The sequence below is a fragment of the Symphodus melops genome (assembly GCF_947650265.1).
Source record: "Symphodus melops genome assembly, chromosome: 18".
NCBI classification, from domain to species: domain Eukaryota; kingdom Metazoa; phylum Chordata; class Actinopteri; order Labriformes; family Labridae; genus Symphodus; species Symphodus melops.
Genome location: NC_136708.1, coordinates 11,709,483 through 11,850,468, shown reverse-complemented (window position 1 = coordinate 11,850,468; position 140,986 = coordinate 11,709,483). Strand labels below are relative to the sequence as shown.

The 140,986-nt window shown below is 40.6% G+C and overlaps 10 protein-coding genes across 17 annotated transcripts in view; 5 read left to right on the top strand and 5 right to left on the bottom strand.

The window, feature by feature from the left end:
- The window catches only part of sem1 (SEM1 26S proteasome subunit), a 3,621-nt gene extending 2,672 nt beyond the window's left edge, over positions 1-949 (bottom strand). Inside the window, exons 1-2 of the mRNA XM_079367952.1 lie at positions 818-949; positions 270-363 (exon numbers count right to left, since the gene is read on the bottom strand). Coding sequence (XP_079224078.1) covers positions 270-363; positions 818-893 — 170 coding nt within the window. The 5' untranslated portion in view covers positions 894-949. The remainder of the gene's footprint in view (positions 1-269; positions 364-817) is intronic.
- Positions 950-34,029: 33,080 nt separating this feature from the next.
- dlx6a (distal-less homeobox 6a) lies at positions 34,030-36,586 on the top strand. The gene is made up of 3 exons (XM_079367680.1): positions 34,030-34,672; positions 35,283-35,476; positions 35,726-36,586. Exons 1-3 carry the CDS (start codon positions 34,366-34,368, stop codon positions 35,963-35,965), a joined length of 741 nt encoding a protein of 246 aa, XP_079223806.1. The 5' UTR covers positions 34,030-34,365; the 3' UTR covers positions 35,966-36,586.
- Positions 36,587-40,244: 3,658 nt separating this feature from the next.
- dlx5a (distal-less homeobox 5a) lies at positions 40,245-42,402 on the bottom strand. The gene is made up of 3 exons (XM_079367545.1): positions 41,609-42,402; positions 40,978-41,162; positions 40,245-40,765 (listed from the first exon to the last, which is right to left on the bottom strand). Exons 1-3 carry the CDS (start codon positions 41,964-41,966, stop codon positions 40,451-40,453), a joined length of 858 nt encoding a protein of 285 aa, XP_079223671.1. The 5' UTR covers positions 41,967-42,402; the 3' UTR covers positions 40,245-40,450.
- Positions 42,403-44,209: 1,807 nt separating this feature from the next.
- ago2 (argonaute RISC catalytic component 2) lies at positions 44,210-58,002 on the top strand. Of its 2 annotated transcripts, none has more exons than XM_079367432.1 (20): positions 44,210-44,542; positions 45,663-45,710; positions 46,340-46,520; positions 46,602-46,722; positions 46,869-47,050; positions 47,930-48,066; positions 48,184-48,318; positions 49,514-49,601; positions 49,762-49,909; positions 50,011-50,130; positions 50,903-51,025; positions 51,160-51,293; positions 51,803-51,987; positions 52,501-52,660; positions 52,790-52,880; positions 53,072-53,278; positions 53,481-53,615; positions 53,916-54,017; positions 54,200-54,399; positions 54,523-58,002. In XM_079367432.1, exons 1-20 carry the CDS (start codon positions 44,524-44,526, stop codon positions 54,629-54,631), a joined length of 2,625 nt encoding a protein of 874 aa, XP_079223558.1. In that variant the 5' UTR covers positions 44,210-44,523; the 3' UTR covers positions 54,632-58,002. The 2 variants fall into 2 exon arrangements, with proteins under 2 accessions (XP_079223558.1, XP_079223559.1); XM_079367433.1 differs by having other exon boundaries at positions 44,211-44,542; positions 53,072-53,266.
- A 6,077-nt stretch (positions 58,003-64,079) lies between these two features.
- On the bottom strand, positions 64,080-84,568 carry pals2b (protein associated with LIN7 2, MAGUK p55 family member b). Of its 2 annotated transcripts, none has more exons than XM_079368917.1 (14): positions 84,423-84,568; positions 77,534-77,596; positions 74,929-75,184; positions 70,355-70,455; positions 69,566-69,718; positions 68,521-68,673; positions 68,071-68,298; positions 67,049-67,180; positions 66,850-66,946; positions 66,504-66,572; positions 66,257-66,418; positions 65,972-66,174; positions 65,711-65,839; positions 64,080-65,351 (listed from the first exon to the last, which is right to left on the bottom strand). In XM_079368917.1, exons 3-14 carry the CDS (start codon positions 75,059-75,061, stop codon positions 65,175-65,177), a joined length of 1,737 nt encoding a protein of 578 aa, XP_079225043.1. In that variant the 5' UTR covers positions 75,062-75,184; positions 77,534-77,596; positions 84,423-84,568; the 3' UTR covers positions 64,080-65,174. The 2 variants fall into 2 exon arrangements, with proteins under 2 accessions (XP_079225043.1, XP_079225044.1); XM_079368918.1 differs by lacking the exon at positions 84,423-84,568 and adding an exon at positions 84,152-84,360.
- A 1,147-nt stretch (positions 84,569-85,715) lies between these two features.
- Positions 85,716-87,776, bottom strand: npy (neuropeptide Y). The gene is made up of 4 exons (XM_079368919.1): positions 87,673-87,776; positions 87,173-87,360; positions 86,131-86,220; positions 85,716-86,046 (listed from the first exon to the last, which is right to left on the bottom strand). The coding sequence occupies exons 2-4, from the start codon at positions 87,358-87,360 to the stop codon at positions 86,025-86,027; spliced, it is 300 nt and encodes a 99-aa protein (XP_079225045.1). The 5' UTR covers positions 87,673-87,776; the 3' UTR covers positions 85,716-86,024.
- Positions 87,777-95,195: 7,419 nt separating this feature from the next.
- Positions 95,196-98,750, bottom strand: fam221a (family with sequence similarity 221 member A). 2 transcript variants are annotated; one of them, XM_079367363.1, is made up of 7 exons: positions 98,611-98,750; positions 98,359-98,533; positions 97,950-98,123; positions 97,658-97,848; positions 97,470-97,543; positions 97,225-97,357; positions 95,196-95,422 (listed from the first exon to the last, which is right to left on the bottom strand). In XM_079367363.1, exons 2-7 carry the CDS (start codon positions 98,502-98,504, stop codon positions 95,310-95,312), a joined length of 831 nt encoding a protein of 276 aa, XP_079223489.1. In that variant the 5' UTR covers positions 98,505-98,533; positions 98,611-98,750; the 3' UTR covers positions 95,196-95,309. The 2 variants fall into 2 exon arrangements, with proteins under 2 accessions (XP_079223489.1, XP_079223490.1); XM_079367364.1 differs by lacking the exon at positions 98,359-98,533 and having other exon boundaries at positions 98,611-98,694.
- Positions 98,751-98,834: 84 nt separating this feature from the next.
- Positions 98,835-103,024, top strand: ccdc126 (coiled-coil domain containing 126). Of its 3 annotated transcripts, XM_079367365.1 has the most exons (4): positions 98,835-98,919; positions 99,097-99,275; positions 101,282-101,967; positions 102,081-103,024. In XM_079367365.1, exons 3-4 carry the CDS (start codon positions 101,730-101,732, stop codon positions 102,329-102,331), a joined length of 489 nt encoding a protein of 162 aa, XP_079223491.1. In that variant the 5' UTR covers positions 98,835-98,919; positions 99,097-99,275; positions 101,282-101,729; the 3' UTR covers positions 102,332-103,024. The 3 variants fall into 3 exon arrangements, with proteins under 3 accessions (XP_079223491.1, XP_079223492.1, XP_079223493.1); XM_079367366.1 differs by lacking the exon at positions 98,835-98,919 and having other exon boundaries at positions 98,926-99,188; XM_079367367.1 differs by lacking the exons at positions 98,835-98,919; positions 99,097-99,275 and adding an exon at positions 99,282-99,976.
- Positions 103,025-104,193: 1,169 nt separating this feature from the next.
- Positions 104,194-110,885, top strand: tra2a (transformer 2 alpha homolog). 2 transcript variants are annotated; one of them, XM_079367361.1, is made up of 10 exons: positions 104,194-104,521; positions 105,215-105,536; positions 105,881-106,014; positions 106,142-106,307; positions 106,664-106,717; positions 107,685-107,873; positions 108,470-108,585; positions 108,726-108,845; positions 108,930-109,000; positions 109,212-110,885. In XM_079367361.1, exons 2-10 carry the CDS (start codon positions 105,525-105,527, stop codon positions 109,220-109,222), a joined length of 873 nt encoding a protein of 290 aa, XP_079223487.1. In that variant the 5' UTR covers positions 104,194-104,521; positions 105,215-105,524; the 3' UTR covers positions 109,223-110,885. The 2 variants fall into 2 exon arrangements, with proteins under 2 accessions (XP_079223487.1, XP_079223486.1); XM_079367360.1 differs by lacking the exon at positions 105,215-105,536 and having other exon boundaries at positions 104,333-104,521.
- A 6,224-nt stretch (positions 110,886-117,109) lies between these two features.
- igf2bp3 (insulin-like growth factor 2 mRNA binding protein 3) lies at positions 117,110-140,407 on the top strand. Of its 2 annotated transcripts, none has more exons than XM_079368336.1 (15): positions 117,110-117,956; positions 118,864-118,924; positions 124,244-124,292; positions 127,909-127,960; positions 128,171-128,234; positions 128,990-129,268; positions 130,954-131,088; positions 131,251-131,373; positions 131,540-131,675; positions 133,404-133,535; positions 134,435-134,554; positions 134,677-134,751; positions 135,011-135,142; positions 135,272-135,385; positions 137,465-140,407. In XM_079368336.1, the coding sequence occupies exons 1-15, from the start codon at positions 117,782-117,784 to the stop codon at positions 137,564-137,566; spliced, it is 1,749 nt and encodes a 582-aa protein (XP_079224462.1). In that variant the 5' UTR covers positions 117,110-117,781; the 3' UTR covers positions 137,567-140,407. The 2 variants fall into 2 exon arrangements, with proteins under 2 accessions (XP_079224462.1, XP_079224461.1); XM_079368335.1 differs by having other exon boundaries at positions 117,113-117,956; positions 134,432-134,554.
- The last annotated feature ends 579 nt before the right edge of the window (positions 140,408-140,986 follow it).

Sequence of the window (140,986 nt, the reverse complement as noted above, 5' to 3'; positions counted from 1 at the left end):
TTAAAGACCCTATAAGAAAATACAAGTCTGGAGTCAAAATTTAAAAGACTAAAAATAAAAAAAATACTTTGAATCCGTACTAATTGTCTTTTGCTTCAGAAATGAAATTATTCTTACACTAAAATGTTAAATGCAGGATTGTGATTTTAATAAATTAGTAGCCCACTGAGGATGGTAAACAACATCACCCATACTGAATACATGCCGTGTTAGCCACACTAAAAGCCTAAAGCAGTGTAACTAAACATTATGAAGTTTATTGACTTTACCTCAGCTGATTTGAGAAATCATCTTCGACGTTGTCATCATCCCAGTTGTCTTCCCAAACATGTGCATCTTCATCTTCATCCAGCCCCGTCCAATCTAGGATTATCAAAGAACAGCTCAAATGTCACCTTAAATTAGTTTCTGATATAATTTATCTAAAAACAGTTTGATCAAAACACTGACCGAAGTTGATTTGGTACATTACCTGAGAGGCTAACAGCTTAGCTATGATGCTATCGTGAGTGTTAGGAAGCCTAGCTAACACATAGCAACATAAATATGACAAAAAACAATAAAGAAACGCAACTATGCAATGAAAAAACACAATGACCGTAAAGCCAAACGACACTGAGCTCATAGTTAGCTGAGGATAACTAAATATGTCGGCGTTTAGTGTTAGAAATGCTGGCTAATGCTATCGCTACCGTTGCTATGTTAGCTGAGTCACTGTTGCTGGGCCGAGCTCACACAAACAAACATAACGGTGAACGGCGTAAGGTAAATAACAAACACACGCAACCACACTTAAAGTGACATTTATATTATTCACCCTCTGCTGGGAATTCTTCAAACTCATCATCCTCCTCCAGTAAGCCCAGGTCAACGGTCTGCTTCTTGTCCGACATGTTTAGCTGTAAAGCTGCTCGAGCAGGAATGGCTCTCACGCGCAGGCGCAGTGTGAAACTGGAGCTGCTCGAGCTTGTAGAAATTGCGCAAACTGCGCAGGAAAGCGCAGCCGAAGGGTAATCATAAGCATGCCTTGTCATGTTTAATCAAAAACACAGAAATGGATCCATTTGTAAACTGTAACTTAGCAAACGACTTTTTAAAGCACAAAATAAAGGATCTTCAAAGGATTAAACAACATCAGTAAGTGCCAACTAACAAATTAAAGACACAGGTGCTGCTGACCTGCAGTGCACAGAAGCAATGCAAGGGTGTATCAATAATGGTTTTGTTTACCATCATCATCATCATCATCAACAACAACAACAACAACAACAGCTTTATCGCCAATTACTTAGCAGCAACAAACAGTGCATGTGTGAAAAGGATGACAGTTTGTAACTACTTTTGGATAAATAGCAATAGCCTATACAAACTGCTTCAGACTGAAATAAGTCCTCAACTTTTAAAATGTGCCCCAATGAAAGCTATATGGCTCCACCTACTCTTTTTAAGTTTTCTGTGCAAAAATAGTTGATGACTTACCCCCAAGGCTCCTGTCTGAATAGACTACACCACATCATGTAAGTTTTATCCTAAATACTTACTGTCTATAAACAAATGTTTATATCCATTGAAATCCCCTGGCTTCTTGAAAATATGCACTTGTTTTTTGCCTGTTATATAATGTGTAATAAGACATTTAAAAAAAGTAGTCAGACATTCATTAATAAAGGGCCTGCTATATATTGGCATGTGTAAATAATCACTTAATTAGTTTGCCTGTTTTTATCATTGTTAGTTTTGATTCATTTTTATTGTACATAGGGGAGCTAATCTTAGAAAAATATTTGCAAATATTTGGGAATACAGGAAGTCCTTTCTCTCAGTCCCTCTGAATTTATCCCCATATTTCTCTCCCTCTCTAACTCACATTCTCTCTCTCTCTCCCAAACCACGACCAAAGCCTTGTGCAGTCCTCTTCCCTCACAACATATGTACAAAAATCATTCCAATTTCAGCTAAGATCTTTCATTTGGGAACAAATGCACATTGTAACCCATGCGGCCTGCTCAAATAATGAAGCGGCAGCCGCAACTTAGGATGTATTTTAGATAAATGAGAGTGCACATTTACCACAAAACCACTCGCAATAAAAATTGCTCAGCTGCTGTCATATGTTGACAGATGAAGCAAACCTCAATGTAGGCACAATGTACTTATTCTATTTTCAAATTATTTTGTAATCATACTCAGCCTTTACACATGACAATGCCCCAACATTGAGAGGAAAGAGGAACAAGACATGGAGCAAAAGTGCAGAATCTGACTGTGCCTGTGTTTAAATATGCTTCATAATGTAATGTATAACATCACAATTGAGATTCAGGTTTTGGCTCACACAAATTAGACGAAAGGAGCATTTTAGAATTTCTACAGCATAAAAGAGTGTTTTCATTTAAAGTGATATTTGGCTGAATATATCAGGCTTATCTTCTCAGGCTGCAACTACCAACTTGTTTACCTGCCAATATGTTTACTGAAAAATCCTGCAGGTTTTTGATATGTACAATATCAAAATACAACAAAAAAAAAGATCTATTCACTTCTCCAAAAGTCCAAGGTTACATCTAAACATATCTTTTGCAGCACACTAGATGAAGGAAAAAAGTGAAAACTCTTCACTTCACGGAAAGCAGGAATTATCAAATGATATACACTTTTGCTTAAGAATAGATGATTATAAAATATAATACAATACAACAATATGCGGAGTGCTTGTAAATAACAACATTTCACAACAAGCAAACGTGTCTTGTTGTTGGATTCAAATATATAATTAATCACTTAAACAATACACAACAACAACTATGAGTAGGGAATCGGGGAACAACACGATAAGGTCAGATTCGAGCTCAGGCCATCTGCCTATAGGACCATCACTGGGGCTCAACCTATGAGGGCTAGGCCATCTGGGCCCTGCTTTGCTTTGGTACTTATTGATACTGTCCTTCATCAAAATAACAAAGATTGGACCGTTAAAAACAAAGGTATTGGAAAGTATCAAAAGTGTTGTACCACGAACTATAAATGATCAATAACGACATTGTAATCACATTTTTGTTTAGTGAATTTGAGTCATACTGATCCTCTGTTTGCCTTTGAGCTGCCCCCTGATGTATAGCTGATTCGGGTGCATACATCATTCAGTCTCAGGTGCAGATGAAGCCCTGGGAAGCTGCTACAGCGTCCGCTCAGCATACCTGAGACTGCAGTTACACCACGCCTGGCGCCTGGAGTCTCCCGATGTTAGAAATAGATGGAGGTGGAAGAGGGGAGGGGGCACATAGACGTTGAGTGCAACATGTCCACTGCAGACAGTCTCCGCCGTAAGTTGTGTATGAGTAGCGGCATCACATTTCTGTCCTTTCACAAAGCCCTCTGGGAAAGGACAGGTCGGCAGCCTATAAGTACACTGAAAGAGACAGACGGGGGGCAGACAGGGGAAGACTCCAGCTGAAGCCTGCATGGCCAGTCTGACAGTCTGCGCCCTCCCCCCCCATCCCTCCAACCTGCTTTATCACAACCTGGCTCATGATATGGCCTAGAGGCGGAACACAGTGAGAGGTGATGGCTGGAAATGGTTTGGGATTTCAGAGAAATGAGACTTGTTTTCCAAAATGTCAGAGAAAGTGACAGTGCAAATGTAGACACGTTTGTCTACTTGTCTACTACGTTGTCTAGCCAAATAATTTATGTAGACCCCCTCCCTAGACAATTCTACCTTGAATAATCATTTTCCTTGAATCAAAAATGAAGGATTCCTAGTTTTACCTAATACATGAGCATGTATGTGAAAATCTAGTTGTGCATGGGTTTAATTTGTTTTCAAAATAGTAAAGTATTAAGGCAAGACAATAACAACTTATATGAGCCTGAAGAGAAGGACATACAAGTAAGTGAGAATGTTGGATTAAAGGGGTTTAACTAGACATTTAATGAGGCAAATCCAAGAAAAAACATGTAAGCTGTCCTTCTAGGAAGTCCGCAGAGAGAGTGAAATGCTTCCAGGATATGTCTGTCAAGATCCTGTATTAAATTTAATCCCAGCCAGTCAGAAAGTCTGTGCTATTGTGTGTTGTGAGGTATTTCTTTACCACAAGAGTTTACATCTTTTGGATTACACTGGATATCGATGATTTCACGTAGAAGTCCTTTGCAAGAATCATTTAAATTCCCATAGCTGTCAAATTAGCATAAAAAATAAGATCAACGGGTTTTAAAGCTACTATGGTGCTTCAGAGTCTTTTTCCGGGGGTCCTATTCACTGAGACGTCTGTCATGACGAATTTAAGTTTCATATTTTCCCCCCTGTCCGTCTTGAAAAGCTCTGTCATCTTGGGCTTGAGGTACAGTTTGCCAAGAGGCTAATGGCCCTTTATGAAGGTACAATCTGATGCCTGTCCCGGTGAGCCTGCAGGTAATCCTGTCCACCTCGGCGGCTTAGCCGTGCTCAGGCTTAAGTTGCATATTTTGTTTTTATCAGGACACTGCTGATAAATGCTATCAGCGAGGGAGAAATGAAATATGGGGGGTCTAGCCCCATACTGCCTGAGCCCCGATTGTAGGGCTGGAGTCAGGGAACAATGACACATCTATTGGTGGAGCTGGACCCTCTGTTTGTCTGGAATAAACAGGATTTTACTCCAAATGCTGATCATATAGTTTAGTTTTATTACCGTCACCAAGGTGGTAAAAAAAAAAAAACCTCACTCAACTAACGTTTAGATTTTTAAATTTTCTTTGCATAATTGGATGATAATCCTCCTACTCCAAACACTTTCCATTACAATTACAGCAGCTCTACTTTCAGACCCCCAAAATATCATTAAATAAAATTCTTAAATTACATGCTAATTTATTTCCAGTAATGTGCACTAATAGTGCACTACCTCTGTGTCCATGGTCCAATGCCATGAACCTATACTGTACGTGAAAAGCACTTACATACTCTTACCATAGGTGATAACCCCCTCTGTGAAAAGCACTCTTATCGGAAGTACCCATTATCTGCAAAGTCTATCCTCATGCTGACATCATTAGCTTAAGCTGTCCTCTGTGTAAAATTACTGTTAATTTCTTTGGCAGTGCCGCATGACAAATCAGCTCCTATTTTCATTGACTGCCGCAAATAGATTTCAGATAAGTGACCTCAGTGGATCCCACAGATGTAAAATATCATACCTTATTCACAGGTATATTCATATTACGGAGCTCTGTGATGTTTGAAATTCCTATTTAAAAAGCATTCTCTGTTATGTTCATTGGGGCTTTGCTGATTTGGCTTGAAATGCATCCACAGCTTCAGTTATGTAGGTGAAGATGTACTTAGCCTGTACAGAGGGTTTTTTGTTATTAATTTTATTTTAAATCCAGGCAATCAAAGTTTTATAAATACTGCAATCATTTATGGTATATATAGTGGTATTATACATACTACAACCACATATTTAGCATTGCCTTAAAGGGCTTGGTGAGAGTACATGTCACACGTCCATGGGACAAATAGGATTTCTAAAAACGCATATATAAAGCCAAGGTGTCAGACAAAAACAACTTTCATCATCACATATTTTTGTACTATTTCAACTTTAACTGATGTATCACTTTTCTCCTGTTTTTCTTTTCATCTCTGCGGTTATGTTCAGTTTCTCTTCCTTCAGAAGAACACAGAAACAAGAAACACCTCCCTCTCTCTACAGTTATAGTCAGGCTATATCAAAGTATGTGTGTCCCACACAGCAGGGGTTCACTGAATGAGTGACAAGACCTGCTCTGCTCCTCTCTGACACCTGTCAGAGCCTCGTCTGTCATCTGTGTGCAGGGATGGAAATGAGCAGGAGTGACACAACATGCCAGAGGTGATGGTGACGGCTCAGCTTTCTAAATCAGTTGCACAGTTCGCTGCTCGTGTGCTGGCTGTGTCACAATAATTATCTACTCTGAGCTTTCAAATGAACCTTATTTGTAATGCAGTGATGTCATCCTTTGGACGTGCACCATGTCAGCACATATGATCATCTAAAACTAAGTTTTTTAAAATGTACAGATACTCTGATCTGTTACAAATGAGAAGCTGTCTTCATATGAAGTACAACTCAAAATTGTTCTTCAATTCACCATAGCCCCAAGATGCCCATTTCCCCTGTATTTCAGGTTGAAACAGACACAGTGATTAGGGCTGCTGCTTATATGCAGAAAATCCAAATCACAATTTTCATTTTTAGCTCAAATTATTGAACACTGAACATGTGCAGGAATATTGGGTATATAAAGTTAAACACGTGTTTGAGAGGATAAGTTGTCTGGTATAAATAAAAACAGCTAAAGTTAGCATACAACCAGGTGTGGTTGAGTAGGCTATTAATGTTAGCTTATATACATTTAGCTAATGACTCGGCAGAAATATTGTTGTCACTTGAATTATGGTCCATTCTCATCTTCAGTATGTTAACTAACTTAACTTTGTATATTAATCGGGAAGTGTGATAAAATAATGTCTCATTGGCTTTTGTTATTGTTGAATACAGAAGAATGACATTTCTTGATTTAGATTGAAGAATACCAAACGCTCACTGCAATTTAAATATAATCCATCTTTTTTCGTTGTTGATTTGCAGTAATCCCTTACTGACTAACTTTACTCAGTTGAGTCGTACCAAATTCCACATAGTAATCCCCAACATGTGGCTGTCCCTAGCCCCGGAAAAGTCTGTGATTGGCCTGGTTGATAAATGAAGCCCTCCTTATGCTTTTGGGCGTCAGATTGAGGGGCCTCAGTTGGTCTGGACTATGTCCAGGAAACCTGGGACAGCCACTTATTAAGTAGTTAGACCCTCAAAACGAGGCTGCAGACAGGGACTGCCGGTGGTCACCTGGGCTTGGATTTAGACTTTGCATCCCTCAGCCGTCAGTCAGGTCTGAGAGTCCGACTGTGGTTTCATGTTGTGAAAGAGACAATCCTCTCTTTAGCAAAAAGGTCAAAGGTTGTTGTTTTTTTCACCTTGGTCAGGTAAAACATGTAATTATTAGCACTTTATCAAAACAGCCCTCGATTGGTGTTACATCAAACCCACTTTGTCAAAACAATGGGACCACAAGAAGTCTTTGAATCCTTAATCAGGCCTTTGTATTCCTTGCTAACTTCCCTGCTTGGTTTCAATTTAGATTCTTTTCACAGGTATTTTAATTTGTATTTGGGATGTTGATGATAGCACAGTGAGGGAGGTATGCATTGAACGCCCCCCTTTGCTAAGCCATTTCTGTTTCTTAATTGTTTCTTCTCGTTCAGTGAATTTTGTAAAACTGAAATGCATTGTGTTTCTGCTCATCATAAAGTTTCATGGAGACAGGGACAGAATAAGCATTTTTAAAGCAGTGGACTTGGTACAATACTATTCAGATTGACTGTAATGTTTCCTCTTTTAAACATCCAAATGTAGTGAAGGAATTCCTTTTTAGAGACATTTTTTATTGATTATGCAAAACACAAAATAATCCTGGCTGCCACATTCTTTGCTACTTTGCATTTACCTATTGACACAAATAGTTGAAACACAGTTAAAGTCAGTCTAACACAGACGTCCAGGCAGTCAGATTCAGATTCAGATCTATTGTCCTTTGCAGGAAATTTGCTTTCATAACACCAGTCATAACACCAAAAACATTTTTTGAGAATATGGCCTGTGGCGAGGCTTGAGGAGCTTACCCAATGATGTGGCGCTCAGGATGTGAGCGGAGCACCAAAGAAAGGCCAATGCCAAGGTTCCAATTTATGCAAGTTACAATTTCACCCCAATCGCTCCCCCATGCCCCTCGACACATTCTTCTTGCAGTTATCATCAGCACGCCTCACAAGCTGCAACTGAAGGTCTGTAAATGAATGCAAAAAGAACAGAACCCAATGACAAATTTGTTTTTATAATGTTAAAATAACATTCTTGGGTTTTTAATCATATTGAAAGATGCTGTTTTAAACATTAATTGTTAGCAGTTTCTGTTAATGAAATGCAATACACTTTTGTTCACAGCATTTGGTCCATTGGTTGTCATTGTTGTTGGAATGCCTCCTGCATGTAGGCCTAATCTTTCTCTCTCTTTGATTCTGAGCTTTTTCCAGGCTCATTAAGGCTCAGAGAAGGTGAGAGAGTGTTTCTTTTTAAGCAACACTGCCTGCCATAGTTTCTCTTGGCCTGAGCAGCATTTGTAAACCATGCTCTCATAAAACCAAAATCAAATGCTCATTTAATTCTTGAAGGGGATGTTGGAAATATATTCACCGGCAGATAAAGTTGCGTGCAAGCATGTAAAAAGTCGCCAAGCTTTGGTGTATGGTTCTATTTAGCTGAAATCATTTTTGCCCTGAAATTTGGAAGCAACGGCTATGATTTGCTGCGGATTTGAGTTAATCCTCTTGTGTGTCTGAAAGTTGAACATCTAAATTTAACACAGGTTTTCTGCAGTCTGTAACAACATGATGTAATGTTTGTAATTGTGGAGAGAGTTTGTGGGTGAAAGTGTGTGAAGTGTTGGTACATGCAATAAGATTTTATTCAAAGCATTCATGCATCCCAATACCTTCCTGCATGCACACCCAGATGTGCATCACTAGTTGATTGTTGGTGACCTCCTCTGATTAGGCTGGTAAAGGGCAGCCAGTTGTGCAGCTGGGGCTGACTGAATGAGTGTCTGGCCAGGGCAGTGGGGCACTGTAGAGAGAAATGGTAGCGTGACTGTGAAGGACCACTGAGCTCCACATTATGACCCCAGCTGACACACTCCCAAGTCTGGGCACTGTGCTGCACTTGTTTCCCCTGCAGAGACAAAAGAGCGAGGAACTTCCCCAGACCTTCATTCTTGGTGTTTGGACAACTCAAAGGCCTCCGCAGTGCCCCCAGGGGCCCTCTCAGCTGGCCTGTAAAGTGAGACAAAGAAATAAGGCAAAGCTCTGAGCAATTTAGAGGGGAAGTGTGTGTCTGCAAGTGTGTAAGGAATCTATGACATCATTGTTACAGCGAATTTAAAAAAGCCATTTGTTGCATCTTTATCTGCAGTTTTTCACAAGTTGTAATTAATATTGACCAAATATTAAGCAATAATTAAATCTGATATGGCTAATATGTTTCCCTTTTTGAATATTAGTTTTTATGGACCTCCTAAGTCTGTGGTGCATGGCCGCTCAGAAGACAGAAAGCTTGCATAAACATAACATTTTTCTTCATTGCATGTTTCTTTGTTGTTTCTTTGTTGGTATTTTGTGTTGGACGATAATAACCCACCCAAGCAAAACACATAAAGCAAAAAGGGAAACATTTGTAATTGTCAATGCAAAGCCCTTTTTCAGTGAAAGTAACAAAACAGTGAATAAAGGCTGCTACTCTGTTATGAGAAACAAAAACATCAGTGAAGAGAAACCAAAGTGAGCCTTGTTCCATGGCTGTCTATATAAGTGTTTAATTATCCTCATATGGAGAGACAGAAAGAAAACAACTGTGAAGAGGCTGCTGAGGCTTCAAGGAAAGTAGTTGAAAGGGTGAGTCAAAGAGTCATCAAACGAGTTTTTAAGAGAGGGCAGAGATGGAGAGGAGAAAGGTTTGGGTGTAGTTACATGAACGCAACTTGGCCTCGGCGGATGACAAATTGTCCGGCAGCAGGACGGGACGGTTCAGCCAGCTGGTTGGCCCCATCGACGGGTTGATGGATGGTGTTGATGTTCTAAATTGGCCGCCAACACACCGAGTACAGGAATCGTAATAGCGCAGCTTTAGATTGGCCCTGTAGATAGCAGGAAGTGGATAGGGGGATGCAAGGAGGGGGGAGTGCAGGGGGGAAAAGGACAAGTTCCCATGCATGCATATATGAGACCTAAAACTGCAGCTGTGGATTTAAAAGTCAAAGAGAGAGCACAGTATATGATGAGCTTTGGTAAAAAAAAAAGTCTATCATCTACCGAATTCTCTTACCATCCTAATACAAGTCATGCAAATGGTTTGTTGTGTATCATATCTGCTGAACATCTGACCTGCTTCTTGCTTAGTCATGCATCAACATAATATACAGGGTCATCATCTCTTAGACAAAAAAGCTTTGGGTCAAGGCGCGATCATTACTGTTAAACAGAGGTCAGAGCCGATGCTATCATGTCCACAATCCACAGATCAGCCCTTGAATGATCGACCAAAAGAGGCGAGCGGCAGTGTTGGAAAAAGTACAACAAACATTAATCGTTGAAGGAGCCTCTTTGTCATAGTTCCAAACACCATACCTTTGATCAATGGTCATGCAAGCTGGATTGTGAGGCTGTTTTCAGATCCAGAGACACGCTAAGGGGAAACACAGGGTAGTTCAGGTTTGCACTGGATCTTTTCCACCATCATTGCAGAAGAAATTGAGTTCAAACTGTGTCCGAGTTACTTAATGGTGAGATTAAAGCTCATTATTAAAGAAGTTAATGGGACCTGCCCACCTGGCTAAAAGTACAATGGTTGAAAAGGAAAACAGTGTCTCTTGATCATGGTTGAGTCAATGAATCAACATGTTATGTTGTTCCAGACTTAACATTTGATATCCTTCAAACAAAAAAACCTTTTCATGCTAAAAAGTAATGTTGGCCACCAACTTCAAAGAATACCAAATATGATGATTGTTGCCATAACTGACAAAATAAAAATAATTCAAGGCTTCAGAATTTAATTTCTCACCACTCAGAAATAAAACCATGAGCATGCAGGTGTTTCACTGTCGCTTCACCAAAAATCCTCTCATGTTATAAAGTGCACACTTTCTGAACGCTTTCAACTCAGTGAAGAGATGATAAAGAGTTTAGAATGATGTCACTTTGAGCTGACCTGTTCAGTAACACACCTCTTCTCTTCCATTATGTGAATAGCCACAGTTTTGAATTAAAAGCATGAAAACACACACACACACACACACACACACAGCTGGTAAAATTACTAGTGTCATTGTTTGCTGTTCACAGTTGCAGAGAGAAGAGTTTAGCCCCTCGTTTTCATTTAATAGAATTGGGCTAATTCAATTTTAAACTGTTCTTGTCTGCGAGCAGGCCAAAGAAGCACTTTACTTCAGTATAAAACGTTTCTCATCTGCATATTGTATATTCTCAAAGTATTTGCACTTGAAGGTTATACACATTTTTACACTATACATGATGATATCAAGTTTTTCCTCTGAGTCTTCATCGGCCGTTGTGAAAGGCCAGAGATACACAGAGCAGTTCTGGCTGTCTGTTTGGGGGAAGATAATGGGCGAGAAGCCAGGGAGTCGTCTGTATGAGCTGTTGTTGTGCCGACGTCCTTCTGGCCTTGGGCCGCTTGCAGTGGCGTCTATGAACTGGTCCCATTGTTAACAGCCGTGCATGCGCAGACACAGGCCTACAAACACACACATGCACACAGTCATGGACATAATGGTCTGTCACGTGTGCTTGTACATACAGCAAGTATGCACAGTGTCAAATTCTTTACTGAAAGAGTGGCAGACATAGCGGAGAAGTTACTTCTGAATTAAATTATTATTTCTGTCTTTCTTATCAACAAAGGTAATAGATTTAATGAGAAATTACTCCACAGTTTATCTCCAAACCCATTGGCTATATCGTCTGACGAGATATCTTCTATATATATATATATATATATATATATATATATATATATATATATATATATATATACTGTATGTATCATGTTAGTAACATTAGGTCAGTTGACCTAATTGATGGTGACATGTGTTCATCTCACTGTCAGGATTTTCTGTAGGCCTTTCGCAACTGTAACAGCCTTTTATTGCCACTTTCCAAAATGTTTAAAATGTGTTGCTGGTATCAAACTCAAACCTGAAATATAATTATCTGACAATAATTAAATGTATCTGATTCAACATGTGTTATTGTGTCTGTGCTTTTTTCAAGCAAACTCAGGGCTTCCATGGCTAACAAATCATCTCTTTCTGTTTCGACAACAATTATACACGATATCCCAACCTTTCATAACTTGTTTAAAAAAAATGTCAATGTACCTATTTTCTTAGGCCAAACAAAACATTTTTTTAACTTGATGTCTTCACTGAACACCCTGTAATAACATATTTGCCGTTGGTGATATTATATTAAAAATATAGAAGTTATGTATATATTTACTGCAATAACCAGAAAACATTTTTAATCACACAGTGTTTAGATGAATGAAAAAACAAAGCTTTGGCAACTGTTTTAACCATCGAACATCCCCTTAATATTAACTACAATTAATCAAAACAATGCAAATGTGTATCCCTAACAAAATGATATGATCATTAAGAAAGTCAATTGAATTATACATATATATATAATGTTAATGTATAACTGACCTAATGTTACTTTTTACATACACATACATACATATATAACAACATATTCAGGTGTATTACATGAGAATATGAGTATTGCTTACTCATATTAAAAATGTTGTTTGTAGGTTGACATAAAATTGAATAAAGACAAGCTACACTCCCTGAACAGAAACATAACACACACAGACCTACACACACCATCACACACTGTCCTCATTTTTCTGAAGGCTTGTAACCACCTGGAGTATGATCCACTCTCTGGACATGTGCGAGGTGTAATTTTCACCCTTTCCTTCTGAATCAGGATACCCCCTACCACACTCACCCACACACACACACACACACACACACACACACACACACACACACACACACAGACTGGATTCTTGGATAATTTTGGTCACTTTTCACCCTTGGCAGACTAGTGCTGTACAAATGACAGAGGCAGAGCAGGACTTGCAGCTGTGTTTCTCAGACCTCACCCACCCCCTAAGACACACACACACACACCTGCACACACACACACACACACACACACACACACACACACACATACACACACACACACACATATACCACCGACAGGCACAGCAGCAGAGAAAAAGACAACTGTGGTTACTTCACTATTATGTTTTTGTATGTGTGCACTCCTTTATCTCGTTCTCCCCACATCTCTCTCTTCCCCCCCTCCTTCCCTTGTCCTCCTCCTCTCGGATCCTTCTTCCTCACCATGATTTCACAGCCCTCCACTTACTCCATTGTGCTGAGAAACAAAAAATAAGAGAAACACAATCGCCTTGTCCTCTTTCTCATCTTAATAAGCAGCTCCAAGTTTGATAATTACACGTTCAGCACGCCGCATGAGTTTCTATGCAGTATTCACATCAGGGAGAAGGCCATTGACTCTGCTGTTGAGGGGAGCAACTATTAGGAATGATTGACAACTGTCCCCCTCCTCTTTCTGGTTGGAGGGGAGGCTGTAAAAGTGAGAACAGTGTCGATCAATTCTGTCTCCTCGTTAGGGAGTGTGTCCCTAAACACCACTGTGCAAGTGTTGGAACAGCCAGCGGACCACATACGTCGTAAGGCCCATAATCCATTCCATAACCTATCGCCATGTGCTGCCTATTAATGGGGGTTTCTGTGGAGCGAGCGCCAAGGAGACGGCCAGACTGAGGGTTTTCTTCTGTGGCGGAAGCCAATCTGTTTAGGATTACGAGAATAACTGGTGTGGCTGACACCAATGTATCCAATATGCAGAGCTGAGAGGAAGGAGAGGAGAGGAAGGATGCAGAGAATGTGACGACAGGGAATTGATTGTGTTTTGGCAGAGGTCTGGGTATTGGTGATGGTTTGAATTTATAACTGGTGATCCAAGCTCTGAGAACCTTATGGTTGTTTAGTCCACTTAACCATACTTAGAAAGAATCTCCATTTCTGCATGAAGTCCCGTTTTGTTCATTTCCATCTCATGCAACATCCAGGTATTCATAAACTGAACAGTTCTGGAGTATCATCTTATCCGAGATCATCAAAATAAAGGAAACACTGTTCTCCCCTCTCTCTGTTTGAGGCAGAGACGTACCTTATCTGACTCCTCCACACAGAAAGGCCTTCTTTAGTGAACCAGAGGCCCACTCAGCCATTATGATGGCAATCTTCATGATTAAAGACCCATGGAACAAACTGGGCTACCTGTTGCCATGATGTCATGTCTCGTCTCGAGCAACTGCAATGATTAAGATTTAAGGCCATTAGAGAGCTTTACTGGATGCTGTTTGTGGAAAAATATCAATTAGCTGTTGGCTACAAAAATGCGGTTTATGTTTTGGATGTGAAGTTCTGGTTCTTGCTGAACATTACAAGGCACATATAGGTGTAATTGTTGATTTTTTTTTCTAAATGGGAGGGGATGTATAAGAAACAGCTGTTTCTAGAAACCACACTTTTAAATCCAGACTTGACGCAACCAATTATCACTCTTGGATTACAAGGATCAGCTCTTCAACTCCTGGCTCTAAAGTTAGTGGTATATGTCTGGGTTTGGATTCAAAGAACTGCCCTATATTAATCTAACAGTGCACAGTAAATTTGAGGAATTGGGTACATTTGTATTTATGATGTCTTTATTTCAAACCATTTTCCAATAAAGATTTCTGTCATTACTGTCAACTTGAGTGAAAACAGCAGTCACATGAAACTATTTTTTATAAAACTGTTCAAACATGTAAGTAGCAGCAACCGCTCTAATACAGCACAGCAGCACAGCAAATCAAATCTATGAAAAACATTTTGTTTGTTTATATGGAGCAAACAGAGACTTTTCTGAATAAAAGACAGCCTTTTATTATGTTTAAGCTAAGCTGTGTTTTTTTTCCCCCTTGACTGTTTCCTGTGTATGTTAACATCGTTTAACAGCGGCCTAAAAAAATGTCAGCAATTGCTGAACATGTTGGTTCGTTTAGATGACAAGCAAACAGATATTTCATCAGGGGGCAGTGGAGACCAAGACATGTAGACAGCTTTAAATTCATTTCTCAGGTCTGAGAGGGCTGCTTGCAATTTTGTTTCATTTTTTTTTTTTAAACTTCTTTGCAACCTGCAAGTTTCCTTCCTGTTTCAACCGTTGACTGTACTCATTTCAGAAAATCTAACATTTCCCTCAGACCAGGCTAAGTGATTCTCAGCGACTTATAATGTATCTTTACTCTGATGGTCATACAGTGTACAGTTAAGCAGTTTGTTTTAATTGAATCAATTTTGCATCTGTTTTATTCTAATACAACTTCATGTTGCTTTGTGATTACTTGGATTGTTAAACCGCTCAGACAACCAAAAACCTTGTAAACGTTAAGGAATGCAGTACTTAAGTTGAATAACTGTATAAAAGCCACATTTGACAGCATTTTTTACTTGGTTCCTTTTCTGGTTTGTATTTCACAAAGTTGAAATGTTTCATTCTCTATATTAATTCACTGTACCTTCTGTTCATTTATTTCACTGTAGCCTTTGTTCATGTTAGGTTAATGCAGCCTTTTGTTTCTCAGACATCTTATAGAACTATGCATAGATTAACAAGAATAAACTCAGATGGTCACCAACATCTTTATTCACGAGAAAATGAATACAAGAGGTGCATGAAAGTAGACAGCACCACCTGACTCAGCACTTTACTCTTTCTGTAATGGAAGCTGCAACGAGCTTCAATCAAGGATCATTGTTGTTTCCCCAAGGTCACTATATTTAGTGTCTCTTACATTTTACCTGAGACGTTTTTTCAAATGGGTTTATTTGACCTCCCCTGCCCTCTTTGACTACAGTTAGCCACAGCTTTAGCTTTCCCTCTGTAAACCACAGAGAAAGGGTGCCATATTTAAGACAAAACTTATAAAAATATAACACAGGTCAAATGTTTTATTCTCCTACTGTTGTTATTTAGTATCCCCCCCCCCCCCCCCCCAACATCTCTCTTCCCTTTCTCGTCTTTAACCCTGTCACAGGTGGCTGTGTGGGCTCCTTTCAACGCCTCAGGACATCCACCTCTGAAGCCCTCCTCTGGGAAACCCCACCAGAAACCAGGGCCTGCCCTCTTCATGCAAATGCAGCCTTACTCAAATTATAAATCTGAGAAACTGTGGCCTTCGGAATATTTTCTTTTTCCAGCAGCAGGAGAAACACTCACGCTACACAGATACATACACATGCAACTTAGACACATAACAAAGCACTCACCTTCTCCTCCCTGGTCCTCCATCCTCCTCCAGGGCGGTGTTATTCTTGGCTTGTGCTGGAACATATGTCACTGGTGAGCGTGTGTGCCTGCTTAATTAAGGCTACCTCAAAGCAGGCATAAAAACGAAGGCAATATTTATTAGGCAGCATTTTAGCTGCTTGTCATGGGTGCGTGTCAGAGCAGTAAAACAAAGTTTGAATGAGTAAGTCAGAAAATGTTCTGAAATGGAGCACAGCTACCCTGCTGCTCCAGGAGAGATTACATTTCAAGTTTCTTTGCTTCGATTCATGAACATGTCCCAGTGCTACATTCCAGATACACGCTCATGGAAGATGTATCCCTCTTGCAGCAGTATTTATTTGTTGTAATCAAGCAGACAGAGAGATGTTTGTCCCTTAGTGCTTGGCGTACATGACTCCTCTTACAGCAGAGGAACAACACTGTTAGTATACAAGAAGTGTTTGTATTTGTGTGATCATTTGCGATGCCGACTTTGAAGTGGTTGTGTAGAGGACTTGTTCATTTTTGCATATCAATCATATCAATCCCAGCGTAAGTAAGAAATAATGTAATGAAAATGTGTTAAACCCAAAATGTAAATACACTGAAAACTAGATTTTTATTTCTTCTATAATGTGTTCTGAATTTATAAATGACCCTGTACATTTTTTCTATTGAGAAAGTTTGAAGTGTGTGTTGATTTGCAGACAGGTTTTCCTTTTACGAATACAGATAAGTGGTTTACGTGTGTGTTGTAGAGTTGCCTAAATCTAACATCTTATCTCTTCATACAAATTGTAATGCATGTTTGTTGATGTAAAACAAAAACAAAACAGTTTACTTTTATTTTTATTTCCCTCTCAAGTGGAAAACAGAAGTCACTTTGAGAAACAACAAGCATCCACCAGTTTCTCTCGTTATGACATTGATGTTGCGTGTCTGTCACACACAAACTCTTTGTCACCTGTTCCTGCAGCAAACACAAAGACTATTGTTTTTGGTTGTGTGTGGAGTATGTTCTGCCACTTCACACCTGTCGTTCACATCCTTCCCTTGTCTGTCCATTCAACCAGAGTAAAGGGAGGGTCTTTTTTTTGTTCACTCCAAACTGCATTTACCTGTGAATAGACAAATATGTGATTGTACAATTTATACAAAAGAAAAACTGCCAGATACATTTCCCACATAGAGATTCATGAACTCCTTTGTTAGTACAATAAATAACTTTCATGTTTTCACATGCGAGCACTCGAGCAAAGATTGTTGTCGGACATTGCAATGAAAGCTGCATCTTATCTTTTCATAATATTGAACGTCTGAAAAGCTTTCAGAGCGAGCTGGTTGAACTGATCTTTTTTCATGGATCTGGGTCTGTAGAGTGTGTCCCAACAGAGGCCATGTGATAGGCCTTACCTTAGTGTGAGAATCCAGTTGTTTTTCACGAGTTATTTAAAACTTAATAAGATATTAAAAACCAGGTATCAAAAGGGAAGTCCAAAAAAATCACGTTTAATATCGATGGAATTTGGCAGAACTAGCATTTCTGTCATTCTGACATTAGTGAGTGGATTGATTTAAACAAGTGCCACAAAATCCTGATTAGCCAGACTCTATATGCCTCATAAACATTGATTAACTATTCCTCGAGTAGTTACTTCAAACTAATTAGGTACTCATAAATTACAATAAATATAAAATACAATTTGCCATACATAGATTGAAAGAAAACCATTCTTAAGAGTTGTAAACTTATTAATTTGTTTGACTTCCTCAAGATTCCCCCTCTCTTGAGGCACCATACAGGTTGTTCCATGAGTTACAGGAGTATGTTGTAAATGGAATTACAGGAAATTATCAAACTCACAGACTGATGTTAGGCTCATGCAGAGATTGAAAGCACAGTGCTGTCTTTAATAAACTTACAAATAGGTATTTTCCACCTTGCATGCATGCATAAATGTGATTATGTGAAGCGCAGCATGATCACTCACTAGAATTAAACACTGGTCTATTACACTATTTAAAATGATTACTCTGTCTCATAATTTAAGAGCTTGCATTTAAAGTTTTTCTCCAGTTCTCTTTGTGTCTTTTTAACTTCATACATTCTTGACTCCAGCTATTTAACATAAATAGTATTGTGATGTTTCATTGTAGAAGAATTAGATGGAAAGAAAGCTTTCTACTGATTGCTGTTTATTTATAGATTTAATTAACTGTGCCATTCACTAATCTAAGACCTCAAAAGTTTTTCTCCTTACTTTGCAACAGTAGCCATCTTGATTGATAAATTCTGCCAGATCAGAAGAAATTGAGACTAAGGACTAAGGAGCCAAAGAACTGCATGGACATTAATTAACAGTTGCCAAATAAACCACAGAATATAACTGTATTCATGCTTACAAAACAAAGATACTTCTTGAGGTGTCCATGGTTTTCCAACTTGCAACTGGAACATGATCAACTCAGGTGTGATGTAATTCCGGCACATTTGTGTAACGGCCCTATCTGGTAACGGCCCTTTGCCGTTAACTAGAATAACAAGTTCTTATGTAATATATATATTCAGGCTGTGGGTCAATGAGAGCACGGGAACCACTGCTGTGCGTCTAACCAACTTCTTTAATCACAGTTGCCAGGCATCACCTGAAAAGGTGATGCCTGGCAACCTTAAAGGCAAAGTGCCTCACATTAAACAGTTAAATACAAAATGATACAAATAGAAACCAACCCAACATAAAACAAAACCTCTAGAAAATAAATCCCATTTTCATCTTACATTTGTTTCATTTGCTGTGCGTTTTAGCCATTGCATTTGCTTTGAATTTTTGCTACTCTTCAACAAATCAACAATTTACCTGTGTGCCAAGTGCAATTGAGTGTCGCTTTCCGGGCTAATGAGTAACTGGGCTGATATTTTCAGTCTAAGCTCTGGTTGGTCTGTATTGGGGCTGCCCATGCTAGTTCCCCGTAGCTTCAATTCCAATAAGGTTCTGTTGACTATGCTGCTTTGAGTAACTGGCTAACCGGACTGCCATTGAGTCTTTAAAGTTAAAAAGAATAGCCTTTGTGTAGCCTTTGTGTAGCCTTTGTGTGGAGTCTTACTGTACTGTATGTGTATTTTGATATGAAATGAATTTATATGTTTTATTGTTTTGTGTACTCTGTGTCGACCTGCCCGGGGACTGCAGATGGAAATTAGCAAACTGCTATAATCTGGTACGAAGCATCTCTTCTCTATGAGATTTATGTTATTTTTGTACATTGTCCCTAACAACTAAACTAATAACTTGAACTTTAGGTGAAGTTATTCTTGTTTAGTAAAATAAATCTGCCTTTATTTAGACAATTTTTATATAGTTTTGGTATGAGGATGTTCCAACGATTGCTATTTCATCAGCAAAATGTAAATGCCTAACTCTCCCAAGAACAACACTACCATTTAGAAGTTGATTGTACAATGATGAAACATTTTTATTGGTCAGCCTTTCAGTTCTTGGTATGCTTATGTTTCACTTTGGACACAATTTTGCTCACTGTCTCCAGTCTCGGCTTTGCTAAATATGTTTTTAATTCCAGCTCTGTAGACAACGAATCAGTCTTTTCATTTGATACATTACTAATAACAGGATTTAAACCTGACGACTGTGTGAAGTACTCTAAAACAGCATAACATGACCTTCCATCATCAGTCTTTTGGTTGTCTGTGATGAATACTTTAAGGGTTTCTATCAAACAGTGGTTTACTTGCATATTAATGCAACCTGTCAGTGAATTGCGTGTTCCTTGCAAAGCCCCCTCCAGTCTTGATTAATTTGGTCAATTGATGACACAACCAAGCGCAAGCTTCAGAAGATTTATTCAACACTCAGGTCTAACTTGTTATTGAAAAGTTGAGGCTGAAAAATGGCAAGGGGACACACTGGTTTGTTTTGGCTTTGGAGCCTTGTTCCATTCTATGAATTGGGTTTGCAGACTACTACTGCTGAGCCGCTCTCTTTTATTTAACTATGTGCCTCACTGTGAGAAAGGAAAAAATGGCTTTGTATAATCACCAACCAGCCATATGGCCCCAAAAAAAAGGGAAAAAAAGGTTGGCAACAGTTTTCCTGAACAGAACATTAAAAAGAGAGCAAGAGAGAGAGAGAGAGAGAGGGAGAGAGAGAGAGAGAGAGGCAGAGTGAGACGTTTTTGACCGCAACTCATAAACCGCACTTTATTTAGACTGGCATGCTCCCATTATTTGTTCACAGGGGCTTTCAGTCAGTCTGAGGGAAATATGTTCCAGCATTCGGGGGTGGGGGGTGAGAGAGAGAAAGAGGAGGAGGTGGGATGAACTCTTGCCAGGTGTCGGCCGTTGCCATGGCATTCCATCAGGCGACTCCATTGCGGCTCGGCAAGCTCATCAGAGACTGAATGCCAAAGGGAGGGCGTGTGCACCGTAGAGAAACCGAAAGTGGCTCTACAGCGATGGACTCAAACCAACCCTCCCCCTCCTCCTTTTCCCACCGCTGCCATCCACCCCAGCCTACAGGAATGTACAGAATGTGACCTGTTTGTGTGATGCATGATTGACAGGCAGAGTCCATATATGCACTCAAGGCTGTCTTTCTCTGTAAGTATGTCACGGTGAATTCATCTGTTTGTATGACCAATGAAAGAGAATTGGGTTGAAAATAGAGTCCGATAATTCCTGTTTGATGGATGAGTCACTGGTGAGTAGTGCTGTAAGAAACATAGATACACTGGAACACACATATAAAATACATATGTACATATCATGTCTTTTTTCTAAAGTACAAGACAAGATAGACTCGTGCTCAGGATGTCTGGAATCCATCACCAAGTAAGAGCGGGGTTGGGTTGTTACGGTAACTGAATTTACAGGAACTTAATGTGTGTTATGTTTTGCTAGTCGTTATTTAAATTAGCATCCACATAAAAAATCAATGTATCTGTTATGAATCTTCAAAAAACTGTACTTACTGCATGTCAATAAATTACTATGTTGACTATTTAATTGAAGGCTACCCCCTGAATCACATTACTTTTATCTTGATGCTGTATGTAGTGTATACTAATATATATTTTATTCTGATGTATTGTATTGTGTGATATACCATGGTATGTATTTATGTGTCATATCATAATTTGTATTGCATTGTATTATACGTCACTATATGTGGACACGTTTATATCATGATAAAGTGTGATATATATTTCATACTAAGGTAAGCAGACTGTTAAAGTAATATTTTCGAAGAGATTCCTTTGTCATTTATGCCCAGCTGCAGCCAGTGCAGGAATTGGGAGATCATTTCAAATCCACACTGCACGATTTGCCTAAAATTCTAAATCTCAGTGACATTTTGCCTTCCCAACTTGTATGCTTCTGCTGTGGTATGAATGGTTTACATTATCACACTCTTGCAGGCTTTCCTTGTTCATGAATATTATGTGGCATCGCTGCAAATGTCACCATCATCATCATCATTGATACACAAAACAGCTCTATCTCTATTCACCTATATTCCCGAAAGGCAGCAACTGTACATATTCACAAAATGAATAGGCCTCACTAGCTGCAACTCTTAGCAACTGTTGCTATGTGTAACATTGTTGAACTCCACCTCATGCTTGCTTTTCAAACACGAATGACTAATCCATCACGGAGCACACTGAAAGCTCTTGGTGAGGCCTCTGGAGCCGCTTGACGCCCCCCATGACCCTCTCCTGGATGTTTCCTCATTACTTTATAATGTATTCACGCTTACGCTTCCATGCCGTTCGCCCTGGCCTCGTAATGGGAGGAAGCAGTGAGCTGTTCCAATGCATACGAGCCCGCCACAATTTGCACTTCATTTTATTAACAAAAAACAGCCAGCCCAGCTTCTGGCTGTGCCTCGCCAATGCTCACCAGGCTCCAGCCTTGCACAGCCGGCAAATTTCCTGCAATGTGACGACAGGATAGAGTCTCTCAGCATCAGTGGGGTACCTCCGCCGGCCCCCGGGAGATGCTGTCATTATGCGTGTTTGCAATCATGGGAGCTGAATACCTTGGCTGGAAGTAAGGGAGTGGGGGGAAAGAGATTGAGGCTGAGAGAGAGAGAGAATGAATGTTTCGGCTCTTCAGCAGTGTTTGGAGCTTTCTGAAATGCATGTGCTATCATAGCAATGTTGTGTTTACCACAGCGGGAGGCAAACACAGAGTCGCAGAAGAGAGGCGCGGAAACGCCACACACAGTAAAATGAGCAAAATACATACATTAGGACTCTGTATTCACCACACACAAGCCCAGCAGAGGAGGAAAAAACTAATTTCAATATAAATGGATGACAAGCAGGGAGTGTGTCTTTATATCAGCTTTTGAAAATCTTTCTTTTTTTTTTTTTTTGCTCACCACATGGAAATATCTCGCAGAAACCCTGGGACGAGTTTTGCTGGGAAGTGAGGATGTCAATGTTAATTTTCTTCCCGTTGCTAAGGAGACTCTCTCGCTCACAGCGGCTCTGGTTCCCTCCCCCATGGTCACCAGGCTTTCAGTCAAAGAAGCCTTTCTGTTTCCAGTCGTCTCCCTCGTGCAATCAGACATTGAGGAACATCTCCATATCAGGCAGTTTACGGTGGACCCGGGGACCCCAACATCTGGGGCTGTATTGATTTCCTGCACTGGGGGGGATATGCCTCCCAAGTGATCTATTCAGAGCAGCAACTTTAGCGCACAGCCAATCTTCTGCTTTGATTGTCATGCTAGTGTTTTGATGGCAGCATGTAGAAACTGCTTATCTTGTACAGGAGTAACCCAAGCAAGCACTTACCCCCACCTACTTTTTTTTATCCTGCAATTTAGCTGTTAGCCACATGAAGTAAAAATAAGCTTATGTGAGGACAAGTTGCAACGAATGCTTTGTAAACATTTTAGCCTGTCAAAAGTGGAAATCACTGAAACAAATAGCTGTTGTGTGGCTGCCACAAAATGATCCCTTTTGGCCTCCGTAGTCACCTCTCTGACTGATTGACTCGCTGTTGTAGTAATCATGTAACACATTAGGAGTTGAAAGGGATTTAGATTTTATTCTTGGCGGTTTGCAAGAACCATGTAAGTCCTTATTCCTAAGTGAGCGGGGGTGTTTCTTTCCAACGAAACCAAAGCTCAGGTCTTTTATTTAAGTTTAAGGTTGTTGTTTTTTTTAAACTGCTTTCTTCCTTACCTGTCTCACTGGTATAATACTTTAAACATTTTCAATCAAATAGTTATCACTTACAAGGAGAGTGTCAGGACGGGAACATTATAGACACACTGTGATGATCAAATTCTGAAGTTTAACATTCTGCAGCATCATTTGGTTTTTTTTATTTAGTTTTTTTTTCTCATTCTGATCATTAATTTCTTGTGATGCCCTTTAACATTTTCTGCAATAACGCGAGGCATCATTTCAACTACATTGTAGCTTTGAAATAAACACAACAGTGAAGCAGTATTGTTTGATGATTTTTAATCAATTAAATAAATTGAGGTATAGCCATAGTTTTAAACAGCAAAAATACAAAATCCGTATTGTACCTGTAAAGATGGGCTTTTTAGTTTGGGTACAAATGTGGGCAAATCAACTTAATAGAAAAAAAAATGCCACACAGATCAGGGACAAAGATAGATTATTATCTTTATTATTCATTAAAGTCAATAGCTTCATTTTTAGATGAAGGTCTCTACTTATTTGTCAGAACATTTGTCTCAAAACATCCCGAATATGCCATATAAAACAGTCACAAAATATAAAATGTTGCATTAAACAGCTGCAGGCAAGTGAACCTTTTTGCATCTTGAGGTTAAAAATAAATCAAGTATTGAAATAGAGTTTCTGAATCAATGAGATTGTTTGATTAAACATGCATAACACACAAACACAGGATTTTGTCAGCTGCACACTTTACTCTAACGTGAAAATTGCCCGAGCCGTAAAACAAGATCTCAAAGTGATTTCTTTTAAGTGCATATGCAGGAAAACAGAGTTTTCTATCTGAGGGCTAAACAGGGAAAAGACAAAAATGACAGGGATTTCACCGTCGAATCCCTTTAGTGGGCCGCTGACACATGAATGAGGGCAAAGAGAGAGAAAAAAGGGGGAGGGAGAGAGAGAGAGAAAAAAGAGTAGACAACCAATTTGGGAGTAATGCAACTAAAAACTGACAAGTGTAATTTCATCCATCTGGGCCGATGTGTAAAAAGCGCTGCTCCGAACATTCCCCATGATTCCCCCTGATTGATCTTCCCCTGGTCTGAAACACCTATTATTAGCCACGAGCCTAATAGCACCAGGATGGCTCAGCGCTCTCCCAGGGGCCAATTCTCCGGTCATCTGCCCCTCACTCACCACAGCTGTGGAAACCAACCAGGGAGAGGGAGGGAGCAGGGGGGAGGAGATGGAGCTGCCAAGAGGGGATGGAGGCGTACCTAAAAGTGGGGGAAGAGAGAGAGAGAGGTGTGGGGTTAGAGAGAGGGAGCGAGGTTGAGGGGAGAGGAAGAGAGGGGTAGAGTGGGTATGAAGAGGAATATGGAGAGGAGAGAGAAGAAGGGACCAGTGGCTGGACATGCAAGAGGGGGGAGGAGAGGGTGAGGACGAGAGGAAGGTGGGCGAGATGGAAAAGTCAGGAGGAGAGAGGGGGAAACAGGGAGACAAAGAGAGGAGAAAAAAAGTTACTTATTGGCATTTATCAACCGGGAAAAATCTGTTTAACCTTTTTCTGTTGTTAAAATTTATTTCATTTTCACTCTCTAAATGCTTATTTGAAGGCTTTGTCACTGGAAAGGTTTTCACCAAGACATGATGAATGACTCATGTTCATCTTTCCAGATGAGAAAGCTGCACTCAAAGTCAATGCCCATCCGACAAAACGCAACAGCTTGACAGAGGGCACAATGGCTTTGAATAGATGGAATTAAAACTGCGAATAGTAGAAGAAGTAGTAGTAGTAGAAAGATTTGGAAAAGGCCATTTCCTTTTTTGTTTTTATCATTTTCACTCCTTATTACGACCATTTAAGATTTTCTTTGTCTTTAAATTCATTTTTAGATGAACACATATTTACCTTATTAGGAAACACAGTACTTAAGTTCAAATGCTCAAACATTAGAGGCTTATTATTCACTATAATGCAGCTGTGTGTAAATGACTGTTTTTATAATGTTGAAATGTTCATGTTGAAGCGTAATTAGTAGTTTAAAGCAGAAATCTATTTTAATAAATGAGTATAACACTTTATAATAAGTTTTTTATTGACTATAACAATTTATTATGTAGTTATTGTTTGATTTAAATGTTTGTTCAAAAAATAAAATGTTATTAATAATTTGAAGTGATATTAATATCATGTTATAAGTGTATACTTAAGTCATTGAATGATGATGTTATGATATGATGTAGTTGTTAACAGATACATACATCAAATAATGTTGATAGATTGTGCAGATATAAAAGTACATTCAATTATTGTCAAACTATACTGAGCTAGAGGCTTATTATTATTAATTAAAATTTTAAGTCATCTCATTATGTTGTTTAATTTAACTTGTAACTTTCTAAAGGCCTCATATATAACTACAGATCGAAAAAAATAGAATCTAATGAATACTGCAGCATGTCTTCTGGGAGATTCAGAGAAGGTGGAGATTGAGAAAAGGAGTTTTGATTTTGTTTTTAGAATGTTATAGAGAAAAAAAATGCTGTGTGACTGCTGATTCTTTGTTTAATGAGCAGTTTCCACGTTTAAAAATAAATAAATATTAAACTCACATATTCCCATCCTGGAATAATTCTGATTGATTTACTTTTACCTGCAGATATAATGAAAGTCAGTATTCAAGGTTCCACACCAAGAGTTACCCTTTCAATGCCCAAGGTGAGGTGTCAACAATAAGAAAGTTTGCTGCACAGACCTGGGTGAGAATCGTTAATTGCCATGTGGCTCTTTTGGTTGATTTTTGCGATGGATTAAGGTCAGAGGTGTCCTGTTAATCGGCCCTTCAGTCTCTGTGAGTGAGTGAGCCCTCAGGTGAGGCGTAATGCATTTTCAAGGACAATGAATGCAATAATTGGCTACCTTCACTTCAGCAGGATGGACAAAGTCCTAAAATTGTCTCCACTCCTCTCTGACAGATCAGAGCAAATGAAAAGAGAGGCCGAGAGGGCTTTCCAGGCAGATAATTAATAAGTGTGGTATGATGAGACCGGCTGTAGATTTGATCTTTTGGCCAAATCATTAAACTGATCTGTGATCTGCTTATGTGTTAACTAAGAGGACACTGGACCATCCTGCTGAAAAGTGTTTAACACCAGTTTATAGACTCATATTTTAATATTCAGGGGTAAAGTGATAGTTATATAATAGATTCACACACAAAAAATAACATTAAGAGTTTCATGTTTCCAGGAGGATATAAAACTAAAGATTTGTTGATATTTGGTCGAAGTTTGCTTTGTTTCTTTTCTCTCTTTCTTAATTAAAACCTGTAAGTACCTTACCTGTACCTCGAAGACTCCAATAGACTCTATTTTTACATGTTGAGATCCCTCGTCTGTGTAATCAGTGTAGCTTGTAGTTGTCGTTGTGTGCAGGTACTTTTAATGTTTAAGTAATACTAGACTTCCCTTGAACAATCTTGACTTGGCAGAGCTTTTTATTGAGGTTATTCATTTTCTTTGTTTTCATAATTCATCTTTTCATATTCGTTATACTTCTCATTATATCTTCATGGTGTTCTTGATGGGGTTGTTTTAAAGATAAGTTGTAGTACATGGGCAAATAGAACAATGTAAACACTTAAAATAAACTGGAGTTTTGTAAATGTAAAGATGATTATGATCATTATGAAAGGGATGAGATCAATAAGAAGAAGAGATTAAAAGAAAAGCCAAAAGCCAACCAAAAAAATCACAACTGTTAAAAAAATAATTAAAAACGTGTCATTATAATGGTGATGCTAATGGAGATTCAAGCTGTGATAAAACCTTTTAGATTAAATAATGTGTATTATATTGACTGTTAGAGCACACAAGTTAAAGCTTTAGAAAATATTTTTGCTATTTTATCTGATGAGGCATAAAAGATGAATAACTTAATGGTAATCTTTTCTGATTTTATGCCTTTTTCTCACGTGATTTTTGTTGCCTGGTGAAAAATCTTTCTGTTTTTTTTGTATTTGTTTTTTTTTTTTTGGGGGGGGGGGGGGGTTTCAGTTTCAAAATATCAAAAATGAACAGACTCTGTTCAGAATTTAAACTTGGATTTCAGGCCTGACTCTGTTTTGGTGTAGAGTCTGTTTGCAAAAAGCCACACATCATTGATTTTCTGCAACTTTAAGCGGTTCCATGGAGCACAACACCAAACCCAACCACAGTCTGGTGGGAGCTGCAGTTTCAGGTAGGAGTGTCTGAAGGTGCAGCAGACAAAGGTCCACAGATATCACCTGACAAACGCCTCCGACCCACAGCTCCTGAGAACCTGAGCAGCATCTCGCCCACCTAACCACGTCTCACCAGGTGTGACTCCCCTTTCTCCTCGCCCCTTTTTTTCCACTTCACTTCACACCTTGCTCTTGAATTTCAAACTCCTTTATTTCTCAGTCAGTGACTGCCTTTGTTTGCAGCACTTCCTCCAGCGGGGCTTTCACTTCATGTGAGAGCCAGAACTTTCCTTTTGGTGGAACACACATTATGTTCTTCTTAGTGTGTACCTTTCTGTGCAGACAATTGTTTTTGGGTGCTGCATTCGACTTAATAAACAGTATTTAGTATTTATCCGTATTTCTTGTGTTTAATTCAACGCTTAATTGAAAAGCTGTCTTAATTTTTTCTACCCTTATTTTGAAGCATTTCTTGAGAGTTTATTACACTTATCTGTTTTTTCATTGTTCATGGTGTTCATTTACAGCTGGGCCCTTTAATAACATATTGTATTGGTTTGATTTATCCAGCATAATGTCTGGATATCTGTATTCTCATTTAGGCTGATCCCATAAAATCCCATATGTGTTTACAAGCAGGCCTTACGAATAAACCTCAATGTATTATAAAACGCAGTATTTGTTTTAAATATGACAGGACACTTGTTGTGTGGAACAATTGCTGTCTTGTATCGTCGATAATTCAGTAAAAACGTAATGTTAAATTTGTAGGATTAAATGTTGTTGTTTCGACGCATCCTCAGCTACTTTAATTATGATGTTCTTAAAATGTTCTCACTGTGGCCTTCTTAAATTGACAACGTTGTAGTGGGCCATCAAGTATCCTCCACAATTCTGCCATTATCATCAGATCCCATTTTAAAGCTGTATGATAATTAAATGGTCCTGCGGTCATTTCTTCTATATCAGTCTCCAAGCAGCAAGTGGCGCGCGCTGGGGGCGCGTTCAGAGCCTGTGGAGGTTTCAAAAGCACCTGTCTGCTCGGACACAGACAGGATACCCCTCCAGTATACTGATGAGGGCCTCTACACCACAGGATCCGTCTGTGTCACCGATAAATAATCCTGAGATGACACTTAATTGTATCACTTAACAAAAAAAATAAAATACCAATAAAATAGCCACACAGACACCCTCCATCCTCTTATTCTTGTTTTTATTTTATTGTTGCATTCCTCTTATTTATTTATTATTAATATTATTTTTGCACATTTTAGACATTTACGATTTTCTGAATAACACAATTTCAACACTTAAAGGCAACTCATATATAGTGCACGATTATGCCAAGAAGAGCATCAACAACAAAATAAGGACAATAGTAATAATACTCTTTTTTACCCCAGGGTCTTCTTTAGTCTGATAAAACAGTACAATATATATTTGTTCTCAATATTTCGTTCTCCTCACTGTGACAGTGTTTTTGCTCATTAGTTTCTGATGGTTAAACGTTTCAGGAGTTTGCTCAGCGCTTCTCGTTGTCAACTACTACGTCTTTTTCTTTCTCTGTCACGACAGATGAAAAGGCGCATCTAATTATTCCGGGAGGTTGGGAAATAAATGATTGTCTTTGAAGTAGGCCCGGGCCTTGGACTACATTAGAAGCCAAGCATGTGATTTGCAACTGTTGAAGTAAAGCCCTCACTGGAGGGTGAGAGAGAGAGAGAGAGAGAGAGAGAGAGAGAGAGAGAGAGAGAGAGAGCGCGAGAGAGAGCGAGAGAGAGAGGGGGGGGATGAGGAGGGTGGATTCGAGGCAAAAGAAAATGGTATCTTTGTTTGCTCCCCTTTGTTTACCAGGGGATTCTTTCTCATTTTTCCTCTTTTTCATTTTTTACTAATTCATTTCAATGGCTTTCAAACTGGAAAATGGAAATGTTGCTCCTGCCCTCTATTTCGGCGGCAGCGTCCTGGCAACAGAGCAATTTTCTATCATCAGGGATAAACGGCATCGAACAGTACATTCTGATAAAAAAGAGCCCATGATTGCTGGCCTTCCTGTCTGTCATCTATCGACCAAATCCTCTCCTTCAAGACCGACCACTGTGCTGTCAGACCTAATAATGTCGCGTATTAAGTCGAGAGAGGGAAGAAAGGGGGGCCAATGCGCACTCTGGCACTCTTGCAGCATTATTTGTTAGTGACATAAAATTCAGATACACTTTTTGGACATGCGTCTTTATTTATTGACTTTTTAGCCTATATAATTTCTAGTTTTTTACCTTTACACCTTAAAATGTGTTACCAGTATCACAGAGACCTAACTAGGGGAAATATCTACGTATACGTTTTAAACGCTGGGCCTTAAATGTGCAGGTGGTTGACGAGCAGGACGAGGATGAATACGGTCAGTAATGTAGTAAAACTGTATGTCCTTTGATTTCATGCTAATCAAGTTTTACGCGGATCTAACCATAAATATTGAAATTATGCATTTCGAGCCTTTTCAGCATTTTTCAAAATCGAATGACAAAATCTGAAGAAAAAAAAAACATATCACTAAAGCAAGAAACAATGCAAAACAATCTCTCCTGACGGCCCAAATTTTGCACAGAGAGAGAGAGAGAGAGAGAGAGACAGAGAGAGAGAGAGAGAGAGAGAGAGAGAGAGAGAGGGGTAGGGCGGCAAGAGAAACAAACAGTCTTAATTAGGACCCGGGCCCTGAGTGGGACCAGTGCAGCTTGAGCAGTGCCAAATTAAATCCATTAGCGTGTGAGAGGCTGTGAAGGCTCAGTGGCGCAGGGCCTTTGCTTATTTGTGGTCATTTAGCTCCACTAGCATCACGCTACACTGGGTCCATCTGAAGTCCCCCTCGTCTGCACCTGGGGCCATGCATATGCCAATTTTGCTATTTACTGGAGAGATAATGCGATCCTAATTTCTGATGCAAAACTTATTGTAAACAGTCGTCTGCCTGGGAGCGCGCATAGTTTTCTTTATCACCAAACCACACTCATCTTTCCTTGCTGTAGTTGCACGCTTTTACAAAACACATCAAAGCGTTTGCATAAGTGGGTTTGCATTAGTACGCCGCGCGCAATTTGCGTGCGTAAAAGCGGCGTGCCACCGTTCGGGCACGGATGAATTCTGCTTAAACATTGAAAGCTGATGATTTTGAGGTTGATGGTGGCCGTGTGCTGCTTTTGAATCTAGTTACAATAAAGCAAGATACACAAACAGCTGTGCATCTGCTTCCCGCTCTTCACGCGGTGGAGCTGGAGAGCCGTCGACGCCTGGCTGTCTGAGCAGCGCCAGTGGCTTTGCGTTTGGCGAAGAGGGGAGACATGTTGTTTAACTGCCTCTCCATCTTTCTCTGCAGTGACAAGCCTCCGCGTTCCTTAGACCGCCCGGGTCCCCGAGCAGCCAAAGAGGTGGCTTTCCATGCGAGCCAGTCAATAGCTGTTAGAGGGAAACGACCGCAAACGCCCAGCCACTCGCTACAATTATGACCCTTGTCTTTCTGGAACTCCGTGTTAACGCTCAGAAATGATTAACACATGTGGCCAGATAGACGAGAGAAGACGGGCGGTGTTAAAACAGACAGTGATAAACCGACTGAGAGAGAGAGAGATGACGGGGACCCATGTGTTTCATATATTTTTAAAACAAGTCTAGTTTAAATTTGTACAGATATTTCAAACAAAAGTGAAGTTTGTGACCCCGCCTTAATACTGCTTTAACAGAGAGGATGTGTTAACCAAAAATAAGGCCTGGTTACACCTCCAAACTCGATGTAAAATATCCTCAGTTTTGTCGTCTATCCCGGATCAGAGAGTAGATGTCAGGGAAATCCCAGGCCTGGAGTGATTTTAGAGAGTCATTCATCAGCGTTTTATAAGACAGCTGGAAATAAAGACCACTTCTGTTAAACCAGCATGGCCATTGATTGTGTTGAAGGTCAATCATCTACTTGGGAACTACAAAAGTGATTTCTAGATTTGCCGCTGGTTCATTTTGTGATTGACATTTGGAGGAAGTGAAATTTAAAATAATGTCTCTCCGGAATGAGGCGATGAACTCCTAATGGGGCAGAGTACAATAAGAGGCATGACGGAGCAGGTGTAGGATGCATTAAAAAGGAATAGTACATTTTAAAAACAGTTTTTTATAAGCGGAAAAGGACTTTACATTCTTATTAAATTCAACTATGGGATCATAAATTCTGTCCATTGATAGCACACTGTACAGGCCTCTCAATTAGACACGCTTGTCGGTATGTATGCTATATGTTAAGCATTTAGAGAGCACCAAGGTCGACGATGTCATGTTCTCTCTGTTCAAACAAATCCGTCCTTTCACCACGCCACTTAATCTCCGTGTGCATAGAAAAGCCTCCAAACACGCCTGCGGGACACCAAGACTCTGACATCAAACCCGCACGGTCATCCCGCAAGTTAATAATCCTGCGGTGGCATACACACACAAATACACACACACACACACACACACACACACACACACACACACACACACACACCATACGATGGTGCTGCTGCAAAAAAATAATCTCATCCAATCTATTTAAGATGTTTTTCTTTTCTTTTTTGCCTACAGGGAATAGCGCATGTATGTCTTTGTAGCAGCTCTCAAAGGCGATTAGAAAAGGTAAAGGATCTGGTTTCTGCCCTGCGTGTCCAAGTGGAACACGGGCAGGGGAATTGGCCACTGTGTTAGATCACTGAGGGGTGACCAAAGGTGCTCCCAGCAAGGTCTGCATGTGCGCGCTATGAGTGCGTAAAATGCAGAATTATCAGAGACAATAAAAACTATTCATCAATGTCAGTGACGACAGAAGAGCGTCAAAGGGTAGCTCCTACCTTCAGCCCTCTCGGTGAAAAAGAAGCAAACGGACTTTTTGAAAGAAATGTTAAATAATCAAAGAATGTGGAGGAATAAAATAGATCCATGTGGGTGTTCTGCGGCTCACATCTCTGCCTCTGTGCTCCTCTCCCTGTACGCTGTTGTAAAATGATTATCCGGCTGGGTTGTAAGCACTTTTTAAATCCCACAAAGTAAATAACAACCGTTGCTGACGATAATAGCAAGGTACCAAGTTCTTGTTACAGAAAAGGAGAAAATTGAAACTAAACGCTGCGTTTAGACAACCATTTTTGATAAGAGGATAATTGAGGCGACACTGGCGTATAATTAGGGGATAATTTATGCTATATCCACTTTTATTCCACCCTCCCAAAATAAATCCAGGCCATAATCATTACAGGCGAATTGTTCTTAATTTTACAGCTGCAATTTGAGTAAAGTGTGGCCGCTAATCAAATAGGTTTTTGCAGTAACTTGATTGCAGCCATAATTATTTTATTATTATTTCCAACGCATTTTTTGGTTTATTCGCTGAATGCAAGAAAAAGGTGTAAACCCTGATTTCAATACGTATTGCGTTAACATTAGCGGAAATTGTATTTTATTCTTATTTGTGAACAGAACATAGCAGCCCTCAGAGGCAAACTGTATAATTTACATATATTCAGGACCAAATCAGGCCTCATATTACAACAAGGATAAAAGACACTGTCAGTTTATCTCAGTATCCACCCTTCTATGTGCAAAATAACCTATTGTACCCAAGGCATATTGTTATTGGATGTGTCACATGTGCTGTATTTTGAATTGTCTGAAGATCCGTAATCATATGGTCAGTAGCCCCAGGAGAAAGCAACAGATATAATATGTGTTACATTCAGAGCAGGAGGGGGGTGATAGAGGGACTGCTCATTAGGCGACAAATACTCAGCAACAAAAAGGAGCAATTTCATTTACTAATTTTAAAAATGATATTTGAAAAACTCTAATTTGTGGGTTTAAAAAAATCTTGGTTATCTGGACCTTTTCATATGTTCTCATATTTCGAGGGCCTTTACACCTGTTTCAGAAATGCATTTTACAACACAGATCACCTTATGAGTGAACAAAAGTACAAGTCTTTAATATAGGTTTTTATTATTCATATTTGTATGCATTGGCTTGGATGACTTAAAAGGTGATTGCAAAAGTTTTTATATTTTGATAAAGACATTTTATCCTCCAGATGTACTTGTATATTGATATACTTGTTTTGAACATGTATTTTATTAAATGTGTGGCTATTTTGTCAATAATTAGTCGGTCTTTGGTGTAAAAATCAATTTTCATGTTGAATGCTCTCTAAGAAGGATGATTGTGCGATGCTCTATAAGTAATTAATTCTCGAGGAGAGGAGGAGTTAAATGCTGTAAGAAAAAGAGGCACATATAGACTTGCTGCCTCGTCCGGCTAAATCAAAGCGCGCACTATATGTTGTCGCGTTGTGCGTAATTTGGGGGTTTGGGTAAAAAACAAAATCTGTTCCTATTCCACAAGCGCTGTTTTACGTGTGAAGCTTGTCTGTAGGAATTATGCGTCTTTCCCATCGTATATTATTTCCCCCATAGTTGTGGTGGGAGCTGGTAAGGTGGGTTAACTCCAGCTCAAGTCTCCGTGAAGCGCAGAGCTCTGATGACGTTGGGTTGGATGACCAATCGGGAGGCGCTGCCCTTTGGAGACAAACCATTTTACTTGTAGTGTCTGCATCAAGTCTGGAAGCAAGGGCTCAATTTTTACAGAATCCACCTTAAAATCTCGCCCTTAACTTATGCCTACCTTCCTCCACTTTGGGTGAGAATATCACAAGACAAGGGGGGAATAAAGGCGAGTGTGGAAAATACGGGTGTTAATAGGACAATATCTGTTCCGCGGTGGAGAGGGGGAGAGAGACAACAGCACAGCGAGAGAGAGAAAACCGATTTGGTCTTGAGAGAGAGGGGGGTGAGTGCTCTCAAGGCAGAAAATTCGATGATGACCATGACTACGATGGCTGACGGTCTGGAGCCTCAGGACTCGTCCAAGTCTGCGTTCATGGAGTTTGGGCAGCAGTCGCACTCACAGCAGAGCTCCCCGTCAATGGCCGGCGGACACTACCCGCTGCACTGTCTCCACTCCGGCTCACACGCGCACCACCAGCACGACAACACCGCGTACACCGGGACCAACACCTACAACAGGTCGTTACCCTACCCCTACGTGAGCCACGCGCACCACAGCCCGTACCTGCCGTCTTATCACAACAACACGGGAGGACAGACGAGGTTAGACGGCACAGGTAAGAAACCCCCCTTTTGTCCATCCAGTGGCGTCTTGCAGACTGTACTTTAGAGATGGGTGATCCAGAATGTGGGGATAAAAAAACTGTTCCCTGTGCCAGCGTCTGTGTCCTACCCAAGTCACCGCTCGGTCACTCCAATTTCAGACGAATGATAAAGGTATTGTCGATTACACCAGAGAAAAACCGTGCGCACCGGATAATTCCTGATCCCTCTGTCAGAATGGTTTTCTGTCCAGTTTAGCCTTCTCCTCTGTTCCAATAAAACACGCTCTAATACCCAGGTTGTGATCATACACGAGTGTGCATCCTCACCAACTACTCGTGGAAATTAGGCTGCACGCACGCCCTGAATGTTGTAATTAGCATTTAATTGACATGTCATTACGAGTAATATCCTAAATATGACAGCGTATGAGGATTGTGGCCATGTCGCTTCAAGGAAATGCAAGTTGTCACAGGAATGTTCATTTTTGGGCAATTTTATCTCCACCTTCCCGGAAGATTTCTGCCGTTTAATGCCTTTCATTTGGGCTTATCTGAATTTACACCGAGAGCTAGAATCCAAGCACTTTGTTTTGAATAATAACATTGGTTTTTTTTGTTGCAGAGCAGCAGAAGACGACGGTGATTGAAAATGGGGAAATTCGTTTTAATGGAAAAGGCAAGAAGATTCGCAAACCTCGGACAATTTATTCCAGTTTGCAGCTGCAAGCACTGAACCACCGTTTCCAGCAAACACAGTACCTCGCTTTACCGGAGCGTGCGGAGCTGGCTGCCTCTCTAGGACTGACACAAACCCAGGTGAGGAGGACTTTGATCCCCTTGAAAATATTATATAGTTCATAATTATGATTAGAATAATAGTCTATAGATAAAATAATTATTAGAATGTTATCGTTACTGTTTGAGTATGTTTTTTGGTTGATTATTGTTCCTGTTTTAATGCTTAATACTTTCCTTGCGATTTTACAGTTTTTACGCATTTCCACACAAGCTCTTTATCCACATGTCCTTATTTATGACACAAACTCCTCTCCTTTTCTCCCACAGGTAAAGATCTGGTTCCAGAATAAGAGGTCAAAGTTCAAAAAGCTGCTGAAGCAAGGCGGCAACCCGCACGAGAACGACCCTATCCCGGGCTCCATGTCCCTCTCCCCACGCTCTCCCACTATCCCTCCAATCTGGGACGTCTCGGCATCTTCCAAAGGAGTAAACATGCCGGCCAACAGCTACATGCCCGGCTACTCTCACTGGTATTCCTCCCCACATCAAGATTCAATGCAGAGATAGACTCATGTGGAGGCAGAGGAGGCCTTCGGATCTTCTCCATGCAGACCCCCCACCCCCACCCCCCTAACGTAGCCTACAAATTGTGTGAGCGCAGAGACTAGAGAGGAAAGGAGAGAAGCCCCTCTTCTGCTGCTCCAATGACGGATAAAACTGCAGCCAAAACCTCGGTGTGATGACACAAACAAAGGAACTACGCGTTTTTTAAGCTGTTGAGTGGGCTCGCCTGTTTGTTATGCTTTCATTCTTGTCAAGATCTGAACATCAATATACCAAATATTATCAATGATATTTTGGCCGCGTTTTGGGCCAAAGACTGAGAACTCTCTATGCGCTTTGGCGCCCACAACCTTCAGCCATGATGGACTCCTGACTGCTTTTATTTTTATTTTTTGGTTTGTTTCTCAATCATGCAAAAGCAAGCAAATTGTCTGTCTGTAAATATAACCTGCGATTTAAGTTGTACATACACTTTTTATGTTTTGTGAGATTGAGTAAACCGTGACTCAAAGCAGATGCCTGCTGTTGCATGATTTCAAAAAATTCATTTAAGGCCCCTTTTTAATGCTTCATATTGGGCCAACATCCCATTACAAAATTCTTATTTCCCGTCCCCCTGGAGTGCAAGAGCTTCTAGCAGACATTTGAACATTAGCTGATGACACATTTCTGCAGTGAAAAGCCCATTTGAATAAACCCAAAGCGTTCAGAACCCCACAGAAGCCTATATAGATTTATCAAACAGCGGAGGAAATTAACTTACCCTGCACCGTTGCTGCCTACATTCACCCCGAAAGACATTTGCTCCAGGTCCAGCTCATCTTGTCATTTCACCCTCAATTATTAGAAGTATTGACAAAATGTTTTCTCCCTTCTCTCCGTCCTAATGCAGGCCGTTAAATGCCAAGCTCCACGGGATCGATGTTTGAACAAAGCAGCCAGCTGCAGCAGCGTTCAATGTGAAGGAGATATTTGGGACAATTTGTGGGTTTTTATCCAAGTGAGGCTTTTTTTCCATTCTCATAAATGCAGGCATAATTAGGGTAATTTTTGATGTAGCCCGCTGATTACAGCGTTTTTACCGTCAAAGATAATTACCTGTAATTTTCTACCACTTTTAATACTAAAAGGCATCTTTATTTGGGTTTGAGGTAGCACAGATGGAACAAAAGGGGGAAATTATTCGGTTATTCATATACAAATTGCTGAGAGGAGTGAGCGCTCGGGATATTATCTGAAATTACGACGCTGAAAAGCTTCATGCAGCTGTCAAGTTGCGGATGTCCCACTGGCGTATATTCAGCTATACCTGAGACCCCCCCACCCCCACTCTCCCACCCAACCTCATCCCAGACATGGGGCCTCAGTCTATCTGCTCCAGGGCCATTACATCCCTGAGCTCAGGCTGCAGGGAGCCCGAGGCAGCATCGAGTAAACATCAACATAGCTCCAAAAATACAGTTCTGTTATTCAGATCAGAGATGCGACCTTTTCATGTTTTCATGTTGTGCAAATGGAATAAAAGGCTTTGATGAGGATAGATAGATAGATAGATAGATAGATAGATAGATAGATAGATAGATAGATAGATAGATAGATAGATAGATAGATAGATAGATAGATAGATAGATAGATAGATAGATAGATAGATAGATAGATAGATAGATAGATAGATAGATAGATAGATAGATAATCATGCTGACAGAAAAAGGGGCAGGGGAATGAAGGGAGGGATGTCTCACTCCTATAGTTTTCTTCATGCACTAAAACAGGCGTCTATATGAAAGCACCTGACAATATTTCAGACACAGAATTAACTAAAAAGTGATATTATACCTCACAAATCTACACGTTCTCTTTACTTTGAATAAATAAACGCAAAACAGATTTTAGGACAATGCAACATTTCTCTCCCTATTCTCTTTAAATCTGAAGACTAATGTCCACTGCAGATTGTCACTGCATCATGAGAGAAAATATTAGAATCAACCTTACCTTCTTCAGCTCCAAGCAGACTAACAAAAAAAGCTCTGCACGCTTTTCCTGCTGCTGGTTGAATAAGCAAATCCAGGTGGGAAAGTGTTTGCACACCACGGTAAGCTCTTATATATTGCCTGCAAAATTAGCTGTTATTACTGTCACTGTTTAGTGATGGCGAGCTTGAAAAAAAAAAGCCCTCTGCAATCAAGAACTAAGCGCATCTTTGCAAATTATAGGTAATTGTCAATGTCCAGATTATGATAATGGAGGCCCTAATCCTAGAGAATAATTATTGTGGAGTGTTACAGTTGAAGCTGTCCAGTAAAGCTAACTGTCATTATTTAGACTCGATTTGCAAAACGGGGGGAAACTAGCTGAGTGGAAAATGTTCGGTTGGAAATAAACAGGGGCTCTCGATATAATGGTAGCACGAGTGTGTGAGTATTTATGTGTGTTTGTTAGAGTGTGTGTCTGTGTGCGTGAGAGAGATACATGTAGGGGACCATTCAGTAGTTGTTGTGTTTATGAGGGGATAAAGGCCTTCCGCGTGCATCTGTGTTCCATACAGTGCGCGTGCCTGAGTGTTTTTGAGCGCGTGCGCTATTAAAAATATCAAATGTTCTCAGGTGACCTGCGCGCGCTGTAATTACGCCGCTTCTGTTTATAGCCTACAGCATGAATTAGGTTGGAAACAACAAGCACGGTGGCGTGTTCCACGATGAAGAGGAACGAGAAAACGAAGACGAACAAGACCTCTCACTAACGTTTGCAATTTGCTTTTGTCTACCGTGGAACAGATATTTTCTTAACAACACCCCGCATTTACATCACGCCCCCCCCCCCCCCTCCCGCGATATTCTCTCCCAGAGTGGAGAAAGGTAGGCATAAATTAAGGGCGAGATTTTTTGACCAGACCTGATGAAAGAGAGAGAGAGAGAGGGAGAGGGAGAGAGGGAGAGAGAGAGAGAGAGAGAGAGAGAGAGAGAGAGAGAGAGAGAGAGAGAGAGAGAGAGAGAGAGAGAGAGAGAGAGAGAGAGAGAGAGAGAGAGAGAGAGAGAATTCAGTGTGTCAGGTGTAAATGGTGAATGCATAGTTCAGTGTGTGGGTCAGATGCAGTTTTGTTGTGGTGATGTTGTTGTGGGTGTGAGATTCAGAGGGGAGTGGAATGTTGTGCAAAATGTTTTGTAAAATAAATAAATGAAAAAGTAGGTGATGTGTGTGTGTGCATTGTGGGTAAAATTCAATTGGATCAATTTTCTAATGTTCGTCAGAGCCTCGCGTTTACTCAGCGGTTTTGATGCGGCAGCGCTGGCATTTGCCTGCAAATAACATGGTGAAATTGTGGAGGATTTGCTTTCCCCCTCCACACTTTTTTTTTTTTTTCATTTTACCCGGAAGGTGGGCTGCATGCGGCCGGGAGTGGCAGAGCTCTGGAGCCGGTCTACCCCCACAGGAATGCGGATTGTCTCAGATCTCCGTGCCGCCCCCCTCACCCCCTCTCTGCCATTCAAAGCGGCTAATTGTAGGGGACACAAAGCGCGAGCGACTGCACAGTGTCTGCTGCAGGAGGAGGCTGTTCTGTGCACAGAGGAGCTGCAAGGCTGAAAGACTCAATCAGGGGATTGATCAAAAACGTGATCAGAGCCAGTATACTAATTAAAAAATAATATATTTTATAATTAACTAAATAATAGCTAATAATACTCCAGGACAATAGATATTGGATGATAGGGTGATATTATTGTACAAATATTTATCCAGAATATCATCCACACACCAATATTCATGATTTAAATATTACCATGACAAAGATTGTTTAAAAATAATTCAGGGATTTGTGCCACCTCTGACTAGATAGCCTATAATAACATACTGGTAAAAGAAAATCATTGTAAAGGATTGTTACAATGACGTATTGCAGAAACCACAACATCTACAAATTGTGCCATTCAGGAAACACAAATTGAGGATGGTCTAAATACTACAGCAGCGATGTTGAACAAAAACGGTTTTCAATTAGCCTGTATATTTGTTCTTTATCTCCCATTTATAAATTCACAGATATGTTCTTTAATAATACTCCATATATATGAAGGTCCAGGAAGAAAAAAAAACAGGCTAGATTTAGATTAGATTTACGATATTGTCCATAAAGTCATGTCACACTGAGCAGCTGTGATTAACTTGTGTAACGTCACCTGAGGCTCACAGACATTATTTATGAGTGTGAGTCTTTGTCGTGATTTTCCGTCTTATAAATGAGGGTCAAAATAATAATAATAAGAGACTGCAGAGATGCCGAAGGGTTCAAAGGTCCATTGTCCATTTAAACGTTTAATAGTCTTCCAAAAAAATGCAATAAATTACATGCACACATTTACACATTATACACGTTTCTTCTATGACTGTCATCAAATACATTGCATATTCCTCTGAAATTTGAACACGAGTCCCATAGAAGGAGGAGAAAAAAAAATACTTGAAATGAACAACCGTTTTTTGTTTTTTTCAATATAACGTCCCTGCTCCAAGAGCCAACGAGTGCTGTATCGAGTTAGGGGTCTGCAGGTGGGATGTCATGGAGCTGCCGGCAGAGGTGTACCATGAACCCGCGTTTTCCAAAAAGTTAGCCGCCGTGGTGTTGATGCTTTGAGGCTGCAGGCTGTGCGGCCTCGAGGGGCCCTGTGTGTCCCAAACGGCCGGGGACTGTGGGGAGTTGCATGCCATAGGGTCGCTGGAGCTGGGGCTGTGCTCCGGCGGAAGCTCGCCATTTTTCATGATCTTCTTCAATTTTGATCTCCTGTTCTGGAACCAGATTTTGACCTATAGCGGAAAAAGGCGAAACACAGAGCCGTTATTATTTCATGAAGGCTGCAGAAGAAAAAACATATTTTCAAGACGCACCGTGCGTAAAGCGCACAGGGACACAGCTCACCAAAACGGTCATTATTTCCAAAAATACGATTGTTAAACAATCAGAAGGACAACAAAGCGTTGATAATAATAAAATAATAATACATGATATTAATTCTAACCTGTGTTTGCGTCAGTCCCAGCGAGGCAGCAAGCTCGGCTCTCTCCGGCAGGGCCAGGTACTGTGTGTTCTGAAAGCGTCTCTGCAGGGCGGCCAGCTGAAAACTCGAGTAGATGGTCCGAGGTTTCCTCACTTTCTTCGGCTTGCCGTTCACCATCCTCACCTCAGGCTCGCTGATCTCCTTTTCTATAAAACGATTAAAAAAAATACAAATAAAAAAAGAGTATAGCCTAAATAATTGATCTTAATAAAAAGGTAGCCTCTCTCTATTGTGTGACAATAGAACAAGTTGTGATCTTTATCAATTAAAATCCAAAAAGGACAACATTAGCCTATAAACACTAAATGTAGATCTGCTGACAATAAAGGACAGAAAGCGTATTCTCAAACGTCATCCAACTGACTCTTGCCGTTTGTAAAAAAAAAACAAAAACATGTATTGCTTTTAAAATCTTTAAGCTTCACCTTGCATTTGTTGTACAAGTCTGAATCTTAAAAATATGCGATTAAGACAGATGTTTTAAATCACGCTAAAATGTAAACATTGCTTATTTAAAAAGTAGGATAATGGTGGTTATCCATTCATAATCGTCTTTTCTCCTGTTAGAAGTAAATCAGTGTGCGGGCCGTACCTTGAGGACTCGGCTGGGCTTGCACTCTGCTGTAAGTCCCAGCATACTGGTGGTAGGCGGGGGTCGTGTACGAGCTGTAATCAGTGTAGGATTTTGTCGCGTAATTTCCTGCTGATCCACTGACTCCCGGGTATTGGAACTGGTAGGCATTGAGTGGTTTCCCGTACGATGTGGAACTGGGCGAGCAGTAGCCATGAGTGACTCCAGCGGCCGGACTATAGTAGCCAGAATCCGTGGCGGAGGACTCGGGTAAAGTAGGAGATTCCTGAGACGGATGGTGCATGGTGGAGAGTTGAAAAGAGCTCTGGAAGTCTGAAGGTTTCACACTTGAGATCCTCCGGTCGAATACTCCAGTCATAATTCGCGAAGAAACGAGTGGGTTTTGTTTTGATTTTATTATCAAAAAAGACGCTGTCTAACTCCAAAGCGGTGTGAAAACTACACTGACATCGTCGGAAGGTTCCTGGGCCGTCGGGCTCTGGTGAAGACTGCAGCCAGCCCCGCAGCAAAGACTTGGTTAAATCCTAAATCGCGCTCTTACGCACTGCAGGGAGGATCTGGTTCCATTGGCCAAGGCGCACACAGACACAGCTACACCCAGTTCACTCCGCCAGCTTTCTTATAGGGGGGGAAACCACCCGGGCTATGTGGCTGCATTGTTGTGTTTTTATTCTATCAATCAATGAAGGCAATTAAAGTGTTGGCCGCGTGGCCTATCGACGTTTACAGAGAGATACATAAGAAAGACTCATCATTACCAATGAGGCCTACTTCTTTAAGACCGGTCCTTTAATAACATTGTTCTGTTTTTTTTCTTTTCTTTAAACATTTGATCAAAAAGTCGCTGTTTTATTGATTTCTAAAATTGACAGCATGAAATGACGTTTGCTAATTTCAAACAGAATAAAACATAACACTAATTTAAATTAGGATTATTTAAAATCTTCGGTTCTATTATTTATTTATTCAATTTATAGCAAACTAAACCTAATTAAATAATATATTTAATTCATTTCTGAATTTAGGCCTATGGTCTTTCATCCGTGTTTAATGTCCAGTTAACGTGACATCAAATTAAACCAGTATATCCCATTTCATGTTCTCTGACATTAACCTGAAATCACTGTTTAAGTCTGTGTTTCATACACATACCAGCAGTTTTCAGATTTTTTTTTATTATAATGAAAAAAATACCGCTTTAGCTAATGTGATGATACAATATTCATGTTATCTTCAAACCTTATATGGAGCATAATCAAATCTCAGCCCCGGTAGTCTACTCATTAAGTGGTGGACAACGACGACTAGTGGCCAAACCGAGGAGCTGCACAACAAACAAAAAGAGTGGAAGACTCCCAGAGAAAACCAAATGGACAGATAAAGTTGGGTGTTACTGATGTTATCATCCACCTCAGTGAACATGTGGGCAGCCTAAAGTTATCCAAACAGAGGATTAAAACACAGACTTCAATGACTTTTTTAAACAATCCAAAGCAGGTGTAAGGGTACTTTAATACTTTATCACCGTTTTTACTTTTCACAGTGCATATAACGCTTACCAAACAACAAAACATAAAGTGATGTAAAAAAAAAAAAAAAAGGAGAAAAGGAAGAGGAAGAAAAGTCGAACGATAACTTATTCATACATAATACCTTGTCAGTTTTTCTGTCAAGGCAGAAGGCTGTTGTCCTTTTCTACTTATTTTACTGGTTCATTATACTTGTGAAAAATCAATGTGATTTTCATTACCCACCTCAGAAACATGTAGGCGGTGTCTATATGGTCGTATCTTTAACTTTAAAGCGCTTTTCTTCCAAACTGGACCTTAATAAAACTCAAAGAATTATTCATTCTTTCTTTAATCAACAAGTTACTCAGATAAACCTACTTCTCTTTCGCTTAACATTATTAAACAATGTACATAAACTAAAGAAGACAAAATGTACCTGAGTGTTGCACATTGTTCTTTCTTACCTGAGTACGCCCCGGAAGTACTTCCTAAACCCGCGCAACGAATTTCTTCTTGTTTTGTTTGACCTGTGTAAATATTAAAGTGTACATATTCAGGTCTTTCCATTTAAAACGTTTTTATTTCTTCGGTTTGTTTAATAGTATATACAAATGCAGGGCATATTGGTAAGGCATACCACTCGTGCTTTATTATGTTATATCGGGGAATAAACCTTTCCTGCGATTATTAGATTTGAATTCGGGTCAGCGCGCAGACGTGCGTCTGACGTCACGGGAAAGTGCGACCAGCAAGATTGTTCCCCCATCAACAATAATTTATAGTCTAACATTTATGGCCTTTACACCAAATGCACTGGTTTAGAGCTTCTAAGGATTGGGCCATAGACTATAGATATAAGATATGGACCCGCATTTTATTGTTTGTGAAAGACTATATATAAATTGAAAATATCTGATACATGAACGCGCATACTAGCGACGTTTATTATGTTTTGTTTCTCTGTTACAAATCTGACAGGTTACCTTATTATAATAAGTATATCTTTTTTAAAGTGCAAACACATTTGAAAACCTTGTTTGCGCTTGTGCCATGTTGAAATTAAAATACAACTAAACATGTAAGTAACGTAATGGTTCAGGCTGCTTGATGGGGCGCAACTAAAGACGGAAGTGGAGTGGAGGGAATCCTCTTGGCCTGCGTGGTTCTTTTCTCTCGGCTCCTGTTTTGTGTGTTGGGGGGATGGGGCCGTGCCGAGGAGGATGAGACGCTCCACATATTTACCACTTGGCTAACTAAATATCTTTATTTCTGAACTGGGCTTTCTCCATTGCGCTTGTTCATATTACATACTTTTCGACCACGTATGAGTCTCGGTGGGATTTCTCCTGAATAAAGTGGGGTGTTCGTACGTCCACGACACACGCTTAAAAAAAAGTCGACAAAATGTATTCCTCTGCTGGAGGTAAGTGAAGCTAACATTAGCATCGGAGAAACGACACAGCTACTACACCTTAACACTAGTCACAGTGTTTTTGTGCTTCATTGCATCGAGCCATTGCTGAGAAAACAGTCTCAATTGTTGTTTCGGTTTTTCCTGATTATTAAACGCGTGAAAATAATAGGATCAGGAACATCTCGTCCCGGTCTAAGTGGAGGCTTTACTAGCGTGCAACAACAAGGAGCTGCATGTAGCTAGCCGAGTTAGCTTCTCGGTAACTCGTGATATAGATACCTACTACGATCTCACAGGGTTGTGTTGGTGTTTGTATTCTCACTCATTCGAGGGGGAAGAGATGATTGTTTTGAGGATGTGCTAGTTGAACACCGAGTAGAAAGTTGAAGCGGCCGACCATGCTATCAAACTGATCACCAATCTTAGTCATCATGGGGGCAGTATCCAACTTCACTCAGTGATTAAACATGTGTTACCACTTTTTCCGGACAAGTAAAGTTAAGGACGCCGTGATATTTATCTGTAATCACATTTCAGCCTTTTTTTTAAACATACAGAGGTGAACGAGGAGGATGCTCGTGAAGTTTGACACCGTGTAACAGTTGGTTTTCATTTTGCAGACAGACTCCTTATGTGACAGTGAATGCAATTAATGTAAATGTAATTTATCCAAGTAAAGTCTGCACGATGTTGGCCTCCTTTCTTGCGTACTTATTTGTGTAGGTTCAGTTTCAAAGTGTGGTCGCTATGTTGCAGCAGGCATCTCTTCTCCTAGTAGGACTGAATTTCAAATTGTCTTAGTTTGTGACTTAAGGTTATTTCCTTAAGTAAGGGTGGCTTCAGCAGACTTGAGATTGCCAGCCTGCCAGACTCCCTCTGTGTGCACATTGATAAGGGCTCTTGTGCTTTAGAAGCGATAAGAGAGAAACACATACTTGTGAGTGTTAGCTGTTGAGAAGTAAAATTAAAAATCAGTCAAACTAAATGCGTTGTTGTTGCTTTTTCTAACCTGTGTGCCTATTGTCACCAAACAGAAACGTACATCTTCACTGCTATTAGAAATGTACCCTCAGTGTGTATGAGATAGTATTATAGACTTCTTAAAATGTCTTTTGTTGCCCCTCTGTAGCCTCTGAGATGGCTGAGGGACCCCGTTCCTCCGGGTCAGCGAGCTCTGGTAAGTTTCTATTCCATATTTGGGCTTTAAAAACCTTAAACCGCCTGCCACATGTTTCCAGCGTTAAAGGCAAAAAAAAGACTTTGCCCATCACAGTGTTAAGTCCTCAGAAATACAATTTACACTCATGGCTGTATAATGAATTAGTGCACAGGCCATTTAGCACTATATATAACGAAGACAGTGTCATTTTAGACAGCCCTCTGAACGCACCTCATTTTGTACTGTTAATGACACCGGCTTTGTAAACACCCAAGGTTGTTCAATATATTCAGTACTAGGTTTTATGGGTGTCGTTCTGTTTGAATAAGCAGAGCTGGAGCAGTAAGATAAGATGGGCATGGGGAGTTTGCGCTGAAGCTCTGCGCTCTAATATCTGAAGCTGCAGATACATGGTGTCTTTGTGGATCAATGCTTAATGCATCTTCTCCAGGGGAGAAAACGAGTTGTTCAGAGGAGAGAAGGGAAAAAACGACTAGACTGTAAAGGATCTAATAAACTTGTGAATTGTAAATGACTTGTGTCCAGATACTCTCAGGTCCTAAAGACTGTGGGAACATTTCCAATGTCTGTTTAATTCAAGCTCCTTTTTTTTTTTCTTACTCATTTTGCCTCATTTCTTGTTTCAGACCCCCCATCGTCCCCAGTGCCAGAATATGTGTTCAAGCCTCCATCACGGCCAGACTTTGGCACCATGGGCAGGACAATCAAGCTCCAGGCCAACTTTTTCGAGATGGAAATCCCCAAACTGGAGGTCTACCATTATGACATCGACATCAAGCCCGAGAAATGCCCCAGGAGGGTCAACCGGTGAGTACCAGCAGCCCCCTCTACGCGGACGTGTACCTGGCATAGGCTCTGTGTTTATTCATCTGTTGTTCTTTTCTTCAGCGAAATTGTGGAGCACATGGTCCAGCACTTTAAAACACAGATCTTTGGTGATCGAAAGCCAGTGTATGACGGGAGGAAAAATCTCTACACCGCCATGCCTTTACCAATTGGCCGAGACAAGGTATGTCATTTTCAAAACAATCTGCAACAGAGTAAATAGACACTTTTTTTTTTTTTTGAGAAATCTTCTAATCATCGATTTGGAAAAGTAAAAATTTCACTGCAATGCCGCTGTCTTCATGTCCTCTTCGCCCATCTGTCACCCAGGTGGAACTTGAGGTGACCATTCCTGGTGAAGGCAAAGACCGCAGCTTCAAAGTCTCCATCAAGTGGGTGTCTTGCGTCAGCTTGCAGGCTCTGCACGAGGCTCTGGCAGGACGGCTACCAAGCGTCCCCTTTGAGACTGTCCAAGCCCTGGACGTGGTCATGAGACATTTACCTTCTATGAGGTGGGTTTGTTGTTGTTATAAGTGAGATTCACGATAGTTGCTTTTAAATGAGTTTCTGGCAAATAGAAATGTGACAATCTTGTTTGAACTTGTCTATAAAATCCAGTTGACCCACGAGGCTTGACTTCACTCTGTTATCTCCACATAAGCCTCGTTTCCACCGAGCGGTTCAGTTATATTTTGTGGTTTACAGAAAGATTCCCAAATAACCAATCCATACTGTCCTACTTTTTTGGGACCCTTCTGTTGAGGTGCCAAGAATATCGATCCCACCCTAAAAGGTGGAGCTAAACATCGTTGATTGGTCGAAAGAATCGTCACTTCCCGTGTGGCAGTGCCAAACGTAACCCTGCCGTGTTTAAACACACGATTGTTTATTTGTCTGCGTTTCTTTTCGCGGCACACAGCCTTCTCTGGAACAAAGCTTGATTTGAGTTTTGTAATAAAGAGTCACATGTCAGTGACGGAGTCGATGAGCTGCTGGATATCTTCAACCGTTGGTTTTGTTTGTCGCGTTTTTCTTAGTTGTTGAATTAATTAGTGGGGTAGCTGTTAGCGATTAGCTGCTGTGATGTCACACTATTAGGTAGCTGACGTGGCTATCAGCGTCCAGCTTACACGCCGCCTAACAAATATGGCACGGTTGGTTGTGGAAACGCAAAGGGGATCAGGCTTTACCGAACCAAGCCGTACTCATACCGGACCGGACCGCTTGGTGGAAAAAAAAAAAGTCATTTTTCTTTGTTCCTGTAAAACGTTTACTTCAAATGTGTCACCAACAGCATCTTCATTCACAGAGAGTCAAAAATGTTTTCCCTTTTTTTTAACCAGTCATTAAGATACTTTGGTCCCTGTTTGTGTACTCATCCTCTGTTTCAGGTACACTCCAGTGGGCCGGTCTTTCTTCACTCCCTCAGAAGGATGTTCGAACCCCCTGGGTGGTGGTCGAGAGGTGTGGTTTGGCTTCCACCAGTCTGTCAGGCCTTCCCTTTGGAAGATGATGCTCAACATCGATGGTACTCCCAATAAAGTTTCTCCTTACTTTAGATGTTCGATTTTTGTCCACACCATGTGAAGTTTTGTTCTCTCGGTAACGGTGACTCTGACCCCATGTGTGCCGCTTTTATTCACAGTTTCAGCCACTGCGTTCTACAAAGCCCAGCCTGTAATCGAGTTTATGTGTGAGGTCTTGGATTTCAAAAGCATCGAGGAACAACAGAAGCCCTTAACCGACTCTCAACGAGTAAAGTTTACAAAAGAAATTAAAGGTGAGTGAACTTCTCAGCAGAAGCTGTTGTAGTTGCTCGCCAATCAGATGAGAGATCAAATATCTGTCGCCGCGAGGGGTTTCTTTTATATTCATACTTTTTTTTTCTGTGTCCGTCTGTCGGAGGATGGGTGTTCCCGACAGCTTCACGTTTCGTGTTTTTACTGTCAATCAGTTCTGTGAATCTTGAAACTCAAGTATAGAATTGTGTTTGTGCGGCGTCTGGATGTGAGAATGAGAACATTTATCTGGTCTGCTACGCGACGTTGAGTTTAGACTTCCCCTTCCATGTCTAACATCAGAGTGCACACTCCCAGACGTGTCGTGTTTGTCGCCTTCGCTGAGCGACTTTAATGACCCGGACTCAAAGTGAAACGCACGACCATAACATGCCCTATCAATTACCCTCTTTAAGCACACTGAAGGTGTTCTGACCTGGAGCTGCTCACGTTTTAATATGACGATGGTAATGTAGGGAGCTCCTCTGCATTTCATTTTAGACGTCCAGTCAAAAGATTTGTTTTTGCTCGAATCTCTGTAAAGGCTCGGACACATCAAGGAGATCGTCGGTCCTAGTTGGACCTACGGTGAGCGATCGTCTCCCTCTGGGGTTTTTTTTTGTGTCTGGCTCCGTAGCAAACCGTTGGCCTCCTGTTTTTTTTTTCCCCCAGGCCAATTTAAGATGTTGAATATGCGCTTACGCCATCTGTGAGAGGAATCTCTCTGATTGGCTGTTATCACACCATGTTTTGGATTTGAAGTACTTTTATTACGAGTGGTGGGAAAATGATCTTCTTGTGTCGGACTACCGCCACCTGCTGGCATGGAGAGTTACTTCCTCTCACGCATGCGCAGAACGTACGTGGTGGTTGGCTGTCGGCTCTAGTCTTTGCGGTGCGTTCAAGTGCAACTCAATCGGCATTCGTCGCCACTGTTTCATTGCTTCCGTCAAGATTCTTTATTGTGTAATCTCACGATAACGTCTATTCATGAAGGTGAAAACTCAGATTTACAGTTCAGACTTTGTATCAAATGGTTCAAGAAGTGCCGTCTGTAAATGTGTTCAGTTTGTCCTTTCCTGCCACATGTACAGACTTTATGAACTATATCTGAAGTCCTTCAGATGTCTCTTCGTTTTCATGTTTATGGTATTTAAAAAAAATTTGTTTATCTTTTTACATGATTCCTATACCTAGGCCTGAAGGTGGAGATCACTCACTGCGGGCAGATGAAGAGGAAGTACAGAGTTTGCAACGTGACCAGAAGGCCGGCCAGCCACCAAACGTAAGCCTGCGCACTTCATCACTTCTGTGGTCACCTTATGAATTTTTGTGGGGTTTTTTTGGGGGGGGGGTTTCCGTCGGTTCTCTCTGTCTCTGTGTGCAGCTTTCATCAGCTTGTTTTTAGTTCTTGGAGAAATGTGGTTCCTCTCTTCTTCCCTCAGGTTCCCTCTGCAGCAGGAAAACGGCCAAACCATTGAATGCACAGTAGCACAGTATTTCAAAGACAAATACAAGCTCATCCTGAGATACCCCCACCTCCCGTGTCTACAGGTGGGACAGGAGCAGAAACACACCTACCTACCTCTTGAGGTAAGCGTCACCGACAGATCCTGCACATTCTGCTTTTTTTTGCTATTTCTTCTTCGACTTTTTCTGAGTGTTTTCTCTGAAACTGTTGTCTTGTTCCCCAGGTGTGTAACATAGTGGCAGGGCAGCGCTGCATCAAAAAGCTGACCGACAATCAGACCTCGACTATGATTCGTGCCACAGCTCGATCGGCACCAGACCGCCAGGATGAGATCAGTAAACTGGTGAGTCACTGACGGCGTTTTCACACGTGCACTCCTGACATGTCCTAGAAAAAAAGATCAGGACATTCGGGACCTTAATATAGTAAACAAAATGTTATGTGAGGTGAGCAGTCAGAGTATACAGAAGCCAAACAGAGCCCAGCGTGAATGACTTCATCGATCTGCTCATCGAGTGTTTCTGCTTCATTCACACATTTACTCACCCCCAGTTTTACTCAGAGGCTGGTAGGAGAAAGTCAAGAAGGAGCTGGGGTAAAAAAAATGTTGATTCATACATGCAGAAAACTTAGGACAAGTGTTGACTGTATGAATCTAAGAGGTCGGTTCTGAAACAGAAAAACCATAAACAGCCTGCCGTCCTGGTGCGTCACGGCGTCAGATCGTCCTCCACAGCGTGACGTCACACTGATTCAAACCCTGGTTACGGTAATATTTGAGAAGTCACACAAAAGCTGAACAGCTTTCCTGATCACTGCGAAGTTCGAGCGAGACATCTCTTATTGGTAGTGCTGGTCTCATCAGAGGTCATTCCACTGTTACGCTGCGTAGCTGTGTTCATGAATGCCACACTTTTTTGGAGTACGGCTGATTAGAGTAGAAAGGAGAACCCCCCCCCCCCAAGTAGAACGTGTCTTTGTCAGCTCAATGAAGAATTGCAACATTTGAAGGACATTTCATCATCGCCATGTTTGCAGGGGTCGGGTTGAAATGATGGGAGGAAATACTCACAGCTAACAAAACAGTTTTGTCTCTTTCTTTTCTTTTTTGTCAGATGAGGAGTGCCAACTTCAACACTGACCCTTACGTACGTGAATTCGGAGTGATGGTGAGGGATGAGATGACAGAAGTAAACGGCCGAGTCCTACAAGCACCTTCCATTCTGTACGGAGGCAGGGTAAGACGATCACATGGCGTGGATGTGCCTGGAGCGACCACTGCACTCATTTCACCGGCATCATAGGATCAACGGGACGTCCCGCAAACAAACTAGCACTGCTGAACCAGCCTTGTGTTCATTGTTTGTTTCAGAACAAAGCAATAGCCACACCGATCCAAGGAGTCTGGGACATGAGGAACAAGCAGTTCCACACTGGCATTGAGATCAAGGTGTGGGCCATCGCCTGCTTCGCGCCGCAGAGACAGTGCACTGAACTCCTGCTCAAGTACGTGAAATCTTCCTCCGTAATGCAAACCTGTGTCTATGTCGTCGTCCTTCTGATGGTCGGTAAGACAAAATCAGGGGCTGGCGATGTAACGACAAGAGTCTAGAAAGCGCCCGCAATGCACCTTCAAAATAAAAGTCCTCAAACGCAAGGAAACATTGACACGGCACACAGCTGTACTCGCAGCCCTGGTTCTAGACTCTTTTGCTCCTTCAGGTCTGCAGTCTTGTAGCTCTACAGAGGCAGCAGAGTGTGAGTTGAATATATTCAGCTGTGCCATTCTCATCTGAAATGCTTGGCTAGGTTTTTTACATTGCATTTGTGCTCTGATCTAGGTTATGTTTCAATGTTTATACGAGTGTTATATCGTTGATGCCATAGTTTTTTTTTTTTTATAAATATCTGCACAATTTTCAAACATGTACAACAAGACATGTTCTCCATTCCGCTTTGATGTTTGTTACGGCTGTCTCTTACAAACCTAAACCTAACTGAACCATGTCTCTCAGAGCATTCACAGATCAGCTGAGGAAGATCTCGAGGGATGCAGGGATGCCCATCCAGGGTCAGCCTTGCTTCTGTAAATACGCCCAGGGAGCGGACAGCGTGGAGCCCATGTTCAGGCACCTTAAATACACTTACCAGGGCCTGCAGCTGGTGGTCGTCATTCTACCCGGAAAGACGCCGGTCTACGGTGAGGGATCGACTCGTGCGGTCTGGAGTTCACGCAAAATGAGAAAATGACTGATTTCATAAGCAGCAAGCCGACCTTATGACAACTATTGCTTTGACAGCATGCAGTGACGATTGGACAGTTAAAATATTCAACCAATTTTTTTTATTTTTTTTCAAATCAGCAAGGATTTAATCATATTTGAGTCCCATGAAGTCGCTCTGATTTTAATGAACAGTCCTGCTGAGTAACTTTTACTGCTTCAATTGAAGCTTTAAGGAGAAAAAAAAAAAAAAAAAGGAGTTTGGAACAGATGAAGTTACAGTTTCTCATTGAAACCTCAGGAATCACATCTCATGTATTGATTACCACGTAAAAGGATTGAGAGCTTTACAGATAAAGACGCCACAGAGGTTAATCAGACTACGCATCCTGTCCCAGATGGCCATCTGTTTTTACCTGCTGGTGTTTAATTAATCCCTCAACTTGTTGTCCTCGTGTGTGTGTGTGTGTGTGTGTGTGTGTGTGTTGCAGCTGAGGTGAAACGTGTCGGGGACACCGTACTTGGCATGGCCACGCAGTGTGTGCAGGTGAAGAACGTTCAGAAAACAACTCCTCAGACCCTCTCCAACCTCTGTCTGAAGATCAACGTCAAGCTAGGTGGTGTCAACAACATCCTCCTCCCGCAGGGCAGGTGAGCAAAGACTCACTCAGAAAGAATTTAATCGATTTCAACACCGAACAAAAAAAAATGTCAGTTTTACTCTTCTTTGCTTTTTTTGTTTGTTTTTAACTGCGTCTACTCTTTACCTTTTCATTCCAGGCCGTTGGTGTTCCAGCAGCCGGTGATCTTCCTAGGTGCAGATGTGACTCACCCTCCTGCAGGAGATGGCAAAAAGCCTTCAATCGCTGCTGTGAGTTGCATCACACCATTCACATCTAAAAAAAAAACACCCAGGGTTGCTATCTTAAGCCCGAGAATCACGGTCCATCAATGCAGTTCTGAAGCCTCTTTTAACTCGTCGTGTTAGCGTTGTGGCCAGAACGTTCATCATCGTATGGCTAATTCCTGGCTCCTCCCTCTCGTTGGTATTTCCCCGTTCAGGTCGTGGGTAGTATGGATGCTCATCCCAGCAGATACTGCGCCACCGTGCGGGTGCAGCAGCACCGCCAGGACATCATCCAGGACCTGGCCACCATGGTCAGGGAGCTGCTCATCCAGTTCTACAAATCGACCCGCTTCAAGCCAACCAGAATCATCTACTACCGTGATGGCATCTCTGAAGGCCAATTCAACCAGGTGAAACTCATGGTAGTGATGATTCAGACAATTATCAGAATGCAGGACAATAACAATGAATATTGTGTGCAGTAGATCTTAGTGTCTACATTATTCCTTTTTTGAATGTGTAGATGTTAACACCTAAGAACAGTCCTGTCATCATAATTACCTCTAACTCTGTGCAAATGTTCATCTGGTAATCCTTCATGTCCTCTGACTTGGCTCCATGCAGGTCCTTCAGCATGAGCTGCTGGCGATCCGTGAGGCGTGCATCAAACTGGAGAAGGACTACCAGCCTGGTATCACCTTCGTGGTGGTGCAGAAGAGACACCACACCAGACTGTTCTGCATGGACAGAAACGAGAGGGTGAGGACGATGTCTGTCACATAAAGTTCGTTAAAAAGAGAGAGAGCTGAATGTTAGCCTTTCCCATGAAAAGTTGTGCTGGTCGGACGGTTACTCTAGTTTGACATCTAGTCAGGGTTACCGAAAGTAAACATGGCACCAAACTCTAAGAGCTTACTCTCACAGTTAGATTCACTTACAGACCTTTAATAACACTAGATCAAGTATATAATTCAAACACCTGCTTGGTTATGTTTTTTCCCCATGTCTGTAAAAGGATTAGAATCCAGCCTAACTCACTCGTGTGTTTGTGTTTTGAAGGTTGGGAAGAGTGGCAACATTCCTGCAGGCACCACAGTGGACACCAAAATCACTCATCCATCTGAATTTGACTTCTACCTTTGCAGTCACGCTGGAATTCAGGTAAGAACTGGATGAAGAAGACGCGTAGCAAGTAGCCACCAAGAAGAATGCAAATATTGACCATGCACAAAAAAAGAAGAAAAAAAATCTGGCTATCATCAGAAGGCAGACTCTGCAGGATGTCACCCCCCCCCCCCCCCCCCCCCCCCCCAATTCTGAAAATCTATTCTCACTTCTTGCAGGGTACCAGCCGGCCGTCTCATTACCACGTGCTCTGGGACGACAACCACTTCACGTCAGATGAACTGCAGGTCCTCACATACCAGCTCTGCCACACATATGTGCGCTGCACCCGGTCAGTCTCCATCCCAGCACCAGCTTACTACGCCCATTTGGTAGCTTTCAGGGCTCGCTATCACTTGGTGGACAAAGAACATGACAGGTCAGGACTCAAAGCCTTTTTAAACTTTTTTTTTTTTTTTTTTTTTTTTTTTTTTAATGGTATGATCAAACGTCATGAAAGACTCACGCGGTTCCCCAAACGTTTTGAATGTTTGTGTTGCAGTGCCGAGGGCAGCCACACATCAGGCCAGAGCAACGGACGTGACCAACAGGCTCTGGCGAAGGCCGTCCAGATCCATCAGGACACCCTGCGCACCATGTACTTTGCCTGAGACCGCACAACCCGAGGTCGGCGTGGGTGAGACCCCACTGATGTAACACACCAACCCCTCGCTGTCTCACCGTCAGCTGTAGAAAGACCTGTCAGTTGACCATGTGCCCCCCGCCCCCTTCCCTCAACTCACCCAAACAAAGCCAGCTGTTAGACTGTAAGATGCAAAGTAATCCCTCTTTCTGGGCTTTGAGCAAGAAGACGGATCATTGAAAAGTTGTGCATTAGTGAGTATTTTTTTATTATTTGTTGTTAGGAAATATGTTGCAAAAGTATTGAAGCAAAAGTATGTACACTAACAGAAGTAATACTTTCTCAACTAGTGGGCAGTGTCATTGTACGCCAGGGTGATTTTTATTACTCAGAAGTTCACCCTCCTTCTCTTGTCTCCGTTGTTTGAAGGGAGAAAGAACAAATATTGTCACAAACAGAAGAAGGGGCGGGGGGATCGTTAGCTGTTTTTATGCCTATAGATTTCCTCCTGACAAATATTATCAGCCAATCAAAGCAAAGTGCACTGACCAGAATGGGTACTTCAATCAGGACTTAAGTACTTAACATGTTGAGGGTTGTGGGGTTCTTTCACATATGGCACTGTGTGATGAAAAGTGCCATTTGAGACCACCTTTTTGTTGTCATTTCTATGTGAAAACGATGAAATGTTAGGGCACACGCATGACTGGGTTTTCAGTATTTCCCCTCTGATTAAGTACCATAATCTGCCAAATGTGGTGATAACTTGTAGAACAAGAATTCTTCCGAATTTGTTAACAGCCCTTGAACCGACCCTTCGTTTATTCCAGAGGCTTTGAGTGTTCAGGTTCAAACACGGCGCCCTTCTCTGCCTCTCCTCAACTCTCTGATCTGAAAGCGCTTCGCCAGTAAGCCCATTCCTAAGCCGAGAGAAAGTGTACCGGGACCGGTTCCCAGCAAGGACATCTTTCTCATGTACTCTGAGCCGTGTTGATAATAATACACATGACAGAAATCAACACAGAGGGGGACTTGATGAAATCCCTTTTTCTCCCCCTTTTGTTTTCATAGTCTAATTTAATATCAAACGTTTTTGTTTTGTTTTTTTTGTTACGAATATGCATGTAGCTGACTCCTCTTTTAGTCTTTTTTTAAATTTTTTCGTGACGTGCGTTTGATTTCCTCCTTTCTTCACGTTAACCCCTTTCTTTCATGTTTTATTGTAAATAGCCGCAGGATAAATGTTTTCTGCCGTGTTTTGCGTCAGAGCGCAATGTTTGTGTGTGGCGCTTGATATCCAGGCGCTCGGTACAGTGGAGTGAAAGCTGCAGCAGGTTAGCATGATCAGAGTCCCTTAAAAAAAGAAGAAGAAAAAAAAAAAGAGGTCTTTCACTCCATGAAGTGGGAGCAGTCGTCGCACAAATGCTTGGGTTTTATGCAAATGACTTTTCGTGAGTCTTTCTACTATAGGGTCATGTTGGTGATGAGGTCTATTTTGAATAAGCTTTCAGTGGAGGCTGATGCAAATAAGAGATTTTTTTTTTTTTTTTTTTTTTTAAATGACCGGCCCACATGTAGTCTAAATTAACTCTATTTGTATACAGATTTTTAATGTAAATACTCTCTTGCCTTCTAAGACTGTTTCAGTCTTACTAATCGTTCCTAACAGCCCACTTCACTTTGAATACTAAGTTAACACATCATAGTCTTGATTGGAGGCAAGTAGTCTACAATTTCTAACTATGCATCATTTTTAGCGAAGAGATTTATCAGTGGGACTCTCTCACATGAATTTGGGTCATTTCTAGAGGTAGACAATGAGGGCTTTTATTCTCTTTCCTTATTGGTTATTTTATTTCCCCGCCCTCTTTTTAAGCATGTTGCATTTAGTAGCGTTTCTTAGTGCTTTTCAGCATCTTCATTCCTTTTAATTTTTTTTTTTTATTATTATTTTTTTTAAAGGGGTGAAGTATTTATGTGGTCATTTGTAACAGTGTTGATTTTATAGCCTGAAAAAAAAGGGGGGTGTGTCCTTTGTAACACGTGATATTTCTTAGCCAAACAAGATTACAAACTTTTACATGATTTAATATTCACAAAGACACGACGTAAGCACAAAAACAAACAAACAAACAAACAAAAAAAAAAGGAACATCTTGATTCTAGGTGCTAGAAGTTTTCACTGTAAACCACCTTAAAATCCTCACTGGACTAGTCAACGAGGCTTTTTACATGTTACGTTCGTACGAGAGGAAAAAAAAAACAGAGATGCTTCATCATGTCGAAGATCTTTTCTCTCCCTCTGACGACCTGTGTGTGTGTCATCCTTTTCATTTTTACCTGTAAAGCAACTAGAGATCTGACTGACTGTGTTTGTGGGGCATTCTAAGAAGAAGAAAAAAAAATCGCGTACTTGATATTTACTGTTATGATGTCAATATTGTTCTTATCGGTGCTGGTCTCACAACATGTAAATTTGGATGCACTTTGGATAGCAGAGTGTCAGTGTGAATTCTACAGACGTGATCGCTGCAGGAGGCTCGGCCATATCGCGTGACACTGGTGTAATTGTGTGGAAATGGCTGTGTGTTCTACCTCTTGTTACCTGTTAAAGTGTTATGGTAACATCACACTGCTGGCCATTTCTGCATAATTACCCCTGCTTATCTTTCTAATTGGCATTTTTGGAGTCTTGCATTGACAGATGAGGTTTGAAACGCTTGGTGTGCGTGATGCTGTGCACACTTTCTCAGTTTGTGTATTTTTCTTCCCCCCCCATAGTTTTTCATTCAAACTGAAAAGAGAGAATGTGTTTTCTTTCTTTCCTGTACGGAGTTTTTGAGCGTTGAGCTGTACGACCAAATTCTTGACGAGTGTTTGTATTCACTCAGCTTTCCCCTCCCTTTTTTTTTTTTTTTCTTTTCCTGTTTTTTATTCTATGCACCAGTGGGACGACCGACTTCGATTTGAACACCTGAGCAGTTTTAACAATGTATGTGAAGCCTCCGCCAGGTCTCATGAGTGCATGTCCTGGATAAGATGGAATTGTAAACGCACCCTTTGCGGTGCTGACTGTCGCCTTTAAGTTGAAAACATTATAAAGAACATTTATAAAGTCCATATTGAATTCCACGTGGAAGAGAAAAGAAGACTCTTGATCTCTGGTTTGACGTCGATGGATGCAGGGTTTGTGTTCGCTCTGTGATTCTCGCCGCAAAGCTGAAAGTGAGTGAACGAGCGTCCTAAATGTTAGCATGCTAAAATTCATCATGGTTTAAGGAGATGGCTTCTTACTTGTAGTTACGGCTTCTCGTATGTGTTTTAAATGACCTGACCAGCACCTTAACATAGCAGACGAGAATGGAATTGCTTTTTGTCCCTGGAGAAAGAAAAAAAGAATCTCAAGCATTTTGTTGTTGTTTTTTTTGCACTAAACAAGAACAGACACGTGTAGCTGTTTGAGCGGTTGGCAGACGGGCAGCCTCTTTTGTTTTAGTTGGATTTTTAGACGGTGGCTTCTGCGAACACGTTGATGACACACAGCAGAAGGATTCTACCTTTGCGGCCAGCATTCTGCGTGTCGTCTTCGAGGAATACTCCTCCGCCTTCTTTTAAAAAAAAAAATGTAAACAAAAGAGTGAAACTTGGGGTTGGGGTTGCCTTTTTGTACAATGGAGTGAGAGAAAGGTGCTTTATGTAACACAAACTGACCATTAACTACAGACGTGATGTTCTCCGTGGATGCCAACGCGTTGTGTGGGGATTTATACATTTATTAAGTATACAGTAAATAATGACGAACGAAAGGTCGGGTGTGAGACAGCGCCAGACTTTACATATCAATATCCAGAAATCAGCTTGATCACAAGCTGAGTGGAGAATGTGTATGGAACATAATTAAAAAAAAAAACACCAGCCTGGATGAATGTGGAGCTACTTCCAGTTGAAGGGTGCCTGAGGTGCTTAGTTAGGAACTCAAAACACCTGCACAGGTAATGACACCACAGGATATATTGTCTCGCGTCATTTAGTCCTCCTCAGTTGGCCCGTTCGCCGCGCGTCTTTTTGAAGATGTGAGCAGCTTCTAGAAACGGCCGGGTTGGAAACAAAAAAAAAAAGAAGAAGAAAAAGGCATATCACAAGCGGATAGAATTAATAAATCACGTCATTTTGCGTTTGTCGTGTATTCATGTTTAAATTTCCAGTTTGACATGGCTGGGATAAATGTCCTCCAAGTTGTCACGATCAGCCTGTTTACCTGAGCTACTTTTAGAGTAAAGTACAGCCTGTTTTCAGAAAAAGCAACGACTCATACAAAGCTTTTTTTTTTTTTTTTTTTCGTTCTGTAAAATAACTTTCCTCCTCTCTGCCTCTCATCCGTCTCTTGTAGAGAAAGAAACTATTGCTGATATAAAGAAACCTCTTGTAGAGTAGATCCTATTTTCCTATCTCCAAATAATAATGATGAATGTACTTAGAGCCTGCGTGGGTTTGTAATATTGTATAGGCGATCCCTCCAGTACATTTATACTCAGTTCTGCTTCTTGTGTATAGCCTCGTCTTTTTACTTTTGGGTGTGTTTTTCTTCTATTTATAGGCTTTAATAAAATGCAGAAAGTATTACGTTTCCTCCTTTGATATTTCATGGATTAAGATGACACCCACATCGCCGCTGATATCGTGAATCTGTTCACCGATTTACAGCGAGTAGAATCACAATCAACAGTCGAGATGACTTCCTCTCAATGTTTCACACTGGTGCAAAGAGTTCGTCATCTTTTTACGTCACGCTTGTGTGAGGTGCTGTAACATAAGAACTGTGTGTGTGTATATGGTTGCTTTAGTGTGTGGGTTTTTTGCTAATAGACGTTTGGCTTCTGCGTAAGGTTTAAGTCAAGTATTCCTGTGCTCTGATCTTTCAGAGTCGTCATGTAAAATCCTCCCACAGTTCAGTGCACTAACTCGTTAGTGCCTTGCCATTAGACAGGAAACAATCCAAGGTTTTTTGTTTTGTTTGTTTGTTTGGGTGTTTTTTTGTTCCTTACTTTTGGTGATTGTATGACAGCACAGTTTATTTTCCCAGAACTTACCATTTGTAATAAAAAAAAAAAAAAAAAGCACTCAGCAAGCATTATTTACCTGTTCCCTTTTTTTGTTGTTGAAAAACCTTTCTGAAGCATCACTTTGTCCTTGACATCAGTTTTATCATGCCAAATACCCGTAGCCATGTGACACCGGTGTGGTATCCAAGAGGTCTCTGTGGTGTTAGTTAAGTCTGATAATGGTAGACCTGAGAAAGAACCATGACGCGTTTGTCCACTGACCACAGCTGGTCGTCCTGTCTGGTCTTTGTCTTGGTTTTAAAGTTGCCTGGAGGCGTTTTGAAAAGCGTCTCCAAGTAAGGTAACGAAGGTTCATCAAGCAGTCCTCCAGCAGCCGAGCTTCCTCTGTTAAGTCATTTTTAGCCACACTAGCAGCGAGACTGTACCAGTGGCCAAGTTGGTCAAGATCATTTTGTCCACCATATTGCTCAACTTTCACCTCGATTGCCCTGAAACTTTGTTCAAACATTTTTCCAGAAACGGAGAATACCAAAGACTTTGGTGATCCCATATGACCTTTTCTGCTGAATAACCAGCTGGTCACAATTTTGCACAACATTTTGTGTACAATTCATAGTTCTTTGATAACGATGAATCCTTCGGATTTTGGCAATTTCGTGCCTCTAAAATGGGATTTTTTTAAAAATTGTCTTTAGTCTCAGCTGTACTTCGTATTGAGCTCAAAGTGGTATACATTAGCATGCTAGCCTGCTACATTTAAGATTGGTTGTGTTTGTAAACACTTAACCTGCCAAACATTAGCATGTTCCAACTTCTTCATATCAAGCGACTCAACCGAGGCGAGAATGAGCCAGACAAACGACTTGGCTGCCTTCAGTGGACATTAAGAGTTACATTTGGTTCTTTAAATCTGACTTCATCTGTGGAGAACTGTTACCTAGCATCATCCAACTCAACCAAAACCAACCAAGCAGAACCAAGACCATCCAGCTTAATCTTTGTGCATCCAATCATGGAAGCCTCATGTGGGTATTTTTGTATATTCAAAGCATTTCTAGTGTTCAGCATGACTTGGCTTTCTATTTTTTCCAACTTGGAGAAAGAAAAGAAAAAAAACTACCTCAGAGCAGTGTCAGGTGCTGGCTAATGTAAGCCCTAATTTGTAATAATGGTAACAAAATCAAAAAAAATAGTTGTGACCAAACCAGTACAAGCCAATATTGTGTTAGAGAGCACTGTTCTTTCCTTTTGAACTTTAATAAATGGAAAACCAAGTAGTTACGACTGGTTGGATGCTTTAGTTGGTAACATTGCAGGGGACCAAATCTTTGTAATTGGACGTGTCTTGTGAGTCATTCATTTTTATTTTTTAAAGACTGAAGCAGAACAAGCTCAACTTTTGTATATGCCCATAAAGGTGCCATCAGACGGGCACTGCTGTTCACTCATATTCGAGTAAACGTTGGAGTAACTCGATGCATGTTGGTGGTTGGAAAGGTTTGTTCGACAGATGTTTGTACAGCAGTAACATGGGTTTGTTGGCTGTGAATTGTTGAGTTTAACGCCTGTCTGTTTTTATTTACATCCGTTTCAGACAGCGCCAAATAAAACAGACTTTTAGTTGACAGGAAAACCGTTTTCTTTAACGTTTTTTATTTTGTTTCCGCAGAACGTCGAGATATCAGAGTTTCATACTGGATAAAGCCACTCCACATGACTTAATGCCTAATTTCTTTGCCATGTTAACCCAGTTCTGCAATAAAATCTTTTATTTAATTTTTTAATTTTTTTTAAACTCCGTTCATTTTCCACTCCACTTCGAATATGCCAGACGCAACACCATTTTTGTCAAGGGTACAAAACGACAACTTACAAAAGGGAATATACACATCAAAACACATTTCACGATGCATCAGAACGTCGTAAAATTCAACGAGAGGTACATACGAGGTCGTGTAGCGAATAACTTCGGTCTGTCGTAACTTTGAATGAAAACACGCGGCGTGCTCGTAGTCGTCTTTATGTGTGCCTTTTGTCGGATCTCTCTGTCTCTTCACCATCTGGTTCGTGAGCCCTTTGACTAAAAGGTTTCACGAAAACTCATCTGCGCCACATAAAGACAAAATGATTTCCTCTTTTTTTCTTTTCTTTTTTTTTTTTTTTTTTTTTTTGAATCCTCATGCAACCTTGAGTGTAGATGCTGCATAGAATGATCAGTATTTGTTTTTTGCACTTTCAAAGCAGTCTCAAATAAAGAAATAAAAAGCCCACGGGGGCAGAAAGTAAAAAAAGAAATAACTGACGAGGTATTTTATGCTATCAATAGGAATTATAAGGAATAATATGACTTTGAAGAGCTTTTCTAAAAAGGTTGATATATCTATATATATTCATGAAGTACCTCATAAGCCTGATATATGCTGCATTGACTTTTTTTCTGTAGTGTACTTCACATTGTTCAGTCAAATTTTAATTTGCCCCTTTGTTTGGGGGGGAGGTTTGAATGTCACCACAGGCCGTGCCACACGCCACAACCAGTACGTCTGATGTAACGGATCAATTCATCGAACCCTGTGGCCAAATCCAAATGTGTCATTTATGCAATTTCTGTCTAAATCAAATCAGAGTCCTTCTCCCATGTAGCCACTTCTTTGCTGTCTTTTTTTTTTTTGTTTCCCCCATGTTTGTGGAGCAACAAAATAAAATAACATTTATCTGACGAAGACGCCTCGTGCGAGGCTCTGTGGTATAAAACACGACTGTTGACTCAGGTAATGTCGTGAAAGGGCTGCATCTGCTTCACCCCCCTCCCCTCCCCCTCCCCGCACCTTTGTCTTAAAATAGCCTTAGATCTACGTGTGAGGTTCCTATCTGGCCTTAAAAGTTGAACAATTTATGCACTACAGTTTCCCAGCTTGACTCCCGTTCAGACACACTCTTTGAAGCGTCGCCTGTTATCTACCTCCTATGAATGTAGAGGCCGTCCTGGAGTTGTAGTCCACTGCTAAACGTTAAAGGAAAACAGACAATCATCTGTCGACTTTTACAAATATCAAATCTATTCCCCAATTCATTTCTACATAAAGCTGATTCCAGGACACTCCAGGTTTTTTTTTCTTCCTTCATGTTGTTTTCCCTCTTTGGCCATTTTCATTTTCTCTGCTGTTTTTATTTGTAAGTTATGATTAAGAAGCAAAGTGACCAAAGTCTCTTTTTTAACGGCAGCCGTGTGAATTCAAACCTCCCTTCCATTGTGTCATTTTGAGCTCAGTTTTGAGATGTTTCTATTTTTCTCTCTTTTACTCTCTCTCTCTCTCTCTCTTCTCCCTTATTTAAACCACGACATGCCAAAACTGAATTTGCTGTCATTCCTGTTCTGGTGAGGGTCTTTTTGTTGCTCATTTCTAATTTGTTCACATCCACCGCTAAGCTCCTTGTTCTTGTTGTTGTAAAATTGTAAGCTTTGATTTCTATTTTACATTTCCTATTTTTTTTTTTTTTTGTAAACATTTATGCTTACAGAACACAAGATATGCTGTAAACCCTGTTTAGGACATAATGTGAATATGTATCACTTAATCTAGTTCACTCTTTGGCTTGACTGTAAGTTGCGTTAATTCATAAAATGTTGAAAGAAAAAAAAAAGTCTTGTGATGAGTCTTCTGTTTTTAACAACTGTTTAAGATGAGCTAGAAGAACAACAGCAGAAACCTGTGAGACAAACCAAAATGTTTACAGCGATCAATGAATGTTGTCGAAACGTCTGGCTGTACGGAGCTATAAAAGAAACACAGCGATGGCAAAACAAGAAGGAAAAAGAATGAAGAGGAACTGAAAAAAAAAACACATTCAAATGAAACGAGATATTATTTTGTATTATTTTTTCAAATGAAAGAGTGAACATCTGAACTATTTTGTGCTTATTTATGGAATATTTTAAACTGAAATCAAAGCATGAAATGAACTTCTCTAAAACACTAGAAAATGAATAACTTGCATTTCTTGCAGTTTTTAATCGCAGAGTTCACATTTAGCTTCGTTTCCCCTGAAGACAAATGTGTCCAAACGACAGACGTTACTTTAATTAAGGTTTGATGCACATCCAGTTTACTTCAACACAATGTAAATAAAGTCAATACGAGACAGTTTGGTCAGGTTTGTTAAAGTTTATTTATCTGATAAAAATGTAAAAACATTTGTAGACATGAGGTTGATGTGAAAACAGACAGAAGGGTTGTTCTCTGACATGTGGCACACTGACTTTCTCACAAGATATAAATATAGAACGCAAACAATATCCACAGCAGGTCATCTATCAGTGTTTGAAACGCTGTGTCCTTAAGTTCAGGTTTCAGAACAAATAAATGGGTTTATTTCACTATTTGTGTTCTTATATAAGAAGATGTACAAAGCTCCAACAATAGTGCTCGTCGTTTAATCCTTTGGCTTTGCTATGAAATCCAATGCTTACAGTTAGAGTACCAATCCGATTTAACATGGAGGAATTTCTTTTGGAGTTCGATGGGGGGCTTTGGCATAACGCAACAGTGAAGATCAAGAACATAAAGAGAGAGCAGGTTTGTGCCACTTTCACAAATATTAAACATTCACCGGCTACTGTTGACAGTCAACTCCAGACAGACACAGAACGGGCTGATAACAGGAGAATGAATCAAAACAAAACAAGTGAGCATGTGAGACAAACACTAAACACCACTCACCACCACACTGATGAAAACTAAAACGACAAAACTGGACAGAATAAGCAGACAGCGTCTGATCCTGAAACACACATGATAAAGAGGGTTCTCTTGGCATACTAAGGGAATTGTGCGCTTGTGAGCCTTTACAACCGCTTTCTTTCTGCACAGTTAATCCTGGAGAGGATGCTAACAGAAACATGTTACGGTCTGCTACTTCAAAACTAAAGGAAAAGGTCGTGTGGACGCAAAAAATCAAACGGCTACATCGATGTTCATACATTTAGAGCTCGTGTGTGACACCGACACGGTTTCTTGGACTGCTCAGAGTTCCTCCAGTCCATCTCTTTTCCTCGTCTTCTTGTTGAAGCTTGGATTGTGATCACAAATGCTGGATGTCCATGGAGAGAAAAACTGACAAAAATATTTGAAATCAATCAACGGAAAGAACTACAACATTAAACTACAACAATAAATTAATGCAAAAAATATGACCCCATTAAGGTGGCCAGATTTTTTTTTGTTTACTTCTCGCTGGAATTCCACATTGAATAGAAAGATCTTTCATAAAAAGTTATAAAATAAATAAGCACTCTTTCCCTTTCAGTTTTTTAAGAATAAAAAAGTTGCACTGCTCCAGGCCCGAGAAGAAGAAAAGCGATTATGGGGTGATTTTTTTTTTTTATGACTAAGCCTATCTTCTTCTCTTCTTTGGCCTTTGTGGTAGGAAGCACATACACACACTCACACACACACACACACGCACGCACGCGCACTGGTGGGTCATGTGACCCGCTCAGAGTGGTCCTCAGTAAACCCAGTTCACAGGGACCCACTGGGGCTCGTTGCACAGTGTGTCCACGGCCGCCTGTAACGTCTCGAAAGCCTTGTCCAGGTTGTCGTTGACTATTGTCAGGTCAAAGTAGTGGTTGTACGCTCTCTGGATGCGGGCGCTCTCGTCCACGGTCTTCCTCAGGTCCACGTCCTGCAGAGGCGAAAAAGGACGGGTAAGATGGCATCAGAAGTTATACACGGTCAGTGAGCCGGTGGGTGAGTACAGGCTGACTGAATCAATGAGAGTGTATCAGGGAGTATTTAGAGCCTAAATACACTCTTAAAGAGCGCCCAGTAAAAAGATAGGCTTGTTTGACTTTTGAAACTCTATGAATGTTTAAAGTTAGTTATTTTAACCTTGAAGTACTTTGGATTCATCTCAGTTATCAACATCTGAGTACAGATGTTCATGTGTGAACATCTGTACTCACCAACATGGAGTATGCAAGCACATACTGTAGGTCTTTCTGTGTGCGTTGATGATGATTTGCACGGGAGTTGTCGACCTACCGTGAGTTGCTTGGCGGTGATGCCTGCATCCACTACGGCTTTGTGCATGCCCTTAAGAGTATCAAAATCTGGTGCTGCAATGAACACCACGTAAGGCATGAACTCTGCCGTTTTCAGCACCTTCAGAGCCTGAGGAGAGACACAACATGCAACAGCACTGACATCACTTCACGTCTTCTTCATTCATTTGGTGCAAAACATCTCTCTGAAAGGACCCTGAACACCAAATAATGGGTTTAACCCGTTTAAACCTCGTCTTACTTGTGGGTTGACGTCCAGGATGCAGGAGCGTCCAGTTGCCACCACCTCGTGGATGGACTCGATTTTGGTGCCGTACAGGTTGCCGTCATACTCGCCGTGCTCCAGAAAACGCCCTGCCTTCACATCAGCCTCCATCTCGGTCCGCGTGGTGAAGTGGTAGGAGTTGCCGTCCAGCTCCTCGTCACGGGGCCGTCGAGATGTGTCTGAAAAACATTTGGGTGAATGTTTGATCTACTCTCTTGTGACTCTTAATTAATACAGATAGAAAAGAGAATGATGACCTACAGGGCATGGTGGTGCCAAAGCGCGTGGGATGGAGGACCATCAGCCGGTTCTTAAGGCTGCGTCGACCCACGCCCTGAGCACCAATCAGAACGAGGGTCTTTCTCTGAAACGCTGGTACCTTTGCTACTTCCTCATAGATCTGCAGCTCATGTCTGTCAAACTCTGTTTGAACATGGCAAAACAATTAGTTCATGAAAGAAACATATTCTGAAGGTGTTTCAAAAGAATCATGAAGGAGACTTCTGACCTGCATTCTTAGCGGTTAGGTACATCATCTTCTTCTTCTTTTTCCCACTTATAGTTCCACAAAGGATCCCTGCAAAGTTAAAACATATTCACTCCAGTGTCTTTGTTGTTACATACTTTGGCCAGAAGGGGGCAGTCATGGACAACTTTTAAATGTTTGTAAATCTTGCAACCCAGGTTTTCTAGCCATAAATCATCAACATCTTTACATTAATAAAAAAAGGACATGACAAGAGGGCTGACACAGAACCAGCTCAAAGAGCAATTCATCTTTTTAATGTTGGCAATGCTAAGGAGAGAAACAGGGAGAACACGAATGTTTTAAAGGAAAGGTAAAAAAACCATACCTGATCCATCAAAGTCCCGAGGGACAAAAGCTTTTCTTTTCTCTTCCAAGAACTGACTAGGGATCAGTCCTGTAGCCCCTCCAACCATATGGCACGCCTGGAGAAATAAGAGGACAGTTCAGCGGAGTAGTACATTTTTCACAATGCATGTGAATTTTTTTTTTTAATACGACAGACACTTATTTCTTAAACAGCTCACCTGCCACCAGTTTGGATCCTCTCTGTTGACAATCTGAAGGATGTCACCTCTCTTAAAGGCCATTCCCGCCTCTCGACAAGGGATCAGGTTGTCACTGGCCGGATCATAGTCGAAGTATGGCCGCACATAGACCTGATGATGATGAAAACAGTCACAGTATGAACTTTATTGTCAGAGTGTCGGGTCACAGGACACGTTTATGTCTTCATTGATATAAAATGCAGTTAAAATAATATACAACTATAACCACAAGTTGCATAAAAGAGACTCATGCTCATCATGCGGTATCACACTCTGACACAAAAACAGTGGGTCTTTCACATTACGTCCAACATCCCATACTGCACCCGATGCAGCTGTTGATGCATTGAAAACAAACGTGAAGACTTCTGCCAGAAAGGGTAAGTGCTCAGGCTGGTGTAATAGATTAAACAAGCAGCCAAAGGAAGCAATAAAACAGGCCAGTAAATTATATTGTGCAGCTTGCCCCGAGCCACAGAGCAGGATGTGATTTTGCATTATGTCTTGATCACTTTTATTGCAGTTCGTTTACTTTAAGCGTCGTTTGCATTTTTTAAGTTTATGGCTAATTTGTTCAGGGTGAAAAAAACATCTTCCTCTTTATACTCAGGAGCTCAAAGTGGTTGGAAATCTCAAGACATATGGGAATAAATGTACGTCCCATGTGATGGTGCATGAAATAACTGAAAGCGTGTGTGTGTGTGTGTGTGTGTGTGCGTGTGTTTGGAGTGTGTGCAAGACAGCTAGTGTGACCTAGTTAGCATGTGGAGTGTTATTAATAGGGCTCTTAAGGGTTCAAATTCTTATGCAGGGGATTGTGGGAGGACCATAGGACAGATCACGGACCCTGTACCACAGCCCAACATCTGCCAACCGTTACATAAGTGTGTCTGCTCATGTTTACACTCTCTTACACGGGATGTGTGTGTGTGTGTGTGTGTGTGTGTGTGTGTGTGTGTGTGTGTGTGTGTGTGTGTGTGTGTGTGTGTGTGTGTGTTTACCTGGGGAGGTGCGGGAGCATCTCTGTAGCTCGGGAGTATTTTCAGCGTGATCCCTCCGCTGCAATCTTTGAGCATCTCCTGCAGCTCGGTGGGGTTGTTGCCGACATCCTTCCCGTTGACTTCCTTTATGATGTCGCCCACATGCAGCAGACCCTGCCTGTCAATCATGCCGCCGTGGAGGATTCGAGCAATGACCAGGTCGTCTTTTTCCACACGAAAGGTCACACCCTGACAGGAAGTAGAAAGCAGATGGTTGCTTATGTTAAAGCTTGTGCACAAACACCTAATTTAACTTACCCACAATCCTTCAGTTCTGACATCTACATACATGTTATGATTTAATAGGTCATTTGTGTACTCAACCAATCCCTTAAGGCATAACACACACACACACACACACACACACACACACACACACACACACACACACACACATCTTTCTCTGCTCACCAGTGGCTCTCCAGCCTTTTTTCGGATGCCAATCATGCGCACAGCATCAGCCTGCATTAGGGCGCTGTTCACAGCTGCATCATTGGGTATCTCAGTCGGGGGCGGGACTTCATAGCACTTGGAGGCTACCATGTCATGTGCCTCCAAAAGAGACTAAAAAGACAAAGAGAGAATGAGTGAGGAATGATGCTTCACGTGGGAAATCAGCAGACTTCCTCGTACTTGGGAAACATTTATAGGAAATTTTACAATTAGGTCGTTTTTTAAATACTCTCTGCTTATATTGTTACTAACTGTTGAACAAACTCATCATCTAATGGCCCAAATCCTAAATATGGATTACTGCCAAAAACCCATCAATTAATGTATCCTTTAGTGATTATCCTTCCATCAGCTTTCATCATAGCGTGCTTTTTTGACATGACAACGAAAATAAAAATATATCTGTCCAGCTCTTAGACAAAACCATTTTTTGGTTGACAAAAAAATATAACTTATCAGTCATTATTGATTTACGATCTGTTTCTCTCATTGCCTTTCTCTTTTCCATAAAACCAGTTTCTCTCTCTCTCTCTCTCTCTCTCTCTCTTTCTCTGTAGGTCAATAGGGTCTTATCGTTCAGCTTGCAGCACAAACGGCTCTGATTGGTGCAGAGGCTTCACAAAGTCTAGCTCCCATTGGTCCAGCCAGTCTAAAGCCCCTGGTAGCTCCAAGGATAAAGGTTAATGTTCTACAGATCCAAAACAGCAGCTCTGTGCTACTGTAACTACAGTCAAAACATAACAACTGTAGGCTGGATTTAGTGACCACTGTCCTCTTCACTCTCAAATACAGTGACATAAAATAATACTGATAACATGTGTTTCTGCATTGTATCAATAATGAGCAGGAAAATATAACACTTATTTATAAAGTTAATCCATGGTATTGAATGCAAATAATTGCTTAAATATTGTATTAACAGTGCTCGTAAATACTGACTGTCTCCCCCTGTATGTAACTTCCTAAATGAAGTTGATATTTAACTAAACAGTGATCTTATTACCTGGAAGTGTGGTTCCTTGAGGATCTTGGACAGTTCTGCCGCGCTGTCATCTTTAACCTTGAGGTTGCTGATGTCGCCCAGTATTTCTGTCACAAGCTCCACATTGTTGTCCTGCACCGCCTCCAGCTTCACCTCCTCCAGCTGCTCGTGAGCCTGGAAGGAGAGAAAGACTCAGGAAGGGTAGGATGTGTACAAATGGAAGCTCGGTGCACGGATGTTTTGTTTTGTTTTGAATAAATTGACTGAATAATGTTGTGTGGGAGAAATTGCTGACTTCACTTCAGATTCAACTTAGAGCTGATTTACTTTGGAATTCCTTTCTCCTTCGGGCAAGCTGTTGGCCCGATGTTACAGTTTTAAAAGGCAAAGGAGGATTTGTTTGTGTTTGGTCAACTGTTATCTGGATGTTTTCTGTCTGCAGGAGGCAGTTAAGTTGTATGTAATGACAACAGCTTGTCTTCCAGCAGTCCTCTGTCTGAACTCAATGCTGAAGATTTCCAACAGTGGTGAATATGTGTGTCAGAGAATAAAGTTTGTGTGCAGAAACATTGTGATACATGCAAGTTAGAATATATCCAACAGTAACGGACACATGTCACTATCTGCATCATTCCTCTGTGTGCACATGCATGGAGCGATATGTTTGAGTCAAAGCCTTACTGTACTTTAGTCCCTCAGCAACAGCAAGCAACATCAGAGACACCTCGTAGTTAGTCTGCTGCTCAGTACTGTTCACACCTAACTATCTATGTATGCATGTGTGAGTGCTCCATGAGACAGGTAACGTACCACAGGACTTTCCATGATGCCACGCAGGAAGAGCAGATCGATGTCTTTGGCACCCGTCGAGGTGGGAAGCTCAGCTACGTTATCCAACACCTGCTGCATGGCTGGACAGACAGGGTGGGACACAAAGGTGCGGCCATAAAGAGAGGGCGGAGAGACAAGGAGAGTGAGCCAGGCATGAAAGTCATACAAAGCAAAAACAGATGCATGGCCGAGATTATCAGCGTTGACTTATTTCTCTTTAAACAGCTACAAAATTGTTACGAGTACAAGTGTTAAACTTTCCTGATTCGTTTAGTGCAACAACAAAAAAAACTTCAAATAAAAGGTGCATATCATACAAATATGATATAATAGTGTTACAAGAAATCTGGTTCCTTCATTAGCCATGATCACCTATTTACTCCCATCCCATCATACACAGTTGTGTACAGTCACACACCATCTAAAATATTAAATTTAAGCTCTTGCTGGTTGCAAAGGGTACCATGCAGAATGAGCTTTATTGAATATGCTCCGTTTGAAAAAGTCTTGGAATTAAACTCCCAATACACTCAAGTGGACCTCAAGTGTTCTCAGTAGAAATAAAGAGTATTGAATATTAGCCTTATATTCTGTGTACAGAGATAGAGAGAGAGAGAGAGAGAGAGAGAGAGAGAGAGAGAGAGAGAGAGAGAGAGAGGTGGTGACTGTAGGTATCAGCAAGCTAACCCCCCTAATGCCAGGGTCTCAAAGCCCACGTAAGCCCATCTAAGACACTTAAAGCCCTGGGAACATGTGTGAGTGTGCTTTTCTGTGTTATTATTCACTTATGTGGGTAGTAAACAAGTCCAGTCAGCACTGGTATATAATGCATGTACTCCATGACCTTTGTGTATTCTTCTAGCCTATTATTATCCTTAACCTTGACTCACGTTCTTTGTCATAAAATCATACTTAAATGTTTCAGACTGCTCTTTACAAAAAAGTGGCACATGCTAAAATGCCACCTTGAATAAATACAAAGCTTGAAATTGTGCCGTTGTCTGTGGTGTTATATGGTGCAGGACAAGTGTACTTGTCAAAATGTAAAACAACTTTTCTCTTCGATCTTAATGTAAATAATGCCAAAAAAATCTACTTCCTCTAAATTAAGCCACCTGTTACTGAATAATAATCCCAGTTTCAGCATCTTTTGCACCATTCACCTCTGCACTGTTGTCTTCTTTAGTCTTCCACATGTAAGTATGTTTGTTTATTGTTAATATGTTTTACTTTTGTACAGTTTTTTCAAGTCAAATCCCTTGTATGTGTATTTGTGGCATACCTGGCCAATGAAGCTGATTCTAATAAAGCACATGCAAATTCAATCACATGGAGAATACAATCTGTGTCACAGCATTTGAATATACCTCAGACTCTCGGACATATTGTATCATGTCTTGTTGAAACGCCAAAACTGAATTATAGACATATGGATTCTGTATCAGCTTTCTTTGCTGAGAAATTCTTTATGCATCTCATCCCGTCTCCCCCATCCAATTGTTCTTAACAATGAGCAAGGTCTTTTACCTGCAAAGCGTCTGGAGATTACGCTTGTTATGGACTGGTGCTATACAAATGATGATTGATTAATTGTCAAGGTCTGTAGAATTTTTCATCCAACATTGAATATATTTCTGTGATTAACACAGAGGCACATGTAAAATTCTAGTATTTATTTATTTATTTTTTTAATTGAGGCACAAAATGTAGTATATCACTCAAACAAGAGCTTCACATTGTGATTGTCACATCATCCATCATGCATACAACAATGAAAGAGGTGCATGATTAAAAAGAGAGAAAGCCAGACTGACGAAAACTTTTTTCTCGCAGCGTAGAGAAGACTTTGCTGTGCCTTGATAAGCACAGAGCACAGCCTGACTGCATAAACAGAAGGCGCTGTGCAAAAACAAACCTTAAATATTTATGATCCTCTTAAAAAAAAAGACAAATAGGGGAGGGAAGTTACAAACTGCCCTACAGACTATTAAATCTAACCTTAAAGCTGTATATTTTCTGCATGACTACACAGAAACACATTCTCAGACCCAAATTAGACTTACAGTAAACACAAGCAGAACAGTACCACCTAAGAGTTTTCACAACCTAGAATAAACACTGAATCTCAGAGTGAGGATTTGATTGCAGTAAACAAGTCCACACATGCTACCACTACGTATACATAGTGTAAAACAGAAACTATGATGAGAAACCACAACCTTGATAGCACTACCCTCGCTGACTCACACCTACATTTAATTAACCCTGTCAAGTCTGAAAAAGTAAATTCCCTTTGTTGGAACTTTGAAACATGATATCCTCTTTCTGTGCTAGAAAAATAGAGTGAGGATGTGACAAAAGCACTTCATATGCAAGGTAAAGTCAACCAGTATTAAATAGACCTACGAACCTAACAGAACACATCTGACAACAAATCATTCAAATGATACAGAAATAAAAAGACTCACATCTGCCTTCCTCCATGCCTCTGAGTTTGTACAATCTATCGACCTTTAGCCACTTGGTCAGCTCATCGTGTCACCGCGTCCTCAACCACAGGAATGTTTGCTCCTCCATCACCCCTCCCCAGCTGCAAGTAGTTGTGTACATAGCCTACTGTACACTATCACTCGTACTAAAAACAACCTTAAAAAGTTTCATATTTAGTGAGAGATTGCAGACAAACTAAAGTCTCCTTACTTTATATTTTCTAATCCCCAGGAAAAATGGCATGAATATATAACCAACCACCTACCAGCCTTATGCTAAGCTTGGCCTGAAGTTTACAGTTACAGTGGATTAACTCATTCATCTACATAATGAATCACCTGCTCAGCTGCTCTTAATTCCTCCCTTTGAGGCACTCAAATCACTTGCTTCATCTGCAGTCCCTCTCACCATCTAACCACCGCCTCCGTAAGTTCACCTGCCAGCACTGTGTGCAGTGAATACCAATGTAGACTGTGTGCTTAATAATTCCTTACTCTGTTTCTAAACCAATACAACACAAATCCTGCGAGAACGGACCTGACATCCTGGATTATATGTAGGTATTTTCTAGCACACAGGAAGGAGATAAAGAAGTAACACCACTATTATGTAGTATTTTTAAGCGTATTTTCTTCAGGTAATGGTTTGAACTGCCCCGAGGGAGAACATGCAACTCTCGACGCAAGCAGCAGTTGCTTCCAGGATCACCCCAGGGTATTCAGTTGCAAAGAGGTACGTGATGAGAATGTAAATAAGACTAATCTTAATTGACAGTAGAAACGTACACAGGATTTTTTTCCATCGAAAAAAAAAATATTTATCATGGGTTCACTAAAACAGCACTCTTGCTGAAGAGTGCTTTTAACTAGCTAACAAACAAAGAAGCAGATGTCTTGGTCAAATGTAATGAAATAAATCTTATATGTGACCTCACAGATGATTATTGAACAATGGAATTCAGCAGAACTAGCAGAAAGTTAGCAACAAGTAACCTAAGGAGTAAACAGCTGGCAAGAAAGAGGCTAATGAAACAACTGAAATAGTTTGATACAAATAAGGGCTTAACAGTTGAGTTATCTTAAAGAGTTAAACTGTTGAAATGGGAAGCAACAACAAGGCAGCAAACTAACACTATAACAGCGCAAGGTGTTAGCTCAAGTAAATGGTAGGCAAGTTAGTTAGCAACAAGTAGAATACCTGATAAACACTCAAAGACATAGCTCAAAGTAATGGGAAACCGTTTATAATTTGGTGTATGAAGGTATAACAGTTATCAACAAGTTAGCTTTATTAGTGGGTGAGACAAAGCACAAGTAGGCTGATGAAAGCACAAGTAGGTTTAAATTGTTACTTATTGGTTGTGCAAACAGCCGATACTTTAAGTAGTTAGCAAAAAGACACTGCTTAAATTGTTGGCAAAAAATGACTAATGATTATGCCATTTAAATAGTTACCTAAAATAATGACTAAACAGTTTAAAGTTAGCCAAACACAAAAGGTAATTAGCTTGGAAAAATTGTAAGATGAAGTATAATTAGCTAAAAGCAGTCAGCTAAAATAAATGCATGAAAGTCATTGCTTAAAGATTCACAAATAAATGTTTTTTTTATAAGGGATAAATAACCTAATAGTTTGGACGTAATGTAATTGACACTTTTAAGCAGTTGACGTAGTTTTTAAATCTGAGCCTTGTTTCCCAGAGTCACATGACTAAACCCAACTTAGCACTCACTATTTATATGCAAATAACACTTATTAGTAAGTAATTGTCTTAAATGACATTTGGTTTTAAATAAATTAGCATCATATTCTTGGAAAATGACAAAGGAAAGGTACTAAATTGGGAACTCATATTTATGAATATGAATAGGTCTACATTAAAAAAAGATTTTAAGTGTAGCTCTGTTAGATCATTTACAGATAAATGAAAAATATTACAACACCTCTGCTCTGTTGTAGTTTTCTTGTGGAAATCAATGTCTATATGTCATCTCAAAGATCATTCAAAGTCACTCTCTGTTTATCTAAATATCTTAATATGTGACACCTCTTCCTTTCCTCACCTCCAGATGTATTTGGCTCCTGGCTGGACTGCAGAGCCGGGGGCCCCTCCACAGCAGGCTGTCCCGTGGATGTCAACTCCTCCTCCTCCTCTCGTACCCCATTGGGACAGGCATCATCCATAGCCGTAACCATCGCCAAACCCCCGTCTATCTCCTAATACCACAAGTATGCTACGGCTAACCGCTAGTAAACCACCAGCAGTTTGGCAATTACGTCTTCTGTCCTCCAGTAGTCTTGTCTGGCACTGCTGGCCCTCTAAACTCCCAAAAACACAGAGAAAGAGACAGTAAAGAGGAGACAAGCGAGAGAGGGGTGATTGAGGACAGTGAATGAGAGAGGCAAAGAGACACAAAGAGAGTTACAATAGAGTGGGATTAAGATCAGGGGATATTAAGAGACGAAGAGGGAAAGAGGACTGGAGAGGAAGGATGAAGGGGAGAAAGTTAAGAAGACGGGAAGCGGCTGATATTGTGATAAGTTCCAAGAGACAAGCATGAAAGTGGACAGAGAGATGTAGAAAGCTGGATTTCATACACAGATATGGACATGCGTTCAATGCGTTAAGATAGTTCCCTCCCTCCCTTCGAGCTTTAATACCTTCCCATCCTAACCCTCACCCCTCCTCTTCGTTGACAACACACATACACACACTCGCATAATCCCACAATCCTCTCCTGTTGTTGAGGGCTTGCTTGAATACCCCTCCTCTTGCTTCCCCTGACCCCACCAAAAGTTGAGTTGCCCCACCTGTCTGGACAGAAGCGCACGCACATATACACAACACTTGAATGTGTCATTATGTAAGTAACCTTACATAAGTGAAGGGCCTGACCCTACATTCTCACTCGTTTCCTGCTTCTTTTTCCACCATTCACACAGTTCATGGTTTGGACACCCCGCTGCAGGAATGTGGAGAAATTCTCAGCGGTTGCAGATTGTGCTTGTGCGTATTCACTCAGCGGTTGTCCACCTCCATAAAGCAGCAAGGGTCTGTCTCGTGAGAGATTATTCTCTCTCATTTCTTTTTGTTCTCCCTTCCTCCTTAAACTAATGTGCCCTCAGGTTTTTTTTCTTGCTAAATCATTAGTCTAAAATGCTAACTGGATTAAGCACATTTTGGGTCTTCAAATTCTCCAAGGTATAGCATTCATATTCACCAGCATGGTTACATGCAAATAAACGTAGTTTAACCCGTAGTTTCATTATTTTTGCAGGTACTTGTTCATCGACCAAAAATTGTGTCCTGCTGCAATTGCTTAGCATGACAAGTCACTCAATAACTAACAATGAATGTCTGCACTAAAATGTGTGCCTATCCATGGTGTCATTGTATATCTCACTGGATACGTGAGATCGTTGACCCAGTGGTGGTGCTACTTTAAAACTCAGCATATTATTTGGGATTCATTATCTCAAGGCAATGAATGGCTTTAAAGTAATTCACCATTCATGCTGTAGTTACTGAGATATTTCATCCCAAAATAACAGGATGGAGGGCTCTACCAACTGTCATTATCACAGAACTGCTCGCATGGCTTAACATCTAACCCCCTTTCTGCACTCTACACTCTGTTACCATTCAGCGTCATCTAAAACAAGCTCCGCCCTATCAGCATCCATTAGGCCCCACCCAAAGCGGCACAGCTGTGCAAGGAGCAGATCTGTAGGATTTAATCCACCCCCGCCTCTTCCTCTACCCTATCCTCACCAGAACAAGTCAACCCCTCCCCCAACCTGGGACATGGGATTTTAATCCGGCCACAAAAGCACAGGATTACAGAATCTCTCTCTTTCCCTCTCTCACCATATCCAGTGTTCAAATATCTCTGCAGGTCAGATGCTGCGTGGTTTGACAAATGTTAGTTTATGTCGACTTGTAAAATTGCCTTTAGCAAACTGCCCCTAGTTTTTAAGGAAGCACAAGATTTCTTTACAGTGTTATAGAACAATTCTGTTACTTTAAATGAAAAGATAAAGGACCCATATATATATATATATATATATATATATATATATATACATATACACATCCTTTACCTGATCATACCCAGGTTTTTTTTTAAATGTTATTGTTACTCTTTTGAAAGAGTAGTTGCACATTGAGGATAACTGCTGATTTTGAATTGCAGGGGCACAGCCGTGTGACAAATAAATCAGAAATTAAAGTCAACATTTATTGGACAACTGATTATGTTTTGTGTCTACAATGGACAAAGACGTTGTGCTACTGAATATGTGATAAATGATGGTAATCATACATCAATAAACAACTCTACATGTAAATAGTTCTGACACATACTTAAGATTAACAGGCAGGAACTGAATATTAAAAGATTCTGTGATATAAAAACAGAAACTTTAATTTCACAGTTTTAGACTAGTATGGCCCTTTAAGTACAGAGAAGGAAGTATCAACCATGTGATCCATTTGGACATATAAACACAGACGGAAAACGGTCTGCTTCCTGACTTCCTTAAAAGTGAGGGTTCATTTTAAGAGCATTGGACTGCACATCCTTGCTTCAAAGTCTGGCAGCTCTCCCGGTGAACTGAAAAATCATGTTGAAAACACTTATCTAAAGGCCTTGTGGAAGTTGTGTTTACCTGTGCCAGTCGATGTTGCCCAACCCCTGTCCTACAGGCTGCTCATCAGTCAACTGTGAAGACCTGAAGACAGGAAAAAAAGAAAGAGGGTTGTGTGAAAGACTCATTTCTATCTCCTAAGTATTCAGTCTCACTTGCTTTCCTGCACACCAGTTTTCATCATTCCTCACACACACACACTTACTTTCACATTCAGATATGTGCTCATGCTTATTTATCACACACACTCAACGGCTGCTTCATTTTCCCTATAGATTATCGGTTACATCTATCTATGCCATCCCCGTCTCTGCAAAATAGCAGTCCTTTCTGCAGACTGCGTCAACCAGGACGATTCATTGTCCTCTGCTATCCACCGATGCATGCATCATCAGCTGGCACAGTGCCGCCATCATAGTAAAAGGCCACTATTCACTGGAAGTAATGACAAAGCAGTATACATTCAATCCCTGAGAGACTCTCCGCTCACTTGCACTTGAAAACACAAACACACACATACACACCTTATTGTTGTTTATGGTACAATATAAGCCAGTATATTGAAGGATATATATTTTAATAGTTAAACAATCAAAGGCTATGTCTACAGTATCAAAGTAAGCGTTTGATAAGATGCAGTTTATATGACAGGAAGCAGTGTTTGTGTTGCTGCATTTTATCATGAATATCTATCAGAGACGGGACAGATCTGATCCAATACTGGTATCGGGTCACATATGGACGTAATATACGGATCAGATGTCGGACTTCTTGGGCAGTTTAGCTCTTCCTAGCTCGTATGGTCTCACTTAGAAGACTTTCAGACTGATCTGTGAAGAGTGCCTGCAAATCATCTTCATCAAGACGTTAGGAAGAAAAGGAAACGCTCCTTCTATATGCTCCAACGTACTTACACTTCAGTTAAAAAGATTTCATTTGAAAACCTCACGGTTGTTTCTGTTTCCTGTTTGTTTGTGAAATCAGCACAAAGTTCAGATGCATTTCTTTGAAATAGTTTTCATTTGTATGCATTTTAATTTATTGTTTTGCTCTTTGAATAGGAAGTGTTTATTCGAAGCTTTTTGTAGCCTTATACACAAATCCAGGAACAATAATACAAATATTTATTATGGTTTAAAATAATCTGAATCAGCATTGCTATTGGAAGCAATACATGTATCAGAAAGGGATCAGAACTGAAAAACAGTGAATTGGTGGATCTCTAATATCTAGTAGGGGACAGACAAAACATCTACACAGCAATATCTCATCATCCTGACCCATGTGATACATTTATCGTATAGCAGATTTTCCTGATAATTTTATTAACTTTGTCTCTACGTCACGATTCCTCACAAAAAAAAATAAAAAATGCTGCTGCTCTAAATAGCCATTGTGAAATGCAAGCCAGCAGAACAAAAACAATGAGGTGTTGTGATGACACATAAGTGATGGCTCTAACCTGCCTGTAAAACGGTAGATTATCACTGGCCCATGTTTCATTTCAGTCAGCGTCTCTTACTTGTGCCTCATGGAAAAGACGAGTGACGCAGTTGATAGAAAGCTTGTTCAATAAAAATCTCATTTTCTTACAACCCGATATGTTAGAAAAGTGGAGGTAAGGCTTTCATTAAATATCTGAACATGCTCAGGAGATCACAACGTCGACTTAACCTTTGTTCTTAAACTCCTCTCTGTTGTAGACTGAGTTATGCCAACCCAGTATTGACTGGAAATTAGAGCTGAAACGTTAACAACACACAGATCTACTCATCAGGTTATCTCATTCTGCTTAACCGAGGTCTTCTCACCCAACAGGCTGGAACTAATTGGTCTTTAATTGTGTGAGGGCAAAAACAGAGGAAGAGTGAATAAGAGGTCGATTCATTACACAACACAGATTACAATCAGGCTCGACACGCTTATTGGAAGTGAAAGATATCCCTTGGAAGAATTTTAATGGAGGGAAAGACACCGCTGCAATTTCTTGCCAAATCATCCAAAGGTCCGCACATGCAGGGAGGAGGAAAATGGAAAGGGTCACACGAGGTGGTTTTAGATGACAGAGTAAGAATGGGCAGAGGGAGAAATCCAGATGAGTCACAAAGAAGATTCAGAGGAGGGAATAAGGAATAGATAACACAAAAGAAAGAAAAAAAAAAGTCTCTCAAGGCTTTGGAGGATAACAAGAAGAAAAACAAGAGATGAGAAAGTCTTTGCCTACTGCCAGGTATTTTTATTTTCAGGGGACAAAGTTGAACCAAATTCATTTTTTATTCCTTCTGAATATTTGTGCACATTTTCAGAGAATTTTCTTGATGTAGAAAAGATGCTAGGTCATGACAATCACTGTCTACAGCTCTTTCCCTCTTCGGACAGTGTGGGAAAAAAAAAAACAGAGGAAGTGGTCATGTGCGTTCTTGGCTGCCATTGGCCGCTGCAGAGTCAACAAAAGCCCTCTGAATGCCCTTCTGGTTGCCGAGCACTCTGATGATGGTCTGCGCGTGGAGGGGAGATTATACAGGGATAACAGGGTTTGTTTTGTTAGAAACATCCCTGCGATGTCACACATGCAAATGCATGTGTGTTTGTGTAAGTGCACACTATTAAAAGCATAGAGAAAAAAACATGCGCCAGCCGTGTGTCCTTTTTATTCCTCCTCTAGTCACGCGAGCAGGAAATCTCACTCTACATCAGACTTTGAGTCCCAATGAGCAATTTTTCATTTTATTGTCCTCACTCCATTACTGTACGTGGTTAAACGAGAAATAAAATGCAAAGTAAAAGGAAATAAATCATTGAAGTGGCCTACAAGTTCAAACATGCTGAACAAACGCAAAATGATTAAAATGAGAAAAAACAGGCAGCAAAAAAAAATCTTGCTAGCTAACAGACGTCACGAAGGAGGTAATCAAAACCTGTTGGGGGCGCTGATTGGAACTGGATTTTGGTGTTATGTATTGATTTTGGTAGATTTTTGTCTTTCTTAATTTATTACTTGAGTATACTGTATATGCAGCCTGTCTGTTAACTCGTTTGTTTTGGCTTTGCAGCAAGTTATTTTTGTCAATATTAACTCCTTTTTTCCCCCAATAAAAATCCCTTGGATCATGGTAGTGTGATTGCCTTTCTTGGTTGCTATACATCAGGCATCCATCTCGAAGAAACAATCAAGTCCATGTCTATAAATTCACTTTGCCTCTATTCTCTTTCTGAACAAAAACCTCCTCTCTGCTCTGCATCACAGCGCCAGGGGCACGGCGCAGCTTTGAGAGCAGCCGTCATTCTCAGTTCCTCTCAATGAATTGAGAATCACAAAAGGAGGCAAGAAGAGGAATCCAGATGTCACTTGATTGGCTGACTCGAGGGGAAGCAACGAGCAATTAGTAAACCTTTCTGGGCGCTGCGCTACAGCTCTCCCTCTGCATGACACCAAAATGGCAGCAGGATCGAGAGAAATACAACACATTCGAGGTATCTTTCTGTCTTCGTGTGCGTGTCTGTGCGTGTGTGTGTGTGTGTGTGTGTGTGTGTGTAATAACTGGCTACTCGTATGAACAACCCCCCGATAGCCAACCCAATCCTGTCCTGCCCTCATCCATCACCCTCTGCCTCCAGACAAACTCTATGTAGGTCACTCCATGTGCTCACACAGCCGCTCAGATAAGAGGATTACACTGTTGCCCCCAAGATGTCCATCTTTGCAGATCAATATCTGCACTATATTTACAGATATCATATTTTTCAAACAGTGTTAACTCTATTTTTCAGCTGTTGTTGCTTCTGTCTGTAAAAAGTTGATGAAATCCCCTGTGTGTCCAAATCCACCACAAATAAAGACAATGCCCCTTTCTTCTGAATCATGCTTACCTCCACACTTCACCGGACACACTGTAACTGACCACTTCCAACACAGACATCAACTGTTGCATCATGGCACATTCCTACAATCACTTGTTATGACCTCATTGTCCTCCCGCTGATGTTCCAGCTGGTAGGATGTCTGCACTTTGCCACGCAGCATGGGAGGCTACAATTACACGCATCTAATCAAAACCCCTTCAGCGCTGGACCTGCGGTGATCTTAATAATGAGCACCTCATGACATAATCTAAACCGCCACATGGCCAGCCCAGTCTGCTTATTCTCAGTTTTTCTTCCTTCCCAGCATCCTGTTCCTGATCATTAGTGAAACAGAGGAGAGAGAGGAGGGACAGGGAGGGAGAACTGATGCAACAGCACTCAACTGCAAAGTTTAAAGGAGAGGGAAATGATGTTGGATGAAGAAAACTCGATGTGAGAGAGAGAGAGAGAGAGAGAGAGAGAGAGAGAGAGAGAGAGAGAGAGAGAGAGAGAGAGAGAGAGAGAGAGAAGAAGAAGAAAAACTATCCCCAGTGAATTTCCCAGCGAGTCAGCTTCTTTCTCTGTTCGTCTTGTCATATTTTAAATATTGGTAAGAACTGCAAACACATGCAGACTGCAGAGCTATATTGCGATATCATAGAGGCTCCTGTACAAATCTATGAGACTTAAAATTTTGCTGGTGCCATCATATGATAATGACATTAAATACACTCCCCATAGGTGAGTTATCAACAGAAAATAGGTTGTCCATATCAAAGGCTGGAATTTTTTTTTTTAAATGATTAATGATCAGTTGTCCTCAGCGGAATACAATCAGCTGATCATTTGACAAAAGTAATCACAAATGATCCTCTTCATTTTTAAAAGCCCAGAGTAATGTTTCTAATTTGCATATTTTGTCAAACCACCAGTAAAAACTCAGACAAATTATTCAAAATAAGAAAAATCAGCGAATCATTACGATAAACAATTTGGAGATGGTAAATGTCTAGCATTTTTTGCTTGAAAACTACTGAAACAAGTCATGTATTATAGAACATTGTATTTGTTTTGATAAATGAATCATCACAGCTCAACATGCTGGCTCTTTTTTTTTTTTCACCAGCTTTATTAGTCTGTGTGAAGCGTTGCATCAAAGATCTGACATTTCGGTCTCGATTGAGGTGATGGAAATGAATGCTCTTGTTTAAATGAAGGGCCAACCTCTGCGGATAAAAACAAAAAAAGATTTGCGTTTATCTGCAGAGCTCTGCTGCTTTAAAGCCATGGTGATGTTGGGGTGATTCTGCACTTTAAACTGAAGCAAAAACCGCATACATTTGCCTTTTCTCGTATTGTAGCGTCTCTTACATCAACTTCAATACCCCCAGGGCAGTAATGTGGATGTGCATGTTCTTGACAGAGATGTAATTAGCTCATGATTAAAAGGGAGGAGCAGCCTGGTGCAGGGAGGGCTGCTTGTAGGTGTGTAGCCGACTATAAACGACAGCCCACTGATACGCACGCAGTTCATACGCAGGAGGTTTGAGTTACTTCAGGATATTTTCCGTTTCCGTGAGCTGGTGTGTGTGTCTTTATCACTCTTTTGCTCAAACCCCCCCCCCTTCCTCCTCCTTGTTTTCTGTAACATCTCGTCCGTATTAATAATGGAAAAGTAAAAGCTTCTGAGTGCTGGATTAGGTCTCTGAGTGACTCACTGACAACTCTCATATGTTCCAACATTCTGGAGCCTGTGTTTAACTTGAAATTCAGTTTCCCTCCGCCCAGCTGACAGGAAGGAGTATGTAAATGCAGGCTGAGGAGTTCAACTTCACGTCTCATTCCTCGCTGAACAATAAAAGCCATTCTGAATCCTGATTGGATATCTCTGCTCAGGGACTTCCGATTTACTCTAATGCACTAAATGTCTTCTTCTGCTCCCCTTCCTGCTTTTGTTTCTCCTGTTACTTTCAACAAATCTGATTTTGAAATGATAATAAGATTGAAGGGAAGAGAGAAAACCCCTTTAACCCTGTTTGGATGCAACATCCTCTCAGAGGTCTGGTGGCCTGTGTCAACTCCCCAGGAAGGATCCCCAAGGATGCTGCATATGTACATGGACTTCCCCAGCCACGTGCAGCCAGGCTAAACAGCTTATAAACCTTGCCAAGTGGCCCCGTGCTCTCCTGAGCAGGTAGAAAGAAAGATTCATTGAGCTTTAAATTGTGTTTTGATCTGGAAGTGGTTTCACGTTTCCATTAAGTGCTCACACAAAGTAGTTTCGACATCGTGTCAGTGCATTATTATTACACAGTGAACTCATATCTCAGTGGAGGGCAAATCATAAAAATCGATAGGAGCGTCTGACTGCCAAGCCACTGGCCCCTTCTCCACTTTCATAGAGCATCAGCTTATGAAAATGAAGCTTTATGTATTTGTTTTCAAAGTTTTTTTTCTGGAAAATAAACTGGTGTATAAATCACTGAAGGCTACATGACTTGCTGTTAAGCGCGTTTTCTATGCCGTATCTAAAGCCAACCATCCCTTGCTGCTTGTCTAGCAGTCTATCATTTGGGGACGGTGGTTCAAACCTTCGCGTCCTGTCAGTACAATAACATCAAGCCATGGATCGAAGCTCTGGACCCATCGATGCGCCAAATCAGTGCGCTTGAACCGTGCGCACGATCCGTGCCAAATTCTGGCTTGACCAGACAACTCTACACTCACACCGATCTCGCCACACGTGCGGCCATTTTTTGTTACCCATCCGAGCCATTGTGGCGTGCGCACACTTACGTTTACAACCCGTCCGCTGTGCTTTTCCACATGTTATCAGGGAAAGAGAAAAGATGCGTCCTGCTCCAAAACAGAACCAACGCGAGATGGCATCTGATTAAATAAATCCTTTTCTCACAGCAGAGCGGATTTTAGGGGGTAAACATCCCCTTCTGTCAAACTCTACTGCACCTCAAACATGGCAAAGTGTCTTTGTCTGCCGTATGATCGCTCGGAGATGAATGAATTTAAAACCTCCGCATTACAAACATCAACGCGAGACGTGACTTACCCTGTGAGTAGTGCGTGTGGATTCGCGGTAGTCCGGCGACTGTCCCGGTTGGACATTCAGGCCCCCCTCAGCTGCCTGTCCTGGTCCCGCAGCAGACTACCAGAGAACACGACGCCAATCAAATTGTCATACCCCGCCTCCTCACCTGACGTCATAAGATTTCTTCCAATGGCGGCTGAGGTACAGCCCTTGTTGAGTGAGTACGTTGTAGCAAAATGTATTTTTTCTCTGTCACAATCTTCTTCATTCACAGAAAAAACATATCAGCAAAATGTATATAATAAAAGAGCCAAAACGGCATTTAAGCGAGCTTAAACAGATAAGTAACTGCTAAAATCGATAACTATTTTCCTTATAACATCCCAATACTTTTCTTAGATAAAACTCCTATGTTTTATTTATTTACAGTTGCCTACAGTGTTTACTGATTTTGACAACACATGGGCCAGGTCTACAAACCAACCTATTTCTGCTACCCATTGATATTTGCAAAAAGGCGCTTATTGTCATAATTCATTTACTAAGTGAAACAGTGCATTTAACTAAGTCTATTACCCACATTGACACGGACATGACAGACGCCAACAATAGCTATCAAACACGATGGTTGGGCAACATTTCAAACTCCTATCGGGGAAATTAGTAAGGTTTTGTCATATTTAGGTCCAACAGCAGCCAACACTTCACGGTTCTATAATATTCTTTACTGCTCTTGTGAATTAGACTATAGGTTATGCGGTCAATACCTACCGTGTCCTGTCTCTCTGACTGTTTAATTGAAGTACCTTGTTTTCATTGCAGACTGTCTGTAGTAGACTACCTTTTAGCAGTTTGATTTGTGTCCTTTTGGCTGGTTCAGTGTCAGGTTGCAGCAGGCTAACCACTCGTATAATCGCAAGTAATGTCCCTGGAAATACTATTTCTCCCTGTGCAACTTTATGTAGGCCACTTATCCTCATGGCCACAAGAGAGCGCCATTAGATAACAAATTTGCAGCTTCATTTTTTTTTTTTACAATAGACCATTGGTCAGACTGGACTATTCATGGTTGTTAGGGCCAATTTCATGTATTAAATTACTTTTTCTTTGGTCATTGATTTCGGCAGGGAGGCAAAGTGTTGGCACAGCAAGTCCAAACTTGATCCATCATTAGGGAAAATCAAGCAAACACATATTTAAGACTCAACATGCTGGTGTAAACAAACCCTAACTGCTGTTTGTTCAAAATAAACAATTCTTCAGCCAAATACAAAAATGATACATTTGTCACATCAAACTAATGCAAAGAAAATCTTTTTTTTTTCAAACAATTAATCTTTAATAGGACAATTATGCAATACAATCAACACTCCCTCCTCCACTTTTCTTTTATATTTCACAGATGATAGTCTGAATAAACTATTTACAGTTTAATGGCACATACTAGAAGCAGTTGTGACTGTAGCTGATGGTTAAAGGTGCAGGGGATGATTTTGCTTGGCAGCTCGTAGAGGTAAAAGGGGCTGAGTTGGGGTGGTCATTTTGAATGGGAAAGGCGTTGAGTAACAAATGTAGAGAGGTCAGAATGTCAGCGGTGAAGAGGAGCTAACACTGATGATAGTATCACCACAATGACGGGTCATATCTGGCAAAAGAGGAGCAAAGGTCAAGGTCAGCAGGCTGTAAAAGTTCATGAAGCTCTTTAATTCATTTTTTTTTCCTAACACACCTTGATTGTGGAAGCGTGTCTGTGCTTTCCTTCAACAGCAACTCTGAGATCAACGTGTCCAGAATCTCAGGACTGGACCTCTTTCCATACCTGAGACACACAAAAAGACACACAAGGAAAAGGAAAGGTCATTACAGGGTCTGAGGGGAGATTAAAAAGGCTTTGCAGCAACTTGCACTGTTGGGTGTCAGAGAAAAAAGAGGAAAAAAAACAACCTATTACTATGCGTGTGCTTGTGTCATAAGTCCAATTATAAATTCAGTGAAGGCTGAACACAGTTAGAGCCAGTCCCAGCAGTGACAGACAGGAGTTGCATCGCAGGTGGTCATATTTTTTATTCTGTCTCTCAGATGATAACATGCTTGTCCCGGTGGGTGTCAGGTCGCCTGCAGAGGCATGCGATCCCCCTGACATTCAGAGGGAAGCTGAAAAGCTGCGGGTGATTTGACACAGCATTCTGGTCATTTCTCCTCAGGTTTTTTATTTTATTTTATTTTTTTCAGTGTGCAACAGTTTGCTTATGTATAGAGTGTATGTACATTTGCTTTAATCATATAAGAATACAAATATAGATTTTTCGAATTTTAAAGTTGCAACAAATAAAAGCCAACCCTGCCAAAATTAGAATCCTATATTCCAGCATACAGAACCATGGTGCATCCACAATACCCCGGAAAATTTTAAATTTAAGAATATAGCAAACACTTACATAATATAATGAAGTCCCACTGAAACATTTTATTTATTTAAATTAACTACCAGCAGACAAAAAGCATGGTTTATCTAACAGCAGTCATATTCAGTGATTCAGTGAACAAATCAGATATGGTTGTATATAGGCTATTATATAGAAAATAATAATGGGAAACTAAAATCCTGTGGGAGAAATAAACTAACGCAGAACTTCAGAACTTAACTAAAAATGTTTCAAAAGTATCCTTCTCCTTTATTCTAATGTAAACCTAAAATCAGGATATTGCTGCTGTGAATAAAACGTGTGCTCTAGTCCTGCAAAGAGAAGCAATTAGTCCGCCTACAGTACCTCTGTCTTGTAATGAGGTTGATGTAATGTCTCAGGGCTGAGTAGTACTTGGCCAGCTCTTCTGCCGGGGCATCCTCGCCGGGGTTCTCTGGCTTAACAGGGTATCCGTCTGTCAGGGCGCCCAGGCAGAGAAGCGCCCACAGCAGGAAGCCCAGAGTCCCGAGCCAGCTCACCAAGTTAGGATGCATCTGATGGAGCAAAGAGCAAACAGTTGGTCGTTTCACATCACCGTTTAATGAGTTTCCCTATCCGTAATTATTAACATTTATTGTGCCAAGACTGAACACTGCTCACTTTTATAGAGGTTGCTTAACAAATGCGCATACAGTTCGTCGACTACAAAATCATGCAAACATTAATAATAGAGATCCAGTAAGGGCTTTTGTGGCTGCACAATATGCACACACAAAAATCATAAAAAGTAGTCTCGAGACACTTCATAAAAGTTTGATAACTGCCTTTTAAGTTATTTTTCTATCAAATATTCTTAATTTACTTACTTTTCCAAAGGGATCGGGGAGATTAGCGCGCAGTCCTGTGGCGTCTCGTCTTCTCTTCTGGGCTCTTGGTGCGCGCTGGGTTTTATACCTGCGTGCGCCAGAAGCATTGAAGAAACAACGCGTCAGAGCTGCGCTCCAGCTAGCGCAAGTCTCAGCCTTTCTCCATATGAACGTCACTAGTGATGCTGTCATTAGATTATTTAAAAAAAAAAATCCTTATTCCATGTATTTACAGTAAATACGTCAAACAAACAATGCACACTAAATATAGAATGAGTTATAAGTCTTGTTAGGATAGCGATGAAGTCGTTTTATTGAGAAGTGTGAGTTACATTTTAGGATGTTACTCAAAATGAGACAACCAACATGTATATCACAAACGTATAGTGTTAAAGAGAAGTCACTGTTGAACATTTAACCCCACCATTCCCTCTGATAAATACTGAACTTAGTGTTCAATTTAAAAAAAAAACATGACATTTTATACCTTTAAATGCATGCTTGTGTTCATAAGCAGGTGCACAAATACATGTTCCACATACCCTTATTATAAATGTTGCATTCACACAAAAGCTGGCATACAGTTTGACACACGTTGAGTGTGATGTTAGGAAGCTCATAAGGCCTTTACACAAGAGCGAGATATTATTCCACAATCAAGTTGTGATTCTTCTGCATAAATGAGATCAATAATCCCATCTGAAGTCGCAAAGAATGGCAGTAATGTGACACTGTGGGTGAACTTTAAATAAATCCCTGAGAGACAGCCTCCTCACCAAAAGAAGCTTGTGATGATGATCAGGAATAAAAAAAAAAGATCTCAAACAGTCTCACGAAAACCCTTTTTCTGACAAGCTGCTTGACTGAATCAGTCCACTAATTTCATTTCTGAGTTCACTCCATCACATAATGAGTTATTGGGATATTCAATAGGAACAAAAAGGCTTAAATGTGAATATGGAGACGAGTCACTCAGAGCAGAGTCCCATCTCCAAGAAACCCACTTAATAAGCAAACCCAAATAGCACTTCAAATGAATCTGTATCCCCAAGTGCTTCATTTACCTCCCATTCATAACACTTTTGTATACCGGCTCACAGCCATATAATCTACCGAGATCAGTATTCTCCAGCAGAGCTGCTTTTTAAGTTGCACAGAGGATGTGTTAAGAGCTCTTTGTATGACACAGGAAGCTGAGAGGAAGATGAGGAATGAGGCACAAGTTAGAGAGAGCGAACATGGGGCACAAAGTCATGACCGTATCAAGATGATGGCAACAAGGAATTCATAATTTCTAGTCCTCTTCACACACACACACACACACACACGCACACGCACACGCACACACACACACACACACACACACACACACTCACTCACTCACTCACTCACTCACTCACACACTCACTGACTCACTGCAATAGGTGTAACATCATTATTAGGCAAACAGTTTGAGCCTATGTAAATATATCTAGTGCCTGCATCTGAATAAACCAGATGCTTGAAGCATTTTGACAAAGTTGAGAGGTCAGTTAGTGTTAATGGACTGAGTGAAAGTCAGTAGATTCAGTGTGATCAGTTAGCATATCATCTCCAGTGTCTTAGACACCGGTGACATTTGATGAAATGCTACTCCTCTTGAGTGCACAGCTCACTGATCTTCGAAGCAGACTGGCTAAAATAGACGAGTATATGTTGGATGACACTCATGTAAGCTAAGAGCTTACATCACTTCTTGTTTTGAAACACTTTCGCAGCTTTGGGAAGCTGCTTTTAGGCATATCCATGTGTAAGCTAAATGCTACGAGTTATCATGAAATAAATGGCTTCGCAAAGATGCAGATGAGCACACATGGTATACACTTAACCATTTTCATAAAGTTAGTATAACATGCTAATTTGACAAATGACAGGGGGCCAGTGGGGTTAAGTGTTTCGGTTTTTTTTCATCCTAATAAGTGAAATGTGATTATCACAATTATTGTAACAACTATGCATCAAAGCTTAATGTTAATACGGAGTTGCAGAATTTCTTGGAGCTCAGTTTGTCATTATCAGAAATCACGTCTGTGGATCAGGAGTCCTTTCCAGAGCAAGCTGTTTAAATGCAAATTTGTTTTCCCCCTCCTCTCGTGTGCTTCCTTTGGTCAATAAATTCTCTCCTAGATTTGTTGAGATGAAAAGGCCTGTAATTTTCCACTGCTGTGAATCACACTTTTTTTAAATTTGATGTGCGTACAACTGTAAAAAAAAAAAAAAAAAAAAAAAAAAACACATGACATGCAGGCTGCCTGTAATTTCTCTTGCATGCAAACGTAGTGAGGGGACATATAGGAAAGGGTTGTATCTTGAAGCGCTCTGGTGCTTTCTTACACCTCTTTTACACACAAGTCTGACATCGTAATTGGTGCTTGTGTTTAAACTATTGTGCTATGGAGACAATCTGTTACTCCAGATAAGTGAGCACTAGTATTAAGTAGGCCATAGACAGCCTCCTTTAGCTTGGGCGGCAGAATAAAACTGCAGGTGATATGAGCAAATAGGTTTTAATATTGGGTAAAAAAAAGAAGGTTTAAGGAATGTTTATCATTCATTATTTTAGCTCAAATTCACAACCGATTCAATGCCTTAACAAAAATGTGCTTGTTTTCACACGAATGGTCGAGGTATTATTTTTGTCATGTACTTCTCAAAGCTTTTAGCTATCAACTCTTCGTGGAAACATGTTTCCAAATTGTTCTTCTTTCCATTTTTCTGACATAACTTGACAGCCTTCAGCTGCAATTATTCAGCCATATAAAATCTCACAGAGCACAAGCTTTTTCTCCACTTTCATTTCACAGTCAGTACAATACTGACAACTGCTCAATAAAGAAATGATGTCCTTTGTTGTTCTCTCATTTGTTCTGCTATTGCTCTAATTAAACCCCAACCACTTCAAAAGTCGCCCTATCTATAGTCTCAGTGTTTTAATGTACCTGTCTTTAGCTCTCTTTTCTATTTTCCTTGTCTTCACACACACACACACACACACACACACACACACACACACACACACACACACACACACACACACACATACAGATTACACAATGTGAGCCTGTGTGTATATCTGTCTTTTTGAATAAATGTGTCTTTGCCCCATCTGCTCCTGGGGGAAAGTAGCACAAACGTCTTGTCAAGACAAGCATCTAAGGTCATTAGATTGACAGACGGACAGAAGGTCAAGCTGCCAAGCGGTGACAGGTTTATACGGCTCAGGTGTGCTGTGTGCAGGTCAAAGGCCTGAGCCCCTGATATGATGAAACCTGATGAAAGTTGTAACCGTATCAATGTCTGCAAAACTTTCATTTAATAACTGTTGTGACCTATGTGATTGTGGATCATGATATATCATTTAAATGTCATTTTTTCTTGTTTACAAGTACAATTACATCATATTCCCACTTAAAATTATTCTTTTATCTTGTTGATGTTATTTCATTGTGTTTTTTGCTTTTTTCTCTTTTAATGATTCTCATTAGTCAAATACATTTAAATAGATTAACCTCTAAGTTGAAAAAAACCCAGAAAAATATGTATAATTAAAAAGATGGTAAATGAGTCTTGTTATGTGATTTAAAAAGCAGACACTAATTCATAATGTGTAATACGAGGATTCATAAATGAACCTGAAACACCTTTAAAAAAGTCCTTTAAATGTCACCAAGGTTTAGGGGGAAATGAACGCATTTAAAAACAGGACATCATGCAGCACAAAGAAGAAGGGCTTCTCTGTGTGCACTTCTATTGTGGTTTAATAATTTGTCTGCTCAATACTCTTTGGAGAGCACTTTTTCAGCCTTTTAGCATACTGTAGGTCTTATCAGTGTGATGACGACAGTGTAAATGTGCTAGCATGTAGATTCATACTCCATCAAATAGAGCCACATAATGGATGGTAGCCTAAATGTATGATTTTAAGCAGCTCAGCTAATGCATTAGAAAGTGGCTAAAAAATGATTTAAAAACATGTTTTTTTCACCAAACATGGCTGTCAATCAGCCATTAAGTGGGTCCGAATAGTTATTCGGCAAATTAAAGTCATTTCCATCGTTATAATCGTATCAGTTAAGTAGTTAAAGGGTGTGTAATGTTGTATTTGTGTGGGTGCTAGCTGTTACACACAAGAACATGCTCACAAGTAGCACGCTAAGCTTTCACACTGAAGAAGCATCTGCATTTGTTTCTTTTTAAGAAATCGCTCCAAAGGGCTCAAACTTGTTTTCGATTAGACATTTTTACTTTGTTCATTCATAGCAGCCTGGCCTTATAGTGTTTTTATTTCTTAATTAATTAATTTTTAAACATTTGACATTCAACATACATAGCTAGAAAGAGAAGTTAAAAAAGGAAATAAATTATGACAAGGTAAAGGAAGAAAGAATACTAAATATTTATAGCTAAAATAATTAGTGAATAAATAAAGAGCTCTCCTAGTTACAGTTCATTACGCATGTGGAGTTACTCTTTTATAGGGTGGACAGATACTTAAGAATCATCAAGTATTTATGATCTTATGCGCTCTATTTGTGAGTGTATATTTAAGTGAATGTGTGCTTGTGTTTAAACACACCTTTGCTGAACACTAGTTAATCAAGCTGCATGGTTTCCTTTCTTTCACTGTGCTTTGTAAAAAAAAACAACTCACAATCCCTCCTCCTCCCAGAGTCTGCCGACTCACGAGAGGATCAAGCCTTTATGAAATCTCAGCACTGTCAAAGTCCTACTGTTAGAACCACAAAAGGATCACAAATCACACATACACTCCCTCACACAGTCCAGTGAGTCAGAGTCGTATAGGAGTTTGTGATGGGTTTTTGTTCTTGGAAAAAGAACAAGCTGTAGTTTTAAATCAAATTTGTCCTACATAGGATCAGACTGATTGTTCTTATAATAAAATGATATTTGAGGGGAAAAGAAAAGCATTGAATAGAAAATGTGGGTTAATCTTTGGAGGATGCTTATATCAGATCGAACAACAGATGCCTACCTATATCAACCTAATAGTTTTAAGGCAGTCACTGACTCCCCATTAACTCTGATAGTGGACTCCACTCTCCCAGGTAAACATGATGCTCTTTCGGGAGCTAGATTCAATGCCATGATAAGTAGCTAGCTGCAACATGTTTCCTCTATACCATGAAAGGTAGGCATGTGTACGCTGATATGAAGTGCATTTGGCTCATTATGGGTCATAGGTGGTATGAGTGCACCAAAGAGAAACAACGAAAACTGTAGGCTCAAATATGCAAGAATTTGTCTTTGAATTAAACAAAATAACCAAAACAATATGCTACAATATGCTAAAAGACTGTGAACAAAAACAAACAGCCACATCTTATAGCTGCTAGATGCTCAAATACTCTGTGAGCAAACCAAACGATAAGCTAAACAATGCTAAAAGCTCTTTGAATGAAACACAATTACAGATCTAATATGATAAGCAAAAATAAATGATCTGTGAACAAATAAACCCCACCAACACTTTATGCTAAAAGATGCTAAGTCATCTGTGAATGAAACAAAATACCTAAAACCTTCCTGCTAACTTTTTTTTTCTGAACAAAAACAGAAGGTACAATATGTCAAAATGCTCAGTGAAATGAAATCAACTATAATGTCAAGGTTGAATATGTTTAAATGCTCTATGACCAGAACAAAGCGACCAGAAAGGTGAGCTAAAATGAGCTAAGACGTTCAGTAAAACTAAGGGTAGAAAAAAAAAGAGCTCAGTTTTACTGAAACAAGAAATTTTATATTCACAGACAATTGTTTTATACAGATCCAAAGCTTTACAGGTATCGTGCATTGTCACTGATGCATGTAAAAAAAAAAAAAAAGGTTTTGTGACTTTCAGCTTTATTTTCCTTTTTGCATGCTAGCTTGTTGGCCGTTCTGAGTGATTTGTCCCTGTCAGTCTGTTGTGCCTCTCTGCACCTCTGACTTTTTCTTATTTCTCTCTGTCTGTGGGGAAATCAGCAGACGGTGTTCACTGGGGTAATTAAGTGTTTCCTTGTGCAGTAATTGCCAGTTTAATTCTGTATTCGTACCCTTATTTGTAGAGTTTTGTCTTTCAGTCAAGCTGGCCGGGGTTTCCATGGAGATAAGGGAAGTGTAGTAGTTATTCCCTTCAACCAAATGTCCGAAGTAAATCACCTGTAGAGTCCTAAATGCGGTTGCTATGGGGAGGCAATTATCTTAAATTGTAATTGTGCCACACTAATGTGTCAGACCTTTACATCTTAGATTAATTGGGTTTTTCTTTGTGAGAAAAAATGTCCACGCGTACACAGTGGAAACAGGTCAAGTATTTTGTTTAAATGGTCGGTTCTACCATTCAACAAAGCCATTCTATGAAGCGAAGGGGAGAAACCTGATAGGTTAAGAGCATGTATGCAGCTGTGAATGTGTATGTGTGACACCATGATCATCGAAGATACACACTTAATCTGAAGTGTTAGCTTTCAGATGGGATCCATTCCACTTGTTTCCTCCTCAGGACTCGGCTGAGAGGACCCAGGTGCACCCATACCGTCTTTGTGACGCAGCCTCACATTCTTTGACTCATGACCACCTGTTCAGCTCCCTTAAACACACACATTCAAAAACACCACGTTCCCCGCAGGTGATGCTTACAATACAGCACAGGTGACTTGAGCAGAACTGACCAGCACCAGTGTAGTCACCGATTCAGTTTCACTTCCCATTCTCACAGTAGCATTATTTGAGTGGGTGTGAATCCTCATTAAGATTCCTGTTAATTTTGTTTCTGGTTTGAAAGTGGGCCGCCAGTGAATAAACAAAATAAAAAAACCTGCTTCGGTCTCCATTCACTGCATGGATTAAATCAGCTCTCATCACTGCTGATCTGCCGTGATGAATGGGATTAATCAATCGTAGACAGTACATCAATCTGTAAATTAAAAGCAGGGCTCATTGCTGAACACGTAGCTCCATGGTTCTGTTGTTATTTTGGCAACATGTTGAGTGGGTGGATTTCTCTTGGTAAGAAAAAAAAAATCCATCATAGGGACATCCGAAGCATAAAACTGACCAGTTTATGGAACAAATATCAAGAGGAAAATTTAAATCATTGCAAAAAAAACCTGCAGTTAATCAGAGGAGAAATTGGTTGTGGTAAATCAAGTATGACTCATTCAACGTATTCAACCTAAAAATTCTAATGATAATGAGGATTTTTTATTTCAATTATAAATAAAGAAAAATGTCCTTTGAAGTCTTTCTTTAAATGAATTCGGGCTTTCACAAAATGTCTCCAGGTTTTATGTTCTAAGTTAACAAAAAGCTGTGTCAATTTGTAAATATGGATCATTATAGTAAGGCTTCCTATTGCTTCCCACACTCAAACCTCTGTTTGTATCAATGCATTGTCAGTTGACTGATAGTCATGAGGTGGGATTTAATCTCTACTGTTGCTGACAGTTGAACATCCCACAATGTCACGACACAGACAAAGACTGTATCTGTACCAAAAAGAAGACACTTTATTTGGGTAAGAATATTGGACAAGTAAATGTGACTGATCAGATATGTGAAGTTTACTTGAGACGTTGATTCTCCGCTAATGTTGCATTTTAATGATTGTGGTTTCCTTTCTTACAGTTTAAAGTGCGGCTGTTTGTAACAGACGGTTCTTTGATCCTCGATCCTGAGCATCTCTGCTGGCAGACATCCTCCCTGCCTTGATCTGAAAAAGATGCAGCAGCAATTATGAAAATGAAGTTTGATGTGTTCCAGTCAGCGGTGGGTGTTTTGAACCTCACGTGTGTGAACCATAATTCACCATACCAGGATCTTTTTTCACTCATAATGTTCAAAGTGATGGCTTATAGGTTTTGAAATGCAAATCTGACTTCAGTGATAGACGTTACTCTTTACTTAGTAGCATGGGGTGCATTAAGTTAATGCTACATTGTGAAGCAATCCGTCATAACTATATTAATTAAAATCATCCATAATTAACTTCAGAAAATGAATTTAAAAAATTTGATTTATTTTGCTCTTTTGATCATAAATTTCCGATGACGGCTTGAGGGGCGAGGGACGTCGGATAGCCTAGTGGTTATGTTCCATGCTCCATGTACAGAGGCTGTAGTCCTCAGTGCAACGTCTTTGGGTTTCAATCCAGCTCTGGCCTTTTGCTACAATCTGTCCTCCAAACATTTACTGTCTTCAGCTTCACTATCTACTATCTAGGCCCCAAAAAGAACTTTAAAAAATGAACAAAACTTCACATGTACAAGATTTCACAAGCATTTCCAAACACCTCCAAATACTTATTAATGAATGTTATTCTTAATGAAAAATAAAGCTTCATGGTATAAAACTTTTGCATTAATAAAGGCATCTTATAATGAAGAGAAAATGATGCTGTGTATTTTAAACAAAAGAAAATTAATCTCAGTATATCCTGCTTATTAAGCAAGGTGGCTTTTTTTTTTTTTTTTAAATCTCCCACATCCCTCGTACAAACACAGTCTGTGTGAATAATCCCTGTGGGGATAAAATCTAAGGTGTATTGTAGGAGTAATATTGAGTATTTTACTTCTCTTTTCAACAACAACAATGCTGCAGATGAGTTCATTCACCGCTGACGCTGTGCTGCTCTTTGCTGCCCTCACGTGCCTCTTAATGGAACTTCCTTTACCTTTAGTAAAACGTCTTCAAACACACCTCCACACTTCTAAAAAAGCTGATTCACCAAAACAATGACTCTATTCATCAGAGAAAGTCTACACTCTAGAAATCCTTTGATGCATAGAGTCAGTGTTGTGACAATGAAAACAGTTTGTGTTCATTCTTGATGCGATCTAATGTTTTGTCTCTTCACTGGTCAATAAAGCACTCTATATTGATGTAGTGAAATTGATGTTTCACAAGCAAGGCATGTAGGGATATTATACATTGCATTTTGTGGATTTTCATGGTATAAAGGAACTTGTACGGCAGATCTACAGAAGTATGAAGACATGATGGTTGGATAGGTAAGCCAATTGTTTTCTAATAATACATAACCATTGAAGTAGGGAAATAAGGTTCTGTCATATGTAGACTAACACAGTGTTGGAACTTACTTTGCTGAGAAGAAAAACTTGATATCATACGTTAAACAAACATGGTAGATTACAGAAAACGTGGCTCCTTAGCAACATTTGAGTGCGTAACATATTGCATAATGTTTTGCTAATGTCTAATTTATAATGAGGGAAAAAAGGTTGAGACCATTAGCTGCTGTCCATCTGGAATGATTTAGATTAGTATGAAGAGTAACACATAACATATTTTTATAGCATCTTTTTTTCCACGATAAAGAACATACAAAGTTAGAAACACAACTTCCTAACTCAAGACATGGACAAACTCAGGAGCATGTGAAGTCCTATCCTCTCGTACTGGGCAGGAAGCAGGAGTTTCAACACTTGCATAATAATCCTAATTGCGACAACTTTCTTTACTGGTTAGGGTTAGGGATTCACGAGCAGTTCTCACCTGAGTTATTTGTCTCCAAAGCAAGGTAGCCATCAAGCATAGAACTGAAGCAAGTCAGCCCCCCCATGGCAGCGTAGGGAACATCCCTGCCTGTTGGCTGACCGCGTGCCTCCCTCTCTAGTTTAGTTTCAACCTAACAGAAAATAATGTTATTTGAATTCAAATCATGGAAGAAAACTCTATGCCTGGGTATAAGTGGAAGACGTATCATACAATTGGCTTTTTTGATTTTCAACTACACTCACCAGGGTTTGGTGGGCAGAGATGGGCTGACCACAACCACAAATGTAGGGGCTTTGATACCCAGAACAGGAACTGCCTGGAAAATGTTTGATAATAAAACATAAACATCTTAAACTAATACGCTCTCATCTGGGGTTAATTTGGGCTCAAGTGACTACTATCTTTTCAGAAGAGGGGCTTTCTGACTCACACTTTTTGCACAAGTGTCCAGCAGCTTCGTTATGGTCTTCAGGTAAGTGTTTACACCTGCAGCGGACAGGGTTTTGCCCAATCCGGGGAACATACTGATAGGCAACACAATTACATCTTCTGACCTGGCAAGGTAGAGCCAGGGGACGCTCAGTTGGAACCACTTCAAATTCTGTCCTATGTTCCTTGTACCTGCACAAAACCAAACATTAGTCCCATATGTTTATTTATTTATGCATGTGTATCTGTGTCGTAAAATGCAATGAGAGAAAATATATATATTTAGTTTTTACCTGTGGTTACAAAAGCACTGTGTTTCAGGGCCGATTAGTTTGCAGTCAATACCTCCTGGCACCCCAGAGCTTACATAAAGCCTGTTCTTCATTCGCTGAGGGATCACTTTCCTCTTGTACTCCTCATATTGATCTGGAGTGAACAGTTTTCCTCCATCATCATCCCCCACAATCCTTAAAAACACCACAAGAACTTACTTACCTACAGGACATAAAATGAACTGGCATGCATTAAACACAGCATCCTCTAGCATTATAACAGTTCCTCTGTAGCTAGCGTTAGCATCTGGTGTCACTTGCCGGTTGTTTGCTTCGAGACAGGTATAGACAGGGGTATAGATATACATACAGGTGTATAAACAAACTCTCGAGATCATCTTAAATCGGGATCCAAAAGCATGAGACGAACCGTCTGTACTCCCAGTAGTCATCCACTGCTTCTAAAGCTGATTTATTGAGACGTATTTTCTCCATTGTGTTGAAGTGATAGCACTTAGCTGTGAGCTTCTTGTCTTGGAAAGCAAACACAATGTTTAGACGTTTTGGAGTTGTCATGGAAATGGTTGTAGATCGCCCTCTAACGGCTGCAGAGTGATGCACAACCACAAGACAGAGAGTTATACTAAAACACACGTTATTGTTTGGATTAAAATCGACCAACCGTGTTTTAAAGGTTATTGATTTGATGTGTTCATTTATTCTGAACATGTAACATAAGACAAAGGTGAACATAATAATATTAATAATACAAATATTATAATACAAAGCAAAAAGTGTAAAGTATAATTCAGAAGAAAATTACATGTCGGCAAAAGAGTTGGAAGAAGTAAAACTTTACCAGTAATTAGTAACTGTTAGATAAAATAAAATAAAAAGCTGGGATATTACCACTCTTTTATTTAGCCGTTAACAAGTAATATTACTACATTTCCCACAATTCCGGGGTGCTGACGTTGATGCACGCAGTAAGGTACGTACAGAAGGAACCATGACAGTCAGCAGAATTGCATGCTTGGAATCCTAGCGCCCGACTTTTGCTTGGAAGGACCCTCGTCGGTGTTGAGACCATTGGGAGAGAAGCTGAGAAGACTTCCTGGGCACACAGGAACCTCAAAACTAAACTCAACTGCTCTTTATTTGTTTACAGTCTGCGGGGTGCTCGGTAAATTATCGTCAGCGACAGGAACTACAGCCCGGGGTTGCCAAACAACAAGCATCCTTCAGTGTCAGCAGCCAGAGGTAGCAGCTGGAGCTCTCTGTAAAGGCTCCTCGACCCTGTTCACTCCTGCCCAACCTCAAAGTAGCTTTCCAGACAACACACTGGGGGTAATGTGTACGTTGTTAGCCATTTTCATCATATTCGAAATTATTGTTGTCGCGTCTTTTTTTGCCACGCAAAGTTAACACGAGAAGCTAACATGACTGATCGCCGATATTTTAGAAACTGTCTCAAGTTGTAAACGTCGTGTCCTTTTATCTTCAATCCTCCTCTTGATTTTTGATTTTTTTTTTTGCATTACACTGTGCGTTATTTGCTTCAAGCTTTAGCACGCACCTGTCAGAAACGTCTACGCTCAGGGTCATTTACTGTCAAGGTCTCATATCACAACTCTTGAAACTTGGCATCCGGTGTTAGTATTGTCTTTGTAACTCGTTTTCTGCTGGGTGTAACCTAACGAGATATGGTGTAACCCCATCCTGACGAGTTTTGCGAGTTAAAATTGGCCAGGTTCCACTCTTCACACTACTGACATTTCTGTTTATACTCCACGGGTCAGACGATCAACTCTTTTGCTGTGCCCACAAGCTGTTGAATAACAGATGGCAGCTGCCTGTGGTCAATATTTAACCATTAGGTTTGATATTTTAAATTAAATAAATAAAGACTTACTTACTATTTTAACCAGAGCCTTATCTCTCTCAATTATCCTAGTAGGTACTCTACATTTGACCTCTCTCTAAGCGAATGGCACAGTCGCATTGTTTGCAGCTGTGGCCTAAATAGTGTGCCTTTCCCAGGAACAATGGTCAGGCCGGAGTAGCCTGACAGTTAGGTTGTCTTCAAGTGTCACTGCTGTGATCAAGCAGTATTGATATGATCTGTAGACATATGCAAGGCACAGAAAAAGGTTTATTTGTTGTGCTTGAGGTCTGGAACAACCATTAACGGCATTAACTGCGAGTGCAAGCAAGCAAGTTTTCACTGCCTTATGTCCTTCTGTATCACATAGTGTGTGTTCTGTTTGTTGTTTGGAATATGACGCCAACACATTTTAGCTTCCTATTGAGGCTAGAAGATAAACATTTGGCCTAACAGCGCATGACAGAGCCTCCATGCCACATCTGGTGTGTTGTTAAAATTTGCCAAACACAAACCGTTTTTCTTTCTGACTGATTTTGACTCTATTTGTTATCAAGTCTTTGCACCTTGCTTTCGCTTTTCTCCCTCATTCTTGCCTGCTGATGTGCAGTGCTGCCCCAGGTCAGAGAAAGGACATGTTTGTGTGTGTGTGTCTTTGTGTGTGTGTGTGTGTGTGTGTGTGTGTGTGGATAGAGATAGGAAAGCATAGCTTAACGGATTCTCTTACCGTTCTTTTCATAATTTACTCTCTCTGTCAGTGCCCTCGCTCTGACCTCAATAGGAATTGACACTCACATCACCCAAGAGAGAGAGAGCAGAGAATGAACTTGGTGACAAAGTTCTGAATACAAAAAAAAAAATCATAGCCTAATTTCCTGCTACATGTGCACGGTGCATTCTAAGGGCTATTTGTCAGTCAAATAGCCCTTGTGGAGTTGGGATTAGAAATGATCATGAATGCTCTCTGTCCTGTCTTTTGTTCTGGGTCTCCTATCTGGATCTGCAAAGTGGGTTCTAATGAAATCTAAACTGTTAATCATCAGGCTTCTGGGATTAAAAACAAAAAAACATGTGATGATCATCAGCGGGTTTTGTGCAACTTTAGCAAAATGTCTGAATAATAGCTTACCTTCCAGGCAGCCACTTTGATGAAGCCACCAGCTCCGAGCAAGTAACAATGAGATAGATTGTGTTCTTCATCCAGCACATGCAGTGGTGTTTGTGTGAAAATCTTTATGCATTTATCTACCTTGAAATCCTCAGTCAGTATGAATAGAAACCAGCTCTGAGTCCAGAATGAATTAACAAAGATTTCCCTTGCAGTGTTTTTGGTAGACAGCAGAATGGTATCTCTGCACTGTCTAAAAGATATCTACAAAATTAATCTTCATATTCTGACAATGAAATGCCTCAATGAGTTTTCTTCTTTTTGTTCATTTTATCCTCTCTATCTTGTCTTCTTCTCGAACAGTCAACAATGTCTGCAGATTCCCTTCCTGAAAACCAAGTCAACATCTGTGGTATCGACTTGAATTTCTTAACAGGAAAGCACCTTTTCCAAAGCCCTTGACTGCCGGTGTCTGTTGCTGTCAGCTTCCTTCCACTACAACTTCCTGGCCACTGCTTTTGCTCAATGTTTTTTCACCTCCTCGTAGGGCTTACAGGATGCCATAGTGGTTAAAGAAACAATTTGGGCTGTATGGGTTTTGGGAAAGCACATGTCCTGCTGGAGATAACGTGAAGGAATCCATGCCGAACAAGGAATGCTTTGTAGTCGACTAAACCGTTAACTTTTTCCAGGGACACAGACAGAAAGGAGATTTCCCTGAAGGAATAAAAGAAACTATTAAATCCACCTTCTAGAAAAGAACATTGCCCCTCCAGTTCCCGCCCCCCCCCCCTAGCCAGCCCCCAGTACCATGCTGGGTGCACTCCTGCGAAGGAACATGTCACAGAAGTTGAGTGTGCTGCTGATGGTATTCGGCCTGGCATGGGGACTTATGCTGCTGCGTTACACCGTGCAGCAGCCTCGCCATCAGAGCAGCTCTGAGCTACGGGAGCAGATACTGGAGCTCAGCAGGCGATACGTCAAAGTCCTGACAGAGGAGAACCAGAATTTACCAGGTGGGCCGCAGGGAACATCCATGGCTGGATATGGTGAGCATTTCAGAAGAAGTTTGGAATCCATTCATGTGCACTTCCTGTACTGAAACGTGTTCCTTTAACGCAACCATTGACTTTTTCTACTTTCTGTTTCCCTTTGCTCTTAGCTGATCTGAAGAGGACTATAGCTGTGCTGCTGGACGATATTCTGACACGGCTGGTCAAACTGGAGGGGAAAATCGAGCTTGTTGTTAATGCCTCTTCTACTAACACCTCCCACGCAGCAGGGGGCGTCCTTGCTTCTGCCCCCGCTGACCTACAGAAATCCTCAAAGCATGAGACAACTGGCAGCCACCCAGGGACGTCTCGCCTGCACCCACACATCCCTAATAGGCCTCGGCCACGTCAAAGAATATAGTCCTGATAGAATTCTTTATTTTTTTTTCTTTTCGGCACATCACATTTTCCAGCATCTATCACTGATGTAAGCACATCAAGATAGTGAAAAGCAATATTGAGATTTTTGGACATCGATCAACTTGAAAACGTGGACACTTCGAAGAAGTGTTCTACACTGTCAGAGGGAAGACAAAGACTTCTACATGCTCTCTTCTGTCACATGCTGATATCTATTTATTTTTTACCAGGACTATCCAGCATATTTTTTTATATTCAAATTGCTCATTGTGTTTTGCTTGAATTTCCATTCAAATCTTATGTTATGACTGTTTCGGCAAAAGCAAAGAAGTATAAACACTGGTTTGCATAGATTTCATAAGTCTCACCTATGAACAAGGTAAACTATGTACAGAACGTCAACATGTCATAATGCTGACTAAACCAATATACTCCTAGCTAAGTAAAGCTAAATATCACTTTTAGCTGTTGCAGCTTCTCAGTACTATAAAATGATTCTATTTTTAGCTTACACATACAGTGTACGTAGTATGAAGGACAGTTAAGACAGAATCCAAAGAATGTTATTTGCACTTCATCCGGAGGAAGTAAAAATTTGTATTTATAATTTTCCAGACTGTTGATAGGCTGATGCCTTTTTGCCACTAAACAAGGGGGTGTGCTTTGTCTTAGTAAAGATCTAACGTTTCCTCGGCCAGCTGTCCAGAAATGTTTAATTTAGGATTGGAACAGATTGAATGTACTGTGTAGTCAGTCTTTAGCCTTGTAATGCTGTTAAGTAGACTGACCTACTGCTTACTCATGTTCAGGGTTCATCTTGCACTGTGACTCTATAGAGAGTGTCTAAAAATACTGGACACATCCATCTTTGACTATAAGGATATTTGAAGGGTGTGGACATGGGGGGGCTTTGGGGTATTCACTCTGCACACCCTTATCCTGATCCTAAATATAGTCCCTGCAGCAAGAAAGATGGACATTATTGTCATGAAAAGTGCTCGGGGAATGTAGGTGTTCTACTGAAATATGAGGAAATGACTTCATATTTTAGTTACAAACACAAACTAAAATGAATGTGAAGGCCTTAAGTCTTAATAATCTCACTGTGGGTTAACTGTCTCTATATTGAGTGAAGCCATAAATGTACTTAGCTGTATAAGGTAGATGAGATGGTGACCACTCCTGTCAGATAGATTTACTAATGAATAGACAATGGATATTTAAACCCACCCACCCAACATTTAAGAGCTGTTTTGTATCAGGTCACTTTCTTAATTTCCATGAATTAAAGCAACTTAAAAAAAACCATTCAGGCGATTTCAGTTGGCTCTTTATGTGTATTACTAGACAACAAATTAAATTTGATTTGCCATCATCAGATGTTCATTAGGTCTAGTAAAAAGATGCCATTTTTGTGTAAAGGTAACATTTAAAATAGATTTACTTACTTCATACAAATCCCTCAACTACATGATAACATTTTCCAGTCAAATCATGTCTTACCATGGACGAAGGTGAATTTTAACTACTTAAGATTTCAGACTACTCCTCTATAATTACTTCCAATTTTGTGCAAGTGCCCAAATCCTTCTAAGCTACATTTACCTGGCTTCTGCCAAAATGAAGATAATTTACATTTAAAACAATTGTCAACTTATATATTAATTACAGGGACACTATCAAGTCACTCAACCTTATCGTTTGTGGTTGATATAAGCTCATCCAGCTTCAACCATACAATGCTACTTACAGAATAAAGTTCACAAAGCATTTATAGAGTATGGCAACAAATGGGGTCATTTAGGCTACAACTAAATGTTCAACTCCTGCAGTTTGTAAACCCTGTACTTTACACTTAAGTTTGTTTTAGTTATGTGTTATGGGGTAATCATTTAAAATGTTTGAAGTTATCGAGTGTGTTATATTTATACGTTCAAATTTAATGGTTCTTTTTTTTTTCTTACGCAATACGGTTATTTTTTTTTTCTTGTGAAGACGGGACGTGACGTCACACTGCTGTTAATAAATATACCACCCACCTCACGCGCCATCTTCTCCTTGGTAACTGGCCAGAGGCAAACACTGTGAAAACCTCTCTCGGTGCAGTGAAATATCTGTCTAAAAGCTCGGCTGTTTAAGCTTTACAGATACAACAATGAGTGATACAGAGGATGGAAATTACGAAGGGCGGGTAAGTCATGTAATGGAGTGGTGTTTTATATCTCCCTCTCGTTCCTTTTCTTCCGTGTGGCTGAGCCTTTCACAATACGCTAGCTAACGTCACAGCAGCTACACATCAGCACATGCTAAACGATTAGCCTCACGCTGACGCTGTGTGCGTTGTGTTAATAACATTACCTGTGTAAGAAAGGCAGGTAATGTGTATATTTTTCCCCAGGCTGTCCATGGTAATTAAAGTTCATTGATACATATGGACGGCTGACAATAAAAAGTCCTTTATGGTAGCACTGGATAGACCTGTTTCTGTTTCTGTTTGATGACATTAATGCACATGACTTATTCAAGTCTAAAATTAATGGCAAGCTACCTGCCACGTTTGCGTTCAATGTCCAGCCATCGTGACACTTTGGCTAACCTTACCTGACTATTTTTTCTGATTTCATTATTTCGAGAACAATTCAAATCCTAAGCTACTCTTCGTTCTCTGCTTTCTTGTTCTTTCCCTCCCCCCACATTGAAACAAAACATTTAAGACCTTTAACTGTAACCATGATGTGATTATCCTCCTTTGCCTACTTCCTGGACAATTCAAACTTACTGTAGAAACCATGTACTTGTACTGCATTCAGTGTTCATTTCATTGAAGATATTCTCTTCCTAAACCTATGATTTTAATTTCATTGAATGTTCTTTTTTCATTAAGGTTATTGATCGTGAAGGATTTGAAGAGTTTTATCCAAGAGTGCTGAAGACAAAATTTCAAGATAAAAGAAGGCTAATGAAAACATGTACAGAGCAGAACATAGAAGTGGAAAGGGAGAAAATGTGACGGAAGACTGGTGTCAGATAGACGCGCTCGCGGTGTAATGGCTAAAATGAAACTGGTGTCAGTTTGGGTGAAGAGATGAAAAAAAGTCCTGGAATCAGAACATGAGAAAACTGAAAAAAGAAGAACGAAGAAGGATAGAAAACCTGAGAGAAGGGAGTAGCGTGTAAAGAATCTGGAAGAATGAATGTGTCCTTCGGTTAAGTAAATACACTGTTTGTGTCTCAAATGTCTTTTTTTTTTTTTTAAACTGCATGTATCATTGTTTTTCCCCTTTTATGGACCAGGTGGACATGAATATAGACCTGTCATATACATACTTGATATTATGTAAATTAATGTAAACCAAAGATTTACTCATTGAAATGATTAAGTTACTAACCCTTTTCTTTACAGTACATGTGCTGTGCATTTTTAGACACATGATCTGTGTATAACATTTTCTACCACATTTTACTACTCTGTGTTTTATATATTTTTTCATTATAAGGAAATGCATGTATTTGTCCATGTGAAGTTGTTAACATGCTGTCTTGATAACAGGGGTCACGCTCCCCGTCTAACTCTGATCATGGGAGTCCAGTTCGAGTGAAGTCTGAGAGCAGATCTGGCACCCCGAGTCCATCCCGGGCTTCCAAACACTCTGAGTCGAGATCCCACTCAGGCTCAAAATCCAGGTATGTTTTTTATTTTTTGCAATTTTATTATCCTGTGTAGAACACGTGATGTGGATACGTGACTTTAGCGTCATTTGATACTTTTGTCTTGCATTCAATTTCTCCTCCTTTGCTGTGTGTCTTTCAGGTCTCGCACACGGCGGTACTCAAACCGGCGCTATAGCCGTTCACGCTCTCGTTCTTCTTCCCATCGAAGGCAGTCCCGCTCTCGTTCCTATAGCCCCGAATCCCGACGCAAAAAGAGCCAGAGCAATTCCCCGACATCAAGCCGGCGCCGTCACACCGGCAGCAGGGTGAGTTGGATGAAGAAAAAGGCAGGCGTCAACGAACGTTGTCCAATTCTTTATGAATATTGTGATTTCTACCCTTTGTGTTTTTATTTAGAAAAATCCCAGCGCCTAAAGCATTAAATATGTTTGAAATGGGTATATATTGATTTGAAGTTGTGTATTTAAACCATCCTCCAAAGGAGTCGGTATGCTTTGCAACACTTTGAGAAGATAGCAAGTAAATCTCTGTTTCTTTAATACATGCGGAAATGTTCTTATTTATTATCACACACTGAAACTTGTGCGCTGGGAAGCCACTCTGAAATGACATTTAATAACCCCTTTTTTATTAACCACCCCTCCTCTCATTATATCAACAGAACCATGACGACACTAAAGAAGCACACAGTCATGGTGCTGATGCTGATGTTAGGGTATGTGGACCTTCTGAAGTATTTTGGGACTGAGCGATGAAATGTTTGTTTGTGGGTCAACGGTGCTGCTCCCCCTCTAGTGCTGGATAGAGTGAATAGATGCGTTATTATAACTCGGTGATCCAGCTATATGAAGACAGTGAATGCATCCACTTCACCATTACCAGAAGCATCTAAACAGAAGAATTCACTACAATATTAAATGTGTACTTTTTATTGTACTGCATTCTTAGACTTCCCCATGAAACTCAGTTTGTGTATGCTCATAATGTCTAACATGCACTGCTGTGAAAATGCTGAGAAAGTCATTCCCGGTGATTTCTGATTACAGCAGGAGGCAAGCGAAGTGATTTAGTACATTCTGTAGTCCTCCCATCTGTTTGAAAGCTCTTTACGGGGTTATTAAATGGTAAATGGACTTTTCTAGCCTTCTGACTGCCGCAGGTCACACCTGTGGCAGAAGCTGCTTTGTAAAGTGTCCATCCACTAATCCATTCATAAACATTCACACGCCGCTGACGTAGAAGCGGGAACAACTTGTGGTTAAGTGTCTCGCACAAGAACACGTGGACATTAGGCATTTAATGTTGTTTTGTACTCCTACTAAAACTGTAAAAAGATTCCAATGTAGTACTTGCACCTTTGTTAGTACTACACTGAATACTGCTGTAGTTAAAAGCCATTATTTATTATGTGAGAGCTGTCCCATGTATTTTGAGTACGGCCATCTTTATATGAATTGTCCAATACGTAACATGGAAGAAATTTAAAGATCCACCTGAAAACATGAAAGGTATGTTTGATGCTGTGTTTGGTGAATTACTTCATTTGTCTTTTTGCACAATGCTTTCATGATTTCCAATGCTGCTATGTGGATGAAGATGAATCTTCTTTGATATAATTCATTACATGGGTACAAGTGGCAAACCAATCAATCAACTCTGACCCTTATTGTTGACTGTTCCAGGCGAACCCTGACCCAAGCAGATGTTTGGGGGTGTTTGGCTTGAGCCTGTACACCACAGAGCGGGACCTGAGGGAGGTGTTTTCACGTTACGGTCCTCTGGCAGGAGTCAATGTGGTGTACGACCAGCGTACAGGCCGCTCCCGTGGCTTTGCCTTTGTTTACTTTGAGAGAATAGAGGATTCTAAAGAGGTATGGAAAATGTTGTGGGTTTAAATCACGTAATCTTCACTGCTGTTTTTTTTTTTTAGACTCATCTGTGTTCTGCCTTTTGCTAAATGCCCTCGTCTGTCATTTAAAAGAGTCATATTTTAATAGATGAAACGCTTATGAAGAAAGATATATTTCTGAAGGTCCAGAAAAGCATATTTTTGTAATTTAATGTGTGAAGTCCAGTCATTGCCTCAAATATTTCTGATCATCTAAATACATTCAAACATGAGACATAGGAGCAGATGAAAGACAGGGCATTTAAATAATGATGGTGTCACTTAACTGATTTAAAACTATTAAATATTAAAGGCTATGAAAAGCATGCTGTTTTGCACTCTGTTTTCCAAGCTTGCATGTCGGTCCAAAGGTCGCCGTTTGACACTTTCCTCTCAATTAAAAAGAATTGTAATTGCACACATTCAACACTAGATGGCTGCCTTACCACAAACTCCCTCCGCTTTTCTAACGTCTCTCTCGGAGCAAGTGATGTGATATAGGTGGGCCGAAGTGATTCAAACACTATTTGTGTAAAAGCCTTTGATGATTTGATAACATCCTTCTTTTGTGTTCTTCAGGCAATGGAGCGAGCCAATGGCATGGAGCTGGACGGGCGGCGCATCAGAGTGGATTTTTCTATCACCAAACGTGCACATACACCAACGCCTGGAATTTACATGGGCAGACCAACTCAGTAAGATCAGCACAAATGTCAAAGTTTTTAATTATGCATCATATCCTTAATAATTTGTTACATTATGTTTGACATGCCATTTATTTTTTTAAGAGATAAGACACCTGGAAGTCAAAGCCTTGTCTTTCTTATTTTAACAGTAACGGTGGTGGGGGTGGCGGAGGTGGAGGAGGCGGTAGCAGCAGGCGTGGGAGAGACTCGCATTACGACCGTGGCTATGACCGCTATGACAGATATGATGACTGTGAATATAGATATAGGTGAGTAAAATAATTTGAACAATAGTCGGGGTATGGCCATTGAAAAGATAATAGATGTATAACTCTTTCTCCGCATGCTTACAGTCGCAGACGCTCCCCATCACCGTACTACAGTCGATACAGGTCTCGCTCGCGGTCCCGCTCCTACAGCCCACGTAAGTTTGAAAAGATATGCGAACGATAAAAGCTGCATCTGTTGTTTCAGCTTCAGACATGAAACCAGACTGATGATAGTATGCATAATCAAACAGATTGACGTTCTTTTATCACTGGTAAAAGCTGATTTTTTTTTTTTTTTTCATTATTTCTTTTCGGGATCAAATTACACCTGCACTAACACTAAAATGTCATTTTCTCTTCTTGCAGGGCGATACTAAGCTGCTCCTTGGTGTGTGCAGCTTCCCTCCAATAACATTGATGGTGTGTGATTCATCAAGGTGTTTCTGTTGGAGACACCTTCAATCAGCATGTGTTTGTCAGCAGATTAGGTCCTACATTTGAGATAGCTCTTGTTTACATGCAGTAGATTTCTTTTCTTTCTTTTTTTAACCTGTTGATGCATCTTTGACGGTGTGAGCAAAGAACCCAGAAACTGTTGGATACCGTTACTCGATCCCCCCTTCATTGTCTCCAACAAAACTGCCTTTTTTTCTTTCAGGTTATTGTTTATAGGATGTGTTGCTGAGATCACTGTTGTCAGTACAGTAAATGTCAGCAAATAACTTCTAAATAAATATCGACAATTGGAGTTGGTTGATAGCCTGATGGTAAGTAATTTAAAGGCAGGGTTGGTAACTTTCTAAAACTATCATGATTTTGAAAGTAGCATCCTCTCCGTATTCACCCACTCCCTCCCACTCTGTGCTCCCTCAAAAGCCGCGCCCCTCACTTCCATGCACTAGCGCCATTGCTCTAGAAGTGGATTTCAGCTCATGCTTTGAGTGTGGGCTCATGCATGCATGGTGCAAAGAGGCTTGATTGGTATATAATGTACAAACCGTCATCCGACATTGATTAAAGTTTTTATAGGCTTACAGCTGCTACAGAAGACGCATTTTCTTTGTTCCTTTTTCAGAGGACACAAGATCTTAATGATCTTAATTGGTTAAATAAATTTCAACCAAAAACTGTATCTGAAGGAAATTAGCTACCCTGCCTTTAATCTCAAAGATTAAAGTCAAAAATATGACTGACAAACGTAAAATAGGAAAGACTCTTTCCACACAGGAATCCCTCACGTCACTTTAGTGTGTTTGCTGGTGAATCTACAGCTACACAATCCTCAACCAGAAAATTCGAAAAACAACCCGACTCTTCACTCATGTTCTTTCAGGATGCTTGTTTCCCAATACAAGACTCACACTGACAGAGAGATAGCTTACCATGCCCAACCAAAGCCTATGTATGAATCATCTAGAGTCAACAAGGAATGATTTTGTCTGAAGTCGGCTTAAAAACATCTCTTTGAAAGTCTATATTGTAAACGTCTTTCAGCTGTGGACCTGCTTTATTCATTACCCTTACACATGAATCTATTGCAAACTAAGTATATGTTGAGAGGGTCATTGTATCATCATTCATGGCTAGCACCAACATTTGTGGAGCGTTGAGGTTGAGCCAACCTCGCAAAATGGTTCCTTTTGTTGAAAACGAAACAAAAAGAACTTCCTGCTGAATGAATCTGACTACTAATGTACACTCAGAAAATGTTCAATGCTTATTTCCTCTTTCTTCTGGCTCTCATAAGACGTCTTCATGTCCATATATGTCATGATATAAAAAGATCCATGTTTAGTAAAGTATAGTAACTCTCTATTACAGCCTGTCTTCAATAAGGCTAAAAACTTGTTTATGCGCTCAAACTATTGAATTAAAACTGACGGACTCAGTTTTTTTTTTTTTAAAGGTTGATTCTCAGCTCACAGTCCACTTTTGTCAAAGTAGTCAAGTTTGAGTTTCTCCACAGACTTTTATTATCATGTATAACGTTTTTTTTATGATTGTTTCTTTATATGGTAATACAAAAACATGAAAACTCCAGTCTGTTGTGTGTCGTCTAACCTTTTTGTTCATGAAAAGAGGAGTGCTACAGGTTGAGTGGGTAAGGTGAGAAAACAAGAAGTGTCACAGAAGACGTGCATTACACGTTCACGTTCACAAATCAAAGTATTTCATACGGAACAACAAAAGATCTCCAAAAGTGACATGTTTCTGTCGTGATGGTTAAACCAATGAGAACTCGGAAGACTTTTAACAAACTTTATTGGGTGAATTTGAATGACATTACATACGAAGTTGCACGTAAAATGACAGATAATCCGAGAATTATGTATTTTGATATCAAAACTTGTACATATTTGTGGCTACAGCCAAAAGTTGAAACAATTTTCAGTCCCATGGTACAAATACAATAAAGTGATGTTTTATCTGACATTGCTGAACAATGACTTAACAAGAACATTTTTATTAAACAGAAACCAGTGTATTCTTTACATTATATGAAGTCTGAACAAAGGTTTGTGCAAGACGTAAAGTAAATGGCAACCCTGAACTGTGCAGGTTGCGTCAACCAAACATGTTCAGCTCTCCGTAGACCTTAACCCCAATAATAAAGCCCCTCATTCAAAGAGGGTTAATAATCAGTGCTGACATGTCATGGGGGCCCCTCAGAGTTATGCATTTATTCACACCGACTCAGATAATTCTTCAGGTTCCAAGATAACCATTCACTGGAGAGATACAAGAGTCAAAGTTTGAGCACATTCTCTCCAAACAACACTCAAAGTCAGATTTGGATTCTAGTTGACTTCAGTACCTATTTGTTTTTCTTTCGAGGTTTGTATGAAACAATAACACTAGTTTTTATCCACTCATTTATCAGAGATAGAAGCAACTTCTTTTTAGAAGAATTTAATGAGGTGACAGGTGCAGATTCAAGAAAGGACAGTTAATTCACTTTATTTAAAGGTTGAAAGGGAGGGTTAGTAAGTGAAACTTCACAGATGATAAGGGTCTAATGGTGAGTCAACCACCAGGGCAGAAAAATGGAAGATCACTTTCATATCTAGATATAGACAGAACAGCAGATTAAAGTATTCAAATTAAGTTCTGGTCTACAAAAATGACTCAAGATCTTAGGAAGCAACAACTGGAAAGACAAAGAAACATCTTGCTCCTAACAACTGATGTATCAACCTCCCCTTCTTCTACTGTTTAACTTGAACTTAATGTTATAGTTGTACTTTGGAGGTCGTATATACCTTTTATGATGGTAAATGTCAAACATTCAATGTGTACAACATTATGCAACTAGTAGCTTTGACATGATGGGATTGAGTAAAACTAGGAAGATAAACTGTTAGCGTACAGGACAATGTCTGAAGGTTAACAAGCAGCATGCTCATGTTTTCTATATGGTTTGAACACATGGGGATATGCAGCGGAGGGAGGAGAGAGGACCTAAAAAACCTTACATCTGAGCCCTAAACATGAGGCTCCAGTTGGAACAAACTAAAACACTGTTTGCTTTGTCAGCATGCACATGGTTATCTTAATTATCAGTCATACAAAAAGAAAGGCAATTAAACCCCCTATTTTTTTTAAATAAACTATGTAATGCTTTTGAGCACAAATCAAGCTAAACGTATTTTCAGAAATTGACATTTTAGGGCTTTATTGCATTTATCTGTTTAAAGCTTGAGGAAATCTGCACAAACTATCACTAAAACAAGTCTTTACAGTTACAGAAACCTGTTAAGAATTGTTTTTTTTTTTTTACTGTAGGCTTCTAGCTATACATTAAAGGTGTTAATGGTGAATTTAAAAAGAAAAGGTCTGATTTGTGTTTTGCACATGTAAACGTGAGATTAAAATGGATGACACAATCAACCATTTATTGTGTTCAGAGGTTGCACACTGAACTCCACCACAAATAATACGTTTTTCTTAGGTCAAAGTTTGAAATCATCAAGTTGCTGAAGTATATAACTCTTAACAACATATAACATCTTTTGTATCAATTAACTATTAACATGCTCTAACAGCTACATTTTAAACCACATTTAAATGTGGGTCAAATTATAATTGTTTCAGAATAATAAGCAAACCATATACTTTATTTCAATTTGAACAGTGTGAAGCACAAAAAGCAACAACCCATGTTTATCTGCTCTTTTAGAAAACAAGATATGGAAGAAATGAATTGCTTTTGGGTTCGTTTTAAGACATTCTTCCTCAACACAGATCACAGTGTCACTAATGAATTAAGGTGCTGTAACAGTAAACAGCAGTAACCACAGAGAGAGCATTTCCCTAAAAACACAGACACATGACGATACAAGATGCACAGTGTGGAAACATCTTTAAATATTCTTGTAACTCTCCCTTTCATCAGACTTGTTGTCCTGCATGAACACATGGTGTAAACCAGTTTTTTTTTTTAACAACTCAAAAATAAATGTAAAGACAAAAACTACAAATATGATTATTATTTAAAGAAACATGTACTTTTGTTGAAATAATTTACAAACACTTTGAAATCTGATTGTTTTCCTTTGACACATTACAAAGTGTAAAAAGCCTTGTCTGTAGGATTATAATTACCTGTTATTTTACCTGTAAAAATAATATTTATTTTACAAAACAAAAGGATCATTGCTGCCACTTGTGGATCAGAACATTGGGGGCAACTACGTCTGCCTGCAACTTGTAGATTTGAAGTTTATTTGAACCAGAAAATGGCCTTTTCCCCAGAAAAAAAATGTCCGAACAATTAAATAACCATTTGGAATACTTTGGGTCTATTTTTTATTCTTATTCCCAGGATTTTACTTTTGTTTTAGGAAAATGGTTGCAAGTGACGACAAAATGAGGAAAAACGACTGTGTCTTACACGGTATTATTCTGTTTAAAGTAAAAGAGAGGTATACTTAAATATGTTTGTCTTCAAAATAATTTGCCAATAAGCAATGACTCGTAAGGTGCTGTTGAAAAGAAATCTTTCTGGCATGTGTTTTGAGGGGGCACAAACCGCCATTTTCTAATGAGATGGAGGGTGTCATCCTTCAGGAGAGTCAGAGAGGAAACCCATCCAGTGTGTGTTTTTGAGTCTGCATGATTCAGTTTGATATTGATAAAAAGCATGTGTCGTTTCCCCCCCCCAACCCCCACCCAAAAGTCTTGTATTAGTGTCGATGGGGAGATCCTTCCCAGATCAGTTAATGTTAATGGAGGCTCCAGATTCTCCTCAACATGGCGCACACCACACTGCTCCCTGACTGTCCGAAGCGGTCAGTAAGTGGATTTACTACTAACAACCCAAGTGGAAAGAAAACATTGTGATAGAATAGAATCGGCTGCGAATAAATAAAAAAATAAAAAAAATCTCACCGGAAACCAGGATTCCTTGATTCAGTGTAGCTTTAGGGCTTTGTAAAAGAGCCTCGCGCCTGGCGACGTAGACTATGTACATCTTGGAGTGAGGCCAACAGCTCAAAGTTGGGCTATAAGCTGCGTTTTACTTAAACAATCTGCCTCCCCTCTCCTCTTTCTGCCTCTCTCTTTCTAGAAATATCCCAGACTGATCGATTTTTGTCAGTTCTTGTTCCTGCACTGACATTAACCGCAGCAATCTTCCCACATATAGGATGCAGTCTAGTCTGAAACTTTATGTCAGTTTTTTTTGCCCCCTATGGAATTTGTCCATAGCGAGGACTCCTGAAACTGGGGGCGGGGAGTCTTTTCTGTACATTCCTCAGCGATACATTCACTACTCCTCCAGCAGAGCCTGCAACCACACACACAGACAGGCTGCAGCCATGCATCAGTTCATTCAAAGCGACGAGAGGAGGCGAGCACTCCAAACACTGCTTTCTGCATCCATACATTAGGAAATGGCTTTTCTTTTTTTTATTCAGGCTACATAATCCAATACAACCAATTAAATTAGGTTATAAAAAATGTGTGAGTCTAACTAGGCCACCGGAAGCTGCTTAGGTTTGATAATAATGTATACTCGTCCTTACGGACAGAAAACGTGACAGATCTAAACTCAGCCTGAAAGCTGTAAAGAAACTTTTCAGGAGTTGAAACTTGAAACAAATTAAAATACAATTTAAAACTACCAGAAAGTGCATTGAAAGCTGATTTTAAACGCTCCCTTTTAGTCTTATAAACGTGAGTAGCCTGCATTGTTCCATGATGTAGCCTAAACAGTACCTAAACTTTCAGAATAGTTGAGAAAAGTTGTAAAAACTGCCGCGGATTTGGCCTCAGGCTCGGGCTTCGTTAGATCTTTATGGCTTATGACAAAGCCCAACAGGGGTGACACGGGGAGAAACGCATAATTGGCGCGCTGATTCATATAGAATAGTCGATCTGAGGAGCCAATGAATGAGCGCGTTGAGGCCGAGCCAGAAACACTAGTAGGAGCAGGTCTGAAGCCCTCTGATTGGCCGCTCGCCTCGGCCAATCAGAGGGCTCTATGTGTTTGTTCAGCAACAGAGAAGAAAACCCACTGAGACAGCCATGGCCTCAGTGTGAGAGAGTGACTGAAGGGCCCCCTAAACTAACTTGCTAAATCAAACCTGCTTTACTTTTGTGTTCACACAGTATTATCATGTGAGTTCAAAGATGGTAGCTTTACTTTGGAAATAACAGGACACCTAAACGTCTACAAGTGAAATAGCTTATGCCTATAAGCAACTTCAGAGTCAATGCTATAGGTTGAATCAATCAGCAAAACTGAGCTTATATCTCATTGAGATAGCAAATATAAGTTACAATGAAAACAGAGGCTACTGGAGAGGTAAATATCTATGTTTCAATGTAGCCTACCTTTTTTCTGGTTCATACTTGATTTTTAAATATAGCTTAATTTACAAAAGACAGCACTTATAGCATAATAATATAGGAACTAAAACTATCTGTAAAGCCTATTGTAAATCTCAGAGACAAATTTTACTCGTACATGTAATGTGTATTGAGCATATACACTCATAGAGCACTCTTCTTCTGAATAGGTTTAGAATAAAGTAGTAAAAACCCCAATATAATTAGGATTATGCTATTGTGTAATTACATACACTCTGACACACAAAACTAAATGCACCAGATCACATTAGTATTGCAGTACATCTTTGTAACAACTTTTCAAGTTTGTCATTGTATAACCTGTTTTTAGAACTCAAGAAAACTTTATACTTCATCAGCACGAAAAATAACCGCCTCATTTGCATAAGGTTAAAAGGGGAAAAAAGCAGCATTGTTACATTGATGCAGTTATTGTTTTAGACTAATTTTAGATTAATGCATCTCATTATAGATACATACATACACGGATAGATACATGCATGCACAGTTTATACATGTACATACAGATACATACACAGATAGATATATACGCACGCACGCGCACACACACACACACAGACACACACACACACATACATACATGCATACATGCACACACACATACACATACATACATACATACATACATACATACATACATACATAGCCTAGAACAGTCTTGTAAACGTGGCGACTCTGCTTACTGCCTTTTGCGCACACAATCGGCCTTTGGCCGTGATTTAGGCTTCATATACACAATTGTGTTGTAATATTTTATACATGTATTCCACACGTGTTTGAATCTGGCTGTGTTACATGGGACGCTAAGGGTACTATAGTGTAGAAGACCCCTCCCTCTGAACGGAAGTCCACGCACGGGGTTTAGTGAAAGCGGATTCGCCATGTTCACTCAGACCACATGGTGGAAGGTGTCTGTTTTTTCGACGGTTTTGGCTTCAAACTTGGATCAATCCAAATGGCGTGGCGGCGCTTGTCTCGACTAAACATACCCCAATAGCCATTTTAGTGAATAAATTGGGCCTGCTGTTGGACTTTGAGTTGTGGATTAGGGAGGGCATGGCTCCACTCAAGCTGTAGAAGATGGATGCCGTCATGTGGATCGTAGTAGGCCTACGTGTCATTCTCACATTGAGCGAGGGTCCACTGAGCAGGCACACAGCACTCCTTGGTCAACATTTCGTAAATTAAAAATATCCTGTATGCAATTTAACAATGTAGTGCAACATCAGTTATGACCGGCCCCACCCCCTTTTACTCCTTATGTGTCATCAGTACAGCGCACTTAACACAGCCGTGCGCACAAGCCCCCGCAATATCAGCGTCTCCCTGCTATGTGCGTGCGTGAGCGCACTGCCGCTTTACTATTCCTCAACCGACCAATGAGAATCAAGCCTTTGCAGCGAAAGGCACACGAATGTGATTCTAGTGAAGATACACTGGGTTCTCACGGAATCCCTTTACGCACATAGCTCGCCAGGTTTTTTCCCAACACCAATCCACTCTTCCCCTTTTTTCTCCACTCCCCTCTGCTGTCCCCACCCCAGATTCCCGTGCAATTTTCCCCTATCCCAAACACTTAATTGAGCAATTGGGATTCCTCACGTGTGGGCTGATTTGTAGTTTGAACACGTGGCTCATTCAAAAAAAAGCCGGAATAGCGGAGGATTTTTTTTCTCCCCCTTCTTCTTCTTCTTATTCTAGGCTCTAGACTTTGAGGCGGGCGCCAGCCTTACCGTGTGTGACATTCTCTGTCTCTTTGCCAAGGGGTTTAGAGGAAGACACAAAGTAGTTTCTCCTCCTTTTCACCCAACCCGCCATCGTTTGGAGACACCAGATTAATAATTGAGCATTTATTTATTGCGCGATAGAGACAGAGGGGCGAGTGAGAGCGAACGCACTGTGAGGCTGCCAGTTTAAATCTATCTGTGGCTTGAACGACCGGGAATCACGCCACAGCCACTCCGTAGTAGTAAAGGCGATTTAGGCTACTCCAAACACTGCACGTCCGTGAGTGCAAACAACTATCTCTCCCTCAGCGTAAAGATTGTCCCTTTTCGGCGCACAACATGAATAAGCTATACATTGGCAACGTGAGCGCCGAGGCAAGCGAGGAGGACTTCGAAACTATCTTTGAGCAGTGGAAGATTCCGCACAGTGGTCCATTTCTTGTCAAAACTGGCTATGCGTTTGTGGATTGCCCGGACGAGAAGGCTGCAATGAAGGCCATCGATATTCTTTCAGGTTGGTACAAAAAAAAGTGTCATTTGAAAAGACGCACGCACAGCAGATATTGTCTGGAGATTGCCTTTACTTGGGTCCCGGAGGGTGGGGGTGTAGCCAAGCGTTTCTTTCTCTCACACAACCTTTACTTGGCCTTTTGACACCGTGGGCTCAGGCGAATAGCTGCCCTGAGTTTCAGTGAATTCTGCTCTTATAATTTCACTGGAGTGTTCCTTAATAAGCTGTGATTGTAAACATTACCGTGAAGATGAGAATACTATAAGGCTTTTCCAAAAGCTAGTTATGCGCCGTTCAGGGCAGTGCGATGTGAACGCCGTGAAGTGAACCATATTGTGGGCTTTATCACACAGCCCACTTTGGCACAACATGGGCAGATGCTGTAGTGTGTTGGTTGGTTTTAACAGCCTTAGTTTGAACTCACACTCTTGTCCAGGTTTCAAACTACAGGCCGTCTGCTGTTATCACAACTCGCTACTTTGTGAAGCCATTTCGCCCATGCTGACACACCAGGTGGTTTAATTGTGTTGGTCAAATGTAGGCCAACTAACTGTACCACACGACACGGCAATTTGCTTCCTGTACTTTTCACTACTTTCCGTATATTCTTATGTTATAGTAAAGCGTGTTCATAAATTACAGTTTGCCTCTTGTAATTTTCACGTATTGGGTTAAAACCTCTTGTTTGTGTCCTTGTGCTATGAGTTGCTCGCACACTTGAGAAATACATATTGCAAACATCACACTACGTTTAAAGATATCCAAGACTAAGCCATGTGAATCTAAACACACTACATAAAATTAGCTGTAAACACTAACCCTAAATACACTCACTAGAAGCAAGAACGTTGGCATTTTGTAGGGGTTAATGGCGTAATAAAATTAATAGCTGTATTGTTTTTGTTTTTAGGTAAAGTTGACCTTCATGGGAAACTTCTGGAAGTGGAGTACTCTGTCCCTAAACGTCAAAGGTAAGTCGAGTTTTATTTTGTAGGCTCGTGCCTGCTTTAACTCATGGGAACTGTATGTTGCGGTGGGTTTTGTTTTAAAAAAAAATTCCTACAGGTTTTTTAATTTTTTTTTATAAACTAATGGTTGCCCAAAATATGTTTCCTGTTGCACTTGAACATTTAATTCAGGGATGTGAGGTTTTGTTTTTGTTGATTTGGTGAAATGTGTTTTCGTGAATGCTGTGGGGTCAAATGAAAGGGGCGTATGATGGTGTACTCCCTCCTCTCGCCATGTCTATGGGGTGCTCCTTAAACCGTCGTGCACATGCCTGTATCACGTTGCTCACCCCTTATGTCATGTATACGTTTTTATTGTGACCTTAAATGAGCTCAAACATTTAGGGCGATGACTTAAGAGCTGGTCGAAATGTGTGCAGACGTAGAGGCCTTTTGGAGTCGTCCATTTGAGAAGGATTCTCCCTGCTTGTCCTGCGCTTCCGCCCTCTTCTGCACACTCTGCTGCTGTTGCATGAGATGGACTCCCAAACGCGACTGGAATGGGAGGTTTGGGGCCCATGTGTCGGCAAACCTGAGCTCCCAAGTAAGCAACCCGGTAAACACACCGGGCTGTGGTGTATCACTCTAGGGTTTACGTCAAGTATAGCCTAAATGTGATTTATTTATTTTTTTTAGGTCTACGTAACGCGATATGGCTTTGTGGCTGCCCCTTTTTGGTGGTAGCCTAATGCATTCTGCTCACAAATAATCCTTTGTGAATTAAATAAAAATGTCTCACTCTTGACAATTGGTGTAGGCTAATGATTTATGAGGCATTACAGGTAATATGCAATGACTTGTCTGGAGTTAGATTAAATTATCTTCTTATTTTAAGGAAAGTAAAATATCTTATTTTAAATGTCGAGGTGAAACGTGGGCTTCAAATTGTTATTTTGAAGGTACGCCTACTGTAATCTGAATTTAGGCGAAGCTGTAGGGTTGTGTTTTTTTTTACCATCTTTACATGGGTGTGTTTTCCACTTGAAGGTCATGAAGCTTCCTCTGTTAAGCGTGTAAGGCTGTTTGTTTAAATTTGAAGTTTACAAAATAACCCAGGTGAGCTACGTATGGAATTTTGCGTCAAAACTATACTCCTTCCTCCGAATTTTCCTCATCACGAAAAGCTGGTGACGTTGCTGTATGATTTTAATGTAGCCCGCTATGTGGCTATGGCAGCAACAGAGTCGAGTTTCAGCCACACTTAAAAAAAAAAAAAGTAAAACGTGCCCTCCCTGTTCTCCATGGAACATAGCATTAGTCAATGGGAACAGTATTCTGGGTATATGCTAGGCTACACACTAGTACACTGGTGCCCCTCTTTGAATTCCAACTGCAAATATCAACTGGGGGCTGGGGCCAATCATTCTGGCTTAACCTTTGAACCCTCCAGGAAGGGGAAGTGCTATAGCTGACGGAGATCAAGGTGAGCTGGCTGTAGTTCTGGGGCTCTTGAAGACAGAGCTGTACAGGGTGGCTTTCTATTGGGTGTTGTGCTTCGCTTTGTCAAAAACACTTCCTGATATAGATGGTCGTGGCCCAAAGCCTACTAAAATAATCCGTGGTGTATTTGCAAAACATCTGCTGCGTTTTGTGGTTTCTTCTTAAAAAAAAATGCCACAATACAATTCAGTTTAATTAGCCATTTGTGACTGTATATATTTTTTTAATGGTTATGAAATCTTTCAGCCAAAGTTCTGGAAGTGTACGTTTCACTTTGCATTACTTCTGAAAATGTTACAAGCTCAGTTTGAATTAAAGTCTGGCTTTTGAAGATCACACTTGTATTTTCTTGAAAGTGTCATGCAATTCTATTTTGTTTTTATTCTGAGAAGGCAAGCACATTTTAGAATAAGAAATGCAGTATGTCACTCTTACAGGTGCATTTGCATTAAAAATGCTTAATTTGTTCAATTTAGTGAACTGATTTTAAAATGCAGTTTTTTATTTGACCCAAATTAAACAGAAGTTCACAGTGGCTCCATGAATGTATTATTAGGAGCAGTACTTTTACTAAGCAGATTTTTTTTTTTTTTTTAAATGATTAATTTAATTACAAATGTTTCAGACGTGCCATTTTTGTGTAGACTGTGACTTGACTTCCCAGGTCGGATTATGTTCCCCTCGTTAGATAAAATATACAAAGGCCGTAGCCTGCCCTTCCCCACATGCATTTACTCGTGTAGTCACATGTACGGAAAGAGAGAAAAAGGCATGGCTATAGGAGGGGTGGCCTCAAGCCTGTCTGTGTTTGAGAGCAATGTGTAAATGGACATTGAACATGTGTGCACGACACACTTTATTATTATTATTTTTTTTAACAGCATAAAGAATACATACTATTTTCAGTAAGTTTTGTGAAGTCACACTCATTTTTGCATTTTTTTTTTTTTTTAAGCAAGCACCACAGAACACCTTTTAAATGCACACCATGATATATGGATGGTATCCAAGCTGTTTGTAAAACCAATTCCTGGCTCTTATTTCAAGAATGCTGGGGTCATGAGGTCACTGTGGGCCCCCACCTGCAAAAAAAATGTTTTAGTCAAATACTTTGGGGTGCTGGAGAATTATGAATGTGGCCCCTTGTTTAATCTGAAGTGCAAGCAAAGGGCTGAGGGTTCATTAGCTTTTCCTGCTGTTCGGCTCAAATCTGTGTCATGGTGTTACTATCTTACCTTAAATATGTATAGTTGTTCTTTGTGGTGGAGAATAGAGGCATGTTTTCTTTGCAGAGGTTCATACTGAAATTCCAAAATGTGTCTAATGTAACTTAAGTGAATTTAAGGGCTGTGAGAGGGCAGCGGAAACAAAATGTGTGGAGTTTAGTCATTGAGAACCTCTGCAGGCGGAATAGTCAATGAGTGTGGATAGAGGCATTGAGCACAGATCCCGAGTGTCCCACACTGTCCCTGATGGTAGAAGAGGGTTGACTACACGTGTGTTGTTAGACTTGTGCTCGTCTTGTGAGTCTTCTTGTCGCATGTAAAGCTTGCGTTCATGTCTAAACAGTAGCTTGTCTGTGCTCATGATGGAGGGCCGTATAGGTGTCATCTGAGCTGTGCGAGATGGGGGCGAATATGTAAAAGATTTGGTCCATTCTTAAAAGTAAATAAGTATCCGGGCCTCCTCCTGGCCATCACATGACGAGCCAACCCTTGTCACTCCTGGCCCTCCCCTCCTTTCCTCCCCCTCCCACTTTTAACCCCCGCTCTGCATGTTCCTGTCAGTGGACTTGTCCGTGTCCATAGCAACAGGGCCCCACCCCCACAGGGCAGAGAGGGCCCTTGTTACCCTTGCCTGAAACCAGGGCTAGCAGGACTAGTCGCCACCCCCTTCCCTAAATCAAAGGCTGTGACTGGGGAATGTATACCACCCCCACCCTGCCCCACAGCCTGGCTGACTTGTTCTGTGTGTGGAGCTATAGGTTAATCCGACTGGAAGTGCTCGGTGCATTTGCACATTTCGCATGGCGCTCCCACCGCAATGCAGAGCATACAGAAGTGGGGGGGGGGGGCTTGGATCAGTCGGGAATGGCATAGTGGGCCAGAAAGGGCTGGAATTCCTTTTGAAAGTTATTTGGGAATTTTCTGTAGAATTTGCCCATTTAGAATCAAGTAGTTCCTTAATGTCACAAATGAAGTAGATTGTTGAGCTTCTGTTGGCTTGATTACGGTTGTAGTGGTGAAATAGAGGAATATCAACTGCTGCAACAAACCTTGTTGGACATGTTCAGTGTTTCAATATGTATAGAGACCTGGGTGCGCGTTTAAATAACCTTTCTTTGATCAATTTAGGTTCATGGTATAAATAGTTAATAAATTCTGCACGTTGTAAGGTGTTATCTTCTACACAGCCGATTACAAAACAACCATTACAAGTGGAGCCAGTAGATGAGCTGCATTTTTAGAAATCATTTAACAGCTCAGTGAAGCCTGAGGGAAAGAACAAGAGACGTGTGGAGTGTTAGCGGTGTATGTTTTTATACAGAAGACGGAATATTCTGTCCACAAACTGTATAACTTAAATCAGCTGTATTAGTATCAAGTAGCCGTCGTGCATGCATGTGGAAATGGGTTGGGGTCAGAGTTTGTGATTCCACATTGTGTTCACGCTTGAACTCTCGCTCAGTCATATGTACATTTTGTTCCTTTAGGTAGGTGTGTGTGTGTGTGTCGGTGTGCAAGGGACTTTGGAGTGGCCTCCGCTCTTCTCAGATTTTAAAAGAACGTCCACATGCAGACAGACACTTGTGAAACTCTGACTCATTGATCCACAAGTTCCATTGTCTGCATGACCTCCAAAACGGAGCCAGTATACTTGTACACATTCATAACATCCCACTGTACACAAACTTTAGTAAATGGGGAACCTTCAAGCTGAAACGGATGAATTGGGGACATTTGTCCTGCTTGTGTTTTTGCACAGCAGCACCATTGTGAATGCTGGTCTCCACTTGTTTCTGCTGTGCGCTCACACTCTGCAAACAAACGCACAATTAGGATGCTTCATATTTAGTGTGACACTGTTAGTCTCCCCCCCCCCCCCCCCCCCTTCCCCCCTCCCAAACACCCATTTTGATACAACAGCTGGGTGATCCTGGATAAGTTTCTACATTTGATTTATAAAAAAGAAAAATGGGGGCTTGAGCCTGGCATTGGTTGAATCCTCATGACACAATGCTACAGGGCTCATCCTTGACTCAAAGTGTGGAAACAAACATTCTGAAACAGCATATCTTGTCAGCCCCCCCCCCCCCCTGGCTCTCTTGCCTCTACTTTCTCTGTCCCATTTCCTGCTTATCTTGGTATTCTTGCCGTGTTTGACATCATTTGTGATTTTGGATAAAAGTTGGGGTGTATTTCAATTAGTAGAACAATCAACTCAATTTCGGCCACCCAGGGGTGATTCCAAATCGACCCTTCACCTGCTTTTTTTTCTCCCCATCACTTCCTCTAACGTTTTACCCATAGTGCCTCAGTGCACCTGCTGGGTTGGGAATGGAATTAAAGCAGAAGTCGTATCTGCGGCTTTCCCACCCTGATTTGTTTCACTGAAAAAGCGGAGAAGAAAGAACTGCCTTTTTTTTTTTTTTGGCACTTTAAAAAGACACCTTTTACTGTCATGTGTATCACTGTGCCTTTTGGTATTGTCAGCTACTAACTCTTTCTCCCCTCTTTTTTTTTTTCTTCTTCTTTATCCTATCTACCTTCATCAATTCCTTTTTGTCGCCCTCCTCCTTCATCCTTCCCCCACTGTCCTTCTCCTCGCTTGTTCTCCCTCCAGGAGCTGTAAGCTGCAGATCAGGAACATCCCGCCTCACATGCAGTGGGAGGTGAGTGCTAACAGGCCTTTGACTGCTTCCAGGGTGTGGCAGCCCAATCGAGCTCTCCTTTAGCAGCCACTGGAGTCACCTTTCCTCCATTTGGGATTCAGTTGAGCAAAAGTTGTGGATAGTTGAACAATGCTACAGGCAGGTGTACCACACCCACCATTGGGGGAAACTGATTGGTCGACCTGAGCTTTTTACGAAACCAAATGGGTAAATTTGATAATGAAGAAAGTAGGGCTTCATCTAAAAGCGTTGTGCCGCAGCAGATTGGGGGGGGGGGGGGTCTAGGATAGACAGACATCTGAGGAATTAGGAAGATAGACAAGAAAGGAGTCTCAAGTGAAATAGCTTAAGTAGTCACATGGTCTTTGGGAACTAAGGTAGCTACATGCGTAGCTACGGTAAGTCTGTTGAAATTGAAACTTGGTCTATACAGGATTTGTTTGATGCAAAAGGGTCGGGGTGTTTTTCAACACGGTTTTATCAGGACTTCATACTGAGCCCAGCGTGTAGAGATCTGTTTTCTTGCTGAAGTCATATTTAAATGGGAAAAAAAGGATTTGTAAAAACATCTGAGACCGGAGGTTTAATGTCACTCCTCAGCCTTTAAATCTAATTTATAATACCAATGTCTATTTTTTAATTAGCAGAATATTTAGTTAGTGTACATGAGGTTGCTTCAGTTTTTGTTACTTTTGTAAAATGTATCTTAAAATGACTTTTTTATATATATATATATATATATATATATATATATATATATATATATATATATATACTGATCAATGGTTCATACGTGTCACTGTCGTATGCAAAATAAAATGTCTGCTAGGCCTGCACAATATGAAGGAATATGTGCAGTAATTGTAAATTGTTGCAATAACACTGAATGCGATAAATGCTAAAAAAAATGAAGAGAGCATATATTAGCTTTAACTGTTTGTCTGCTGATCATGTTTTACAGAGCAGTGTTTGAAATCTGTTCCTTCTGAAACCTAAATGAAAAATAGTTTTTTTTCTCTCCATTAAGCACGAGTTAATCATAGAGTAGCTGGTGGTTAGCGTTAGCTTCATCTGACTACATCAAAATGGTGTGAAAGCATAGCCACTAAACGCAGGCTACTGTAAAATGTACACATGCCGAATGAGAGCTATGATTGGTTACATTAAGTTAGTTTTTTTTCATTGCGATGACATTTACTTTCCCAATGTGTTTGTGGCAAATGCTCATGTTGTGATAACAAAAAAAAACTGAGAATCGTTGCCCACTCCTTGTCAGAGTTTTTATTTTTCATGAAATCCAATCACTTGCCATGCAAAAATAGCTCAATGTTTGAAGATGAAATAGTTCATATTCTGTCACTTTCTTTAAAAGTTCATCTTTTGGAAGCTAGTTTATAGTGTCTGGAGGTAATGAGAAAATAAAGCCAAATGACTGGGAAAAAAGTCTCAAAAGATGCATACACACTTTACTCAATCCGATGTTTAATTTTAAACTGCAGGAATAATTAAACTTTTGGGATTTATCATGAAAGGGAACCTTTTTGTATTTTTGTTGGGGAAAAATCACACCTCCACATTTTCTGTGACAAATTCTTCAGAAAGCCACGTTTGAATTGATCATGTACACTGTCTGTGCTAAATGAATGGAATTCACTTGAGTTCAATGGATGCTTGAGGGTTTCCACTGGGGATGTAAGTTAAAGCACTAAAAGCGACTCAAGGTCACCGTTAAAGTCACATTCTGGCCACATTTAGCTTTTTCATGAAAGATTAAAGGGCAAAAAAATGTCTCATAAAGATTAACATTTTTAAAGAAATGTTGAGCTATAACACACTAATATTTCAAGGCCAATGTCTGATTAGGAAGAAATCAGTGTTGAGGCAACAGTAGTGTGTGTGTGTGTGTGTGTGCGCTTTGCATGTATTTTTTTTTCTGTGATAAGTCTGATTCAAAGCTCTTTAGTATTCAGCCGTAACCTCTTGTCTTATTTTCTCATCTGCTATTTTCACAGGAACGTATACACGCTCTTACAAAATTCACCAAATATGTATTTCAGAAATTATTTGTCAAACTTAAGATCCCATAGTTAACCTCCTCTTACGTGTCACCAACACAGCTTTATGTGACTTTTTTTTTTTTTTTTTTCCCTTCCTCGGCAGAGGTTTACCTCAGTAGCATGTGCTTGAAGGGTTACGGTTTGTTTTCTTCCCCTTAATAAGCATTGAAGCCTAATAGGAATAGTCTTCCTGAATTACAAACAATTGTGAACAGTATTATTGTAAATTTTGAGTTAAATACAAATCTTTCAGCCTAAAAACTCACTTGTTGTGACCAAATGGCTACAGACGGGCTCAGTGTTCTGTAATGGTGGACTCGCTATGCCTACGCATGTCCCTCAACTGCAGCTCCACATCCACCCATGATCGTAGTATGTTGCATGCAGGCTGTTTGCCTTTTCAAAAAGTGACATGGAGGTTTCTGCCTCTAAGGAGGGGGGAGGGCTTGAAAGAATTGAGGAATAGAGTAGAAAAGGCTGTTTGCATGCAAAGGCCTTGTATGTATCTTATCAGGTAGATAAGACAATGGGTTAGAGTGTGTGAAGCCCTGCAGCGAGAGAATAGTGGCGAGAGTAGTGCCGTGTTCACAAGCTGTAGTGGTGGGTGGGCCTGGACGGTTTCCCCTTCCCCTCCATGTGCGCCGATTCACAGAATGTGTAGCATGAGCTTGCACCCCTCCCCCAGCCCCTGCTTCCTGCTGGAATGCACCCCACCCTTTCCTGAATGGCCTGGATTCCCATTGGCCAGGCTTGGTCGATGGACGGACAGAAAATCTAGCAAGCAGCGGCCACTCTTGGCCTGAGGAAAGTCCTAGCTGTGGTGAGGCAGCCTATGATGGGAGAGGAGATGGCAGGGAGGCGGGATGTTGCTTGGTTGGTGGGTTGGTTGAGTTGGGGGGGCAGGAACACAGTCTTGTTGGCTAGAAAATGGGGTTGAGCTCTTGGGGGTGTGGCCTTGGACTGAGCATGGTCGGATGTAATAGCTTAGCTTAGAAGCCTCGCTCCCTCTCTCGCCTACATTTGATTACGTCTATGAATTAAAATCATGTGAAAAATTGCTTCCAGACATGGGCATTTGTCCAGCATAGTGGGAATTTTTGCATGCATTTTTCCATTTTAAATCCAACTTGTTTGGTCCTCTCCATTTAATAGGCTATGTATAATTCAACATGCTGGATGCTAAATTTGAGTTATTTCATCTTTTGCACTGTCTCAAATAAGAACACAAAGCAAAGGCTGAGGTGTTTCTTTCTTGAACACTTAATATATTTTAGAAGGATGTTCCTACTAGAATACGCAACACTTTTTAAAATAGACTTTTAAATAATTGGCTCAGCACTTAGGGCTGTAGGTTCCCATAGGAGACGCTCGTAATTTGAGGTAGAAAGGATTTTACACAAAGGCAGAAAATTTATCCTCGTATGTCAAAACTGAACTCTGGGGCTCAGAATTAATGGACCGTCCTGGCAGCGAGCAGGAGCTGGGTCCCACAGATGAGCTCTTAACAGGTTCTAGTCAAAATGCCCCATAATCATGGCTTTCTTCCTCTTGTCTCCCAGGTTTTGGATGGTATGCTTGCTCAGTATGGTGCAGTAGAGTGCTGTGAACAAGGTAAACTTTCTTAACTGTTAAAAAATAATTCCTCCACCTTGCAGTAATGTTCATTTTAAATGTACAGTATTTTAGCTTTATTTAAAAAATAATAATGTAGAATTAATAAAGCCAACTTTTAATTGTTTAACCATAGAAAATCAGCCCATGGTTAACAAATGTGTCCCGCACTGATTGTGTGTGAATTGACTGCTGTTTGATCTCCCGCAGTAAACACTGACACAGAGACTGCAGTAGTCAATGTTCGATATGCAGCCAAGGACCAGGCCAGGCTGTGAGTACAATCACATACACACGCACACATGCAGTGAATGCATGCCATAAACTCGTGCTCATCTCTCTGGCTGTCTTTGACGTGGATCTGCAGAAGTTTTTTTTGTTGTTTTTTTTTCCCTTTTACTCAGCATCTTCTGCTGGACTTAGCACCACCTTCCTCTGTCCACTGTTCTTGCACTGCACCTGATATCCTCCTTCCAAAAATCAGTCCAGTTAAATTTGACATGCAATGATGATGGGGAGGAGGGGGAACTGTGGGTGTGTGCCTTTTTTATTGGATAGGGAGGGGGTTAAATTAGCCATCTGGTGCCCCCTGGTGTAGATGAATCTTACTACAAAGTTCCTCTCTGCACGAGTTTTTGTCCTAGTCCCTGGGCAGACTTGATCGTTTCTGCACAATTCTAAACCCCCAAAGTTGACATGGCACACGTGTTTTAAGTTTGAATGCTCTTGAAGTTCGAGTGAATTTCTTCTAGCCCTTGAGAAGGGATCTTTGGATGATGCCCCTTTGCTTTATTGAGCATGTCAGCATTCGTGTGGCCATCGTTATGGACGTAATAACCTGTGTAAACTTGAACCAAACCCTCTTAATTTGTTTCAATGTTCGTTCACATTGAATATTCGCTCTTACAAGGGGCTTGGGCAGTAACCATCACATAAAGCTTCATTTCCTTTTCCGTAAAATCATTCTACATTTAATACGTCTTTGAGGGAGATCAACAGTTTATAAAACCTATCCTCTTTACTCTCTAGGGCGATGGAGAAGCTGAATGGCTCTATGATGGAGAACTATGCCTTGAAAGTATCTTATATCCCAGATGAGACGGCTGTCCAAGAAGGTCCTTCAGCAGGAGGCAGGAGAGGCTTTAATACTCGTGGACCCCCTCGTTCTGGCTCTCCAGGTCTAGGAGCCCGGCCCAAAGTGCAGTCAGACATCCCGCTGCGCATGCTCGTTCCCACGCAATTTGTGGGGGCAATCATCGGCAAGGAGGGCGCCACAATCCGCAACATCACCAAACAGACCCACTCAAAGTACGTAAGCAGAGGTCAGGATTGATGTCGAACATTGCGTGTTCCGTGTCCTTTTATTTTTCTGCACAGTTGATTTAATGCACTAACACTAGGAAATCCTCACTGTGCCCAAGAATGTTTAACCCCTAGAGGGGGGGGCTAGTGTACGTGCTCCGTGCCATGCTTAAGCACAGTACACGGGGAAAGGTGTGCTCCTGCACGGTATGGTTCCTCACGCACAAGTACAGGAAAGCAATGTAGAGATGACATAGAATCGCTCAACGTCTTGCCTATTCCAGGAGTGTAAAAGGCTCCTATCTGACCAAAATGACTCGCAATAAGTTACAGAGTTGGAAATGTTGCAGTTGTGTTCTCCATTAGAAAAGAGAAAATTCACTCACTATCACGCAGTCTGTTACTGCTATTTGACAGTTTCTCGAAGTGTTACAGTGGAGTCAGTGCATGAGTTAACATCATGAATCAGTCAAGCCAACTGTCAAAATTGTAACTGAGCATTGTTTGTTTTTGCATGTTTTTTTATTGATGGTCAAATCTTGAAGCACTCAAAAAAGTACATGAATTTTTACTGGATTATTTAAACTGCAAATTAAATTTCTTCACTTGGAGAATAACTGTCGGCACTACACGTATGTATGGTGATGATTTATGTTCAAGAGGTAACTGTACTTGGGTCCGTTGTGCTTCCGCACGGTATGGGACAACTATCCTTCGTGTAAGTGCGCCTTTAATATCCTACCTCCTACTAATAATGAAGGGAAGTCTTTGGAAAGCAAATGGCTGCATACAGATACTTCTGCCTGTTGAAATTGAAAAGCTCAATACAGCCCTAAAAAATCCAGTTGGTTGGCATGTGGTTTGCTGGTGATCTACTAGGAAAATGTGAGTGAATGATAACAGGTGCGAACCGTGTGGAGGTGGTGGTATTGACATTGGACTTTTGCTTGTTCTACTGGTTGACGTGATGGAGAGTTCGGACAGAAAGCAAGATGACTGTGAGCCCAAAATGGATGTTAGTGGAAGAGGCAAATAAATATACAGTAGTTGTATTGGTTAAAGCAGATAAATCTGAATATGGCCAAAATAACATTTTGCTTGTATTGGCAAGAGGTATTGAAGATGTGGTTACAAGCGGTGGTGAGGTCCCCCAATCCAAGCGCCCATCAGCCCCAGGGGGTTTGTAGAGGGAGGAGGCGAGCGCAATAAAAAGGAAAGGAAATCCCCAGTTCAACCAGCTTTGATGTCTATGGTCCAGAACTTGGACGCCAAAATTAGAAAATCGGCCCTAACTTACTGTATTATAGGGAGGCTGTGTCGTGTGAGTGAGTTACTCTGGTTCAGTGTACTCTGTGTCTCTGACTAAAACCCTGACCCAACCCCATTTCCTGCTTTTTTTTGTTGTCGGGAACTACACACTAAAGACAGGTCGTTGATCTGAACCAGTCAAAGCAAAGAAATAACGGTCAGTATTTCTGCACCACTTACCTGGACTAAACCCTCGGACACCCAGATGTCTGCTCAAACTGTTTGCATAAAATGGGGCTCTTAGCAGAAAATATGGGACATTTTATTATCTTAAATTGCACAAAGATGCAAGTTACAAATGTATGCATAGCTTTTACAATCACTTTTGTAAAGGATTGTATTGTAGTTGAAAGGTGCCATCATTGGCTTTGCTTTTGCTGCAGGATCGACATCCATAGAAAAGAGAACGCTGGTGCAGCGGAGAAGCCCATCACGATCCACTCGACCCCTGAAGGCTGTTCGAGCGCTTGCACAACCATCATGGAGATCATGCAGAAGGAGGCCGTCGACACAAAGTTGTGAGTTTGGGGCTCGAGACACGGGTGAAGATTATTGTTAGATTTTCAATGACTTTTTTTTTTTTGTCAGGCCTGTGGACACAAAAAGCACTAAACACTGGAAAGGGAGGTCTTATCTGAATGTCTGAACATTTAACTAACCCTCAGTTCTGTTTGGCTCAGTACTGAGGAAATCCCACTGAAGATACTTGCACACAACAACTTTGTTGGAAGATTAATTGGGAAGGAAGGACGCAACCTGAAGAAAATCGAGCAGGATACGGGATGCAAGATCACAATTTCACCGTAAGACTATTTTCCATTTACTGAAGGCTTATTTTAATTGACAGTTTGTAGCCCCTGCAGCAAATTTGCAAAAGTGACGCCTGGTACGCAATGAATATTTAATGAAGTCGCCAGAGCATAAATTCTGACATTTCTAATTTTTTTTTCTCCTCATTGTACTATCTAGTCTGCAGGACTTGACTCTGTACAACCCTGAGCGGACCATCACAGTGAAGGGCCCCATCGAGGCATGCGCAAGAGCCGAGGAGGAGGTGATGAAGAAGATCAGGGAATCGTATGATAGTGACATGGCTGCTATGAACGTAAGGACACTCGGCCTTTGCTCAAAAAGACACAATCATTCTGTTGCTTGATGGTGTTGTGTTGAGTGCTGCTACAGATCACCCACCCACTGTTCAGATCTGCAGATCAATGGGAAAATGTATCATCATTGTGCAAATTAAATTTACTGCAAATGCATTGCCTTGCAGTTTCAGTGAAAAGGAAGTAGTGCTTACAGTCAACCATGTAGATCCTCTGTACAAACATGTAGAATCATTTTGTGCAAGCTTTTCATAAACTTTCTCACAAAAAAGTAATGTTGTTGTTGGGGAAGTTGTATCAGACTGTGCCATTTGTTTATTTCTCCATTCACTGTGTTTTTCATGCAAGTATCAGCTGATTGTGTGTCACAGAAACCACTGTCTTCCCCCCCCCATCCTACTGTGGTCTCTAGCTGTACACACATATTTCATATTGTAAAACGTGTCTATGAAAAGAGGGAGTTCAGGTTTAACCGGCTGGTCATTGTAGTCGTGAAGGTGTAGTGAAGAAAGTTGACTGCCACTGAGATTTGTTGTGCTTCAGAATGCAAGAAAATCTTTTCACATGTTTAGCTGATGACAGGACTATGTTCTGAGTATATATTTTGACCAATCTAAGAAATGATCAAATCTGTAATCAAATCCAAACTATGAGAATTGTCTGTTACAAGAATAGTTTCCATTAATTGACAAGTTAAGAAACTTTGATGATATTCTGCTTAGAAAACGTATTTTATTAACGGCATTAATTGAAACATAAAACCATGCATTTCATCAGATAATGCTGAAATTCAAATCAGGAATCTGTGAACTCATCTGTCATGTCTGCACTTTCTTATCATGAGTTGTTGGTATATACAACTTAATAAATTGAGCAATTCTTTTTTTTTTTGCGCCATTGTTTGAAGAAAGTTGACCCCAGACTTCTGTGATATTTGAGTAAATTTTTAGTAAGTCTGAGCAGCAGCTTAAATTAGAAAGGAAAGTTCTGTTGGTGTGATATACGTTTATAAATTAGAACAGAGGCCTTTAATCTGAAGAAGAGAGGCTCACATTTTAAACGGGTTGGACTCCAAAAGGGTTTAAAGGCATGCTTTTTCATGCTCATTTCGGCATGATTTTTATTAAATGTCTCACTATCTGAAGTCCAGACTTGTGTGTGAATTCTGTTTGACAGACTTGAACCTGGCCTACCCACTGGGAGGACTACAGCCTCCGTACATGGGGCAGGACTATGACGGTGATAGAGAGCGAGTAGACGTCTTGTAGGAATATGAACTGCAGGGCTTTTCAACTTTAACCTGAAGTGACTCAGCAATATTGATGGTGGAACACAGGCTACAAAGAACACTTTGTTTGGCTACAGAGCTCCTACATTTGAAGAATAGGATTTTAAATACAACAGATACATGCCCTTTAGTCATGCATTCGTTTCTTTCATATTTTATATCAACTTTAAATGTCTTGAATTGTTGTTTGTTGAAGCTTGCAAAGAAAATGATGAAAATTCGTTCACCAAAATGTATTCCTTTGGTTGGAAATCTGGACAAAGTCTTTGTGGGGAAAACGCTGGATGTTGATAGTCTTAATATTTATCCTATTGCAGATGTAGGCTGTGTCTTGTAGTGTCACAGAAAATGTAAAACAAGCTGTATCCAGCTTGCACTTCACTCGTTCATAAAAAGCCTTGAGTATCACGTTAATAGAAATGTTCTCTTTTCCATGCAGCTCCAGTCCAACCTGATCCCAGGCTTGAATCTGAATGCTCTGGGTTTGTTTCCTGGTGGAGGACCAGGCATGGGGCCTTCCATGTCAAACGTTCCACCTCCTGGAGCCCACGGTGGATGCCCATCATTTGGAGTAAGTGGCAGTCTCATTATCATTCACGGCACAGTGGTGTGCCCTTAGAGATTACTATTTAAAATCCCAGGACTGGATGTATTTCTCAAATGAACCTTGGTTCTGCAACTTCTGGGTCGGGTTAGGAAACAAAAGCCGATTTTTAGCCCGTGGAACTCAGTTTGACGTCTCTTTTTCCCTTTAGTGCAGTCCTTATGGGGGTGAGGGGCCATTTTGGGCTTCTATGCTGTCGGCGAGCAGCCAGCCCCTCGCTGTAAGTCACCCGTCCCGAAGTGCTTTGCACGGCTTGTGGCTGCTCGCTGCGGGATTAGGGGGCAGTGTTTGCTACATAAAAGTTGTTCTCCAGCTGCCCCTCGGTCTGTGACCTTTTGAGGCCCTTATCTGTATGCAGTTCTGAATCTGGTGCATGGGAAGACAAAAAGACCAGGAGAGCACCAATGGTCTCATTTTATATCAGCTTCACCTGTCAAACGTATTGCACTATTTTATTTATTTTTCCAAGCTGAATGTTTTTCTAATGGCGAGTAATACATCCTCATTGCTGAGAGGCTTTGAGATTCAGAGGCTGCCAAAGTAAGATGTTAGTGTGCCCTCAGGTGACTCATTGATTGGATTATTGGGCTCCATCCAAAGTCAACATTGCTACTTGTCGGTCCTCTTTAACTATGCGACAGCCTTCCCTGACTGAGCTCAAGCCAATCACTCTCTAAAAACAAGTGTTTGTGTTTCTGCTTGGCAGGTATGCGTCTTCTAACCAGCTGATTTTAAATTGAGGGGCATGAGTTCTTGTGTAGTTCAAACATTAGAACAGCATTAGCTAGCTGTATTTTCCCAGTGGTGGCTTGAGTTTGAGCCTAGTCACAGCAGTTCTGACAATTTTTTTTGTTGTTTCCCAGCAGGGACACCAGGAGTCGGAAACGGTTCACCTTTTCATCCCTGCACTCGCAGTAGGAGCCATCATCGGAAAACAGGGTCAACACATCAAACAACTCTCACACTTTGCCGGCGCCTCAATCAAAGTGAGTGATGGAGAGAATGCCAACTTCTGCATCTCAGCGATAACGTTCTCCCAGTTGTCCACCTGCTTCAAGTTTGACTGAACAGTTTTTGTTTTCAATGCTCGATGTCTGCCTTCCTTCAGATTGCCCCTGCAGAAGGACTGGATCCCAAACAGAGGATGGTTATCATCGTTGGTCCACCAGAGGCTCAGTTTAAGGTGTTGTACTTCACCACAGCCATATAAACGTAAAGACTCAATAGGTAGAAAAAAGCCATATAGTCAAATAGGATTCCAGCCATAGAGTAGCTCTTGTGTTCCCTTTGCGGTCTGATTTTCCTTTTATTATTTATGGTTTTAATAAGGGTGTTTGACTCTTTACAGCCACTCCAGTAATGCATTTCTTCAGCTTCTTCTCTGGAAAGTCTGTCTCATTTCTTCTCTGCATCATGAGTAATATGTACTTTTCTGGTTGCAGGCTCAGTGTCGCCTCTTTGGCAAGCTGAAAGAGGAGAATTTCTTTGGACCCAAGGAGGAGGTGAAGCTGGAGGCACACATCAAGGTTCCCTCCTTTGCTGCTGGGCGAGTCATCGGGAAAGGTGGAAAAACGGTAAACGAGGACATGATTGATTAATCACTGCACAAGTCAGAATTGTGCAATGCTTAACTTGATCATAATACAAAGTTTTCTGAAATAATTAAAAAAGGTAAACTGGTGTTCATCTTTGTGTGGCTGCAGGTAAATGAACTGCAGAACCTTACCTGTGCAGAAGTGGTGGTGCCCAGAGACCAGACGCCCGATGAGAACGACCAAGTTATAGTAAAGATCAGTGGACACTTCTTTGCATGCCAGGTGGGTTTAAAAAAAAAGAGGCAAATTTTAAATTCTTGGTTTGACCTAGGACTGATTTTCTATTTAAGCCTGAAGACTCCAGCAGGATTTAAAATGTTTGTTTACTTCATGCGTGACTGCAGTGGGCAGTTATTGAGTCTTTCAGTCTCTCTTGCCTTTTCTCAGACACAAGGAGGAAGAGTTCAATCCAGCCGTGGATTGAATACAGTTCTTTCTAAATTTGTGATTAGAGCAATGTTCCTAGCTAGGACTGTTCTACACAAAACCCACCCCAATCTTGATGAACAAATGTTTTGAAGTTGAACATCTTTACAGTCCCTGACAAAAGTCTCGTCACTTATCCATTTTGTAGAAACAAAAGCTTATAACCTGACTTTTAATGAATCGGTTGGTTTTAGAAATGCATCATATGAAAGCTAAACATTCCCAAATTATGTTTAATATACTAAAATAAATTTGCTTCACTGAAGAAAGATTATACAAATACAAAATGTTGCATAACATCAGTGAATTAAGTAGTGTTGCTGTGAGATCCAGATCTAATATCTTGTGTGACTTCCATGAGCTTGAAGAACTGCATCCATGCGGTTTGACAATGATTCATTGTTTGGTGGTGGAAAAAAATCATGGTCTGTGGTTAGATCCAGTATGGGGGTGTGCGAGAGATTTGCAGGGTGGAATGCAATATCAATAGTCTAAAATATCAAGAAGAATTAGCTACTTCTTACATTCCCAACCATAAAGGGGTCAGATTTTGCAGCATGATGTTGCTCCATCGCATACTTCCATCTCTTAAGTCAAAGTTCCTCAAGGCGAAAAAGATCGAGGTGCTCCAGGACTGTTCAGCTCAGTCACCAGACATGAACATCATTTAGCATGACTGGGGTAGAATGAAAGAGGAAGCATGGAAGATGAAACCAAAGGGTTTTGATGAACTCTGGGGGGCATGTGGGACTGCTTTCTTTGCTTTTCCTGGTGACTTAATCAATGAATTGTACGAATCATTGTCGAACCGCATGGATTCAGTCCTTCAAGCTCATGGAAGTCTTACAAGTTATTAGATATGGATCTCACAGCAACACTACTTAATTCACTGTTATGCAACATATTTTTGTATTTGAAGTCAATGATTTGTTTAATTTTCACATTACTCTCTGTAGGCGACACAACTTTTGTCTTGCTAAAATCTGAATCTGACCTTTCTGTGTTCATTAAATGATCAATCTTTCTTCAGTGAAGCCAATTTATTTTAGTATATTAAACATAATTTGAGTGTTTTAGCTTTCATATGATGCATTTCTAAAACCAATTGATTAATTAAAAGTCAGGTTATAAGCTTTTGTTTAAACAAAATGGATAAGTGACAAGACGCGACTGCACTGTTTTACATTGTAACAATATGACTAGATGACTTTAAAGAGAACCAAAATCATCAACTCACTGATTGGATTTAAGATCACACACATGAAATCACAGGCTGCTGAAACTTGTGTAAATTCTATCACATCAACTCATGATGTGACTCTGTGCCTGTACTGTATGCACTCCCAACAAAGTCCGGGTATGCTTCTGATAAGTTGGCGGCTGGTGTCCTGGAGTATTTCCACCCAGATCTAGATCAGGGCCTCTGAGTTCCTGGACAGTCTAGTGGCATTTCAATGATAGACCTTCCAAGGCAGCATAGCATCTCAATCCTCTTTTACACCTCTAACACTTGCTCGGTGTGAACCTGCGCTGATCTGTGAAAAGAACAAGGTGCCAATGTCAGACTTCACAATTGTGGTCTTCTCTGGTAAATGCTAATTGACCAACTTGAGCTGAGCTTCCACTAGAGGGCGTGGGCAAACAGACATTTTCCACCAAAGCAAATAAGGTAATTTTACGATCCCCTGTGCTTAAAGGACATTGCTATCCCAGATGTTTAGTTGACTTGGTTGAAAGCTATGATGATTGTCCCCTTTTTTTTTTTTTTTTTTTTTTGAGAAGTGTATATAGCAGATCAAAGTGTTGTATTTAAGTGAAATCTACAAATAGCTCCTCGTGGGTAAAGGACTTTGTTGAATTTGACCTGTCTTCTAGTTGGCCCAGAGGAAGATTCAGGAGATACTGGCCCAAGTGAGAAGGCAGCAGCAGCCCAAGCCCTCATCTGGAGCCCAAACTCCAATCCCCCGCAGGAAGTAAAGATCCAGCGGACCTGGAGGAATGGTGACCGAATCTGCCAGAAGACTTGACAGATGAACAGATGCAGCGGAGTCCAAGGAGGGAGAACCAGAAGACGACAAGGGGATGTAGTGCTCATCTCAGGGGTCAAAGGTTATCAGAACCCAACAGAACACCTATCCCTCTTTGTCGTACATGAAGAACTTTGAAGTGGGGATGATGAGGGACCCTAGGCCTCTAAGCCCTCCACCCCATCTCACCTCTCTGCATCTCTGTGAGAATGTACTTCTGAGGGCTACTAACAACGTCACCAGCCCTCGCACATACACACCCCTCGACCGCTCTCCTCCTCCCTCCACCACGGGTGTGGTCAATTAATTGTTTGTTCTTTTTTGACACTACAAACAGAAGAAATAAGGATCCCCCCCTCCTATCACCTCCCTGGTGTGGTACTTCAAACCTGACAAGATTTTTTGGTTGACTTCAGATTTAGTTTAATTTCTTTTTAGTGTTTAATTGGTTGATGAAGCTTTCTCATGAGTTTTTTTTTCTGTGGAAAGGAAAAGGCATTGCTATCGAGGTCCTAGTTGGACCAACAGAGGTTTATTTTGGGGGAGGGTTGGCTCAGATTGGGTGGGCCAAGTTTAGGGGAAAGATTCTTGTTTCAGGACAGGACACCTACAAGGGTGGATTATATTGGGCGTCCTGCCCTTGTAATGATAATGGCATTTTATAAATTTGGATGCATTTTATAGATAGACCTATATACATAGATGAATATATATTTAGTGGTGAGGGCAGCGCCATGACTGACACTTGGGGAAATGGTGCCGAACTGCTGCTGCCCAGGAAAACCAATTTAATATGCATTTTACTTAACTACCTCAGGATCTAGTACCTCAGAAGAGAAAAGAAAATGATTATATATATATATGAAAAAAATGTTCCTTTCTTTTTTTATTTTGCTTTTGTGGTATTTTGTATACTTTATAAAGCTGATAGTCTTTGAACATTTTTATTTTTTTAAGAAAATTTAAAATTTGGTCAGCTGCCAACTGACCTTGCCTTCAACTCTGGTGCTTTAGGTGGCAATGTTTATGTGTATGTGACTTGAGATGACTCTGTACATAGTCTATTTGTACATAGCAGCCTCCGAAAGCACGAGTTGGCGCCCCCTCAGCTGGCGGCTGACAGGAGTATCTATAGAAAATCGCCTCAGTTTTTCCCCTGAGGTCCACCATCTTCTGAATATAAAAACTACAAAACAACCAAGACATGCAAATATTGCCAACCGTACATAATTGCAGCAATGCCATTTAGTTTTGGGATTGACATTGTTATAGGTAATGGTACTTTAAGTTGTCAGAAATAAATACTTAGTGACTTCCTGTGAGGGCTGTGGTCAGGGCAGTGGGGACTGTAACAGTCCTGCAGAGCATCTTTTTTTGTCTGTTTGTTCCCAGATCATCTGTTACCATCTTCACGATGGTTTCTATCAAGGTCCAGGCCTGAATAGGTTTATTTTCATTGAGCAAGCTATGTCAGCTTCACTGCATGGTGAGGGTAGGGGGAGTAACACTGATAGATGCAAGGTTTTGTTTTTTGCGCTATGGAAAAAAAAAAAATATTTAAACATTCTCTGAAACCCACAAATGCAATTTTATTTTCAAACAGGGATAATGAGCCGGAAAAGGCCCCCAAAATCCTGAATGAACCTCTCTCTGGGGCTAAGAAAGGAGGAAAAGAATCCAAAACTTAAATATAACATTTATTTCATTTTGTCTCTTCATGCCGAATGTAAATATGTTGATTGTGGTAAAAGTGCTTGAGTGTATCCATGCTTCCACAGTAGAACGCCGTCTACCTCAGCTGAGGGGGTGAGGGGTTGTTGTGGCACTAGGCACCCCACCCTGCTCCCACTGAGCTCCAGCGTGCACTGATACCTCAGTCCCCCCGAACACTTCTTTCTACGTGGGCGCGCCATCCCAAGACCGCGCTTAACTGAGGGGCACAAGTGATACTTAAATTCTCCCCAACACATCCTGATCCTCTGCCTCCTTCCTGCAAATCCCCCCCACCCCACGCTTCCCCCCCCAACTCCGCAGTTTGTTTTGATCTACCTCTTTAGACATGTATTTGAAGTAGAGGCATTCTTCTATTTGTTAGAATATAGCCCCCCCCTCCTTTATGACTCCCCATGCTTCCCCAGAAATGAATTAAAAAAATTAAGCTAAAATCATGTACTATTTAGAATTGAGAGAAAAATTGAAAAGTGATCAAAAACGTTATTTTTGCCAGTGTTTATATATACTCCTTTTGGCTTAATTGAAATCCTCAAACGATTTTTCTCTTCTGCTTTCTTTTCTTTTTTTTTTTTTTTTAAGTGGTGTGGCTTACATGTATTTGAACTTTTGCTTGGGTTTTTTTTTGTGTGGAAAAAAGCTCAAATCACGTGTTTGATTTTTGCATTCGGTAGTAAATGAGAAAAATACTTTTTCTTAAAACAGGGCCTGGCTTTTTTTCTGATTTTGTAAGGCTTCAAAATAGGTACAAGTCTTGTCTTTTTTTCCCCTTTCTCTCTCTCTCTTTCACTGCTCTACTCACTTGCTGATTTAATAGCTTGTTTCTTATGTTAGCATTTCTTGGCTGTGTAACGTGAAACATCCTCTTGGTATGAGACAGATTTGAGGGACTGTGTCTCTGAGTTTTGTTTCGTTTCTTTTTTTGGAAAAGTTATCTGACTTCAGCATGATATTCCCTCCTCCCCCTCTCTGCAACCATGCTTGTGCCCCATCACCTCCCCTTCACACACAGCTCCACTTGTCAAATGCCTCTGAATAAAATAAAAATAATCAAGTTTGATTGTGCTTGCCCTTTTTTGATGTAGGACTTATGACTGTGGCAGCCATGTCCTACCCATGTTCTGAGGATATATAAGCAAGAACAAAACCACTTAAAGCCCTATAATTCAAAGACTAAAACATATCACATTATTTAGTTACTGTCTCATGAATCCCCCCCCCCCCCCCCACCTTCATAAAGACACATTTCTCTTAAATGATTAAAAATATGTTTTTGTTTCTAAAAGGCTTGATGTGCTTTCAACAAAAAGGTGAACTGTATAAAGGAAGCAAACGCTTTCAAAAGTGCTGCTTTAGCATGTCAAACTTTTTTGTGTTCCTGGCTCTGTTGAATGTTTATTTAAAGAAGCTCTGACTTTACTTTTCTCTTTTTTCTTAAAAAGAAAAAAAATTATGATTCTAGTGTTTCCAGTGTGAACAAGAAGGCGTGACGTATGTAGAGGTGGGGAATTAGTCTGACCAAAAGAGAGCCATAGAGATTGCTGTGGGTATTTACTGCACATAACTTAAATTCTCATGCAGGAAGCTTTAAATGATTGTGCTGCTCCTGTTTGTTGCATTTTTCTGCTGTTGAAGTTGA

What these genes read in the sequence shown, in the direction of transcription:
- dlx6a (XM_079367680.1), top strand. Translation starts at nt 34,366, where the DNA reads ATGATGACCATGACTACGATGGCTGACGGTCTGGAGCCTCAGGACTCG. An exon ending in GACGAGGTTAGACGGCACAG is followed by an intron (nt 34,673 to 35,282) that starts GTAAGAAACCCC and finishes TTTTTGTTGCAG; the next exon opens with AGCAGCAGAAGACGACGGTG. An exon ending in TAGGACTGACACAAACCCAG is followed by an intron (nt 35,477 to 35,725) that starts GTGAGGAGGACT and finishes TTTCTCCCACAG; the next exon opens with GTAAAGATCTGGTTCCAGAA.
- dlx5a (XM_079367545.1), bottom strand. Translation starts at nt 41,966, where the DNA reads ATGACTGGAGTATTCGACCGGAGGATCTCAAGTGTGAAACCTTCAGAC. An exon ending in AGCCCAGCCGAGTCCTCAAG is followed by an intron (nt 41,163 to 41,608) that starts GTACGGCCCGCA and finishes ATCGTTTTATAG; the next exon opens with AAAAGGAGATCAGCGAGCCT. An exon ending in TGGGACTGACGCAAACACAG is followed by an intron (nt 40,766 to 40,977) that starts GTTAGAATTAAT and finishes TTTCCGCTATAG; the next exon opens with GTCAAAATCTGGTTCCAGAA.
- ago2 (XM_079367432.1), top strand. An exon ending in ACACCTACCTACCTCTTGAG is followed by an intron (nt 49,910 to 50,010) that starts GTAAGCGTCACC and finishes CTTGTTCCCCAG; the next exon opens with GTGTGTAACATAGTGGCAGG. An exon ending in TCAACCAGGTGAAACTCATG is followed by an intron (nt 53,279 to 53,480) that starts GTAGTGATGATT and finishes GGCTCCATGCAG; the next exon opens with GTCCTTCAGCATGAGCTGCT.
- pals2b (XM_079368917.1), bottom strand. Translation starts at nt 75,061, where the DNA reads ATGGTTACGGCTATGGATGATGCCTGTCCCAATGGGGTACGAGAGGAG. An exon ending in TCGGGACTTTGATGGATCAG is followed by an intron (nt 66,573 to 66,849) that starts GTATGGTTTTTT and finishes TTAACTTTGCAG; the next exon opens with GGATCCTTTGTGGAACTATA. An exon ending in CTTTGGCACCACCATGCCCT is followed by an intron (nt 66,175 to 66,256) that starts GTAGGTCATCAT and finishes AATGTTTTTCAG; the next exon opens with ACACATCTCGACGGCCCCGT.
- npy (XM_079368919.1), bottom strand. Translation starts at nt 87,360, where the DNA reads ATGCATCCTAACTTGGTGAGCTGGCTCGGGACTCTGGGCTTCCTGCTG. An exon ending in AACCTCATTACAAGACAGAG is followed by an intron (nt 86,221 to 87,172) that starts GTACTGTAGGCG and finishes TGTGTGTCTCAG; the next exon opens with GTATGGAAAGAGGTCCAGTC. An exon ending in GACACGCTTCCACAATCAAG is followed by an intron (nt 86,047 to 86,130) that starts GTGTGTTAGGAA and finishes CTCTTTTGCCAG; the next exon opens with ATATGACCCGTCATTGTGGT.
- fam221a (XM_079367363.1), bottom strand. Translation starts at nt 98,504, where the DNA reads ATGACAACTCCAAAACGTCTAAACATTGTGTTTGCTTTCCAAGACAAG. An exon ending in CAGTGCTTTTGTAACCACAG is followed by an intron (nt 97,849 to 97,949) that starts GTAAAAACTAAA and finishes GGTTTTGTGCAG; the next exon opens with GTACAAGGAACATAGGACAG. An exon ending in TCTCTGCCCACCAAACCCTG is followed by an intron (nt 97,358 to 97,469) that starts GTGAGTGTAGTT and finishes ATTTTCTGTTAG; the next exon opens with GTTGAAACTAAACTAGAGAG.
- ccdc126 (XM_079367365.1), top strand. Translation starts at nt 101,730, where the DNA reads ATGCTGGGTGCACTCCTGCGAAGGAACATGTCACAGAAGTTGAGTGTG. An exon ending in AACATCCATGGCTGGATATG is followed by an intron (nt 101,968 to 102,080) that starts GTGAGCATTTCA and finishes CTTTGCTCTTAG; the next exon opens with CTGATCTGAAGAGGACTATA.
- tra2a (XM_079367360.1), top strand. Translation starts at nt 104,486, where the DNA reads ATGAGTGATACAGAGGATGGAAATTACGAAGGGCGG. An exon ending in CACTCAGGCTCAAAATCCAG is followed by an intron (nt 106,015 to 106,141) that starts GTATGTTTTTTA and finishes TGTGTCTTTCAG; the next exon opens with GTCTCGCACACGGCGGTACT. An exon ending in GAATAGAGGATTCTAAAGAG is followed by an intron (nt 107,874 to 108,469) that starts GTATGGAAAATG and finishes TGTGTTCTTCAG; the next exon opens with GCAATGGAGCGAGCCAATGG.
- igf2bp3 (XM_079368335.1), top strand. Translation starts at nt 117,782, where the DNA reads ATGAATAAGCTATACATTGGCAACGTGAGCGCCGAGGCAAGCGAGGAG. An exon ending in CGCCTCACATGCAGTGGGAG is followed by an intron (nt 124,293 to 127,908) that starts GTGAGTGCTAAC and finishes CTTGTCTCCCAG; the next exon opens with GTTTTGGATGGTATGCTTGC. An exon ending in TGCAAGATCACAATTTCACC is followed by an intron (nt 131,374 to 131,539) that starts GTAAGACTATTT and finishes TGTACTATCTAG; the next exon opens with TCTGCAGGACTTGACTCTGT.